At 37.9% G+C, this 129,468-nt stretch overlaps 2 long non-coding RNA genes and 4 pseudogenes across 6 annotated transcripts; 4 read left to right on the top strand and 2 right to left on the bottom strand.

Moving 5' to 3' along the window:
• Nucleotides 1-10,434: 10,434 nt before the first annotated feature.
• On the top strand, nt 10,435-26,677 carry LOC122145164 (annotated as a pseudogene).
• A 4,812-nt stretch (nt 26,678-31,489) lies between these two features.
• LOC122145163 lies at nt 31,490-86,223 on the top strand (annotated as a pseudogene).
• A 2,294-nt stretch (nt 86,224-88,517) lies between these two features.
• On the bottom strand, nt 88,518-90,871 carry LOC122142930 (annotated as a pseudogene).
• Nucleotides 90,872-95,047: 4,176 nt separating this feature from the next.
• On the top strand, nt 95,048-99,293 carry LOC122142905. 5 transcript variants are annotated; one of them, XR_006158868.1, is made up of 9 exons: nt 95,048-95,202; nt 95,310-95,444; nt 95,556-95,647; nt 95,827-95,928; nt 96,032-97,030; nt 97,123-97,311; nt 98,240-98,501; nt 98,704-98,808; nt 99,174-99,293. It is a non-coding gene; the product is annotated as an uncharacterized LOC122142905 (long non-coding RNA). The 5 variants fall into 5 exon arrangements; XR_006158870.1 differs by having other exon boundaries at nt 95,827-97,030; nt 97,149-97,311; XR_006158862.1 differs by having other exon boundaries at nt 95,827-97,030; nt 98,256-98,501.
• A 3,758-nt stretch (nt 99,294-103,051) lies between these two features.
• Nucleotides 103,052-112,049, top strand: LOC109069830 (annotated as a pseudogene).
• A 15,550-nt stretch (nt 112,050-127,599) lies between these two features.
• LOC122142887 lies at nt 127,600-129,217 on the bottom strand. The gene is made up of 3 exons (XR_006158837.1): nt 129,201-129,217; nt 128,076-128,267; nt 127,600-127,689 (listed from the first exon to the last, which is right to left on the bottom strand). It is a non-coding gene; the product is annotated as an uncharacterized LOC122142887 (long non-coding RNA).
• Between the last annotated feature and the right edge of the window lie 251 nt (nt 129,218-129,468).

Genomic DNA, 129,468 nt, shown 5'->3' with positions numbered 1-129,468 from the left:
TCAACATCAGTTGACTGTGAAAATAAGCGATTAATAATGCAGTCAGGGATACAACCTTCACGACAACATGTCTTTTTTAACGGCCCACAATAACCAAGAAAGGCTACTACAACAGTTCACCATTTCAGACAAGACCAATCCTCTTAAATCCATGGTGCATAAGAACACACCATAACGACCATTCTTTATATACATAATAGAAATGAAATGGAAATGGTTTGCATCCCAGCTTGTAGCTTTGAAGCTTTTAGAGAACAGATACATAAGGGCAGATTCATGATGGAGGTACTATAGATGCTGTTTGTTTTTCTTAAAGGCATCAGAGGTGTTTTTTATGGTATAAATAAATTATCTAGATATTAAGGTGGCATGCAAGTAAAACAAAATGTGTAAAGAGAAATCACATTTTTACACATTAAGCATCTTTTGTATAAATAATATACGACTGTGTTTTGAAATTCTCAGTGTCATTGTGATTGTAATGATTCATGGGTAATTGTGTCTGTTGTTGAGCGGAATTTTAGTGCTGTAGCAGCACTTTGAATTGTATGCTCTTCCTTTCAGTGTCACATTAATTTATGGCATATGATAATAAAAGCAGAGAACTGCAAAAGGGAACACGTATAAAATGTATCTCTCTGTTCTGGCATTTGTAATGATTACCATACCAGACAGTTAGTACATAGCAAATCACTTTTGCGATTTCTAGTATCTGCTTGATTTAAAAAGGATGTGCTGCTCTTTTACAGCCTGCTGTATGTGCATTAGCAGGACAAGTCGTAAAATCTTATGCTTACACTTGCGCACGCTGACCAAATGTGCAGGGCAACAATAGAAAATACTCAATGCGGTACGGTTTACTTTCCTCCGAGATAGTGGGCCTCGTAAATAATATGACTGAACAAACTTGCAAATGTGCTTCAGTTTCTTTTTCAAAGGAAGTATCAGAAATGGGACAATAATGTCTGGATCGCTGACTCAGTAAGTATCATTTTCTGCTCACACTAGTACACTGATTGTTTTCCAATATGACCATGGATGTCAGTAATGTTATATTAGCATAATATAGGCACAACAAAAATGTGGTAATTATAAGACATATCGAAAAGCTATTTGGCCAAAAATGTTCTTAAATGTAAAAACACCAACTAAAATATTGTTCTTGTGAGCTAAAATCAACACTTTAATTAAACATTTAGTTTAATTAGGTTCCATTAAAGGGATAGTTAGCCCCACATTGAAAATTTAAGAATTTACTCACCCTCAGGTCAATGAGTTTTATTTCTTTAATCAGAACTAGATTCCTGAGAAATTTAGCATTATATTATTTGTTCCACCAATGGATCCTTACAGTGAATGGGTGCCAGCAGAATGAGAGTCAAAACAGATGATAAAAGCATCACCATCAAGCCAACAAATCCATCATAATCCACATAGACTCCAGTCCATCAATTAATACCTTATGAAGCAAAAAGCTGTGTGTTTGTTAATAATCCTCGCTTTTAAATATATGGTGAATCTAGGGTAAATTAGGTCTGTCAAAATGATTAATCACGATTTAATCACATCCAAAATAAAAGGTTTGTTTCATCATATATGTATGTGTACAGGTAATATTTATTATGTATATATCATACCACCCATAAATTATGTATTTAGAAATATGTTACATGTATATACATTTATATTTTATATTCTTATATTTTATATTTATATAAATATATTTAATATATAAACATAACATATTTCTTCTTAAATATATACATGCATGTGAGGTATTTATATCTACTAATAAATATACACATAACACCGTAATATTATGTAAACAAAACTTTTATTTTGGATGTGATTAATCGTGATTAATCATTTGACAGCCCTAATGTAAATATATTCTTTCTACATAAAAGTATTAAACATTGCACTGTTTACCTGATGCAATTAACAATGCACTTATACTGACTATGGAAAGCAGGCAGTAAACAATTAGATTTAAAAGAGGTGTCTGTGTATGTTTTCTATTGATCGTAGCAGCGGTAATTCATCAAAAGATGGAGAAGAGTTTCATGACCAGGCACACTTCCAGACACTCAGTGTAGACAAGCGAACATTTGTAGCATCAAAGAGCTAATTCAGGTGTCTGGGGCTGCAGAGGGGCCGTGATGCTGTACAGTCCACGGGCACCTATTCCAGATCAGGATAGTCTGCCGCATCTTCCACAAAAAACACTTATAAATGATTTGCAAGACTGGGAACTGACCACAAATTGTGTTCAGCACTGATTTTAGAACTGGTACAATGTAATTCTTAGTGTTATGTGTTATATGTATATAATAGGTTCTTTCTTGCATGTACTGTATTTTTGCGCAGTTTCCCCTGAGGGATTGCTAAATTAAATCTCCCTGTCTATGTCTATAGCTACCGTGAGATTTTAATTATTATTCCATTCTAGTTTACATGTTTTAGCGTCCAAGTATAATTGTTTCATGCCAGTTGAGTGAGTTTTCATTAACAATATTTACGGTAAGGAAGAATGCAGCAGTGTTTGTAAACCTAAAACAATCTCCTCTCTGGAGAACGGCACACTGAGCTTGTTATTGCATCAAGTTGCAGGCAAATGCCAGGGTTGGTGTCCCAGATGAACAGGCCCCAGGGGCAATCAAATGGACAAATAAAGATAATAGGAAGCTAATAGTTGCTAGGCTAATAGTTCTTCTCTGCTGCAGAAGACATCCGATATACAAGGGTTTCATTTACAGTTACATTAGTTATAAGTTTTTGTTGTAGTGTAGTTTTTTCTCCTCTACACTAAGACACATGCAGTAGAACTTTATGCTAGTAAATAATGAAACAGGTTGTGCTGAGAGAAAGGGGTAGACTTACACACCTGTGTGCAGATGTGACTAATTACCTTGTTTGTGTGAGAGTCTGTGGTTTCTTTCTCAGGAGAAAAAAAGTCATTTGGACGGAGAGGAGTGCGTGTTCCGCTACTCTGTCACTAGGGCCAGTGGGAGGGGCACTGCAGGGGCGCTGGACAATTACCACAAGTCACAGGGCATCACCTCAATCAGAAGTGGCCTGGAGCAGCGCACTTTCCTGTGGCTCTATTTCTGGGATGGTGCAATAAAAGGTGATACATGCAACGTCCTATCAATGACATTTCTGCCAGATGCATAGACATGTGCTAAAAGTAAAAGCATTAACAAAGAAGTGCTAAAATGTACCATGGTTATACCATGTTTTTGGACATGGTACAGTGGTCATGCCAAAATTGTATGGATGTGTATCATGGTAGTACAATGGTATTCTTTAAATTAACATATAAATGCAAATGAACTTGTATATGTTAATCATTCAGTACCATGGTATAGGAGACACTGGGGCTTGTTGTCACACAGGGAAGTTGTTACAAGGATTATATCTGAGTAAACTGTGAATAGTTTGTACCATAATTGTAATTTTTTTTACACTTCATTGTCTGTGATTTCTGTTTGCCAAAACAATGGTTTTCCATTTGTAAATATAATATTATATAATAGGTTTAATGCATTTCATGACTTTAAAGTGTGAACCAGCTATCCAGTATATTGTGATTGGCCGAATACCTCAAGAGTGTGATGGAAAAGTTACGCCCCTCACCATACTGTGATGCCATGTCCCGGTCAAAAAACAATAAAGCCCAAACAAACAAAGCATTTGTTGTATCCAGTGGGGACATAATTACAGATTATAATGACTTATATTGTCTTTTTACGCTTTGAGTTGCATCGCGCCGCGCCACGTAAACATAAAACCATGGCTGCATTTGTGATCAGTGAAACGACAAACAACAAGCGCTACTCTACACTGGTGAAAACTCGCGTTTGAATCATCAATGGCAGATCCTTTACATATGTAAATGTAGTTACAGACTTTGAGTCAGAACAGCCGGCATTGTAGTCTAACATACTCTCCCAGGATCAGGAAACAGTCCTAAATAAAATGTGCTACAAAAATCTGAATATTTGGGTTGAACTGTTCCAGAACAGTGTTGTAAATACAACTGTACCACTGATTTCTAGTTGTGTCCTCTTTTGGAAGGCCAAACAAAGTATTTTTGCTTTCACAGCGAAACACAGTGTCTCCACAACATGTCAGTGCGGCAACAACAATACTACAACGAGAATCAAAGTTGCGCCTCCTTTCTTTGCATGAACATTTGGGAGGTGTTATGCCAATCTTCCCACACAGTGATGTAGACATGTGGGGGTGTGTTTAAACAAGGCATTTTAGGAGGGCGTGGACAAGTCTTAACTTTTATAAAGAATGTCTCTTTGGGTTTGAGACTTCAGTCTTTGCAACTTTAGGGATCTTATCTATTCACAAACAGCTTGTAACACTCCAAAGGGAAAGGAAAAATTGAAATCGCATCATGACCCCTTTAATATTTTATTTTAATTTTAGTTTTAGTACTGACTTTTGTCATTTTTATTAATATGTTTTTTTATATATATATATATTATATTTCTGTTTGTTTGTTGTTTTTATTTTTATTTTTTGTTTTAGTTTTAGAGTTTTAGGAAACTTTTTTTAGTACTTTTTATTTCAGTTAGTCACCAAGGCAACATTCTGTTTAAGTGTTTTACATTTACATTTTCATCTCATATTTATTTTATTTTAGACTTATTTCAATTAAAGAAAATGATTTTTTTAGTTTTCGTTTTAGTTAACAGTAACAGCACTGGTGACAACAAACTATAGCAATGTCACAGTAACTTTGTAAGGAAGAAAGAGAAAGAAAGTGGGAGTATTTGTGCATGTGTAGGAAAAAGAAAGCATGCGAGAGGAATAATGAAAGAGAGAGAATTGTCAAGAGCATTGTTGTGTAATGCTAATGGGAACCATTCCCCTTACAGCTGATATCTAATGAGTTTTCATCAATCATCTCCCTTTTTGTTTCATTTAGGAGATTTGATAAAGAGACTGAGAGTGTTTGTGTTGAATTCAGTCATCTCAGTCCTCCTCTGTTTCTCTGGTTTCTTTAGAGCTTCACACTGAAGCCCCTAGACCTCTCATGGACGTCATTTTGGAGCCCCTACAAGGACATGGGCCCACACTGGAACAGGTCTACTGGGGAAATGTGTGAATGTGTGTGTGTAATGGAAAAGGCGGGATTAGATCCATCATACTACAATCCGGTTAGAAGGTGCAGGTTTTCAGTGTGTGTGTGTGTGTGTGTGTGTGTGTGTGTGTGTGTGTGTGTGTGTGTGTGTATTTTTGTGTATGTGTATTATGAGATATTTCAATATTATACATATAGCACACTGAATGTCCATTTTACATGTACTGTAGTGTTGGATCTTTTTTCTGAGAAGAAGCTACACAACTGTTTAAAACTGTTGTTGTAGCAAAAATATGCTAATGCAATCCCCAAGTCACCAAATCATAAATTCTCTCTCCCAACCATCAAAGGTTTTCAGAAATCCCTGGCAACCACATAAACAACCCACAGCTTGTGTGGCGGTGTGTGGTTGTGCATGTGTATAATAAAGACAGTTAGACAGACAGATGAAGAGAGAGAGAGAGAGAGAGAGAGAGAGAGAGAGAGAGAGAGAGAGAGAGAGTCTGGTTTCAATAAAGGAACATAAGAAACTGTCACATACGCCACCCTTCCCTTGAAGATTAGCTCGGGAGGGGGCTGGGTGTAAGCCATGCAATCATTTTTTCAACATGAGACTTTACAGGGATGGAAAGAGAGAGAAAGAGAGACCCAGATTCAGAATGAGACAGATGCTGACTGACCTAAGGATCCCTTTATTAATGACACTTACAGTACATTCCTAATTATGTGCTGTAGCTTGTAACGTACCAAAAGAGTGAATGTTTTGAGGGTGAATGAGAAGTTAGAACAGAATTAAGTGATGCTAGAAGTACTAAACTTTGGCATATAACTTCTATTGCATTGTTTGTGCTGTGGACATGAATAATAGCTCAAAATGTATGGCTTGAGGAGATGTGCATTATCATTAAGCATTTTAAGCTAACTAGCTAACACTAAATTTTCTAAGCATTCAAACTTACAGTTTTCCCCTGTCTGATTTTTATTTTCACCACAAAATGGGGGGGGGGGGTTACCTGATAGTGTTGCTATTGTTAACTACAACTGAAACTATTAGAATTCTTTTTCTTGATTGAAATAAATGTGAAATAAAATAAAATATAAGTATTCGAAGAAAAACAACAGAGATTAGGAAATGTTGCCTTGGCGACTAACTGAAATAAAATAAGTTTAAGTTGATGTAATAATGTTAATTATTTAAAAAAATAATAGTAATTGGAATTTTTATTTAAATAATGAAAATGACTAACTCAAAACATAAAAATAAAATTTAAAATTCATTTAAAATCTAAATTATTCATTTCATTTTGCAGTGCAGAAGTAAACTATTTCCTTTGAAGATTCAAGACTTCTGATTCATTGACTGCTCTAGGTAAATAAATAAAAGAATAAAATGCAGTAAATGGTAAAACTATTTGTGGTACAAATCAATTTGTTTATGATTATGATAATAAATGAAAATAACATGGTAGGAAATACAAGTATACCATATCAATCAGCATAACAGGTGTCCAATCTTATGTTTAAAAAATGTGGATAATAGTAAATAATAATAAAATAACACTGGAATCTTGGCCATATCAGAATATCACAGAGACTTTGGGGTAGGCTCTTGTACACAATCACCTAGCAACCAATTAGCAATGTCCTAGCAATCATCTAGAACACGCTAACAAACACATAGCATATTCTTACGATTTCTCAGAATATTAGCATTTAACATTCTTGACCTTGAGTGGGTCTTGCATGAATTTACCAAGAATCTGTATACAGGTGCCTATGTCCTCTGGAGGAGAGAAAGAGAGAGAACAGTACAGTACTGTACTGTTTAAGTGCCCACTTTTAGAACAATATTTGTCCTTGGCCCAGATGTGCCATTACTCAAATCTCCCCACAGGTGAAACCATACATCCATTTAATGCAAAACTCTCAAATGTCACAGTCTAGTGATTTAGGGCATTCAAGCTAAGTCAAAGTGTTTATTTGGTCACCAAAGTCCCTTTCAAGGAAAGCTAGTTCACTTGGTAGCCATATTTTCAACACCTCCAAGCAGCTATTACAGGCATGTAATACTGAGACATACAGTATCTACCTGAATGAGGAAATACCAAAATCTCAAAGACTGCTTGCCAAAACTCACGTTTAAGTAACAAAGCAACAAAAGTTCACATGAACTGTCCCATAAATGTTGTTTCTTATGCTCAAATAGCATCAGAAAAGCTTATATTTCAGGCTGAAGCAGCCAATGTGCATGTCCAGTACCAAGCGCACATCTCACAACACTGTTTCTGTGGGAACTGGAGCCTAACACCAGCTGACGACTTTACCAATTGGCAAGTGACACTTTTTTTTTTTTTTTTTTTGGAAAGTGGGACTTATTCCACTATAGTTTGCATTGCATTTTCTCTAGTTCATAGTCAAATGACTGAAACATCTATAGGTATATACAGTATAATCTTTGTGCTGGGTTTCAACACTGTGGAAGGGCTCTGATCTGACTCTCAAAAATGACTTTGTTGTACCCTAATATAATTTAAGTGTTTTGATCATATTAAATAATATTACAGTAGCAATACCAGTTAATTAAATTTTTTACCTAATGGCATCCAGAGAATGTTTCCATCTTATTCCAATGTGTTTATTTGCATAAAATTATTTGGATTTTCATGTACCAGCCAGTAAGATTTAATATTCAAAATGACTGAATGTTTATTGTAAATTCAGCATTTATTTTCTAGACCTGGAATTTTTGCTTTTTGCTTGTCAACAAATGTATATAAATGTTTTAAGCATAAAAACACTTTTCTCACGTGCATCTCTCAGTCATACGCAGCATTATATGGTGGGCATTTTCTTTATATTTAGTCATGAAACAAAGGTGTTTACCTCACTTTCCCTAAACCATTACCCTGCAGTGAGTCATTGTTTTTGGGGCACCTGAAAGAAACTGCTGTTATTTGTCTTAATTTTGTTGAATGTTTGCTAATTAAATTAATTAAAATCAATAACTTCACTATGATTTGGAATCTGCCTTTGTATTTAGCTAGTGAACAAGCACATTACTAATATACTGCCAATACATAGCACATCTGGCATGTTTTGTTGACTATAGTAACGGGCATAGAAGGCAGTTTACTCTCCTTAAGCTCTTTTAGGGCTTATTTAGGGTAGAAGCTCTCAGCTGAACTATTAGACCGGTGAGGTCCCCTGCTCTGTTAGAGTAAAGAGTGAGTTCAGAGAATACCAGTTTACATGCAGACTGAAGTCTTTTGGGATTGAGCTTGGAGCCGTTGTCAGGCACCCCAGTCAGCAGGGAGTCTGCCTCTGTCATCGCATGTAGGAGCATGAGCCTTTTGACAATGTTGTTTGCATATGTGTGTTTGATTATGCTTGTGTGCACATCTGTTTTTTACATTTTCCATTTGCATATGTCTTCTTGGCTGATGCTTTCTTAAAGTATTCTCTGTGCATTTATATGCTAGTTAACTGAAAGTGCATGTCATTGTGTGTGTGTCTTTGTGCATTTAGTGTGTGTTTGTGTCTGTTTTCGAGTTCATAACTGTCAGGTCCTGGATGGTGGCCTGTTCCCTCGTGGTAAAAGCTGTTGTTTGCTTGGTGCATCTGTCGTTCTGTATGTCTCTCCAGACAACTCTCACAACACGATACCTCTCTGTTACCTTCACCTCTGCTTCAAACAAACAGTGCAGCTTCAGAGTGACAACCTCTCTCCTATATATGGTCAAAGACCTTTATTTTATCCGACGTCATAGTGTCATGTGGTCCTCACTTTTTGCCATGGCCGATTTTGTTCCCATTGCTTAATATATATATATATATATATAGATATATATATATATATATATATCTATATATATATATATATATATATATATATTATTGTTAACATTTCAGTTTTGACTTATTTGTGCATAATCTATTAATTCTTGTAGTCTTCACTACACTACAAACAAATATCAATTCAAAAGTTTGGTGTCAGTAAGTTTTTTTTAAATACTTCTTTTTAGCAAGGACACAATAAATTACTCAAAAGTGACAGTGGAGACAATATTACGAAAGATTTCTGTTCTGTTGAGGTTTCTATTCATCAAAGAATCCTGAAAAAGTGTATCATGTTTTGCACAAATATATTTAGCAGAAACTGTTTTCAACATTGACAATAATAATGTTTCTGAGTCTCTGAGTCTCAGACTAGAGCATCAATAGAAAACAATTATTTAAAATTTAAAAATATTTCACAATACTGTTTTACTGCAATTTTGACCAAATGGAGTCTTGTTGAGAATAAGAAGAATTTGTAAAAATAAATAAATAAATAAATAAAAAATGTTACCGATCACAAACATTTGAACATTAGTGTAGTTCAACATTTCATGACAAGCTGCAAGCCTAATCACTTTAATTCACAGTCAATGCTGCAAAAGTGCTATGAGAACACTGTCTGCCTGTCTGTATTATTGCCTGGTGTTACTGCAGAAAACTTGTGGTGGCCTTTGTTTAGAACTCCCTTTGTACCTAAATGCACACTACTCAATTATTCAGTTACATTTGAGAGATTTGATGGTCTGATGTGAAGTGGCTTTTCATTGCTCTCCATACATTTTTTTCCCTGTTTCTTGGAATCGTATGAATAGCTTTGCATATTTGCAGTATTATTGACCATATGGCAAAGGAGGATTTATAAACACTGTAATAATGCTGCCTAAGATCCCTTGTTTTAGATCAAAGTTGCATTGGGCTAAATGAGTAGTGTTTTCAGACTACTTGTATTTTTACATTTCCAGTTTCCATTTTAATTGTAATGTTTTTTTAGGTAGTAGGTGAGTATTAAAATCAGTAACTGATGAAATCCATGCACGATAAGGATGCTGACTTAGAAGGTAGCTGAATATGTACTCTAGTAAACAAGGTATCGAAGCCTAAAAGAGCTAAAGTCTCTGGATTTTGTAGAGGTGAACATAAGACTGACCATGTCACCTCTGTTATCATTTTTGTTGCAGCAATGAAAATGATTATAGTGCTGATATAAAAATCATGAGATGATGAAGAGAGGAAGAGAGTTAGGAGTATGCAAGTCAATTGCTTGTTCCTTTTAAGGAAATGACCTAGTATACAAAGATTTACCGTTGTTGAAAGATTCAGGAGTAATGGCCAAGGTATTACTGTACACCATTTATTTTAATAATGGCAGTAAATCATGACATTTATTCTGAAGTCCTCCTCTTCTCTCTGAAGAGTGTGTGTGGAGAGGACAGTGTGGAGTCAATAACCTCACTCTGAGATAGCTATAGGTTAAGTGCTGTAATAAAACTACAAGGACCATGGCAGTCACTCTTCTTGGGGCCTTCTTGTTGTGTGCTGCAAGGCTTGAGCGTTTGGTATTGGACGCATAATTACACAGAAGACAGCTCAAGAATCTTATTAGCCAAATGTTTAAAGTATAAGTCCACCCCACTATGAAAGGTATACATTAATGCTTGATGGTGTGATTTTGTGTATGTGTGTGCATATCTGAATGTGGTTAAGCAGGGTGAATTTTAGAGTGTAGCCTTGAGCCCGCTTGACCTCATGAATATTTCATCAGTGGACTGAGGGCATGCAGAAGAGTAGATGAAATATTTACTACTGTACCACCTCCACCTCCATTCTTGTTTTAGGTAAGTTTTGTTCTAACTATGACAAACTACTGTGTAAATAACTGGCCTTTATGTGCATATTAACCCTTAAAGGCATGTGTGTTTTACGCATTAGTTTTCAAGCTGTTTTGTGAATGTGCGAGACTACATTACGGTAGCTACTATAGGGAAATAACAAGAAGAATATCAAAGTGCAGTAAACAGTTTGTGATACAAACCAGTGTGTTTATAATTAAGACAATACATTAAAATAATATGGTAAAAAAATAAAAATAATGAGCTGTTTTGTACAGCTAAAAATAACTGGAAGCGACAGCAGAAGCCAGACGCATTAAATTTACAAATGGTCATGACCGTTTTTATGGGAAATATGAGGTGGATGCATAGAAGAATGCTGTACATAGGAAACTACACAGTGTTCACTTATTTAACACCAGTCATTGGTTTAATTGCACACTAAACAACATATAAGTAGGCTAATAGTAGAATAGAACATGATCAATGTTTATTTATAAATTTATTTTGATTTTCTTCTTAGACAATTCATCACAGAAAAGTTATGGAATGCTAAAGTGGTAAGGCCAAGGCCAAAAAAAATGTTTTAAGAACTGCATTTATCCAAAATAAAGGAGGTATCATGTAAACACAGTGATTGTGTAGTGCAGGATATAAAGGATTTAAGTTAATCTGGGAGTATTTACCCATGTATGAGGTAAAACAAAAGCCAAAACCAAAAAAATAAATAAAAATAAGATAGTATTTTTGTAACTGAGCTGAGCAACTTTTATAAATAAACAAGAAAACTTTAATCGTAATCCTGTATAATATTTACATTTGTAGATTAAGTGATGAATTGTATTAATGTTGATCATATTAATTTTAGTAAATATCCTGAAACATATGCAATACATTTCACATAGTGTAGGCCAGGCAGGAAGTCCACTTTGGTGTTTGGTGACGCAGCTCTGCCACCTTGAGGTCATAATAGTGACATTGCAACTACAATTTTGGTGAGACGTGCTCACTGTGCGCACAGTACACACTTTGAAACTGGTGCTTTTAATATGGAAGACAGAGGGCCTTTTAAAATATTGAAAATTGCATGTTTATTACGTTTCTATGCCTTATGGAGATTTCTACCATCTGAGCAGTGACGGAGCTGAAGACAGACACATAATGTGAGCTTACGGTAAACCCAGGCGACATGTCCCGTACGAACACGAGCTATCTCTCTCAACTTCAGGAACGACTCGTGCTGATATCTTCTAACATGACGCATCGAATGTTAAAAAATAATTTTCTCTGTACCATTGCAATCAAATATATAGTCGTGCTTGACTGCGACAGACGGGTGAGCGCTTTTACCTGAGTGACGAGATGGACGGTCAGCTGATCACTGTTTGACAGTAAGGCTGATATGTAAATATACCGATTTTTTATATGTGTATAAACAAGCTTTTTATAGAAATTGCAATTACATCATGCCAGAAAGGCTACAGGTCATCGGCCCCATTCACTGTATTGGGATCCCTCACAGCAAAACTTCCAGGGTAAGCATAATAAATCTTAGGACATCACAATCTATGGAGAAATTTGCTGTCTGATGGAAGAAAATGTCAACATTTTTGAACCTGTCTTGTCGCAGATGTTCCTGAGATCACAAATATGAGGACTCAAGGAATGCCACAGAGAAACTACTCATTACCAGTGAGAGCATGACAGTGCATGGGAGAAATGGATATTGTGCTTTTTTATTTAATTTATTTATAATTTATTTTTTAGTTTATTTCAAGGTACGTTTTCCTTTTTCAGTCTAATTAAAATCCTGTACTCATACTTTATATTTTACTTTATGTCATTAAATTTGATATACATTATATTATTCTTGAATGTTTTTCACCTTTATCTGGTATTTGGTATGGAATTTAGCTGTCCCAGAGTAATGTGCATTTAAAAAAAAAAAAAAAAATCTCACTGTAATTCTATATTGTAATCTAAAATAAAAAAAAAATGTAAAAATGGATTAAATCCTTTTTTTTTCTGGTAAAATACAATAAAATATATTTTAAAATACAAGGGAAAAAAATATTTAAAATACTGTATTGTTTCTACCAGTGCCAGTGTAAGCATCTGTCATTCTGTTAATTTTTATCACTAATTTAGTGATTAAATAAATAAGAAATTGAAATGAAATAAAACAATTCAAGGCATCATTCACGACATAAAATAGCATAGGAAAAGTTCTGGAAATTAAAAAAATACCTAAATTAAAAAGTTGTTACAATCACACTTCTTTTTCCCCAAACAGCGAGAGAACTTTAATGAGTAAGCGCTGAATATGTGTCATCATTACGGCTTGTATGTGATTGATGGAAAGCTTGGATGTGATGGAAATTTAGTGTTATATTGCAGTCTGTTTTAACTGTCTCAGTCTCGTCTATTATGAAAAATATAAGGCCAACATGATCTGTATTGAATTTACTGAAGGATCACTTTGTTTTTGCCTCTCTTTTGTCAGACAAGTCCAGTGTCAAATTCCAAGACAGAGTCTCGGTACGGCCTGGATCCTCAGATTCTACCCAGTGTGGTAAATCAACTTGCCTCTTATTCTGTAATGTTTCCTTCAAGACAGCTCAGGTTTGGTTGCACTGTTGTGTATGGCTGTGTTGTTTTGTCTCAGTGTCTGTGTCCTCTGTCTCCAAAATGTTCAGGTCCATGTGATTAAAGAGGGACAGGATCCAGTTGGAGGAGAAAGTGTTTTGTTTTCAGAATCCAAATCTTCAGTTCCCCCTTTCTCCTCAACACAATGCACCCTGGAGGACAGAGCTGCTGCCCAGTTTAGCCATATTATCTTTTGACTTGATAGATTCACATGAAAAATAAATGTGATGCACCTGGCTTTTGTATCACAACAGCTTTTGTTGAAATTATTTGGACTTTTACTGACTTTCAGACAATAATGGAGCTAGACACACAAAGGTAATGAAAAATTGACAGCTGTTGTTCTTATAATCAGACATCATGATGATAATCTCAAACACAGCTGCTGTTTTTTCAGTTTCATAAATTCAGCAGCACATTAATGGTGGAGTCATGCTGACACTAGGACAAACATACAGTATGCAGTGCATTTCACACTACAGCTTCACTGATCTTTTTTTAAATCAGGCTTTTATTAAAGTAATAATGGATATAAAATTCTTCTTATTAAATCCTTTTTAGGAAAAAAATATTATTTATCAGATATTTAGTATAATTATTATTATTGGACATTAAAAATGAATCATTTATGTATTTATTGAGAAAGAAATTAAGTAGTATTAGAAAAATTTAATTTGTATGGGGCAAACAGAACTAAATGCTTTTTATTTAAAATATTTTAACTTATAATAATATTAATAAACCTGATTTTTTATCAGCTTTGTTCTGTTTACAATGTCAGTAATATATGTAAATGAACAATGTATACAAAGATCTTTCTTTATTTGTCAACAAAATCCACTGGATGACATAAAAAATGTAAAAACTACAGATCTTACTTTTGAATTTTTGTGTCCCTGCCCATGAACAGTCGGATTGAGCCCAGTGCATTATGGGGGTTGAAGTTTCCCTTCCTTTTTTGGCAAAAAAGATATCATCACAGCTTTTTTCCTCTGTTTTCTCTAGTCATGTAGCAATTTAAAGAAGAAATATGCCTTTATACTGCATACTGCATAACCAAGTTTTCTTTTATTAAGTTTTATATTAAAAGCCTTGCCAGCAGTAAATTACCCTTTTAAATGTAAAACGTTTAGTGCAGTTTGGCCCTTATAAATGTATTTTTTCGAATACTATTTCTTTATTTCTCTCTCTCTCTGTCCTCTGTCTCTCTCTCTCTCTCTCTCTCTCTTTCTCTCTCTCTCTCTCTATGTGTCTCTATCTCTTTATTTTTCTATATATATATATATATATATATATATATATAATATATATATTTTTTTTTTTTTTTTTACTGTTTGCAAATACCTATACCTGTATTTTCATAGCTTTTGCAATTTTAAAAAATATTGAGTAACCAAAAAAATATGAATTATGTTAGTTAATTAATTAATTAATGGCTTAATTAATTTACCAAATGGATATTTTCTCCAGTTAATTGAATATTGAATGTTTAACATTATATTAATTACATACATGTACTTCATAGACATCCTTAATCTCTTATAACTCCATTCTGCTCTCTGTTCTGTTGTCTGTGTTTCTTTGTCTGGACACAGCACTGTTCACACACTGTTTGGTATCAGCTTTTGGTATCGGAATATTTTATTGAGTACGAGTACAGTTGCGCAGCATTGGTCCCAATACCAGTATCGGTGCATCTCTAGTTCTTATAAGTTAAAATGAGATTATCATATTGTACAACACAATAGTATGACTTTTTTTGTTCACTGTGCTTCACAGGTAGTGCCACAGCTCGTTTTATCTGTTGCACGTCCTACAGCTTCCCTGTGGAGGCTCGCTCAGCTCAGAAAAGTCATCTCCCGCTGGGTGCAATCGTGTGTACGCTGGCCAGGCCCGAGAAAGGAAAAGTATTAATGAAAAGGGGGTGTTCAGAATGAATATTTGTCTTACTTGCCAGGATGTCGAATTGTGTGGGTGTGAGTCATTTTTGAGAAAATCTTGAGAAATCTTAATCACACCTTCACATACACTCCTCAGTGTTTTACTGTGACCTGATTATTTTAAAGATGAAATACTCTTATAAACATGTTATGAGAATGTTTTTTCACAGCGTGATGTGCCAGTTTGTGAGGTGGGAGATTGTGTTAAGGCCTGTGCACACTGCGGGGCCTTCATGAGCCCTGCTATGAGCTGGCAGGGCCTGCGGGCAAAGATTCTACTTACCTTTCTGCAGCAAACTCACAGAAAGTAAGTCTCGTTTGGCCTACAGTCTTTTTCAATTGTCGTTTTAAAGGTGTGCGCACATGTGCTTGTTACAGTACAGATGGGTCGGAGACAGAAGATCACAGGTAAGGTGGTATTTATTGACATAAGCAGAGATGGGATGAGAAAACAGTGGTAATTCGGTGATTGCAGAGAGTGAGTAAACTGAATACTGTCCTTGAGATGATGTAGGGTGAAGGGTCCTGGAAGTAGCAGAAGAGTGGAGACGTTGAGGGCTGAAGACACACACACACTCACGAAAGACACAGGAGGTAACTGGGAATCACTGGAGACAGGTAGGTATAGAAATGGAAGTCCTTGAAGTCGGCAGATAGGTATTCCTAGTTGCGAACGAGACCCGGACAGTGACTGTGTGTGTGTGAGTGTCTTTTAAGTGTTGGTGGATGATGGTGCTGACGAGGGGCAGGTGTGTGTGATCAGTACTCAGGTGAGGGAGTGCGCTTTGATTGGATGGTGTTGGAGCATGGCATGTCTGTGACAGTACCCCCCCCCCCCACCCCCCCCCACGGCCCGCTCCTGAGGGCCGAGGACCCCGGCGTCGTGGTGGTCTTCCTCTGCCTCGAGGGGCAGGTCTGTCAGGATGGGTTGCATGGAAGGTGTCCAGTAAATTCGGGTCGAGTATGTCGTTGCGTGGAACCCAGGAACGTTCCTCGGGACCATAGCCTTCCCAGTCCACTAGGTACTCGAGTTGGCCACCACGGCGCCGGGAATCCAGGATTTCTCGGACCTCGTAAGCTGCTCCGTCGTCCAGGATGAGTGGAAGGGGGGCTTCAGCTGTGGCTACGCCAGGCTCTGTGGAGAGAGGAACAGAAGGATGGTGAGGCTTCAGGAGTGACACATGGAATGTGGGGATGAATGCGATATTCAGGTGGGAGTTGAAGCCTGTAAGTGACTGGGTTGATCTGCTCCGTGATGGTGAATGGGGCAATGAACCTGGGACTCAGCTTACGGCATGGGAGACGCAGGCGGATGTCCCTGGTTGACAGCCAGACCTTCTGTCCTATTTGATATGTCGGAGCTTCAGAGCGGCGAAGGTCGGCTGTCATTCTGCGTCTCCGTAGGGCCCGTTGTAACTGGTGGTGGGCTGAGTCACCAGACCCTCTCGCTCTCTCGGAACCAGTAGTTGACAGCTGGTACGTCCGAGGGTTCTCCAGACCAGGGGAATAGTGGAGGTTGGTAGCCGAGTACGCACTGGAACGGGGTGAGTCCGGTAGATGGTTGGCGCAGGGAGTTTTGTGCATACTCGGCCCACCCTAGGAACTGGTTCCAAGAGTCCTGGTGGCCGTGGCAGAAGGTACGGAGGAAGGGCCGATCTCTTGGATCTTCCTTTCCGTCTGCCCGTTCGTCTGTGGATGGTATCCTGATGATAGGCTGACGGCCACACCTAGGAGCGAATGAAAGGCTTTCCAGACCCGAGAGATGAATTGGGGTCCTCTGTCGGATACGATATCTTCGGGGATGCCAAAGTACCGGAAGATATGATTAAACATGAGTTCAGCCTTTTCCATGGCAGTCGGTAGACCCTTGAGAGGAATTAAACGGCAGGATTTAGAGAATCTATCCACTACCACACATATGCAAGTGCAGTTACCTGACAGGGGAAGGTCGGTTACAAAATCCACCCCCTAGGTGTGACCATGGTCGGTTGGGAACGGGCAGAGGTAGAAGCTTGCCAGATGGTAGATGACGTGGGCTCTTCGAGATGGCGCATTCCTTACATCCTTGCACGTACCTTCTGACCTCGGATGCCATGTTGGGCCACCAGAAGCGTTCTTTTAGCAACGAGAGGGTTTTCATTGACCCCCGGGTGGCCAGTGCCTAGTGAGGTATGAGCAGTGTGGATAAGTGGAGTGCGCCGTGTCCTATTGATATACTGCCTGTCAGGTGGGCAACACGGCGGAGTATTGGCTGAGGCATTGGAGGAGGGTATGGTCTCCGTGGACCAGGTAATCGGGCTGACCAACAGTCTTTCGGGGAGTATGGGTTCAGGTTCTTCTGAATTTTCTTCAGGTGTGTGACAACGGGAGAGGGCGTCTGCCTTGATGTTCTTGGATCCGGGTCGATAGGAAATGGTGAAGTCGAAACGGGTAAAGAATAAGGCCCACCGGGCTTGTCGGGGATTGAGTCTCTTGGCCATCTTTAGGTATTCCAGGTTTTTATGGTCGGTAAGTACCTGGAATGGATGTCTTGCTCCCTCCAACCAATGCCTCCACTCCTCGAGCGCTAGCTTGATAGCCAGAAGTTCGCGGTTGCCGATGTCATAATTCACCTCCGCTGGGTTGAGCTTTGCGGGAGAAGAAGGCAAGTGGATGGAGTCTGCTGGGATTCCCCTGCTGCTGCGAGAGTACCGCTCCTACTCCGGGTGGTGGAGGCATCCACTTCCACGATGAAAGGTTTCTCCGGGTCAGGGTGAACCAGGAGAGGAGCGGTCGTGAAGGCTTTTTTGAGGGTGGCGAAGGCCTCCGTGGCCGATGAGGTCCAGGACAGAGACTTGGGCTTATTCCCGGAGAAGGCTTGTAAGTGGACTGGTGATGCAGCTATAATTTTGTATGAAGCGGCGGGTAGCAATTGGAGAAGCCGAGGAATCTTTGGAGTTCTTTGATGGTTGTAGGGGTTGGCCAGTTCCTGATGGCATCCACCTTCCCCCTCGTCCATCCGGATGCCACTGCTGTCGATGTTGTATCCAAGGAACTGCACTGAGGGCTGATGGAAGGAGCACTTTTCCGCTTTCAGGTAGAGTTGGTACTCCCTCAGGCGTTGCAGGACCTCCGCAACGTGGTGACGATGTTCGGTCAAGCTCCGGGAGTAAATCAGGATATCATCTATGTATACCAGGACGATTTGTGGAGAAACTCCCGGAGCACCTCGTGGATGAAGTCCTGGAATACGGAGGGGGCGTTGACCAGGCCATACGGCATCACGAGATACTCGTAGTGTCCCGTGGGCGTGATGAAGGCTGTCTTCCACTCGTCCCCCTCACGTATCCGGATGAGGTTATACGCGCTATGGAGGTCCAACTTGGTGAAGACAGTGGCACCACGGAAGGTGTTCCAGAGCTGCTGGGACGAGAGGAAGGGATATCTGAATTTGACGGTGAGTTGGTTGGTTGAGGGGGCTCGTTAGTCAATACAGGGCCGCAAGCCTCCGTCCTTTTTCTCCACAAAGAAGAAGCAGCAGGGGAAGTGGATGGACGGATGTAACCTTGAGCCAGAGCCTCTTTGATGTACTCCTCCATGGCCTTCTCCTCTGGGATGGAAAGGGGGTAGATCCTTCCCTGAGGCACTGACTCACCCGGAAGCAGATCAATGGCGCAGTCCCATGGCCGGTGTGGAGGCAGCTTGGAGGCTCTTTTTGGGCAGAAAACATCACTGAAGGGGGCGTAACACGACGGTATGTCCACGGATCGTCTTTCCATCGGACTCTCGATGGAGGTCGCACAGACAGAAAGTGGTTTAGGGAGCTGAGAGGATGGCACAGGAACCTCGGGAAAACAGTCCATGAAACAGGTCTCGCCCCACTTCAGGATTTCGCCAGTCTTCCAAGATAGGACGGGGTTATGCTGCTCCAACCACGGGCGCCCTAGGACCACGTCAGCGGTGGATTCCTCCAGAACCAGCAGATGGATCCTTTCCTTGTGAAGAAGGCCTATTTGCAGTTGAAGTGGTCCGACACTGCGGCGAAACCCATTTCCTGCTAAGCGGCCTTCCCGTTATTGAGTGAATCTGGTAGGAGGATTGCGTGGCCGTGGTCGGGAGGTGGAGTTGACGGCAGAGGGAGCCGGAGATGAAGTTGCCGGCTGACCCAGAATCGAGGAGTGGATTAACTGAAACAGAAATATCAGCAGCCGTAAGTGTCACAATAGTGGTGAGTGGTTTCATCTGTTTAATGGTAGGGAAGATGGCACTCACCAGAGAACGAGGAGGGTGTATGGGACATGTGGAGAGGATATGCCCCGGAGATCCGCAGTATAAGCACAGATTCTGGGTCAGCCGTCTCTGCCGTTCCGTCCTAGTCAGGTGGTTAGAGTCCAGTAACATGGGTTCGTGGGCTGGCTCTGGAGGATTGACGGGTTCTGGTCGGCAAAGGGAGATGGTGTGCTGAGGCTGGCCCTGGTGCTCTTCGAGACACGACTGCATACGAGTGGCGAAGCGTATGGAGAGTTGGATGAAACGTTCTAGCCCGATGGTATCCTCGTATGCAGCGAGATGCAACCACACTCGGGGATCCAATCCTTGCCGATATGTGGTCAGCAGAGCTTGTTCATTCCACCCACTTGTGGCCGCGAGAGTCCTAAACTGGAGGGCATAATCATTTACAGACATCTTGCCTTGTTTTAAATTATATAATTTCTCACCGATGGATGAATCCCAGGTAGGTTTACTGAAAACTTCCCGGAAGTGGTCAACAAAGCTGGTATAAGATTGGGTGACCGGATTTTTCTGGGTCCAAATGGAATCAGCCCATTGTAGTGCTTTACCTTTTAGTTGAGATATGATAAATGCCACTTTGGATAGCTCGGTGGGATATAAGTGCGGCTGCATCTCCAGGACCAGCGAGCATTGCAGAAGAAATCCGCTGCATTCCTCCGCCGAACCAGAGAAGGGCGCCGGTTCGGCCATGGGACTGGAAGGCACGGAAGGTGAAGAAGTGGTGGGGTCATTCCCGGAAGTGCTCGCTGGTGATGAAGGTGCTGGAGGGACGTTGAGTGTGCGCCGCAAGGCGTCAACGAGGTCCTGGAAGGGGTCTGGATGGCTCATGCTTGTGTCAGTTAGTAAAAGGTCCGGTCTTATTTTTGGTTACAGATGGGTCGGAGACAGAAGATCACAGGTAAGGTGGTTTTTATTGTAATGAGGGGTGGTGGGATGAGGATCAGTGGTAATTTGGTGTTTGTTGAGATTGGGTGAGATTGATTATGTCCTTGAGATGATGTAGGGTGAAGGTCCTGGAAGTAGCCGAAGAGTGGAGACGTTGAGGGCTGAAGACACACACACACTCACGAAAGACACAGGAGGTAACTGGGAATCACTGGAGACAGGTAAGTATAGCAATGGAAGTCCTTGAAGTCGGCAGATAGGTATTCCTAGTTGCGAACGAGACCAGACAGTGACTGTGTGTGTGGTGAGTGTCTTTTAAGTGTTGGTGGATGATGGTGCTGACGAGGGGCAGGTGTGTGTGATCAGTACTCAGGTGAGGGAGTGCGCTGTGATTGGATGGGGTTGGAGCCTGGCGTGTCTGTGACAGTGCTCCCATCTTTGCTCAAACATGTCTTTTTCTCATAGTGTCATGGCAGTCCTGTCAGCCCACTAATCAGGGTCACTGCGTCGACTGCGGAAAAAAACCTGAGCTCAGTCTTGGCTCATATGAGATCCTGCAAAAACGGATAGATAGATAGATAGATAGATAGATAGATAGATAGATTGTTTTTTTTTTTTTTGGGTTGTTTGTTCAAAAAATGAAAATTAGCCCATGAATTACTCAACCTCAAGGCATCCTAGGTTGTATATGACTTTTCTTCTTTCAGACGAATCCAGTCGGAGTTATATAAAATATGGTCTTTGATCTTCCAAGCTGTTTAATGGCAGTCAGCAGGTGTTGCAGTTCATCAGTCCAAAAGAAGTGAAATAAAGCGCATCCATCCATAATAAAAAGTGCCTCACACGGTTCCAGATGGTGAACAAAGGCCTCCTGTAGTGAATCGATGCGGGGGGTTTTTTTTAAGAAAAATAAACCATATTTAAAATGTAATAATCAATTTAATCTAGCTTTCACTCACTGTTATACATGGAAAACTGATCCAGGAGGAAGACATATGAGGTCAGCATTTTCTGAAAGGTCATGTGACACTGGAAGCCTGGAGTAATGGCTGCTGAGGAAAAATTCAGCTTTGCCATCACAGGAATAATTTCATTTTAAAATATATTAAAAAGAGGAAAGCAGTTAAGAAAGAGAAAGCTGCTGTGTTGCTGCTGGCAATAGATGTTTCTGCCAGTGCGATGAGAATGGGGCAATCAGACACACATTTGTAAGCAGATTTGTTCTCAGTTGCAAGCTTTAAATGGGTAAGGGATGTTAACATTTAGAGTTTTTGTTTTGATGTTTAAAATAAATCCTGGAAGTTAAATAGCTTGTGAATGTTGTGTCATTGTTTTAGGCCCCCCGAAGAAACTGTCCGATCAGAGCTTGGAACTTCCTGTGGTGGAGGGCCTTCTGGTGCCACTGGAAAAGACTGCAGACACATACTTGAAAGGTTTTGACACGGCATTTGTTCTACTAATATAATTATCGTTAAAGCAAGAGGCAAAAGGTTAACAATAGTCCTTTCTTCTTGGGCAGAGTTCTACAGGAAATTTCACTTTTCAACCCTGAATCGGAAGATAGATCCAGCTCACAAGAACTTCCTGTTTCTGCAGGACTGAAGATTCTTCAGGGAAGGAGCCTTAATATGAGACTTAAAACATGCATGTACCCTTGCTGAAAAAATTCAATGTTTGTGCTGCAAATGTTGATTTATACTGTAAATCTCTTACGTCTCATCTCAATAGGCTGCAGCGTCTCCAGGCAAATTATTGATCTTCCATTCCTCACCTGTTTCTGAAGGCACAAATCAGAAAATCTTCCTCTGGTTTCTTCACGCTCTAGCAAAGTGAAGGTGAATAATCTCCTCTGGTTTCTTCAGCTCAATATTAGCCATAAAGTTAGTTTTGAGGTTTATAGAAAAGTTTTTATTTATCTGCTTCCTCTTGGTTTCATATTAGTCCATCTTCCAAGGACCAGATTCCTCGATCTCATTGGCTAAAAAGTTTGTCACTCAAGGCTGCAGTGTGCACATCTTTGTGTTCTCCCATCAAGAAGTAGGCGGGGCTTGGCCAGGGAACATACACTTTCTCACAGTGGGTGGTGTCATCTGCTATAACAGTCTACAGGTAATAAATGCCATCTGCACTCAGTCGACATCAGTAAACACCCTCTTGTCCTATTATGTCAGATGAAAAAAACCTTAGAGCCCAGTTCCTCTAAAACTTCTGTACAGATTTGAAATTTCAAAACAACCCTATGGCTGCCTCAAGAGTTAGTCTGGAATGTCATAATTGTTGGTACTTGTTTAAAAAGTCTCTGCTGCTAATACAAGGTTTTTGTAGACATATTATCAATGGGAAGTTTTACTGCTCTATCATCATAGTCGTACTGAGCAAGCCACTTTATCCAGTGCTGCTTTGAGAGGGCTTTTCCTGCAATTAGAGCACTGGATAATGGATGAAAAATTATTTTTTCTTTTTCTTCATAAACAAAACCGTTATTTCTTTCCACTTCCCTCTGTGTGAAGAGAACTGGATTGAGCACCACAGAAGAAGAACCATATTTAATGTAGTGTGAACAAACTGTGTCATTTCATACTGAGTCTTTCCGTTGTATTTATCTTTTTGCAGTCAGAGATGGAACAGGAACGCTTCTGAGCTGATCTGAGGAGATGTGTGAACATGCAGATGGCCCTTCAAAGTTCAACTCAGAGTTTTTGTCAGTAAAGGAAATCAAAGGGGCATCTAAAAGAATCTAGGAACACCCATATTCGAAAAACAGGGAGGAACTGAGACTAAGAAGAACTAATGTAAAGTTTGTAGTTTCGCTTCCAATTAATTTTTTAGTATGATGCTTTCTTTTTTTGAGATATAATAATAATAATACATTTTATTTAAAGGCGCCTTTCATGGCACTCAAGGACACCTTACACAATTCATTAAAAAAAAAGACATTACTCAATCAAACCAGTACAACAACAAACATTAAATCACATAAAAGCCTGCCTAAACAGATATGTTTTAAGACGAGATTTAAAAACTGAGAGACTAGAACTGTTGCGAACTTCTACAGGAAAGAGAGTTCCATAAATGGGGAGCAGCAAAGCCAAAAGCTCGTGACCCCAGAGAAGTTGTCCGAGTGCGTGGGCTGAACAAGTGTAAGTGCAGAAGCAGATCTTAGAGTGCGGGAAGGAGGTGTGTATATGAAGAAGATCATGGAGATATGAAGGAGCCAAATTGTTTAAGTGCTTTGTAAGTTAAAAGTAACATTTTAAAATTCACACGGAATTTAACCGGGACCCAATGCAGCTTCTGTAAAACAGGAGAAATGTGTGTCAAAAGTGGAAGTTTTGGTAATGACTCGAGCTGCAGCATTTCTGTACTAACTGTAATTTATGAAGAGATTTGGAAGGAAACAAAGCCCATATAAAACAAAGCATTACAATAGTCGATATAATCAAATTAGACACAGAGCATAAATTTATAGTCTAAAATAAAACATGCCGATTTGCCAAATATCCAATCATTTGAGTACTAGAATGGATAGTCACTTGTTTGTAACTTTATTCAATGTGTGAATGCAAGATGTTATATGTAAATAACTGATATACATTATATTAAACAGCTCAATTGCTGTGTTTCTGCAGAGATGCTATTATCTGGTTGCTAGGGCTCCTTCATCGCCGATCCTGACTCCTGCTGTGTTGCCATGGCAGTGCTTGCTTGATTGGCGCACATACCATCAGAGATGCAGGGTTCTGAACTGAACGCTTGAACGCTCTGTAGGATAACCAACTTGGGTTGTCCTTGTCCTCTGTAGTCCCGGAGACATGGAGTCCAGTTTTTCCCAAAAATAACTTTTCCACAGAACAGTTTCCACTTTGACCACAGTCCATTTGTAAATGAGCAGAGAAAACGCCCTCGCTTCTGGATCATGTGTTAGATATAGCTTCTTTTTTGACCTATAGAGTTTTATCTGGCATCGGCGAATGGCACAGTGGATTGTGTTCACCGACAATGTTTTCTGGAAGTATTCCTGAGCCCATGTTGTGATTTCCATTACAGTAACATTCCTGTATGTGATGCAGTGCCGTCTAAGGGCCCGTAGATCACGGGCATCCAGTATGGTTTCCGGCCTTGACCCTTACGCACAGAGATTGTTCCAGATTCTCTGAATCTTTGGATGATATTATGCACTGGTAGGTGATGATAACTTCAAACTCTTTGCAGTTTTTCTCTGAGAAACTCCTTTCTGATATTGCCTCCACTATTTTTCGCCGCAGCATTGGGAGAATTGGTGATCCTTTGCCCATCTTGACTTCTGAGAGACACTGCCACTCTGAGAGGCTCTTCTTATACCCAATTATGTTGCCAATTGACCGAATAAGTTGCAAATTGGTCCTCCAGCTGTTCCTTATATGTTACATTTAACTTTACCGGCCTCTTATTGCTACCTGTCCCAACTTTTTTTGGAATGTGTAGCTCTCATGAAATCCAAAATGAGCCAATATTGGCATGACATTTTTCAAAATGTCCCACTTTCAAACAATTTGATATATGTTATCTATATTCTATTGTGAATAAAATATAAGTTTATGAGATTTGTGAATTATTCCATCCTTTTTACTCACAATCTGTACAGTATGTCCCAACTTTTTTGGAATTGGGTTGTAGTTGGTGCGATCATATAGTAACTCTTCTGGAGTAAACAGGACACGGATACACACCGTTATTCTGTCCACTCCCTGTCAGCTGCTCTAGACACCTTTAGAAGCAGCCAGGCTGAGACATTCCTCACATTTTTACAGCGAGAAAAGTATTTAAAAACAGTGTTTGCTGTCTGTTGCATACAGTACTACGACCATTCTCCCTACAACATTCTTAAAATCAAGATGAAATCAAATTTGACCCTATTTGCTTTTTTAAATAAAATATAATATATACACTTCTGTTCAAAAGTGTGGGGTCAGGTTTTTTTTTTTTTCAGAGAAATAATACTTTTTATTCAGCAAGGATGCATTAAATTGTTTAAAAGTCACAGTAAAGACGTATTATGTTTCAAATGGTTTCTGTTTTTAATAAATGCTGTTGCATTCTATTCATCAAAAAAAAAAAAAAAAAAAAAAATTAAGCAAAAAAAAAAAAAAAAAAAAAATGGATATGGCCTTCTTTCAAAAATCTTACTGACCCCAAATTTTGAATGGTAGTGTGCAAATAATATGTAATATAAATATACTTAACAGGAATTTGCTTATATAATAACTTATCATTAACAGTTCATAATCAGTTGTTTATATTGCACTGAGCCTCAGTCTTCCTGCTTTTACAGTTTGTTATTTAACATTATAATATATATAACTTTATTTTGTCAATGTGTGTGTGAGTCAGTGTATTCATTAGCACTGGAGAGTTCGCTGCAGTCCCTGCGTGAGGAGTTACAGACAGAGGTTACTGAGATGTTGGCTTGCTTCAGGAAACACAGCTGCACTGCCTCTGTGTCTCCAGGACAGTTAGTTCTTCAGATATTACTCTCTCTTTAATGAGGTGATCTTTCATAGGTTTCACAAGTTACTAGACCAGCACACGCAATGAATGTTCAGATACTTAGTTTCAGATTAAGCAATAATCTTAGTCAAATATTAAAACCATGCATGGGTGATACCAATTAAAAAAATAAGTTTTCAGGCCAATTAATTTTTAATGCTTAAATAAAAATAGTCACCTTTTTATCATATTGCCTTATTTGTGTAAAGCTCTAGACAGTTATTAATGAATTTTGTAATTAGGGAGGGAGTAATTTTTAGGAGATGATAGATAGTCTAATATACTGTTACCCCAATCTCAATTAATTTTACCATTCATTAGCCATATAAACGATTGCCGACACAGTAAATAACATTGAGAAGCCCTTCTAAGTGAATCCTGTTTCATTTGGATAATACGAGTCTTGAATGTCATTCCTCCTCTCCTCTCTCTCTCTTTCTCAGTGTGTGTCTTTCATTCTGTCAGCTGTTGTTGCCTCAGTTTTCTGAAAGTCGTGCCTGTCTACATTTAACAGTCTGTGCAAAAGTTAAGTGCTGCTGCCTGAGCTGCGGAGCTCTGTACATCAGGTCTACAGCGTATACTGCGTAACCTCCATGGACTCCATGGACCACGCTGAGCACTGCTTCCCAGTTCTACCCACTTAAACTGCCTCTGGTGAGAGACAGACCATCTAGAACACTCTGTTCATAACCAACAATTAGTCACTGAAATGAGACAGTTTTCCTTGTCTGTAAGAAAATTCGTAATTCTCTGTTGGATGTTATGCACATGGCAGGATTTAGTAGATGCCACAGTTCTTCAATACTCTAGCAATAAATGCATTTTACTGTACTCTCTCTATTTGTAGTATTTTATTTTTACTTATATATTTCAAAATTTCTGGCACCAAAGACAGTTATAATTAGGAATTCACAATATGATTAGTATCCATTAGATGTCTGCTGATATTAGAACTTTCTTTTGTCATTTATCAGTATTATTTATTCAATATATGATAAGTATTGGATAAATCAACCAATACTGAATACTTTAATTGTCTGTTTTTTAGATTTGGATTTTCGTTGTTGTCATATAATGCCTGCATAAACTTAATCTTTAAAAACACAATTTACATTATTAAATGTAATCTTTAGCAAATCTTAAAATAATGTCCATTTTTATATACTGTGTATTCTTACTACGGTTCCGCCCCCCATTTTGCAATGCCTACCATTCATGTTACAGCATTCCCTAAAAGATTCATTTTTAGTCTTTATAAGTTGAGTTTTGTAGTGATCCTTACAAACTCGTAGTTAGGGATAGAAATAGCCTATAATCAGTATCTCATATCATCTGCCATTTGTTTGCTTTTATATCATGCTCACGCACAGTTTGTCCAGTCAGTATACACTACTTGGGCTTTGGGTATTGGCCATGTTGATCTTTTTTTTTACTTATCTTGTTTATACCCTTTTTTTTTTTTATATTCTTTTCAACCATTTTTTTTTTTTAATCGGACCGCAAAATATATATCCAGGAACTTGTACTAAATCGACACCATTTTTATACTTGATTGTCCATTTGCCAACGGTTGTCGGACACACAGTTAGTAAGTAAACCCTCCTACCTTACAGGGCAACTATATACCTTAACGGCTCTTTGTTGTAAAAAGACCCTCTGTAATAAAATGGTCTTGGCTAGACTGGCATTCGCGGCAACTTGACCGCCCATGAAAGTTTGTCTACAGTTGTACACCAAAACTTAAAAAAGAGCAAAGGAAAAGCCATGTCAGATTAAGGCCATATGGTTATTTTTTTTTTTTAACCAATGCAAAATTCCACTACAAAACATTGTACGCCTTTCGCTTCTGATGCCCCAGGCTGCATGACTCCTCTGACTCCTCGGTTTACCTTTCTCACTCCTGCAGTCTGTCTCGCTTGAGGATGCCATCAAATGCCTCCTTATGGGGAAAGCCATGCGCTTCCACTATATCTAGTTGATCCGACGCATCCCAGGGCGGGTCTGTACTCTGTGATCTACTGCCCAACTGGCACTGATCCTTTGGGTGGGCAGAGACTGTGGGCCTTCCCTCATTATTTCCCGCTAACAGCCTTTCGCAACACCCAACTTCCTTTCTACATCACATCTGGAGAGTTGAGCGGCAAGGGAAAAATTGAGTGGCGTTTACAGTTAACCCTTTATTCATTGGCCGCGTTATCTAAAGTGACGGACCACAATGGCGACAGAAAAGTTCGCGCTAGATTTTAGTCTCCCCCTATTGTTTTTTTGTATTGTTACTTACGGACTTGTGGCACACTGTCTCAGAGTTGGATACATGTTTTATTTTTTTCCATGCAAACATTAACACTTAAAAATCTTAATCCGCTGATTTTCTACCATAACTAAGACTACTAGGATAATGGGTCATTTGACAAAAAGGGTCCCTGAATGATCTGGAAAGAGTGTAAGATGCTCCCACACCACCTCGATTAATTTGATCAATCAAATCAGTTTTAGAGTATCCTTAGAGTCACTGATCCTTCAGAAGTCATTCTAATATGATTATTTTGTGCTCAAAAAAACATTAGGGTTTACTATCAGTGTTGAATAAGAAGCAATATTCTCATCTGTGTTCTATCAGCTTTGACATTTAAATATGCATATTTTTAATAATTACCCCAGGGCATTTTTTTTTACCTTTATAAAGGCCTTTTTTTCTCTAATCTTATTAAATGTGTGCTTCATCTAATATTTTAAATTCTTTGAAGGGGTCATATGAATTTTCCTTTCTCTTTGGAGTGTTACAAGCTCTTGGTGAATAAAGAAGTTGCAAAGACTAAAGTCTCAAATCCAAAGAGATATTCTTTATAAAAGTTAACACTCATCCAAACCCACCTGTAGCGGCTCGTTCTAACAACAATTATTTGCACTCGCACAAATGCTCCCAAATATATTTTGAGGTCGCACACATTAAATTTAGGGCCATATGCGACTAAAATGTCGCAATTTCGAGCAGGTATAGATAGAAGATCAGATAGATAGATATGCTAGATAGATGATAGATAGTAGATAGCTAGATAATAGATAGGACAGAACAGGACAGCAGACAGACAGACAGGGACCCCCCCCCCCCCACCCCGAACAGACCATATATCACCCATAACAGATAATTTGTTAAAGTTTTAAAGTGTTGATTGTGATGGACCTAGGTCCACTCTGCAGGAACCACATGTGAATCCCTTAAATTGTCATGTCCCAGTACCCATTCAAGCAAGTTTTCTTCATATTGTTTTATTGCTTTCATTAAATGTTAGGGATTTGATTCACTTTTGCCTGTACATAGTATGTTTGGTGTATGTCCTCGGTAGATCAAACTTGCCAGTGCTGAGAAATCCTTCTTCATCAGCCCAAGTAGGCTCCCTCTTAAGCTCTCTGCAGTCATCAGCAGCTGTTTACTATCCAGGTGAATGACTTCCCACCGTTCATTGTACAGTATTAATTCAGGACACTGACAGGATTAACTTTTTGCGGAAAAAAATCAGCACAGCTACAAACCACCAGTAATGGATTTGACAGTTTTTCTTTCCCAAACTCAGCTGTGGCCTTAAAATGTGTTTGAATGTTTGGGGGGGGGGGGGGGTATATAGTTTGATTTATTAGATTTTCAAATGTTGTATTTGGTTTTTGTTCAGCCTGAAAATGGTTCGAGAGGGTGAGGGAAAGCTGTGAGGAGTCTCGCCCGCCGCCTCTGGGTGGGAGGGACAAAGAGTCGTACGGTGGCGCTTCATATGCTGATTTTCCTTTTGTCACCTTCATGTTTTTCAATGCCATTGGTCTTTAATGTGTTGAGCAGTTCTTCTTTCAGTAGACCCAAGGCTGTTAAAATATTTGTAAAGCACTTTGGGTCTCCTTCGTGTCTACTTTTGCTCCATCTATAGCCATTGGCTGTTCATTCTAAAAATCAATGACGAATACCGCATTCTGTTCTGTAGGGATTTACCAAACACTTACCGCGGAAAATCCTTATATTTTGTAACTTTAGTAAATTACAAATTTGATGTGACCAGCTTATTATAGGAGAAATGCTGAATACTTAAATTAGTCCTTTCATTTCAAGGGTCCAGAATGACCGAATACTGTTTGACTCCCATCAAAGACTCAGTTGATTAATGATGCTGTATTTGAAGTGTGTGTGGTGTGTGTGTGTGTGGTGGTGTGGGTGTGTGTGTGTGTGTGTGTGTGTGTGTGTGTGTGTGTGTTTGGTTCTAGACATGGGTTTGATTTAACATTTGCTCTTGAGTCATGAATATTGCACTCTGAATTGATTTCATGAATTAGCTCAACTGACAGTGATGAGTAAGAGTGTGCATGTTAATATTTTTCAAGCAATAATATATTCATTTTTTTTAAAACTCACACATCAATAAGTTGTATTATTGTGAGAGTGATACAATAACCACAGATATTTTCAATGAGCCACCATCATTTTAACCTAACACTTTACAGTTCTTAATCATTTATTTATATATTTATTTATTTTATGCAGAAGATACGTTTCTCTCCAAAAACTGGAAATAAATAACTGAAAATGTGTGACTGGCTCTGAATCTTCCTCAGCCGAATCTCTTTAGCATTGAATCTTCTTTAATTGTTCTTGTGCATTTCTCTCCTCCTCCACAGAGAACCAAAAACACTCCTAATGAGTCATACTAACTCTGATTAGTGTAATTGGGGTTAATGATGTTGACATTGAGCTGAATATGAAATATCCGAGTGGGTGTCCAAGTTCGTTATCTAATGGCTGAAAAAATACACACACACACACACACACACACACACACACACACAGAACCAAATGAGCAATGTAAACATAATGGACCTATTAGCTAAAATATATATATATATATATAAGATAACTTTGTGTATTCCATATACATGTAAAAGGTTAGTGAAAGCCAACAAAAACCATGCCAGTCACCACCCATTCAAAATTATACCTCTGAGGAAAATTCCCATTTCCATTTATACTTGTCAATGCAAAAGACAACATTATGGTCCTATCAATATAAAAATGAACAATAATACACTTTATTTGTACATAGAGCCTTACATATAATGGAGCTCATAGTGCTTCACAAATCAAAGTATGAAACAGGATAAAAAAAAACAGAAATACAATATTTAAAATACAATTAAATGAATGAATTAAAATGAATTTTAAAAAGTGTATATTTTATAATTTTCGAAATGTTAAATTCACGATGTTTGCATGAATTTAATATTTTTATTTTCGTCTGATATCGGTGCTTTATTTATTTTTATGTTGGTTTACACGACGCTATCACGATTACGTAAGAGCTCATCGAAATACAAAATAGCACCCCCTCATGGTTTGTCCCTATTTGGAGTTACAATAACAGTAACCCAGCTGCGCGCCCACGCACGCTAGTTCTGCACGCGCCGATAGGTGGCGAGCTTGAGTCAGCTGTCAGCGCGCTCTCGCAGTCTATTTTGAAGGCAGGCGATTGGAGCACAGCGCGGGGGTGAGGACGCCCGCCGTCAGCGTACACGCTACCCTACTCAACCATAAACCTGTCATTACAAGACATATCAGGCTTTTTTTGAGCGCAAAATCGAGGTGAATATCTAGGACGCTCTAGCTCGCTGAATCAAGGACGATTTTTAATTCTTAAAAACGTGTCCGAGTCCGAGACGGGAAGACATGGCCACGACTACATGTACGCGCTTCACGGACGAATATCAGCTGTACGAGGAGCTGGGCAAGTGAGTATCACGAGGTTAACGGTTGTGCATGTGTGGAACTGTCCTGCATGAAGATTGCATGATGATATTTGGGCAGGGTTACCAAACTGACAGCAAGCGCGAGGAGTGGTGGTGCCCCGATAAACGTGCCCTGACAGAGGGAGGAGATAGACACACGCAAGTCCTGCCAAGATCCGTTGACCACCACTCAGACCCTCTATTATGATTTCAAAACAACCCACTTACTGCAGATGCAACAAAATATTGATTAATGCAACGCCCCTCAAGCAGATATTCCATGATCATTAGATGTAAACGTAGAAATGCAAGAGCAAAATTAAGTGGCAGTTTGCTCAGGGCTGTATTTGACATTTCCACATAATCAACATCTTGGTGCTTTACTATAAATACTGTATGTAGGCTATGATATTGCGATGTCCGATTCGTGAACTAATCGATCGTTGATTCGGAATCCTTAAAGGAATCGGTTGATCCGGTTCACAAACCGGTCTGAACTATTTGTTCACGAATCTGACAGAATCGGTGCAAAGCTTCTAAAATGAACTCGTTTGTCTCTGCATTTGGAGTGAACTGATAGAATACTTGCAGCTTGAGGCGAACTTTACTTCAGTAGCAGAAATATGAACAAATAAAACCTACTGGAAATATGTTTACGTCAAAAACAGGTTGATCACAGATTCGAATATTCCATTTGTGTAAAAACGTTTTCTGCCAAGAGGTTCAATTGATTTCGAATTTTAGGATAGCAAATTCAATATATTTTCAGGCTGTAAGTAACTTTTAAGAGCTTAAACACTTTGAATTATGAGGAGGAATTTCAGGGATGACGTGATTAAATCATGGCCTAATAGAATCATTGAATCGTTGTTTTGAATAGGTTCTATTTCGCGAAAAGGACAATTGAAAAACAAAACTGCTACTACAACGATGGCCTATTTCTTCATATGCTTACATTATTATCATTCACAAAATCATTCTTTGTTAGAACCGTCAAAATAATGCATTGTTTACCACGAGACATATTGTTTATGTGTAAAAGTATTACTTCCTTTAATCTGAGTTTGGATAGTTAGTGCATAGTTATCTCTTTTCTTGTTCTCAACCATCTCTTTTTTTTTTAGAACTGGGATTGAATGTAGAGGTTATGCAAATTCTCCCTGGGAATCAAGTATTACAGGAACAATGAGTGGATGGTGGGATAGTGAGGAAGAGGAAATGAACAGCAAGGATTTAGTGATGCTTTCACGGATCTGAAGGGGCAGCAGAGCAAGAACATTTGATGAAGGTCGCATCTCCCCTTAGGCCTGAGGTCTAGCAGAAAACAACATTCAGATTGCGCACTGCTGCTCAAATCAGCAGAAATATGCTGAATTGCTGATATTATCGCACATGACCTCTGACAGCACTTCGTAGCACAGAATCGCATGTGACCTGTGTTTATATGTCTCTCTTCTACCCTGTAGCTCCAGTCATCCCAGTAATGCAGGGAGAGGTGCTTGTAGAGGAGGAACTGGAGTCTTTGTGTCTCACACAAACACACACACACACACACATCCAGTTCTTATAAATCACTGTAATAGACACTAAGGGCTTTAACTGGCCTGACAAAAACAGGCCCCATTGAAGAGCACTTACGGGTGACTACAGTTTGTTAAATACTGCCTAGAGATGACCGCTGACATGATTGGCAGTGGTTTTGAGATTTTTAAAAGTTTTTTTTTATTTTTTTTTTTATATGATGTCTGATGACTTTTTTCTAATGTATTTTTTGATGCCACCAATGGATTTTTCACACTAAGATAAGGGACATATTAAGAAAGTAAAGTAAGGGGCAATGGTGATTTCTGGCTGATTTACACACCGTAAAAAATTACACCCTTCACCTTTTAGTGTACTTTCTAACAGACCCACATATAAGGCTGCCATTTAATAGAATTATGAAATTGGAATGGCCGGCAATTACATTCAATGTATGTGCAGAGCATTTCAGAGGGAAGCACAGCGCTGTGTTCATTTACTCGCTAACAGCTTATGATCTGGTATTTTCAGTGTCTCAAAGTGGCTCGATTCACAGCAAATTCTGCAGCTGCTCTGAAAAATTGTAATGAGAAGTTCTTATAATGCCTGTTGTCAACAAAAGAGAAGCTTTAATGGCTCCCTGTAATTTTCTGCCAAAATTAAAGCTTGATGATTTAACATTTGAAAATAAATATTAATATTAGTACTGTGATGTAGCTGAATTTTGCATCTCTTCATACTCATCTTATGTTTATCATACATAGGTTGGAATAAAATTCAAATAGGCAGTATTGCACAAATATGCTGAAACACATTTAGGTAGGTAGGGCTACATGATTTGGAGGAAATTCATCAAATTGCGATTTTTCTGATAATAATTGTGATTGCAATTTCAATAACAGCAACAATTATTACAAATTAATAATAATAAAAAAATACTAATTTATAATAAATATAATACATTTAAAAATAATATTAGACTGTTACAACAGTGTAACTATTCCAAAAGTTATATTTTTATATATATATATATATATAGGCTACTGTTTGATATATATCTGATATATACCATTTGTTATATACTGAGTATTTATACATTTTTAACCCAAATGTTTTCAAAGTACGTCACAGCAGCGTCCATCTGTTATTTTAAGAAACAAAACTGTCGGCCAATCATAGCAGTGGCCGTTTACTTGTGAGTCTTGAATGCGCCCCGCCTATAAAAACAGACTTTGTTGCAGAGAGGCTCCAAAACAGGATAGAAAATAGCCCATTACTTCTATATTATGATTAATTTATTTAATGTAAAAATCACACCAACATTATAAGTGTGAACCTTATAAAATAATTTGAAAAAAAAAAAAAAAAAAAAATGCAGTACATGACCCCTTTAACTCTAGTTAAAAATATCATATTTAAGAAAATACTATAATACTTTTATTTACAGTACTAGTGTTTGTATTATTGCATAAATGTAGATTTTGCTAAGATTTTGTTTTAGGGCCAGTCATCTTTCTTGCCATAAGATGTGAAAACCTATTAAACATGACAAACCTACTCTGCTGTTTTATTCCTATAACACAAACCCAGTTGAGTATATTATTAATACAGGCCACCAGAATTAGCTCTCGTTTTAGTGACGTCAGCCTTCACAGTCGAACAGCCATTTCTGCAAAAGAGTCCGACAGTGTGATCATGTGATGCAGGGATGTTTGCGATGAATAAATAATCTGCTGTGTTTAACATGGGGAACCATTATCTTACTCTCTTTGTTTCTGTTTATTCCCTCCTGAAATTTCAGAAACAAACACCACACACACTGCCAGGGTTTGAGGCAGTCTGTCTGGTGTTTTGAATTTGAATTTTCATACAACAGAAACTTCACTGTCAACATGTAGAATTATTATGGCTATGTTGCTATTATATTGTCAGGTCTATTTATGTAAAGTCTCCATTAATTTGTCTTTTATCACAGGGGAGCGTTTTCAGTAGTGCGACGATGTGTGAAGTTGAGCACGGGCCAAGAATACGCCGCCAAAATTATCAACACCAAAAAACTCTCCGCGAGAGGTTAGTCAATTCCTGAAAATATTTTTCTTTTTCGTAACATTATAATGGATGGGTTTTAATTCTAGGAACAATTTTACAACTAATATACAACATGGTAAAACATGGTTTAAAGTTGCAAGGTTACCAATGTATTCTTCTGTATTGTGACCATACTTCTGAGAGAAATGGATTATTGAAAAAGAAAAAATGTATTAAGGGAACTTGGCACTATCCATCAGTTATGACATTTTGATTAAAAAGAAAATATGAAACGTGCATGAATGAATTGTTCACAGTAAGAGCTTTAAGATGCATTTAGAAAATGGATGATGAATTTCCAGTTTATTCCAACTTCACTATGTGCAGTGATGGTAGATGGTAATGGTATGGTACTTTTATATGTAGTATGGTACTGAAAAATTACCATTTCCATATATTGTAGTATTTACATCAAAGGATACTATGGTACCAGTAGGAATGCATGCTTAGAAATTTAGTTACAGAACATTCAAAGAACACTCAAAGTTCTACAACATGCTGATAACTTATTTTAAATCTGCTTCCATGGTAAACTGTCAGTGCCAAAGGCAGATCCAAACACCATGGTAATGAGAGACAGAAACTACACTGGAATGGCAGAAAGAGATTTTCAGTTTTTACGCCATCCCGCTGTTGAGGGGTGTGAATCTTTTTATGCCCGTTGTCCTCCCTCCTGAAACAAACTTGAAGCCAGCAATTGCTTTGCCAAAGTGTCATCCTCATCATGTCCCTTTAGCTGTGTGGTCATTATGGTGAGAATGTGTAATGTGGGAGAACAAGCACTTGACATGTACTTGATTCCACAGGCACTGAAAAACATTTTAAAATAGGCCCAGCAACCTTCTAAATACAGCTTGTGTGGAGAGACACATTGCTTTCTGCTTGCGTGGTCAGAGGAAATCAAATTAAGGTTGGGAATGTACTGTAGATTAGTAAGATTAGTCTGTTAAGTGTTTACTTTTTTGATGCAGACAAGACTAGTCATTATAAAACCTGTCAAGATTATGTCCAGGTCATATTTTCGTTTTTGTGTGTGTGTGTTGTTTTTTTTTTTTTTGCATTGTGACATGGTTCATATACAGTACCATCCATAAGGGTCAATATGATTATTTTAAATGCTTGAATTCTCTCTCTCTCATTCATCATCTCTCATTTTTCTTTTTTTGTAGCTTTGTGTTATTGTACCATTTTGTCACAAAAAGCAAGTATAGGATGATAAATGTTTACAGTGTTCAGTTTGACATTTATTTGACAAAATATAGTGCTGTGGTGCGTCGTGTAGATTAGGAATGACTGTCTTTAGGCTGAGAGTTACTCTGAGAATGTGACCTAGATATACAGAAAGCGAATGTGTGGGAGAGAGAGAGCGATAAGGAATCATCGTGAATGACTGTTTGAGAGAAAGACATAAAGAGAGGTCTGACAGTGAAAGCACCTTTGGCACTTGGCAGCTTTGTGTGTGTGTGTGTGTGTGTGTGTGTGTGTGTGTGTGTGTGTGTGTGTGTGCGCGTACGTGAAAGAGAAACAGAGAATTAACATAGTTACATGTCTGGAGCACGGGACTCTCATCTGACCCAGAGAGACGGACGTGACCCTGGAAAAATGAGCAAATAAGTTCATGAGATGTGGTTTGTAATAAGACCCATTAGCGATGCGTCACAGTAATAGTCTATTTGTCCAACCATCGATTAGTCTACTGGTTTATCTTGCACTAATTATTCTTAGTTTTTATATTTTAAGCATGTTGCAGTTTAGTTTGTATAGTTTGTTGTTTGTTTTGCACTGTACAATGTTCTCTTTGAAATTTGGATTTTTATTAGAGATGGGTTGGTTATTTGATAGAGATGGAACGGTTAAAGGGAAAAGTACGGTTCTCCGGGCACCGGTTCGGCACGCACTAGGACCACAGTTCAACTTAAATCTGACAACGCATCTGTAAAATGGTTTGCTATAAATAACACATAAAAAAAACAGGGTTCGGCTAATGTATGTTTATTGATGGATGCAAATTGTGGCTTTTCACAGCAATGAAGAAGAAAAAAAAACGTGGACAAACCATTCACTCTTGTCCAATACGAATGTCGTATGCTGGAATATGAGCATCATTTATGCCATTATCACCCGGTTGCTAATAGCTCATGCGCACAGGTGAGACCTGAACAGCACACGTTGATATCTGTTTAAACTAAACTCATGTAAGCTTTGCCAGTTTAAACATTTAAGAGCCAGAGGACATGAGCTCGCACGCATGAGAAGATTTGTGCATGCGCTCATCCGAAGCACACAAACCCGCGCCTCAGAATGCGCACAAATGTTAAGCTCTCTCTGAAGTATTGTGTTTAAATGGACAAATTCACACAAAATTATGTCAAAATGCCCGTCTTGGTAAGTATCCTATAGCAGACATAGCCGGCTGAATGTAATGGATCAGTGCATTCTATTAATGTGACAGCACTTTCTTAATATTAATCAAACAGCAACACAAAGAAATATCTGCAATGACTTGGTTCAGTCCACCAGTTGTTGACTGAATGGAGTCAGACCGGCTGAAGTCGATTGTAAGAATGGGCGGGGTTTAAGCGGACTAAATCATTAGATTAATCATTCACAGTAAGATCAATAACACGCGTTTAGAAAGTAGAGCGAATGTCCATTAATGACTAATGTTAAAGATCATTTAGTTGACTAGACAGTGTTTCCCCTGCCATTTTATAAGGCCCCCCCCCCGAAAGTCAAGTTACTTTTATTTAATTTAATCATATTTTCTCTATAGTGCCTATTCCCAAAAGAAGTCATTTAAAGTTACCTTTCGATAGAACAGGTCTATACCTTGTTCTTTTTTTAAACATCTTATTTACACAACGGCATGTCATTTCGGTTTCTACGTTATGGTCGCGCTCTTTGTTTTACACACAGCGGAGTTCGCCGATGAGTGCGCCCGTGCACACACCACACGCACACACACACACACACACACACACACGTGCGCACTTCCACTTGTATTTGTAAATATTAAGCCGCAAAAAGACTATTTAAATATTAATTCTGTGTGTCTCTGTGTTAATGAATGGCGCATACGTGCGGTTTTGTTTACTTCTTGTACTGAAGCGCGTGTGACGCTAGCAGTGATTTTAGCGTCTGCTGTCTCCCTAAATGAGGAAATAAATACATGAACAACATCTCCAGAACTGCTATGAAAGTCACTTCATGAGCATTTGACCTTTCATTTGAGTAAAACTATCCTCATACCATATACACACAGAAATGTAAAGGTGTTAATGGCATTCATGGGAAAATTGGAGTTATTAAAGTTCGGTTTAATTTGAAGGCATTGCGGCAAAAATATATTACTATTGTTCAGTAGAATATACGTAATAGGCTGCTACAACTACTAATTAAAACCTTATTTTTAAGGAATAATCATACAATATTTCTTCAATGTTTTAATTGTAATATTAAATTACCTTTATTTTCCAAAAAATTTAATTTGTTTAATTTTCATTACTTAAAAAATAGATTAAATGAATGTTTTATGCCTTAAAAAATGTAAATAAACAACAGAATTTCTGAGCAAAAAATCATAAGGCTGTTGTAAGAATAAATGTAATTTGTTTTTATGCTTTCAAATAATTGGACATGCTAAAACAGAATTTGGTAACAATAAAACATAAGGTTGAAAAAATAAAATATTTCATAGGGCCCTAAACATGTAATTTTTGTTAAACTTTTAATAAATTGATGTTAAATTGTTTGTTTCATGAATTTTATTTAATTAGACATGCTTTTTGATTAATAAAATTTAATTTAACCATTAAAAAGGAGCCCCCCCCCCCAGGGGAAACACTGCTAGATGTCAACTTTGAAGTTGATATTTTGTCACGGAAATGAAGTGTGTAGTGGTTTAAGGGTATTATGTAAATGTGGTATAGGAAGACAGTTTTAGTTAGCATGCTTCTGCGGGGAACTCATTAGCTCCAGCGGAGCTCCATAGCTGGGTTGACAGTGTTTGGTGTTGGCGTTCTAGTGTTGCGACAGCTTCAGGAGTATGTGTACAACTCGGAGAATGCCCAGCAGCTGAGCTTAAGGTCAATGCACATCAGCCTCAGCGACAGACAAAGGGGCGGGATTCCAGAGCCGGCCAATAGCCAATCGAGAAGCCTGTCTCTGTGATAGGGGTTAGTAGGAGTAAGACAAAGCAGTGCCAAGCCATTTAAGGGGTCCTATTATGCTCTTTTACAAAGTCTCAAATTTGTTTTGGGGGTGTACTAGAACAGGCTCTCACACTAAGTTGTTCGAAAAACACATTATTTTTCACATATTTTACATTATTACAACACCTCTCTCCCCAATCTGGCATGAATGACTCGAATAGTTCATGCATCAAATGAAGGCCTGCCTTCTGAAATATGAAATGTGCTGTGATTGGTTACCTGGGCCAGTGTGTGTTGTGACTGGCAGCACTCAGCACCTGGTCGGGAAATGTCACACTCCTTACCATAGCCACCTGCCAGCTTCAGTGTAAATACTGCTTCAAAATCAAATCAATTTGAGCCTGATTTAAACCCGGATGATTGTTACCACTCTTAAGTTCGTCTGTCTTGGGAAAGCTAGCATGTCTCCGACAAAGTGATAACACTCATTGCCTTCTCTAGTGCAGCTCAACCAGGTCTCGTCCCATTTGTTGATATTTGTGATATCACAAATCCCGGAAAATATGCGTTGTAGTCCAGACGAGTTGTTCGTTGTAGTTTTTGAAAAGTGATTTCTGTTAAATAAAATATCTCCTTTTGAAGTGAACTTTGAGCTTTGTAACTTTGCAGATCTTTTTTATGCTAAAACAGCAACATTACAGATTAACTAAAGTTGAAAAAGTGAAAAAGCATAATAGCACCCCTTTAAATCTTAAAATATGGCATGGCTGAGAATAGGGACAATAAAATACTGAACAATAGGTAAAGGTGGAACATGATTAAATGAAGAACACAGGCTAATTGACTCTTCATATGCCACTCCCTATGTCACTGTGTGACCCTTGAGTGTCAGTTAGAATAAAAATTGTTTAACAGAGGTCAGATGGCAATTTATGTTTGAGTTCGCTTTCATACATTGTTGTGTTTAACTACTGATGCAGTGGAGGTTATGCATTATACAGCGGCTCCCCCAAAAAGTATTTGGACACTTAAGGTACATAAAAACATCTTAATTTTTTTATTTCTGTTAACACACTTTCCAATCGAAACAGTTAGCAAAAAGAATCGTATAGATAAAAGAATAGCTACTATATGTTTGTGGTTGTCAAACAGTGGAAATGTCATCATTCAGTGTCCAAAAATTTCCAGGTCATTTTTTTTGGGCCAACATATATCCAATCTAGCTTGTCTTGCCTTCAGCTGTGTCTGTCATTAATGAAAGCTGATTTTAAATTGTGTGTGTTGCTGTTAGATTTAGTATATCTGATACATCTTGAGGCGTTATTTGTGCTGCTATCAGTTTGCTGAAACATTAGACACGCTTCTACAGCATGAATTATAAGCTTAAGACACACGTTTTGTGTCACCCTCATCCATCTTGGGCTTGATGAGGTTTTAGTGCCATCTCTCTTGATTTTCAAGAAGTGAGCATTTATTCCACTGTTATAGTAACTCATCATCATCATTGTAGTTAACAGCCTAGTCAGTGCATTGTCTGTCCAGATGGGCTAGTTGAGTGCTCTTCAACATCCATGACCTATATTGAGAGGTTTGTTAATATAGATACAGATATAGATCTATGAGACATATAGATATGGACAAATGTAGGACTGGGATGACTGATCAGAAGAAATTTAAATTATATATTAGTAGGAGTGTAACAATATTCAAACGAAATGAAAAAAATGTATGAGTTTGGTGGTTGATCAGAAGAATTTTTGTTTATATATTTGTACACCTGAAAAACACTGTTTATTTTATTTGTATTTTTGCTCTATTGTGTTTATTTGTGCTGTTGCATCTAGTTTGATTATTTGTTATTGTTTTCTTTATTTTTATTTGACCATAGTCTTTTTTCCCTGAACATAGCACGTACTGAACCATGAGCAATCTGAACCGTTATACCCCTAGATATTAGCTTTGTTTTCACTGTCTGAACCTTAAATCTAATCTGGAGTTAAAGTGAAGGTCTACATCTTAACATTCTGCTGAGTCTCTATCTAGCCACCCTCAATTCTGGGCCATTTTGACCCTTTTATCAAGACTGAATGAGATCTAGGACGTTGATTTAGTGCAGCTGTGACAAGCTTATAGTTTGTGATCGCTGCCTCCTCTCAGGGTTTTGTGCCAGATGCTCAGCACTCAACACACAGGAAATAGCGATGATGTAATTAAAAAGCATAATGACATATCAGGTTTGGATTATGTCATTACCAATGGAAACATGGCCTGTAAGTCTATATTGGAGCTAGGACCAATATGATGACTATGAAGCTTTGCTTATTTTGACCTTGGTTTATTCAAAGTCTACCCAAACTTTTACGATATTTTAAATGCACACTTTATTGGTACCATGTCAGTTAAAAGATTGATTTTAATTTAATTTAATTTAATTTAATTCAGTATTTGATATATATTAACAGATATTATAAATGTAATTATGCATGTTTTCTTTCTTTTTTTTTTTTTTTCTTTTTTTTTTGCTTATTTTTTATATTTGGATTAGATTTAGCAGATCTCAAAATTATTATCTGTGTTTATACTTTAAATTGTAAATTTATGATTCCTAAATTCACATTAATGAAATATTGATTAACAAAATATTTATTTCATTTTTTAGCATTTTATTGTGTTAGTATATGTAGCTTCAACATCAAAGTAAGTATAAAAGAAGGCTTATCAATTTCGACCAGCATTTTAATATTAGTCTATTCTTACTGTTGGGCAGTTTCTTTACAGCTGATATCACACCGTTCCGTGATTTATAATTTCTGCTTACAACACTTTCTGTGTTTGACCCTCAGACCATCAGAAGCTCGAGCGGGAAGCTCGAATCTGTCGTCTGCTGAAACACTCCAATATCGGTGAGCTTTACCTCCACCAATTAGAATCAAAGACATGTATATTATTAAACTGCATTTTAAGCATTTAATCTCTAAATGGGTTTTTGACAGTTGATTATTCTCATACTTTCAGATCAGGTGGATGTTGTGATTTTGTCCCGACTGCCACAATAAAATATAACTTCAATTCTCTGTTTTTGTTTCAGTTCGTCTGCATGACAGTATATCAGAGGAGGGCTTCCACTACCTACTCTTTGATTTGTAAGTGTCAGTGCACTTCTTGTCAGAATGTTCCTCCATTTCCTGTCATCAAATTAGCTTTGACATGAGGAAGAGCACAGCTTAAAATGATTCATACTTCATGTTATGTGCCTCTGAAGCCTTTTTATCAGCATTCTGTTTTTCTGCACTGTTAAAGGGATAGTTCATGTCACTTAACACTGAATGAACCCAAAAGGAGCACCGCAGCCTTCAGATCATGTTGGAATGATTGTATTTATGATATGAGGACACATGCACAAATTGTTATTGATCATAATAAGTTGTAATTGCTGATGTTAATTTTACAATATAGTCTATATGCATTTTGTGTACTGGTTATGAAGACAGTGATCCAATTTGCCAGAAAAATACTACTCATTTACCTGTTTATATACGGTGACTGGCTTGCATGGAAAAACTGGATTTCATGTGGCAGCAAAAACCTGATAAAATACACTGATAAAGCGTCAATTCCACACCTAAAATACATCTAATTGCCGAAGCTCTATTTCCTTTGTTCTTAATTTTGCTGTACTACAGTATACTACACTAAAGCTCATAAAGTATCTTTGACAGAAAGAATACTGTAGATAATAAAATTTGATTGATTGGACATACATCCCAGCGTAATTATGATACTTTTACTTTTCAAATTTGAGGGTAGGAAATTACCAAGAGGACTTTAAAACATCTAGCTGTCATTTTCAGGCTGCTGTTTTCTGATGAAAGTGGATATTAACTAGTGGCTGTCAAGCTCCAAAAATTATAAACAAATTAATGTAGTACATATGACACATGTCCTGTATTGTCATTCAGTATTATTTATATGCTATTAGAGTATTTGAATTGAATTATTATTGTATTTTCAGGTTTTTTTTGTATTTTAATTTTAGTTTCAGTGTGTTGATGTGCTTTTGTCATGTTTATTAGTTTTTTTTAATTAATATTTCCTTTGGTTTGAATTTATTTTCATTTCAGTTTTCAGTTTAGGTTTTAGAATTTTTTAGAAAGTTTTTTTTTTAAGTTCATTTTATTTCAGCTTTATTTAAATGACTGTAAACTATTTTTAATAGCTTATTTTTACAGTAACAACACTGGAGTGCTGTATTCAAAGTCTTCAAAAGCCATTTGATTTTATTTTTATTTTTTTTCGCAAACCATCCTTTTAAGAATACATGGGCTTCATGAGTTATAATTTGTAAGAAAACATGTTGATAATAAGTGTATTATATTTTAGAAAAACAGCGATATTAAATATGCAACAACAACAACAAAAAAGTGCCTCCCCGAAGGCATGCCGTCTTTGTGAATCTTAAAAACCTTTCACTTAGTTTTCACAGTTCTAGCTTTCCGGAGAATTTTTACATTGGATTCTCGTCTCCATGGAAACTGAGCTCGAGGAAGGGACGTGCACTAGAACAGGAATTCTGTTTGAATTAGCAAATAGCCAGGCTGAACTTCCTGTGTTTTTAGGGTGACTGGAGGTGAACTGTTTGAAGACATTGTAGCCAGAGAGTACTACAGTGAAGCAGATGCCAGGTAAGAATGCTTTTCTTAAAGTTTTCCCTTTCTCTGTGCCTCTCTTCTGCCCTTTCTTCTCCTCTCTCATTGGCCCTAGCTTGTACCACCCATCACCACCACATACACGTTCCCTTTGAGTTTGTTTTGCATTTGGAGATGTTGTTTGAAGCAGCATCTCCCACAGTGCAATACACAGATCTTGCTTGTTTTCCATCACACACAAGGGTGAAATGTGACCTAAAAAGGTGGCATGACAGAACTGGACACTAACATTGTTTGAGAAAATGAACTGTATGCTGTTGTGTGTAGTTTAGTTTTTTTGGTAGTACGAATGTGTTACTAGTGTGCTACTATTGTGTCTTTTGTCTCTCTGTTTCTATAAATGTCTTCTCATGTTTTTTCTACTGATCTATCTCTGTCTTTTCCTCATGCATTATGTCTGTCTCCCTCTCATACACACACTTGCTCAAACAAACACAGACACAGCCTTCCTGCAGGCAACTTTTTGGCTTTCCTGTGCATATCCCTTTCCACATTGTGTGAGTGTGTGCTTGTGTGCTTGTTACCAGGGTTTACAGTATGTAGTTGAAGGTGTTAGTCCTGAGCATTATCACCTCTGAGGTCCAGCCCATATATGCAATTCCACATAATGACTCACGCTGACTTCCTTGCATACATTGTGTGGGTGTGTGTAACACATTCATTTCGACCGTCTCTTTTGTGGGTTTTTTTGACCCAGTGCTTGTTCCATGGTATTGTTTGTGTGAGGAGGTGTAGTTTAGTAGATAAAGATCTGGCCTGCTTACTAAAAGTTAGAGATGAGACGGTCCATATTCTGGCCCTATTTTACCCTTGACATTTAATCTAATTTTTCTTTTAGGTAAGTGTATTTGTGCCATTTAAATTAATAAGCTTTATATATATATAGTATTTCTCAGTATACTATGCACTCAGTATCTATCGCTAATAAATAATAATAGATAAAATGAAATAATATACATGTGTATATATAAATGGTAATATGTGAAATATTGTTATAATTTAAAATAATTGTTTTCTTGTTACATTTTTTTTTTAAATGCAGTTTATTGTTATGATGCCAAAGTTGCATTTTCAGCAGCCATTACTCCATTCTTCAGTGTCACGTGATCTTTCAGAAATCATTCTAATATGCAGATTTGGCGCTCAATAAATATTTCAATATCAATTTTGTAAACCGTTTTGCTCCTTGATATTTTTGTGGAAGACAATCAATTTTTTCAGGATTCTTTAATGAATGGAAGGTTTCTAAGAAAAGCGGCATCATTTTTCATATCGGGCCGATGCCGATATTTACATTTAAAGTCATTAGCAGTCCAAATATATTATAAAGTTATTATGTAAATTTTAGTTTATGTGAAAGTGAAAAGAAATTGCTTTGTAATTTAAGTACTGCTTTTGTGGTCAACTAGTTGGTGCAGAACGAGTACTTGACTAGTCGGTTACTTGTGCACATAAGTGTCTGATTAGATTACATTATGATCTGGGCTGTTATCAAGGGTTGCAGGTTCAATCTCAAGTGTTTAAGATATATAAACCACAGTTACTGAGCCTCACCACCTTGATCTGTCACCACTATTTAAGTTGAGCAGTGTGCTCTTGTTCTTTCTTTATTGAGTTGTTATTTTAGGCATTACCTTTAGCAGATGCTCCGTTCAAGTGTAGTTTACGCTCTTAAAATGCACTTGCATGATGCTTTTACACTGCAGTTACTGCAGTTACATTAAGTATATTGCACAGGGGCTCTTGTATATATAAAGCACACAGTGGCCTCTTGATATGAAATTATACGCCCACAATTAGATGCCGATAACAGTGTCTGTTTGAATCAAGTGCTAGCTTCCATTCCCTAGATATCCTTGTTAAATAAAGTGCAGGTTATCACAGCACAATTGTGAGTGTGAAAATTATTTTGCATAACTTCCATTTCAGACACAACAATAATAATTATGAGAGTAATAATAATTTTATTTTATATTTTATTTTATTGTTATGAATACATTCTAATCATATTATTATTATAGTATGAAAAATGTGCAGTCAAGTAAACTTATTACATTTATTCATATACCTCTTATTAAGATTTTATTTTTTATTTAAATATAATTTGTTAAAAAATATTGTTTAAAAGATATTATTTAAAATATCAGATAGATGTGAATTATCAGTTACCTGTTTTCTAGATATCTTTAGGAAGTTTAAATGTGACTGTGAAATCAAATGTTTGTGTGTTTCTTTTGTAAGAATAGATGCAGGGAAACATCTCAGCTTCTTCCCTTGTTTTCATCTCCTGCTGACCTGCTTCCAGCCACCCACTGCTCTTTCTCTCTTTCCCTTCTTTCCATCTCTGTTCTTCTCTCTTTCACTCTAAATGTCCCTCTTCTTGTGAAGCCCTGCAGCCGTGCGCTGCCCCCTGCCTCCTCAGAGAGAGGGAGAAACTAGGGCTCCAATTAACACAAGTAATTAGGGCTTTATCTTTCTCCCCTCCTCCCATTCTCCACCTGTCTCTCTCTCTTTCTGTCTGCCTTCTCTTTTATTCAGATATTTTAGCTCTCTCCTACTGTGTGTGATAGTGTCACTGACACCTTCTCCACTGTGTTGCGGCTGTTGTTGTTGGATGTGTGACAGAAACAGGGTATGATGCTATTTTGAATGTATTTACTCAGTGCAATTTATAACATCCAAGTGAAAGATATAACACCAACCTGTCAGCAAAAAATAAATAAATAAACAGAATAACTGAGTTGGAAAAAGGATCACCCCCTCCTAAAAATGACTAGTAAACTCAGTCAGGTGTAGCTAATCACCTTCTCAATGTCACACAAAGCCATTTGACTTTCAACTGTGATCAGCTGTGGTCATTTTGATTAACTCAGCATAAAAGAGCTTTCCTGGAGCATTTTAGTCCTTGGTAATACAACTGAAGCAAACAATCAACCATGGATGGCAAAGCACTGTCAAAAGATCTCTGGGATAAAGTTGTGGATAGGCACAAGTTAGATGAATACAAAAAAAAAAAAAAATTCAAAGGCATTATCATTGCCTAGAAGCACAGTGAAATCTATTATTAAGAAGTGTAAGGTATTTGGTACAACACAGACCCTCCCTGGATCAGGACATTGCTCCAAACTGGATGAAAAAGTAAGGAGGAAACTGGTCAGAGAGGCTACATAAGGCCTTCAGCAACTATGAAGCAGTTGCAGGAAATTATGTCAAACAGTGGTCATTGTGTGCATGTGACATCAATATCACAAATTCTCCACAAATGTGGCTTGTTTCTCCGCAAGAAAAGCCACATGCAGTCATAGCTGAGTTTTGACAAAACACACCTTAAAGATTATGAGTCAGATGAGACTAAAATTGAAATATTTGTCCACAACACCAAACGATATGTCTGGCAGAAATCCAATACAGCTCACCATCCAAATAACAGCATTCCTACAGTAAAGCATGGAGGTGGTAATATCCTGTTATGCGGGTGTTTCTTTGCAGCAGAGACTGGAGCACTTGTCAGGATAGAAGGAAAAATGGATGTGGAAAAATACAGTCAAGTTCTTGAGGAAAATCTGCTGCCCTCTGCCAGAAAGTTGACAATGGGAAGAAGGTTTACCTTCCAACATGACAATGACCCAAAGCACACAACAAAACTGAGCACACAGTGGATAAAGGAGAAGAAGCAGAATGTCCTTGCATGGCCTAGTCAGAGCCCAGACTTAAACCCCAGACTTAAAAAAAAATAAAAAATAAAAAAAAAAATTTCCCCTTCTGTGGTATTACTTGAAGACTGCAGTCCACAAACAGTCACCATCAAATTGAAATGCAAAGTTAGTAGAGACATGGCTGTAATTGAAGCAAAAGGTGATTCAATAAAATACTTTTTTACAGCTTTTTTTTTTTAATATATATTGGTGTTTTACCTTTCACTTGGATGTTTTAAGTTGTCTGAGAAAATACAGCTTAATTTCAGGCTGCAAAGCAACAAAATGTGATTATTTTAAAGGAGATGATTCTTTTTACAAAGCTCATCATTCTGAAAAGCGAGGTGTACGCTGATTGGTCAGCTATCCAGTGCATTGTGACTGGCCGAATTCCTCTTATGTTTGACGGAAATGTTACTCCACATACCATACTACGATGCCATCTCCCAGAGCGCAGAGAAAAAAAAAAACATTAAAACCCATTATAAACAAGGCATTTGTTGCATCCAGTGGGGACATAATTTATGGATTATAATGACTTGTACTGTCTCTTTACGCTTTGTGTTGCACCGCATAAACATAAAACCATGTCTGCATTTGTAATCGGAGAATTGACAAACAACAAGCGCTACTCTACACTGCTTAAAACTCGCATTTGAATCATCAGTGGCAAATTCTTTAAATATAAAAACTGTACGTACAGACTGTGAGTCAGAACAGCCGGCATTGTAGTCTTCTCTCCCAGGATCAGGAAACAGTCCTACATAAAATGTGCTGCACACATCTGAATATTTGGGTTGAACTGTTCTGGAACAGTGTTGTAAAAACTTGACCAATGATTTCTAGTTGTGTCCTCTTTTTGAAGGCCAAACAAAGTAGTTTTGCTTTTGCAACGAAGCACACAGCGTCTTCACAACATGGCGGCAGCAGTGGCAGCAACAATAAAGTTATGCCTTCTTTCTTTTCATGAACATTTGGGCGGTGTTATGCAAATCTTCACACACAGTGACATAGACATGTGGGGGCGTATTTAAACGAGGCGTTTTAGGAGGGCGTGTACAAGTCTTAACTTTTATAAAGAATATCTTGTTGGGTTTGAGACTTTAGTCTTTGCAACTTTAGGGATTTTATCTATTCACGAACATCTTGTAACACTCCAAAGGGAGAGGAAAAATTTAAATCACTTTGTATGACCCCATTAAGGTTTAGATTTAGAAAAATGTGATAACGTAAATTGTAAATAACATATGTTAAAGAAACAAGTGATAAAATCTCTTCCTATATATTCCAAGTTTTTGTCCTAATGTCCTACATGATGACACAGTGTAAGGTTATTCTATTGATTACTTTTCTATTTCTGTAGCATTGTGCTGGTTGGCCCCACCCACTGTGAAATCTCACTTATCTAGAGTCCTGTCATAACCATACATTAATAACCAAACATATTAAAACTTGGCATATTGTGCCAGGTTAGGACATAGTGTTGGATAAGTTTTTTCTTAAAATATTAAAATCTACCAGAGTAGGCAGAAATGTTAAAAGTACTAGAGCAGGTAGACAAAAACAAACATATCAATTATTAAACTTGTTAGAAAGTTTGTATTTTTGTCTCACTGGATAGTGGAGTCAGCTATTATGTTTTGGTCAGGCATGTATGTACGTGTGTGTGTGTGTATATATATATATATATATTTATATATATATATATATATATATATATATACATACATACACACACACACACACACACACACACACACACAAACACAAACACAAACACTACCATACAAACGAATGGAGTCAGTACGTTTTTTTTTTTTTTGAATTTTTATTCATCAAAGAATCCTGAAAAAATGTATCAAGGTTTCCAAAAATATTAAGCATAACAAGCAAGTTTCTTGAGCAATATCAACAGCATATTTCTGATTCCTGAAGTATCATGTTATGCTCAAGACTTGAGTAATGATGCTGAAAATTCAGCTTTGCCATCAAAGGAATAGATTAAATTTTAAAATATATGAAAACAGAAAATGGTTATTTTAAATTCTAATAACATTTCACAAGAAAAAAATTTATTGTATTTTTAAATGAACCCTTGGTGAGCATTAAAGACTTATTTCGAAAACATCTTCGACCCGAACCTTTGAACAATAGTACAGTATATAATATATAAAACACAATATTGTTATAAATATTGTATGTGTGTGTGAGACAGATTGCCCTTCAAAGACACTGTGTGTGTGTGTATATACTCACATCCTACAGATTTAAAACTCACACACAAAGACATTTACTCACTACACCTGTTCCTCCCCACCTCACCTCCCCTCTCCTACTCTCTCTTTTTCCTTCTCTCTCTCTGATGTTGTTCTTATTGTTGACAGTTGTGTGTTACATGTCTAAATGGTTCTGTCTCATCACCTCCGACATTCACTTCCCTCTCTCCTTTTAATTTCTTCCTTCCATTTTCCCCCCTCCCTTTTCCCTCTCCTGTATACGTCACTCCTCCCATCTCTTTTGTATCGATTCAACCTTTTTTCTCTTATCATCTCCACTGCTTTTGTTCAATGCACTGCCATCACTCCATCAATCGTTTGATTTCACTCTATCCATCCTCACGTCTCCCCCTTCACCTCTCATTCCCATCCTCCCTCTCTCCCTCCCCCTCTTCTTTTTCTTTTCTTCCGTTTTGTCTTCACAGTCCACTGTATCCATCAGATTTTCTAGACAGTGTCCATCATATTCACCAACATGACATAGTGCACAGGGACCTGAAGGTCAGTAGGTAGCTCACACACTGCCTGTATATGGCATGTCTGTTTGCCCCTGCTTGCTCCTGTCTGTGTGTCTGTAGCTGTAGCCTGTCTGTCTGTCCTTGTCTGTCTGTTTATCTGTGTTTGGCATCATGGGCTTCCCTAATCCATTGACTGCCATCCCAAAATTCCCAAATCCTTACGTCCTACGCTTGATGCCGTCATGCAGATGATCAGAACTAGTGGATATTTTTTTTGCTTTGAGGTTTTTGTTTCTTCTTCTTCTTTTTTATTGCTCCATCGACTATTACTTTTAAAGGGATAATCCACTCAAAAAAGAAACTTTTGTTATTATTTACTCATCCTCATCTTGTTACAAACCTGTATGCATTTTTTGCATGTCCACAGAAGACAGTAAGCCAAATAGGTTTGGAATGACATAAGGGTGAGTAAATTATAAGAACTATGCCTTAAATTATATTTCAATTAATATTTAGGCTCTAATATTATCATGTTTTTTTTGTATAAACATCCTTAAGTTACTATAAGTTAAAGTGTTTGGTAGCATGTACCATGTTTTCTATGTCAAAAACGCTGGACAAGCAGTTTTTTGTTGTAGACAGTGAAGATTCTTGCAAAAGTTAGTGGTTAAATAGCTTATTTTCATACCCTTATGAAGGGTGGAAGAAAAGACTTGAATACTGTAATATTTAGTGATGTTAGTACAGGGAATAAAGCCAATATTAGAGAAGGCAGCACAGTGAGTTTCAGTACATTTTTTAGTCATTTTAATGTCCACACACAGCAGTTCTTTCAAGTGGAGAATTTGTGCTGAAACACATTGACACTTCCTGTCTCACCCCTACACATACACACAAAATCACACAGTCATACACACATCTTCTCTTGCAGACTAGTCATGATCAGCAGCTGACACTGGGGGAGGTGTGAAGAAACACACACACACACACACACACACACACACACACACACATGCACACACTATGATGAATGCACAAAACATTACATGCTTTTAAATATATAAATATCCCTATATGCATTCATACATTTAAAGGCAGAGTAAACCGACAGATTCACTCAGAAATGGGTTTATTCAGAAATGTCTTAAGCTTGCCGTGACCATATGTCATGCTCCGTGGTCTTTTCATGGGAGACATTTAGAAAGAAAATGTAGTACTTTAATTTACAGCCCTGAACTTTACTGCCATGCCTTAACTTTACACATATGCCCCGTAAACTCATGCTGTGCACACTGCACATGGATAATAATAATGACAGCTATAACGTTATTTATCAGTAATGTTCAAATGCTTAAAGTGTTGCATTAAAAATTAAATATTGTCATAAGGCTAGATTGCTTTAATTAGTTTTATGTCAATCTAATAATTTAGACAGTTTTGCCTTTTTAGGGCAGATGAGAGTGACAGAATCATCTTCTAGTATGTGTGAAAGATTAAATTTGCCGATTAAAACTTAAACTATGATTAAACTATGCCGATTAAAATGGTTTTAATTTTAATTAAATGCAATCTTTTAAATTTGCAGTTTGTTAAGGATAAAAGAGTCTGCAAACTGACCAGTTAATGCTAACTGGAATTACTAAACTGACAGTGTCAGAAGCAAAGCTTAAGTCCAAGTAAAAATCTTAACATTGATCCTTTGCATATTAGTCTTAAAAAGCTTTTATGTCTTCAAATAACACAATTTCAGTTCTGTAACTCTAAAGTCAGTCTGTCAAATCTTCTGCATCTTAATATAGCAATTTTTCTTAAATAATGATAATGGTCTATACTGTATGATCTAAATTTGCTTCTCGCAAGATTATTTAGCTGAAAGGCATTTGATTTGTTCAGAATAAAATTTGTAATTATTACTTCTAATGAAATTATTGCTTACACTACAGTTCAAAAGTTTGGGTCAGATTTTGAAATTGTTTTTGAAAAGTCTCTGATACACACCAAAAGCAGCAGTAAAAACAGTAATATTGTGAAACATTAATGCAATTTTTGGTAACTTTTCTACTTTAATATATTTTAAAATGTAATTTATTCATGTGATGGCAAAGCTGAATATTCAGCGGCCATTACTGCAGTCTTCAGTGTCACATGATCCTTCAGAAATGATTCTGATTTGTTATTTAAGAAAAAATGAAACAGCTGTGCTGCTGAATGTTTTTTCAAACCAAGATAGAGTTTTTCAGGTTTCCTCGATGAATGGAGCGTTCAAAAAAGCTGCATTTTTTTTTAAATGGAAATCTTTCGTAACATTATAAATGTCTTTACTGTCACTTTTTTTGTATTAACTTCCTTCTAAAAGAAAATCTTACTGTACTTTTGAATGGTAGTGTAAGTCAGTTTGTAGCTTTAAAGATTTCAATACAGCAAATGTCATTCACAGTTACACCGTATCACATGACCTTCACACACACACACACTGCTCTCTCACTTCAGCATGCAAACCCTCTTACTGTTCACCCTCCATGTGCTGTGTGATTGTAGAGCAGCTATAGCTCCCCCCATCTTTTTCTTCCAGCACCGACTGATTTGACTCATGGGATATGCTGTATACTGGAATAGCTTTGACCTAGAGAACCATTTACAGCATTAATTGATTTACACAATTGATGTCTTCTTTTACTTGACCACGACCTCAGTCACACTCTATTATCACTAGGGTTTCGGATCTGGATTTGGGATGTTAAAATACCGAAACCATCTTTCGCCCTGGTGTAGGCTGTACCCGTGCATAGCAACATGCAGGGGTATCTTGGCAACCAGCTCATATGCGTGCATGCATGTGTTGCTGCTATCCTACACTCCTTAACACGCATTCAAACCGCAATCACATTACACTCTCATGACACTATATTTATTTTATCAAAGACTGCATAGATATACAGCTGTGTTACTCTGTATGGTTTACTTCAAGGTTTAATTTCCAAAACCCTATTTTACTGCCCTAGGGAGGATGAGAAGAGTAGAGCTGCAAGCAGCAATTAGCAGAAATCAAGCTGCCATTTTTTCAATAGCTGCTAGATTTTCAGTCTTCAGTGTTACATAATCATTCAGAAATCATCCTAAAATGCTGATTTGGTGCTCAAGAAACATTTCTTATTATTATCAAAGTTGACAACAGTTGTGTGGCTTAATATTTTTGTGGAAACCATGAAACGTTTTTCTGGATTCTTTGATGAATAGAAAGTAAAAATAGGCATTTATTTAAAATAGAAATCTTTTGTAACAATGTACAAGTCTTCACTGTCACTTGTAATGCGTCCTTGCTTAAAAAAAAGTATTAATTTCTTGAAAAAATTTAAATATAAAATCCTTACTGACTCCAAACTTCTGAATGGCAGTGTATGTAAATGCAGTTTTGTTGCATTTTTGGCTTTTTAGTTTATCTCAGATTTATTTCGTTAGATTTTTGCGTTCAAGAAAGAAATTTGCTTACACTGGATTCATAAATATTTGAATCTATGATCTGGTTACCACTTTTACACTGAATCGTAACAACCTTACTGTATCCAAAAAAAAAAAAAAAGTATTTTGGAACCTCTTGTATTTTGCAGTAATTTTATGGGACAAGTCCTACATATGTTGGCATTAGAAAATAAAAGGAAACTCTCAAAAGACGCAAAGCATTGCCTCCATATAATGTTTATATTGTACCCAAATTTAAATACATCACAATTGAATCAATTTATATTTAACAAATTTTTAGTTCTGAGGGGATGTTTTAGTTTCTGACTATTAGTGCTGAAATCCACCTGCGGTTTTGCAACTTAAAATTTTTAATTTTTTTATTATTATTTCAGATATTGTATGCTAATATTTAGCTACATGGAGGCAAGGCTTGAGTCTAGAGAGATACCCTTCCTCTTCCCTTTTACATTTCTACTTGCCCCAAATACCCCTCACCCCTGGCCTATGCACGGGACTGTAGCGCTGCTCAGACTAACCTACGCCCCCTGCTGTTTGCATGCAGTCACTGCATCCAGCAGATCCTGGAGGCGGTGCTTCACTGCATCAAATGGGCGTGGTGCACCGAGACCTGAAGGTAAGTGACATTTGTGATGTGTATGAACTTGTGTATGTGCTCATAAACTTGCTATGTGGAAATCTGTGCCTACTGCTGTGTAGATTTGACGGGACTGACATAATTGCTGATAGGAACTCTTGGTCCACCTGCGAAAATGGGTGGAAAAAAGATTCAGAAATGCATGGGAGGTCAGTCCGATGTCACACAGTGATAGTGCATGGCATACATGCTTGAGTATTGCTGTGTTATTGGCCATTGCTGGTAATAAATTCTCTTTCATGAATGTTCAGGTAAGACTGCGCTAATTGGACTGACTTAAAGAGCTACATTGATTTTAGTTTATTGATCAAGACAAATGTCTCTCTTGCACTTCAGAAGTGCTCCCACTAAAATGACTCATGCAGTTATTATTATATAAATAAAAATAGACAAAATTTAATTAACTATGACAATGTAGCTATCTGGATTGCTTTTATTAACCAGAGAGTCAGTGTAGACATCAGGGTCCCAGTCCCAGACCAGTCGTCATGTCCAGGTTTGAGTGCACTGCAACACCATTTAACTGCTCCCTCTAAAATGCAGTGTGCTTCTGGGAATTGTTGTTCCTAGACATAATTCAACTACTGTCATGTTACCTGGCATGCTTTGCAATCAGATTACAGTGCATTTCTAGGCCAGAAATTAGCCTAGGATACTTATCGTAACTGCCAAAAAGCTCCAATGACTGCTGGACGAACACCGCTGCAGAATGCATGCTGCATGTTTGTGTATGCATGTATAAGTGGTTTGATTGTGACTTGTATCTGTAATGTCACTTTATAAATACACATTTATCTGCAGGTTTTCTTCAAAATGCACAGATCCGGTGCACTTTGTCTTGTTTACTTCTATTGACATGTTGAGTCTGTAAAGAGCATAGGCAAATTGATATCCAGATGTATATCTATAAATCAGGCGCTTTGATCTTATTTAATTAGTAAAGCACAGAAGGTATAATTTAAGCGAAACATGAAACTGAAATTTAAGATGCCATTTAGCCGAAAACTGAAAAAATGTGGTAATAATTACATTAGCGTAATTGGATAATTGAACTCTGTATTCTGTTAAAGGTGTTGTGTTCTTAGATGATAAATTAATCCAGTCATAGTAGTTTGGCAACAAGTTGCCTCATTATTTCAAAATTATTTAATCTGAAACCAAAAAAATCATTACTACTTTTGCTGTTTTTGCCGAAAATTGGACCATGAACACTTGACATTCCTCCCTAGTACAACTGCAGCCATAGTTATTTACAAGTATTAATGTCTAGATCTGCAATAGACTTCAACGGATGATTTTTTAAGTATTTAGGTTATAATTAATGTTAGAAAACCAAAAATAAAGTTTTGTTAATTAAATTTAGATAATTGGTTAATTGAACTTGTCATGCTCTTCAAGGTGTCAAGTTCTTTGGTGATAAATTAAACCAGTCATAGTACAGTTCTTCAGCAACATACCCCCCTCTCAAAATTTGCATATTGCTTATTTAGCATCATTTTTGGGAATGGTTTAGTGTGTCCATACTGCTGACATGTTTACCTTTTGTAGCTTATTTACGTTTTGTGCATGAAATAGTCAAACGAGTCATTTGAGAAGCGCCAATTAAACTTCACTCATTTTGATCAATGATTTTGACCTTTCAGAACTTTTTCCTTTGAAAACTAAAAATAGTTATTTTTTGGCGTTTAAAAAACAAATATTTTAAATTACTGTAATTTTGGGTGCATCTCTAGATTTAATCTGATTCAAGCCTCAATTTCACTGTAGCAGTATCCAGAAAAAAAGAAACCATGTAAATGCTAAAAACGGTGTTGCTGCATTTTGGTTTCATGGTCTCAGTGTCTGCCCACACTGGAGTGCCCTTTTAAATGGAAGCCTGGGGCATGCGCTCTTCCACAGTGGGAATCTGAGTGGGCACGACAGGAATGCCACTGCAGAAAAGAGCAGCGGTCTTGCACATACACACACAGACACAATAACACACATCTATCAACACCCATGCTTTTTGGGGTTTTACTGAGCTAAGCAAGTAAACTAAACCAACTCATGCCAATTTAAGCAGTGCACCTAGCTTTGATTCGTAGCTGTGCCCATGCTGATGAGATTTTTGCTAGGAAGTCATGTCATGGATTTCACTGCAGAGGTTTATATGCTTGGGAAAGAGCATTGGAGAGCTAGATTTGTTCTCAGCGGGGTGCTGTTCATCAAAATTCCTCCCACTACTGAGTTTAAAGGCTGGGATTAGCTCCTGGTGTTCCAGCCCTTAGCAGAGTGCATGTTTAACCTCTTTTTTTTTTCTTTTCTTTTGGAAGCGATCCGCATTAGCTATGCTGTATGAGAGCTGCTGAAGACGGAGACAAAATCTAGGAAATTTTAATGAAGGGAAGGTAGTGAGGTGATTATGATAATGAGTGTTATGGAACAGGGATGACAATGTAGAAAAAAATAAATGCCCCCTGGCTTAAAATGAAACATTCAGGAGCCAAATTTGCTTAATTTGCAGTGCCATTTATGTATATGTAAATGGCTCATTAGCGACTGTTTCTACGGGCCGCTATATGTAAGACATCTGCCAAATTGAAAAGTCAAAGCTTGTCTGTGAGCACTTGAGATTAAGTTGACTCTGCATCTGCAACTATACAGTTATTCACATGTATTAATATCTAGATGTTTTTTTTAATAGGATTTAAGTTATAATTACAAGTGTTAGATTATTCTGCATATGCTAAAAAAATATATTGGTTGATGTTCTTTTAAATATTGATAATCAGAGAACCCTACAGTCAATTTGCTCTTAGCTTCTAATGAAAGCAGTGCATCAATTATATATGAAAATGAATGTAAAATAGATTTTTTTAGTGTTCTGAAAGTAGTCTTCTTATGTTCGCAAAGTCTGCATTTATTTGATAAAATAAAATATCAAAAAATACAGTAAAATAGTAATATTGTGAAAACATTAACTGTTTTCTATTTTAATATAGTTTAAAGTGTAATTTATTCCTGTGATTGCAAAGCAGTATTTTCATCAGTCATTAATGAGTATTTAGTGTTGCTTGATCCTTAGTCCACAGTTTATTATTACAGTTGAAAACGTTTCTGCTAGTTTATATTTTTGTGGAAACAGTACCCTTTTTTCTTAAAGAATAGAAAGTTCAAACGAAAGCATTTACTTGAAATAGAAATCTTTTGTAACATTATAATGTGTGTCACTTTTGATCAGTTTAATTCATCCTTGCAGCATTAAAGTATTGTTATTATTATTTTAAATAGTCTTACTGACCCCAAACTGTTAAACGGTAGCTATTTTTGTTGTCAGTTGTCACAGTTTAATCATTTTAGTAGCAGTCTACAATGTGAATAACGAGAGTGAGGGATGTGGATGTTAGATCCCAACAGACTCTGCAATGCAGGAAAAGCTGCTTGAGATTTCACTTTCTACTGCAGTGCTAAAGGTGTGTGTGACTGTGTATTTGGTTTGTTAGCAAGCCCTTATAGATCAGAGTGCTAGCACTATGATTTTATAAGACTTGTTGTCGTGTGTGCTAGCAGAAGCATCAGGAGGCACTAGAGGAGATATCACATTATTAGCACAGTCAGTGACAGAGAATAATGAGGATGGATAATCTGGGTCAGTTGGGAGGAAAACATGCACACAACACACACTTATTACCAGTTGTAGACAAAGGTTTTTATTTTTTCTGCGTCCTTTATTTAGAAACATTCTGCAGTCAGAAAGTTGCAGCCAAACCCACCATTTCAAATTAATGTCTAAACAGAATCTGATTTTGGGAGGTTGATTATATCATACACATTTAAAATGTGCGCTGGTTTTATGTTAAGAACATGTGATGGGTATCTGACTATCTATTCTTGTTGTGAAGTGTGTGTCAGCATGCACAGTGTGTTTGTTACTATGAGTGTAAAGTTGTGTGTTAAGGCAGGAGAAATGTTGTCTTCATTCTCCCCTCAGCCAGAGAATCTGCTCTTGGCCAGTAAGTGCAAGAACGCCGACGCTGGGAAGTGGCCGACTTTGGACATTCCTGGCCATTGAGGTGCAGGGAGACCAGCAGGCATGGTTTGGTATGAAGACATTGCACGACAGAATGACGCCAAACCTGTAGTTTGATATTGAGAGGACACCCACACGATTTATAACAAACACTTTAGAACTCCTTTGTACTGCTTACACCTTTATAATTCACATTTTACTGTGCATTTTTACAGGATTTGGCAGGGACACCAGGTTACCTGTCCCCTGAGGGGTCTGATGAGGAAGGAACGCATTGGCAAAAACCGAAGTGGACATCTGGGCCTGCGGTAAAATAAAACTCAAATCCAGTGACAAGCAACATGCTCATTTTGAAAGAAGAGAATTACCAGAGTTTGATGTGCTGTGTGCCAAAATAAGTGAGCTGACCTTGCTGTCTGCTTCTCCGTCTGCCTTCCCTGCTGATATAAAGAGCTATTTACACCAACCCAAGAGGGTTTTCTTGTTCTCAGCTGGTCTCTCTCTCCTAGTCAAGCTGGTCTGGTTGTCTGGTTTCAGAGGGTTTTTTTGGACACTTTCTAATTTTATTTGGCCTGCCAGCTAAACAATCTAAAACACCAGCTTGACCCAAGATGGGAAAGATTCAACATGAGTTGGAAACTGGGACTAGGTGGTTTATTTGGTTATCAGCAGGGTCCTAAACGGATGTTTCAGTACCTACAGAGATTTGCAGTGACAGATAGAGTTTTTTAATGACAGCCTGTCGGTGAGCTTTCCTAGTCAACCTGCCTGAACACACTGTTAAGATACAAGCAAGACAAAGACAAAAGTAGAACTCAGCAACCTCATCTCTTTTGTACTTCTTTTGAGTAAGTGGTAGACCGAGAATAATGATTACCTGCCAGGTAACCAGCACGGTTACTGGCTCGTATCTGTTATACAACGTTTAAGCCTTAACATTAGCCTGTTTACATTGGGCTCTCTACTTGGAAACAGATTCCTTTTTCTCTTTTTACTTCTCTTTATTAGAGAGTGATGATTCTGAAATTGTTCTGCCTGGTTGGCAATTATCCACCCTTTCTGGGAAGATGAGAATGTAGGCAGACCACAAACTTATATCAACAGGTCAACAGCGGGAGCTTATGATGTGCGTTTTATGAATCTTTTCGTTTTGAGTACTATAATTTACAATCAACACCAATAACTTTGAGGTATGATTGAAAAGTGTTGGCTTTCACATTATCAAAACCACTTCAGTACTATCACGAAGATATAGGAATATGCACATTGATTTTTATAATAGTTCTGACTTCTTTAGTGGCACAAAAACATTTTTAACCGGAAAGGCATTGTTTGTCTAATAGACTGCATTGAATGCCATTTATTTCCAAAATAAAAAGTTGCCATATTTCCATCGAATGGAATAGAAATGCTGGATGAGGTTGCGGCACGAACTTTTGATAATATTGAGATATTAAGTACTTTTTTAGTATCATTTTAGTGGTTCAAAATGCCTTAGGGAATATTTATTGATCATATTCATTCACACATTACGGGGTTAGTATTGTATGGGTCAATGACTCATAATCATGCATTGGACCAGTCCATTGACATTGCCTCACCATTGCAAGTGCCATGAAGTTCATTACATTTTAATAGAGAGCAAAATGGAACTTCAAAAGTTCCAAGAAATTGCAAAAGTATCCAACAGGTGGTTTATTTATGAACAGTGCTTGCTGGACCGAGCTAAAGTGCTTGCTTGAATAATAATATCAAATTATTTTTATTCTTAATTACGGTTTTCCATGAGTCCAGAATGGGACACAGTTACTCCTGAAGCCACCAACTCAGCAATCAAAATGATAACCATAGACCCTGCCAAGAGAATCACTGCACAGGAAGCTCTCAAACACCCATGGGTCTGCGTATGTATTCACAGACCGTGCACTAGGTAGAACACTTAGACCAAAAACAGCCACAGAAACACGGTAGATGTAGATATACAGTTAAAAATCTATTCCCTATTTGTTCCATAGCAACGCTCTACTGTGGCTTCCCAATGCTACAGACAAGAGACTGTGGAATGCCTGAAGAAGTTCAACGCCAGGAGGAAACTCAAGGGGTCTGTTTCAGGGTCAAACACACATGCTCACCCAATTCTAATTTTACACACACACAGGTTTATATTTCCTCATTCATGTCCTCACAGGGGGCCATCCTCACCACCATGCTTGTGTCACGGAACTTCTCTGGTAAGTTATTCAGGTGGGATGAAGCTGCAAACTAACCTTGGAACTGTTTTGATTTGACAGCTGAGTTGTTGAATATGTGTGTGTTTTTCTGATTGGGTCTGTTCTGTGTATGTTCTTATGGTTCTGCCAGGGGAATCGTTCTATGGGTCTTTTAGATCCCCACTCTGTCGTTGACGTTGTTTGTGTTGGTCTGTTGATGTCAAATAATAACTAACCTTTGCAGGCAAAAGTTTGCCGCCACAACAACGGTTTAATCTATTGTCTATACACCAGACTCGATTTTGTGGCCATAGTAACAAAGGATTCAGAGGATTAAGATATAATTTAACGTGTTAACTGGTGATTGCATTAGATATCAAACCCAATGGGGACTATAAAACAAATCATGTTAGACGAGTTACTCCCAGTGGTTCGATGCAGCATTTTTATGATCCTGCATAATACGCATTTAACCACAACATAATCCCCCCCCCCCCCCCAAACGCCAGTGCTTACTAAAATTGCTTGACCCGTAATGTCTCGAGCAACATGCCTGCATGAGCATATCGTTTAACAAATTACATTTGATTTATGTAATTTCTTAATACTAAAAATAACCACCCTTTGTGACCAAGTACTTTTTTATTTACCAGTATCTTGTCCCTTATTGTTTGTCCTTTGCTTTCTTTGTTCGTATTAGCACACAATCAGATTATATCTTGCTTGAACGATTTGTATCATAATTGGTAAGAATATTTGTGCTGTCATTTCCCTGGTCAATGTCTGTCCTCATAAAAATACAAATAGAAAAAGAAGCACGAGGATGAGCTGATAGGTTTGTGGACTCTTTTCATCCCGACAACACACCCCTTATGTCTGTTTTAACACTGCACGACAACGATTATGCTATCACTATAAAGTAAAAAAAAAGTCGTGCTGCCTCACCCTTTACATACACAACCGTTTTCCTGCTACCATGGCGTCGCAGTTCGACAGTTTTACTGTAGCTCTGACCTCACAGATCTCATGCGATAATACAAAATAACATGCATTTCTAGACTTCTCACCTGCACATGCTATGTTTGCTGTCTCTCTGCTGTCAGTGTTTCTCTTTTTTTGACTGCATCCCTTAATGGGGAGTATCCCAATAGTTATATCAGCACTTTTCTGCCTTTTGAACTCATCTGTGAGGCCAGGGCTTTGCTTATAACCGCCTTCAGATGATGGTCCAACAAAGGACAATTGATAAATGATATGTGGTTTTGAATGTTAGGAGGGATGATTCCCTCTGGGTCAGAGTCTTGTTTTTGTTGTCCTTTGGTTGTAATGAAAGTATGGCTTGTATTTTGAGTGAGGGGTATCATTTGTTACAAGCCACCTGTCTCTCAAAGAAATAAAAGAAAATTGGTTTGACGTGTTCTTAAAACTGACAGTTTCTTTTCCCGTAGACTAATGAATGGTTCTCTTTTCACTCCCCCGTTTCCTCTTCCCTCTCTCTCTCTCTCTTTTTTGGTTCCTCCCCCTCTCATTTTGTTTTGTGATTTGTGTTTGGGTGGGTATGTGTGCGTATAGACGTGGGGTGTTATTAAACGTGTGTGTGTGTGTGTGTGTGTGTGTGTGGGTGTGTGTTAGTGGTAGCAAGACAGGAACACGGCTCCCGCCTCGGTCACCTGCTGCTGCGGCTCGGATGCAGTAGCGCGGCTGCAGGCACCACACAGCAGGGCTGGTGGAACAAGGTAGCGCCGCCCTGGCGGGGCCCAAGGCCTCTGACCCTTTATGTTCTAGCTCCTCCTCTGGATATTTCCCCATACATATTCTTATTCAACAGTTGCTCCAATGTTTTTGTTCTTTTCTTCCGTTTTATTTGATCATTTCTCTTTTTTATCTGTCTATTTCCTATTTTCCCTGAGGACATTTTTTTGTCATTCTGTCCTTTTTCTCTATTTTCCTTTTCGCATCCTTTTACACTTCCCATATCATTTCCTGACATTTCTTCTTCGTACCATTTATGTTTCATTGTCGGTCATTTCCTTCCCCCTTTCTTTCCCTTTCCTTTCCCTTTTTTTCCGTTGTCCCCTGTCCCTTCCCTCGTTCCTCTCTTTTCTTCACTTTCTGTTCTTTACTACTTATTCCCTATTAACTTCCCTCTTTCTGACGGCCCTAGTTTAATTTCCCGGTCTTTCGTATTTCCTTTTCTTTGTTTTCCATTTCTTTCAATTTTCCTTTCCATTCCCCTAACGTATACTCTTTTACTTCTCTCCCTCCCTCCCTAACCCCTTTTCCCCTTTCCTTCCATTTCTCCTCCGTCACCCCCTATATTCCCTCCCCTTTCATCGCTCTGTTGCCACCAGCCCCCTATCTGACTCCCTACCCTTACTCTGTCCTAATTCATTTCCCCCCCCCCCCCCTTCATCATCTCGCACTCCCTCTCTCCTACTCCATATAGCTTCTCCTCCACCACTGGCCAGCCTCCCGCTACACCTCCCGCTCCCCCTACCCCACTCTCCTTCCCCTTGCCCCCTTCATCCTCCTACAGCCGCATTGTGGATGACTGCCCCCCCCCTCCTGCCCCTCCCCCCCGCTTACCACCCTCCCCTCAAAGCTCCACCATCCACACATACCCTCTCTCATTATATTCACCTCATTTCACCCCCCCCCCCCTCCTATAGCATACCCTCGCGCCCTCACCCTCCCCCACAGCCATCTCCCCCCTTACCCCCTCCTAACCTCTTCCTTCCTCCACCTCCTCCCCCTTCCTCTACTCCCCCTCCTCCCTCTCCTCTTCCCCTGGACCCTCTCTTTCCTCCCCTACCCTCTCCTCATCCCCCGCCTTCCCGCCTCCCTCTATCGCGTACTCCAATTCTCTCCTCCTCCCCCTCCCTCTCCCTCCTCCCTACTCTCCCTCTCTCCTTTCCCCCCCTGTTCCCTGTCCTATAACCTCCCACTCCCCCGTCTCTGCGCCTCGCCCCTGTTTCCTCTCCCCCCCCCCCTTCTCTCCTCCACGTCATCCCCCCCTCTACCTCCTTTCCTCTCCCCCCTCTCCCCTCCCTCCCCTAAGATAACCCTATCCTCCTCACCTCACCCCCCGTTCCAAAGGGTTGCCACTCCCCCCCCCTTCTCTGCTCCATCCCCCTGCGCATCCCTCCTCGCCTCCTCACCCCTCCATCTCCTAATCCCCCTGGGGGTGCCCTCCCCCCCCCCACTCTCTACCCCCCCCTCTCCCCTCAAAAGCTTCCCCCCACCTCTCCTCCCCTCCCCCACACCTGCTTTTCCCCCCTCTCTCCTCTCTAACCGTGTCCTCACCTTGATCTCCCCCCTCCTCCCTACTCCCTCCTCCCTCCCTCTCTCTCCCAGAGACTCCTCCCACGCTCCTCCTTCCTACCCCCCCCTCCCCCCCCCTCCTCTCCTCCCCCCGTCCCTCCCTGCAGACCTATAGTGGAATCTACCCTTGCCCTCTCTCTCTCCTCCTCCCCCCACCTTTCCCCCCCCCCCACTTCTCTTCGCCTATCCCTATCCTCTCCCCCTTAATCTCCCCTCCTTCCTCCTTCTCGCCACCCTCCCCCTCCCCTAATTAACCATTCTCGCTCCCCCGATCAAGAACCTAACGCCCCCTCCCTCTCCTGCCACCCTTACCTCTACCTCCTCTCCTCACACTTCTCTCCCTCTCCTCCAGAGACTCTTACCCCCCCCCCTTCCTCCCCCACCCCTAGAAACACTCTCCTATCTCTCCCCCTCCTACCTCCTCCTTCCTCTCCCAGCCTCGTCCCGATCACCAGCCGCTTTCCCCTTACCCTCCCCCTCCGCTCCTCCACCTCCCGCCCTCTTCTCCCCCCTCACCCTCCTCCTACCCTCTCTCCTCTCTATCTCCTCCAAACCAAAATCGAGTCCTCCCCTCCTACCCGCCCACCTGGTTGCTGTTCTAGATCTCTCTCCCCCCTCCTCCTTTATGGCAATTCACCTACCTCCCCCTGTTTCCTCTCTCTCCTTCCGCTGGGGCCCGCCTCTCCCTTCCTACTCCTATCCTCCCTGCTTCTCCTCGTCTCCAAACCCCCTCTCGAAATTACGCGTGCCCGAATAAAGGCCCCCCCTCCTGATAATTTAGATCGCTACCTCCCTCTCCCAAACTCTCCTCTGCCTCCCCCCCCACAGGGACATCTCCCTCCTTCCAGTTACTTTTGAAAGTGCTTCTACCCCCTCCCTAGGGTCTCCCTATTTCTCAGCATTCCTCTCCTCTCTCCTGTTCTCTTAAACTCTCCCCGAGTGCCCCCCTCTCCCCTCCTCCCTCCCCCCTTCGCTTCCCTGTCCCCTCCTTCTGACCCCTCTGCTTCATATTCCATGCTCCCCCTCCACATGCTCTCCAATCAAAAAGTTATGTAGTGCGCCCCTCTCTCTGTTGTCCTTCCTACTACCTCCCCAGCCTGAGGCAACCAGACTACCGCACCTATAGGGCAAGTTTACTCTACATATGGACTGCACCTCGGATCAAACACAAAAAAAGCTTCACTTTCAAATCCCTTCATATTTGACTTTAATGCATGGTGCATATAAGAGATTATATTTACTGTATCTCAATTTCAGGTTATGTGGACTACTCCTCTTTTTTAGTTTGGGCATTTCAGTGGAAGTGTTCAGAAAGTTCAAAATCAGATGAGGAGTTTCACACACTCTTTTGTAAGGTTGCAAAAAGCTGTTGTTCTCAACTTGAATACTAAATTTTAGTTTGCTTGTGCGGCCTAGCTATACATTGACACAGGATGCATTTAAATTTGCAAATATACCTAAAGATAAATAACAGTTTAAGAGTATAACTATATTCGTATTCTAATTTGATTTTATGTTTCTTTTAATAAAATTATATTGTAATTATCTAATTATTTTAATTCCTGGTTTATTTTTTTTTTAAGTCATTAGAGTAACTTGAGGGACTATTTTTTTAGAGTAGTGAAAACTGCTTATACAAAACAGCCTGGCATAAACGTATTTGGGTTATGCAATTTTTTTACTAACCCTTGTTTGCTGAACCTCTCTGCAAAGTCGATCATCTCTGAGAACGCCAAAATGGGGAGACTACTGAAAACAAGTTGATCATTTTTTTGTTCTTGATTCCATAGATCGATACAGCTCCATAGATATATCTTTTAGCTTCAGCTTTTTCAGAGACACCACACAAGGGACTCTGATAGTTTTGGACCTATTCGCCATTCTTTCTTTTCTTTTTTCTTTTCCTCATGCCATTCTCTTTCACCTTCTCTTTTCCTCTCTTGCTTTCTGGGTTAATCCCTCAAGGTTTTTCAAGCTCCACTCAACCTTAGAGCATTAGAGTTTTTACTTTTTCACCCTACGTACTCCTGCTCTTTCCCCTACAGGGACACATGCTCATTTCTTCTCACTGATCCTCTCCTTTTGGCCCCAGATGGATGGACTGGTGGCCCAGATACTCAGTTCCCCCTAGGCCCTGATCTGTATTCAAATACCAACCTTGAGTGAACCCTGTTCTTTAGTTTTATGACCAGAAATACGGCACATGCATTCACTTGGACCTAATTAAAATTAAAAAAGAAGTGATCTGAATGAACTGCGTCAACGGTGCTTTGAGATCGTGTGTGTGAATTTATTTGCATATGTATTTTAAATATGAAATGGTACAAGAACCAACCATTGAATGACCGTGATTGTGTCAGATTCTTCTTTATACTCCGTTAATGATTGCTTTATATTGATTAAATGAATGTTGTTCACCATGATCCTGTCCATAAACACTGAAAATTATTAATTCTAATTTATTTTTTAAATTGCCACTCCCTAATATTCCTTGGCTTGATAAGTCCTCTCTGTCATTCTAACTGTTTGGGTTGAACCTAAAAACGCTCATTTTAAATATTCAGTTTGTTTCCCTTCCATATGAATTGTTTTTCCTTTCCAAATGGTTTTATAAAATCAAATAAAGTGGGAAGAAATGTAGACTGAGTAATGAGATATTCAGTGGCACCGTGGTTTTCTATGGATAATCCAAGCATTGGTTAAAAATGTATAGCTTAATTTATATATTTCTCTGCCACAAGCTTTCCTGTAAGATGTAAACAAATTTTTTTAAAATGTTTATTTTTGTATGAATGATTAAGACAATGGGGAACTGTGTCAATCTGAGGGACCATGGGGTTACACTTTTACTAATCCAAAATATGTTTAAAAGTCTTGTTACTTGTATATAGTACTTAATAGGTCATTAGTTTTTTGAACCAACCAATATAGTAAGTTATCATGAAACATTGAAATTGTATTTAATTTCATACACACTACCCTTCTAAAAGAGGGTTGGTTCCACTTTTTTTGTATAAGTGATACATTTTTTTCAGGATTCTTTGATAAATAGAAACCGTTTTCAAAATAATAGCATTTTAAAAGAAATCGTACTGACTCCAAAGGTTGTTGAACAGTAGTGTATATTCTATTCCTTATCTACCTGTACATTGACTGCTGATCTAGTACGGGAATTATATAATGTATTGTTAATGAATCATTAATGAAAGTTTGGTTTAAAGTGTCATGGCAGAAATCTGCCAACACAGAATCTGCCCTCGCAAAATGTTCTTGATATTTCTGCAAAATTTGTGAATGTCCTATTATTCCACAGAGTTTAGTCTATCTCCTCTCCTGCCATTCTTCGACAAGGTTTTTCCCATGTTCAAATCCAAATTCATTCCATACTATGCCTCTCCCCCAAAATAAGTGCAGAACCAAAAATCTGCAGATTCTGTCTGGGCCTAGTTATAGTTTGCAAGATTGTTAGTATGATTAATAATTGCAGTTTTTATGTTTCATTTTTAGGAAATATAGCCCTGGGTAAACTGCCTTTCCGCGGTGTGGTTAATTGACATTCTGTAATATGCAATATGGTGCTGCTGATTTAAAGTCTCTCTCTTATTTCCTCCCATTGTAGCAGCCAAGAGCTTGTTGAACAAAAAAGCAGATGTTAAGGTAAGAAGATCTGTTGAACTTCTGACCTCTGTGACCCAGACATGACCATATGGCTTCTCTCTTTTCACTACTCCTCCCTGTTATTTTATTGGCTAATCTGTCAGTGCGTGCTTAGAGTGTGTTCTTTAGTTGGCATTATTGTGTTGTGTTTTTTACAAAAGTTTTGTTCGTTCATGTTTGTGTTTGATGTGTGGGTATGGGTGTTTTTGTTTTTAGGACATGAGAGTTTGAAAACCTGACCCTGACACCCTAACTAACACCTTATTAAAATACAGTATATTTCAGTGTCATTCTGTTTTAAGTTTAGTCAGCCTCTTACTGAAAAATGATTTTCACCGTTACCGGCAGATTTAAAAAATATTACAACGAATCAGAGGCTCTCTACTGACATAAGAGCGTGGAAATATAAAGTGTTACCAAACACTCTAACGAGCTCTATCCGGTCATGGAGCCAGAGATACCACTGAAAGATGAGACGATATTAGGTTTTATTTCCATCACCACCTTTAGGCGTGTGGGAGATGTTTAGGAGAATGATATAACGATGACGGGCTGTGATTGCCATTGAGGACTCTATGGAATCTTCCACAAGAGCCAGAGTAATTTGATTCATGAAAAAGGAGTTTTTCAGAGATGAACTGCACGTGTAACACTTTCTGTTTCATGGTTCGCAGACACACACCAAACACATTTCTACCTGTTTCTACTTTGTCGTCACCCCACTACCCACCTATTGACCCACACCTGCCATCTCCATGTGTGTGTATGTATGTACATGTTTGTGTGTTTGAGCGAAGAAATAGTTCAGTGGGAAAATGTGGACTATGCTTCCAAGAATAGCCATGAGTCTGAAACCCTGAAACTCTGAGACGAAAATAGCAGCATAGCGCTCCTCTCGTCACCTAGCAACAGGCTCCCCCAAGTCCTCTCCAGCCATTTTAAATATTTCTTTCTGTCCTTTTCATGATTACTCGTTTGCTCTCTCGCTCTCTCTCTCTCTCTCTCTCTCTCTCTCTCTCTCTCTCTCTCTCTCCTTCCTTCAGCTTTATGCTCCGTCGCAGTCTTCAGACGTTTCAATCTGAGCTGATCTTTATTTAGTGTGTTGTCACTATTTTTCATATTAACTACAGCTGACTTCCTTACTTTATTTCTAAATCTTTGGACTATCCACTGGTTATGTAATTCTGCTTTAGAATTGGAAGCATTTTTTATCTTTGTTTAATATGGCAGTTGTCAGCAATTGGAAGTTGTGGTTCTGTGTTTTTCAACCAAAGCGCTTCTTGAGAACATTCTGTGCTTAATATAACTCATTCTTGGTTTGCCCTTTTTTTTTTAGGACAAAAAAAATATTTACTGAACCGCACAGACTCTGCTTGCTTCCTCTCTCAGCAACCCTGCCTGTCCTTGCACACGTCATTTCCTACTTGTGTGTAGCTCCTACGTGTTTTTCCCTGTCTTCAAGTTCAGGGCCAGATGTCTTCTGACACGGTAAACTGTCATATGTCACAAACCACCTGACCCCGGATCAGGTAACTTTGCTTACACTGATTATTCCTCATGGTGCACTTCACTATTCTTCTGCTAGTAGCATGTTTTCTCTCTCCTTTTCCTTCACTTGACCCACTACCTTTCCTTGTTCCTCTTCCTCCAAATCCTCTTGTACAGACAGAACTTCTACATATGGCCTTGCTCTGAACCCAAACCTTTCACATGCACTCCAAAATTATTTTTCAGATCGTTTTTCTTTGACTAAAATATACACAGTCTGACTGCATTTGAGATCTCCTACCCAGGCACTTTTCTTCTGTTCATCACCCAACCATGACCATGGTTATCAAACAAGCCAACAGTCTACTTTTTACATATCGCCTCACAGTTTGCATCGTTTTTCTCACTTCTGCTCCTTTTCATTCTCTCTGTAAAGCTGAAGTCGAGCTCTACCATTCAGTAGATGGTGAGAATCTAGTTTCATTTACACCCTTCTATTTTCTTTCATCTTCCTCTTCTTGTACCTCCACTTACTGTACCAGTGCAACTCTTTTCTACACCGCGTAACGAAAGTCTTATTTTCTTGCATTTTTGTGGGACATAATGAAATGATGGCCAGTATAATACTTACTCAAACTGGTTCTATTAAAAAAATAAAATACATTTTAAAAAATTTCATGTTTTTACTGGTCAACTAATCTTGGATCTTAGTCTCAGCCTCACAGACTGCCCACACTCAATCCACTGAACACCTGATTCATATCTGAATGGCAGACTTAAACAGTTTATCAGTAGAGACCCGTTCACATCAAGAATTTTTAACAATACTATGTTTGTGTCCATACCTGCAAGAAGAGAAAACTCGTAGAATTGGAAACAAGTACTAAACTATATAGTTAAACCCTAATACACTCAAAGTTCTTTTACATTCTTTGCTGAGGGGTAAAAGAAGATAAACAACAGCTTTGGATCTTTTGGAGCTATTGCATGGAGCTGATTTGGAAAGTTTGCTTTGGCAAGCTCCCCAAACTAACTTTATTTGAGGCCGGATTTTGTTCAAAATCAGGTTAATTTTTTTATTTTTGCTTAAAGTGTATATCGGGGCCTTTAATAGTTCTCATTATCATTTTTGGTGTGAACAGGCCTAAGGGCACAAGTCTAGTCTTATTTTATATGAACAGTTTTCAGATAAACGCACCTCTAAGTGGCACATAAAAACTAAATAAACAGAATGGTTGCTTTACATGTCAATCAGTATCTGAATGTCTTAAGTGCACGGTTTCTTGGCCAGAACACACTGGTGGACTAGAGTTTTTGGAGTGGTTTTTTCTGAAACCACATGGTCCCAGTAAAAGTGTCCAGCTTTCTTGAGTATTTTCTGACAAACACCGGGTTCCTCCTTCTCGCTGTTCTTTCCTTTGTTTGAATAATTTTGACCGGCTTCCATGGACACCACGAACCTTCTGGATCTCATTCTGCATGTTGGTAATTGGATGTATTTTTGGTTAATACTGACCACTCTGGAAGCTTTAAAAGCAGGTTTAGGAGAGGCCTTTCTGTCCATACACATGGTAGGTAATGGAGTAGTCATGCAGAGTAAGACCCTGCGTTTTCCAGCTCCACACTGGTGTTTTTCCCAATATCTCGATAAGATCTGAAGATCCTATTTATACACATCCCAGGGTTCTGACTGCACCAAATCTTGCTTCCTTTAACTTACATTTATTTGCAGGGCTGACGCTTATATTCTCAGTGCTCAGGAACTTTTTCTTCTGGGTCCCATAAGAGGATAGCATTGCTGGTTGTCCTTCCCGACAATATTCCTGTTTACTTGGATAAAGTTGAACTTCCATGGAGATACATGACCATCTGTGAAAAGTTTTTGAGAATTGTTAATGAATTCTGTAAGTTACTAGGAACAGCGTGTATTTGAATGGATATGTGTGCCCAGAAGTGTTTTTGCTCATGTATGTGAATTTATTTCATCCAGTAGTCGTGGGCTGCTGTTCATTCATCTCCCTTGACCATGACTCCCCCGCCATAGACACATAATAACGACATTCTCTCGCGTGAGTGCCTGAACTGTACGAGGAAAAATAGACCATTAGATACCACTGCAAGCTCATAGACATGAATCCTGAGGGACCCCGTGTACAAATAAACACCCATATCTAATCCGCCTCTGCATGTTATGTGGATAATTAGTATAATGGATTAGTTTAGGAAGCCAAATTAGCAAAAATCATTTTATAGATTTTAATAATGACCCTCTCTTCCCTTTCCCTTTCGCTGCTAGAGAACATTGTGTCTCAATGAATATCACTTTCGTGTTTTCATGTAAATAGTTACATAGTAAAGAGTTGGCACTACATCAGTCAGTTACTTTAAAACAGATAATGACAGTACTCTACTGCATGTGTTTGTGTGAGAGTGTTTGTGTACATGTGCATGCCGGACTCTCCCCTTGTTCCTTCTCAACTTGACCCTTTCTTAACCGAATGTATGTTGTGTTTCCCTGCACAGCCCCAGACAAACAGCACCAAAAACAGCATAGTCACCAGTCCCAAGGGAAACCTCCCCTCTCCTGCACTGGTATTTACCTCTCTAGTCCTTTTCTTTTCTTCCAGTCCATCCTTTTTTTCCTCCCTCTGTTTGTGACTGTACTTGCAATCTTTAGTACAATAAGGATTTTTTGTTTGTTTGTTTTCTTATGTGCTGTTTTACCAACTTTTTCATTGCATCTGAGTGCAATACTACTGTATATTTTTTTTTTAAAAAATGTAAAGCTAGTTATAAAATGAAATAATATAAACATTATGTAATTTACAATGCAAATGTTAAATGGAAAGATCTGGTGTTTAGAGCAGAGAATAACATGTATGTACAGTATATACAGTGCATTACAGTGGCCTGTAATATATTTACCACTTTACTGTTTTAACCATTTTTGCTTTTACTTTTTAACCAGCTGGTCTCAGGGTGATTTTTAGTGGGCTGTAAGAAGTTCTCAAAATGTGTCTTAGCATATTAATGATGAACATGTCCACTATGCTTTGAGAACCAACAAAGTATCCATATGCAATCATTTTAAACAATACATTAATTTTTGAAAGCTAACAAAAGTTTTTTTGTGAAAATCATTGACAAATGGATGCTTTTGATATCTTTTCTGAAACACATGCCACCTGGTTTGATGATTATTTATTTAATGCAGTGACATTCGTTGCATTTTTAAGGGTTTCTACATTGACAAAATACTTTTTGGGGCCATTAGCCATTTCTGTATGTGAACTGTGGTCAGTGAGCAGTGTCCAGGCCGTTTGGAGCATCATCATTATGATCTGGATTGGTTTGGGAATAGGAACTCCTCCTAAGGCCTCTTAGAATCAGCCCCTTAAGCTGTTCTTACAGTTTTCTGGCTGCAGTGGTGAGAAGAGGCTGTTTGGTTCACTGCGATCCTTAATGGGTGTTCCTCACCTAAATCCACTGGGGGTCTAGTATACTGTAGTTGTCAATTGAGTTGAATGTTTACAGTCCTGAGCAGTGCAGTTGCCATTCCAACTTGTTATTTGGTGTGTTTGTTGTGTGTGTGTGTGTTGTTGTGTGTGAGTGTGGTGTGACTTTGTGTGTGTGGTGTGTGTGTGTGTGTGTGCATCTCAGGAAGTTTTGAAGATCAGCATTTTTTGTAAAAATATAATTTAATTTAAAGGTGCAGTACTACTCCACAGCAGGTGCCATCTAGTTAAACACTATTGAAAGTGCTTTATGAACATTTTAAATGACCCAGCCTTAAAGTGGCACAGCTGTTTTTTGAATTGAACCCTTTACTTTTTTGTCTCTGTCCATGGACTCGGTTTTTAAGCTCTGGTGATTCAGTTGCACTCTGTCATTCTGATATATATTACTATACACTCTCGCCACACATTTATGGGTTTGTTTTTTTTTATTGCATAATGCCACTTTGCCTTTCAGTGGTCCCAGTGTCTGGAGTTTGATCGGTAGATAATGAAGGTTGTTTATTGCTTGGAGCTGGAGCATTGAATTTAATAAATGTCATTATGCCAGCGTGGTGGGTACATGGGTGATGTTATTATTTAATGGTTCATTAAGGGGTTTTAATGACATGCTTGAGTGATATAGATGGATAGTCTATGTTCTGAGGGGAATTTTATAGATTTCTGTGGTCTGTAAAAGCTCAGTGAAGAGGTTTTAGAGTGAACCCAAAGCATTAAGGGAGGAAGCTCCTAATGGAAGCATGACATGCATTCCAGCATATACAGTTATTTGCAACACGTGGCTCAATACATTAGAATATTTTAGGATCTCTCATAGTTGCCCTTTAATGCTGCCACTGTAGAGTCTGTGTGCTGCTCATGTGTGTGCGTTTTATGGTGCAGATATAGTTACTCAACCTTGAAGTGAAGTGAGGAGGTGTTTATGGTCAGTAAAGACTCTAGCCTTAGTGCTTTGTTTCATGGCTTCCCTTCCAGCTTTACTATTAACTCTACAGTTAAGTAGGACTTGGATGATATTTTTATTAATTTAGTACCTCTTATTTGATATATCTCCATATTTATGTTTTTGTATTTAAAATTTGCTTTGCTTATGCTTTGAGGAAACTTTACTTTGATCAAACTGCAAAGGATATTAAAAATGTTATATGTAAGAAAAAAAAAAAGGGGGGGGGGAAAATAATTAAATCTTATTTAAAAAGAAAAAATATATAAAAGCAATATAAAGCAATATAAATATATTTTTATATATAGCTATATGACAATAACAATTTTATCAGTAAAACTAATCAAAACTAAAATTTATTAAAGGTATAGTTCATCCAAAAATGAAAATTATGTCATTTTATTCACCCGCAAGTTGTTCTAAACCTGTATAAATTTATTTATTCAGTTGAACACAAGAGAAGATATTTTTTTAGCTGACGGTAGCCATTGTCTTCGGTAGTTTTTTTTTTTTCCATACTATGGAAGTCAGTGGGAACCAGCAACTGTTTGGTCACCAGCATTCTTCAAAATATCTTTTGTGTTCAATAGAAGAACTAAATTAATACAGATGACCTGAGGGTGAATAAATGATCACACAATTTTCATTTTTGGCTGAACTGTTCATAGCACACTCATATATAAATATATGAAAGACATTATTATATATATGATATTATGTTCTCTATTATAGATCAGTGGTTCATAGTAACCTTAGCATGCAACTGCTGCCTGTTGCATGGGGCAACAGTTGTCATGGTGATGAATACCTCATAATGATGGGGACCACAGGCTGCCATTGGACAGTGAGGGAATGTTACTTCCTGCGAGAGAGAAGTGGGCATTACAGATTTATGCAGTCTGATGGGTGTCTAGCTAACAGGTTTCCGGGGTTGACACGTACACAAAGGATGTTAAAATAAACATGTTAGTTTAGACGGCTGCTATAGCATCCGCAGTCGTTCTCTGTCAAAAATCACGCTGTTTCACTTTCAGCGATAGGATGCTGGTGGTTTTGTGCATTCGTAGTTGGTGGTTTTGAAAAATTGAGCCTAACGTGCAGTAATTTGTTTTATGAAGCTCTCTGCTGTTGAACCTCTGGTGGTTTTTGTGCATGTTTTGTTTGTTAATTGTTACTGGGTTGGCAATCACAAACACCCATCCACCCACACACACACACACACACACACACACACACACTCTCTTTCTTATTTTTTTTTCTCCTCATGTTTTTCCATCCCCCCTCCTCCCCTGTCACTCTGTAGGAGGCACAGACCACTGTCATCCATAAATGCAGTGGATGGGATTAAGGTAACCCACCACCAGCACCACCACCACTCTTTTTCTTTCCTTCCCACCATCCGTCCTCTGTTTGATCTGCAGCCCCACAATGCATTTGTGCTAATGTGACTACAGACTATGACATCATCGGTGCGTGTGTGCCTGTTGGCTGCCTGCATGACCCTTTTGAAGTTTAATGTGTACTCGTGCTGGTACTCTTTAAATCCGGTTGAATAACTCATTACTATTAACAAATTGCATCTTTTAATTAAACATAACATGCAAATGAGTATACATATTATTTCTAATGAAACAAATATCGTGTTGAAGGATGAGTTGTTGTTTGGGTGTGGCGCTCCTTTCCATATGTGCTAGTGCGATTGTTTTGCAATTAATCGATGGTCTGTTTAATAATGATGTTTATTAATGATTGTGATGATGGGAAATGACTCTTGACAGATCAGATGTTTGCAGTATGAGGCCGAAGAGCAACATTTAGAAATCTGTGTCATGATGAGAATATTAAACCTGCCGTCTTGGGTCTCTTTGCCTCCGGCTGTGTGGCGTAGAGACCTCTTGTGGTGCTCATTGAAAGTGCAACTTGCGAAACAATCTGCCTTGACATGAAAAAAATATTTTTGACAGTCATTATTTTTTAAATAGCATTTTGTACTTCTAGTGGAAGAGAGAAATTACACAGTTTATCTTTAAAAATAAAACATAGAATAGAAATGAAATGGAATGAATTCAAATGTAAATATCTATTTAAAATAAAAAATTTTATTAATGCCTGTACAGTCATTTTTGATTAATTTTAATGCATCCATGAAAGAGAAAAGTAGGCCTATAATGTGACAAAAAAACTGTGTGTATATGTATATGTGTGTGTATATATATATATATATATATATATATATATATATATATATATATATATATATATATATATATATATATATATAGTATATATATATATATAAAATTGTATTCTTTTTTTAATATTCTTTTATGTTAATTTACAATTTTTAAGGCGAATTGCCTGTGAATTTACTAGGGATTGTGCTGATTACAGTACATTATTTTTATTTGCAAGCAACTTTTAAATAAAATTGAAATATTTGCTATTATAATAATATATATGCTGTTATATTGAATTTGTTCTGTTATTGAAGAGAGGTTTTTAGAAATATTCAAATGTACAGATTTTACAGATGCAAGTGTATGTAGAAGCAAATAGGGCCGAAACCAGTGATGTCACACATCACACTTTGATTCTCCCAGGAGGCAGTAGTGAAGTCTAGATCTGGGGCCGAGTTGTTCTGCAAGTGGTTGCTGTTCTGTGTGAATCTGGAATTGGTGTTAATTTCCACCTTGAAAATTTCCACCTTGAAGCTGTCCATTTCGCCACGTTTGCCACTTTCTTTGTAAAGGTGTAACAATGTCTGTAGCGCAGGATAGATGATGGAATGAGAGAACAAAAGCCTTTTCAGGAGCACCTAATAATATCGCCCCACATACTGATGGCCTATTTACAGCAGGAGCTGGGTGTCCTTGGTCATCGCTACTGTTACGATATGACAGGTGCACGGTCCCCCCGTTTCTCAGGTGACCATGTCCTCCTCCTCCTCCTTCTCATATTCCTATTGAGACATCATTCTGTCGATTAATTCAATTGAGCAATAAGGTACAAGAGCATGTGCTGCAGTGTGTAAATACTTACCCACCAACAATGTGTTGTTGCAAACCCTTCAGCTTTGAGTGTTTTTCTCAATACAGCTGAGCTAATTTGAAAATATGAAATATTTGTTTAAAACGATTTAGTAAGAATTGCAATCCATCAGGACTCTGCTTTAAATTAGACATCAAGTGGTGACCCAACCACAGCACCAAAGTTATTTATCATACAGGTGGAACATCCGTTTCTTAACAAGGTCGACCGATATTGGCTTTTGCCGATACTGATAGCTAGGTTGGACCACACTGGCCGATAGCCCGATTAATTAACAGATAGTTTTTTTAATATGGATACTGAACAAAAACTGAAATAGTGCTTTATCAAAAAAAAAAAAGGACTTACTTCAAGAATGAACAATGAGGCATAGAAGATTTTGATGTTCGGTGTTTAAAAAATAGAGCAACAGAAAGAGAAAGAGCTATCTATACAAATAGCACGTGCTGTCAGTATATATAATGTATAATGATAGCAGACCCTTCTCAGCTGCTCCAGCAACGGACGCAACCTGGAAAACTATTGGCATGGATCTTTGCCGATAACCGATAGTTCCAGCAATCAACTATCGGTGCCGATTAATCGGCAAAACCTATACATTGGCCAACCTCTAGTTCCTTACACCCATGCTGCCCGTGGAAGCGTTTGCAGTACTCTTGTAATCAGTGAATCTCTCAGATTTTAGCACAGGATATTGTGAAATTATGAAAGCGTATTGAGTTCATAATGTTCATTCCTGGTGGAGGTGTGGCCTGTGTTCAATATCGTTAAGTATAACAAACATAACAAGCCTCTTCTAACAGTCGTGCTGACATGGACATGCATCATTGAACGGTTAATTGTGTGTGTGATTCTCCAGAGTTCTGCTGTTTACATGTTCATTTATGTTGTGTGTATAACAATGAGAGTGAGGACTTTGGTACTTTGGTAGTTGGTATTCTTTCTAAAAAAAAAAATTTAATGTATTGTGTGACTAATTGGTGTTCTGTGTCTGAATATCGCAGGAGTCATCAGACAGCAGTAATGCCACAGTGGAGGATGAAGAAATGAAAGGTAAGACTCAACTTTTTAGCATTTGTATGGAACAACACACACTGCCGATTTTTCAGCAAAGATTTCTAAGGTTTTGTTTAGACAGGCTGCAAAAATATTATATTCGTTTGTAGTCTGAATAGCAAAAATAACATAATACTGTATTTAGTTTAAAATCCAAAAAAATGCATTCAGTACGTTCAGGTTGTCATCTTTCTACAATGACATCTGCTTTCTTATGTGTTTTCACATTGGGCTGATTTAAAAGGGATTGTTCACCCAAAAATGAAAATGATAATTATTAACTCACTATTGGGTTGTTCCAAACCTGTATGACTTAGTTTCTTCTCCAAAAACACACACACAAAAAAAACTGATTTTAAATAATGTTAGATGGATTGTTTTGTTGTTTTGTTGATAGTGAGTGGGGTCTAAAACATCAGTCAAACAAACAAACAAACAAAAAAACAACAACAAAAAACTCTAAAACAAACTTTAAACCACAGAAGAAGAAAAAAATACAGGTTTGCAAAGACACAAAGGCGAGTAAATGAAAGAATCTTCATATTTGGGTGTACTAATCAGATTTTACATAGTTACAGAGCATACAGTCAGTCCTAAAGTTCTTATTTGAAAAACAAATCAGATTTACACTACCATTTAAAAGTTTGGGATCTTTTTTTGAAAGAAACTTTTATTCAACAATAATTAAATTGATAAAAAGTGATAGTAGTAAAACTTACAGCATTACAAAAGTCTTCTCTTTCAAATGAATGCAGTTCTTTTGAACTTTCTATTAATGAAAAAAATATATAATATCATCTAAAATGTTATGCAGCACAGCTGTTTTCAATGTTAATAATGAGATTTTTTTTTATTAATTTTATTGTGCAAAAAATTATTAGAATGATTTCTGAAGGATCATGTGACACTGAAGACTGGCGTAATGGCTACTAAAAAATCAGCTATTCCATCACAGGAATAAATATAATTTTAAAATATATTAAAATAGAAATCAATTCTTGTACATTGTAATAATATTTCAAATTTTTCTTTTTGATCAAATAAATGCAGCCTTGGATAGCATAAGAGACTTCTTTAAAAACATAAAAATCTTACTGAGCCCAAACTTTTTAAGTGGTTGTGTATGCAGAGTACGAACAAAAGTCTAAACATTTTAGATTCACTTCATGGTCCATTAAAATTAAACTGAGAAATTTAGTGAACCGTTTTAGCCTGAGCTCATTCAGTGCTCACTTCTGGGCTCGAAAACTCTGTTCTGGGTTGGTGTCACTCCTACTTTCAGCGTCTGTGTCAGCTCTCTCTGCCCCAGAACAAGGCAAGGGCACCTTGTGCTATAATTAAGCTCAGTGGGAAACAGAGACCCTGGTTATTTCAGAGCGATTGTGCGTATGAGCAGAGCGAGAAAACTTGCCGCAAAATTTCTGGGCAGACAGTGTGCATGACAGGAGCGTGATGTCTTGTTTCGAGATCACACAAAAGAGACGGTGAGAAGGGTGGGTGTGTGTGTGTGTGTGTTTTACTTTGAGGTGGTGTTGGGGGAAATATCTGGCTGCAATAGTTGAGTGATGAATTATAGCACAGCTGTGAGAAGTTAGCTTAATAACATCTATGCTAGCTTTACTGTAAAGCACTTCTGTTTGAATAGTTGTTTGAATAGAGCCAGTTAATGAGGGACTGTAAATAAATGTTTTCAAACTCTGAAGATGTGTTTTTGATGCAGTCATGTTGATTTCTGCAATCAGCTAGCATGCTTTTTATGGTCCTTTTATAGTTTTAATAGGCTAGTATGTTGATTTGATTTAGGAAAACTTTCTATTTTGTTGTGTTTCTGTAGTGTTGTGTTTGCCAGTGGAACGAGACAAAATACAGTTATATTCAAGATCAATTATCTAAAAGCAAGTCTTAATATGTCTAGTTTTGCTTCTCAGATACTTGTCTTGTTTTAAAGGAATACTTAATTCAAATACTTATTTGGGACTGCTAGGCTAGAGAATGGCTGCAAAAACCCTATTGATGTCAGTATGCTTTCTGTGTCCCATCTCTCTCTCTGTGATGTTGGGTGGGTTGTCACAGGAAAGCTTGTAGATAACAGTTCAGTTCAGCCTGACTCCGCCCACACACCTCCAGGCCCCTCCCCCGCTCTCTTCAGTAAGTGCCCTCTGACTGCCATGACCTCACCCACCTTCCCATAATCCCCTTTTGCATGTGTGTGATACAAATCAGCACTAAAATTTGTAAAGTAGTGCCATCAAATGAGTGGCATTACTGAAGATTATGGTCATAATTTGTGTTCTCATTAGTAAACGGATACTTTGTTTTTAATCATATCTAATCTTGCCGTTTTCGGTGTCCTGATGGTTTAATCAATTTCTGGTGATTTCTCTAGATTTATTTGGAGGTATAGTTCAACAAAAAAAAAGAAAGTTCTGTCATCATTTACTCACCTTACCTTCATGTTCTTCCAGGCATGTATGAATTTCTTTTCCTCTATGAAACACCAAGGGGATGTTTTAAAACAAAATGCCATTTTCAACTAAAAACAGAAACCTTTTTATGCGTTTTTGGCCGTTCTTTTACAAGACAGTGGTGTTTTGGGGGGCCTGAAAATGCAAGCTTTTGAAAAACAGGTAGCATTATCTTCTCGAACATCATAATCGAATTTTGTGATGTCGTGGACATGCATATTACGTGTTCGAATAGTGCTCCTTTAAAAATGACATTGGCAACTACTGGCCTGGTGTGCATAAGACAGCGTTTTTTAAGTCATTTTTGTGTATCCATTTTTGTTTTTGAAGGGGTTTTTTTGAAAAATTTTGAGGAAGAGATGTTTTTGAATTTTTTTTACATCTCTGTTGTATAAATTTACCCTGCAAAAGAAATTATATATTATAAATACATGTGTACTGTACACTATCCTTCAATATTTTGGGGTCATTTCATATCCACTATGGCTTTTCTTTGATCAAAAATACAGAAAAAAAGTAATATTGTGAAACAATATCACAATTTATAATTACTGTTGTTTTATTATTATTATTATTATTATTATTATTATTATTATTATTATTATTATTATTATTATTATTATTTCTTGGTGTTTTGAACAGCATTTTTATATATTCTCACAAGTTTTTGATGTAATTTATTCCCTGTAATGGCAAACTGTATTTTTCAGCATTACTTTAGTATCACATGATCCTGCAGAAATCATTCTGACCTCTTTTATGCTGAATTGGTGCTCAAGAAACATGCAACATGATGCTTTTCTTATTATATCTTATTCAGGATTTTTTGATGAATAGAAAACAGTTTATTCCAATCTACCCCTTACTTTTGAACGATAGTGTATATTTGATCTATTTGACTTTGCCCATTGGTTTTTCTTCAGAAAAAAACAAAAAAAAAATGGCTAATATAATATATATGAACCACCCATTTATCCCTGTTCATATATATATATATATAATTCCATATAATCATGTTGCACCTAACAGTCCATATAATCATTTGCTACAGATTGTGTGGAAAAGGCTGAAATTATTTACTAATAAATCTTACTTCTTAACAGTCCATATAATCATTTGCTACAGCTGTTTTGAAATGCCTCTTCTCATTTAAGGCATTGGAGATTTATGGGGATACCCTACAGGATACAATGATGAAATAGATTTTTATTTTCGAGTAAACTGTTCCTTTAATGGCACTGCACACAGGACTGCTGTTACTGTTCTGCTCCTTTTCTAAGCTCAACTCCACTCTTTTTTTTGTGTTGTGTTGTCTGGGCCCACAGCTGCCACTAAGTTCACTGATCTATTGGGTGTGGTTCGTCGGGGCTCGGTGCCCACATATGATGGTGAGGGGGGAAGCACTATCACTCCAGCTGTTGTTTCTGCCCCCTCCACACCCCAGACCCCCAACATTCCCACACAGAGTAAGTCCCTGATGAACCAGCTTGCAGACAGGTTATTCAGAAGAAGTTCTGCCGAGTCCATGTTTATTAGAAACTTGTCGATCACTGCATAATTGATTCACCATGTTTTCTGCTAGCAACTAGCTGTAAATCTATCTTTTTTTTCCTGTCATCTGCCTTTCGTCAATTATGCATCCAGTGTCACGTTTGACTGATCTAGTGAGCAGCGTGCGCAGACCTACAGCCCCCCATACAGACAGTGAGCCATCAGCAGCCAGCAGACCCCTTACTGCCCCGGTATCTGCCCCATCACACCCCTTCCCTTCCCCTGCCCAACCGTCCTCGATCCCCCTGCTGTCAGCACATTGTGAGTATGTGGTGTTGTTGTTGTGGTGGTAGTGTTGTAGCAGCATGAGTTTTTGATTTCCAGGCAGCAATGATGCTTCTGGGACTAACATGCATACAGTGTGGATTTCCCGGGTGATTTAATCACATCTCTGTGGACCTCTGGGACTGGGAGAAACATGTCATCTCTGACCACTTTTGTATTATGAAGAGGAGAGTCTCTCACAAGTGTTATTGCAGGTTGATACAGCAAAAAAAAAAAAAATATCCCCGGAGTTGATTGTTATTAAAATAACATTAACAGAAAAGAATATATATACACTACTCTTCAGAAGTTTGGGATTGGTGAGTTTTTTTTGTTATTGAAAAGTCTCTTATGGCTCCCGAGGCGGCATTTATTTGATCAAAAATACAGTGAAATATAATCACAATTATAAAAAGTTTTCTATTTGAATATATTTTAAAATAATAAAAGTCATTTTTCCTGCATTGGCAAAGCTGAATTTTCTTCAGTGTCAAATAATCCTTCAAGAATCATTCTAATATGCTGATTTATTGCTCAAGAAGCATTACTTAATATTAATATTATTATTATTATTATTATTATTATTATTATTATTATTATTTTTTTTATTATATGTGTTATGTTATGTTAAGTTAAATTTCTTGGAAACTTTTTACCATGCTGTCATAATTATCATATTTTGTCTTCATTTATTTATTTTTATTATTTTTTTTTTTGCGTCTTTTCACATACCCTTCTTAATAGCTAGCTTCTTAATGTAAAATATGTAAATCCAACATAAAAAAAAAAAATCATTATATATTTAAATAATCTAAACAAACCACTTGTGATTGGAGCACCTGGTCTTCCAGAGAATCTTGTGTTGCCTCCAGAGACTGAGTTTTTGAGCTGTGGTATTTGGAGTCCTGTGACTAACAGAGCTGGAAAGGAAACGCTGTGTGTGAGAGCACGTACGGTAGTGTAGGTGGCTGAAATCTGTTTGGGTGGATGTTCAGACAACCTGTTTTTTATTTTTGTGTGTGTGCGCTTCTGTCTGTCACAGCAGCTTGTGTACTGATGGAGAAAGACACATTAGAAATGAGTCTGCTGAATAAATTATAGTGAATCTGTGGAACATGTTTGCGGTGTTTTAAAAGATATATAGACTGCTTACCCATAATGCTCCTCCTTCATGCGCATACTAATAAAAGAGAGTTTTGATTAGCTGGCTTCTGTTAATGCCGACTTCCTCTTTCTACAGCACGCAAACAGGAGATCATCAAAATCACTGAACAGCTTATTGAGGCCAACAACAATGGCGACTTTGAAGCCTATGCGTAAGTTATTTCTGTGTGAGGTGTATTTTTAACTTTACCCACGATTGACAGTAAATGAGATGGCACTGAAACAATGGTGTTAATTCTTTCCAGTAAAATCTGCGACCCTGGACTCACCTGCTTTGAACCTGAGGCCTTGGGAAACCTGGTGGAGGGGATGGACTTCCACAGATTTTACTTTGAGAACTGTAAGCGGAGTCGGATTACTCTTCACCTCTACCCTGTCAGTCATGACGTCGGTTTATTAAAGTGTGGCCGTTTCTCACTCTGTCATAGTGCTGTCTAAGAACAGTAAGCCTATCCACACCACCATCCTTAACCCTCACGTGCACCTGATTGGAGATGAGGCCGCCTGCATCGCCTACATCCGCCTCACGCAATATGTGGATGGGCAGGGCCGGCCGCGCAGCAGCCAATCAGAAGAGACGAGGGTGTGGCATCGCCGGGACTCTAAATGGCAGAATGTCCATTTCCACTGTTCGGGAGCTCCAGCCGCCCCTCTACAGTGAAGGTACATCCGCGTATAGACAGATTAATGTTATTTAATGGTAGAGTTTTTAACAAATGCTCATGTTTGAAAGTCTGTTAGAAAGTTTGCGGTCAGATGTTCTTTGGAACTTATTGAAATTCATCTAAGAATTCTGAACAAAATGTATCACCGTTTCCACAAAAATATTTAGCAGCATCTTTATTATATAGCTGCCTTAAAATATGCTGATATTATAGAATTCACCACTGTTAGAGGAAACATTTTGGTCTTTTCAAAGTTACTGAGACATAGCCCTTGTGACAATTACACTATAAAAAATGATTTATTTCAGATTTGAGTATGTTTTACTAGAAAATACCATTTCAGTCTTTCTGCTTCTACAAATTTCTGTTTAATTCAGTATTTCTTTGTAATTGTGAAATTTACTAGCAATTTTAGAGTGAAAATTGTTTCTACACCAAAGTTTTTTTTGTTTGTTTGGTTTTTTTTTTTTTTAATGTAGCCTTGGGCTATGTCCACACGAACACGAACATGGAACAATACATTTATTAATCGGTGTTAATGTTATTTAATAAAAAGACAATCGTTCATTGTTTGTTCATGTTTTTGTTTCGGTTACGTGACGTAGCGGTGTCTGACTAGGGGCGAGACGTGGGCTGATGATGTCATCGTTTCAGAAAATATACGGATTCGCTGTCCACACGAAAACGCAAAGGCGGCTTTTTAAAATGTATCCACTCTGGGACCCGGTTTCAAAAAATATCGGTGTCACTCTCCCAAAACGCAGGATCTGTGTGGACGAAACGCCTATACGATATAAAATGTATGTGTATACAGCGAAACATGTCTTCGTGTGGACGGGGCCTTGGTCTGCTCATTGCACATTCTTGTAAAGATTTTGTTGTTGTACAAAGTGATGACGCACCTAACAACCTTTTTTTCCTCAGGTTGAGCTCATTGTAGCCACATCTAACAAGAGTGCCCAGCCAGAAATGGAGAGTGCAAGAGTGAAAGAGAGAGTGAGGGAGGGGGGAGGTTGGAGAGAGGGAGGAAGGAAAGTGAGCCCAGTGATGGGTGGCTGTGAGTCTGCTGTGCCTGACCCTCCCACACTGGGCCCGGCCCCCTCACCTGTCAATCACCTCACCTGCCAATCACTTTTGTGCGTCGTCTTCTGTCTTACCTTCAACTTTCCCCCCTCCCTTCCTCCCAGACACCGTCCTTGTATCTTTACACCCGTGCAGAGACTCCCCTCGTTGTGCACATGTGCTGTGTGGAGTTGGACAGTCTTTGATTAGTACGGATAATAAGGCCTCAGCAAAGTGCTTTCTGTCGCACCTTCCCAGTGTGAGTAATGTTACACTGATTCGCCGTCCTCACTTACAGTGTGTAGATTTTCAATATTATTGTTGTTATTATTATTATTATTAATATTGTTCTTACTATTGTTATTAGTATTAAATACAAAAGCAATTGTACATGTCACTTTTCACACAATTCCCGTTCTGGATGCCAATGATTTTGAACTTATGCCTTTTCTTTTCTTAACGTTTTTGGAGAGCATGAATTTTTCAGTATATCAAAAGCGTTAATGTACAGGCTTCTCAGTGTGATTCACATCCAACCGATGCGTCTGTCCATGTGTGTTCAAATGTTAGTGGACATTTGTTGGTATGTGTGACTGTTTTGGGGCAGATTCTACCAGAGCCTGATAAAGAACGACGTGACGTTCGGGGTCTTCCAGTCGTTATTTCTCGCATCGTTAGCTCAGATTTGGAATAATTACGCAGATTTGCTGTCAGTTGGCGAACTGCATATTAGATGAAGAATTCCTTGTTCTGGAAAGCCACAATTGAACTTTATATGTAACCTGTTACACCAATTGCAATGTTAGTGTTATTGCTAATGTTGCGATGTTTCGATTTTTTTTCGTTACTTCATTACTTTTTCGCCCGTTCAAGTTGGACCGACTGAATCAAACTAAAAGCCATACCTCAGCTGAACATACAGTACTAGATGACCTCCTCATTCATGTGTTTTCTCGGACTATTCAAAGATGTGGACATCCAATGACATCATTAAAGGAAATTTTTTCAAAAAAACAACTATTGTATCTCTACGCTAGTCATAGTTGAGGTTTAAAGTCATTGGAGGCCGTTAAAGAGCAGCTGATTGAAGGAATTTTGGTGGTTTTTAGCTGATGGAGTTACATATTTTTGCTTCTTTGCTCTTATATGTCAACATTTATATTTTTCGTGACATATAGTGTTGACTTATTAATATTACTCATTCTATTTTTGAGAGTTTATATACAGTATATTTTGTTTGTCGTCTGTGTGTGAGACTTTTAAGGAGAGTGAAAATTTTGTTACCCTGGATCCTTTTTAAAGTGTTTTTACCCTTTGGATGGTCAAAGTGCAAGGAGTGTTGAGTTCTTTAGGTGTTTGGAGGGGTTAGTAGTTTAGTTGTGGAGATAGGCAGCAATAGTTTTATATGTCAGAAGATGGTAAGATACAGAGTGTTTGTCACACCTTGTGCAACTTTATACTGGTTTCACTCTACTTTTGAAGGGTTTGAACCGTGGTGAACTGACATGTCAGTGTGACATCATCACCCGGTCATGTGACTATTTTATTGACCTTGTGTCCTCAGGTTGTATTTATTTATTTGATATTATTATCGCAACTTCTTACATGCTTCTTAATTTTGTCACACTTTGTCTAATGTTTGAACTCAATAGTTTTGAGCCACATCATATCGATGATGACTACTGATCTTTTTCTGTTGTTGGTATTTGAAAGAAATTTTCCGAAGCACCTCTCACACAGTAAAAAGAGGCAATCGTTTAAAATTCAATCAAAATATTTTTCCCAAACAAATCGACTCAGCGAGGCACGTGTACTTGTGTTTGTGCTCCGGTGTTCTGCTTCTGTTACAGTTGCGTCTCATTGTTGGATGCTTTATCTCATGCAAAATTTCACCTGTGTTCACCTGAGTTCCACACCTGTCCGCTCCCTAAAAAAAAAAAAAAAAAAAAAAAAAAAAAAAAAAAACATACAAAACAGCATGTAAAAAGTGTACTGTTCTCTGTGTTTAGCAACAAAAATAAACATGTTGAAGAGTGAACGTGCACATCACTATTAAAACAGGACACACAGTATTGAAACTGCAGTTTATTTGCATTTCAGCTGGAATTTCTTTGCATGATAGTCACTTGAACACTAGGTTTGGTGTTATTTAATAACTTTTTGATTTCATTTTTTCTATTGAATGCTGGTTTACCTAAACCTTTCTCTTATCTGTTTTACCAGCTTTAAGTGCATATATATATACATATAATATTTTTGTCCCAAAATTATGTTGACAATGGCAGTGTAAATGACGAAGACTACAGCTATGAAATGTCAATGATGTTAAGATTATGAAAATGGTGATATTTCTACGGCATGCTTTTGTATTAAGCTCATTGTTGTCAATGCAGGGTGACTGATATTTATATTAACGATAATAAGATTTCTAATTAGTATGAGACTGCTTGACTTCAGAGAAGCACTTGCAATATTAGCTAAATATGCATGTTTTTTTCGAAATCACTTAAAGCTAAATTTGTATCATAGATCTGCTGTTTGTGCTTTGCAGATATTCACCAAACCTGAATGGCCAATAAAATTTTGGATTGTTTCTGACTTTTATCAGTCTTTTATGACTGACTTAACAACTACAGCTCAGTAGATAGCAGAGATCCAGAGTATTTTTACCTGCACTGCAACATTGTCCATCTTTAGGCACAGGATTGTTTCCGTTCGACTCGTCATATCATCTCTCTGATCGGAAACCTTACCGGATATGTTTCTCTGAAGTTGAGTTTTCTCACAGTAGCCCTCTGTTAGTTTTGTTTTTCTGTATAAGAAAATATTCTCTTTGATTTCTGATGATTCTTAATCTTGTTATTGCTGTTCTCAAACATGCTCTGTGTATTCCCTGACTTAAGCAAATGTGTTCAAAAGATATAAATAAATGAGATGATTTAAATACTGAAGAATCTTGTGCATGTATTCAACATTGACAAGCAATATGTTTTTAAAGGGTTTTTACTTGAAAAACAATGCAATGCAGTTAACCTTACTATTGCATTCTATATCAGGGATTATGGAAATAAGTACAATCTTTCAAATCACATAATATTTAATATTGAGGGTTTTGAAGGAGACATTATACACTACTCCATAAACTGTAATGCAAATGGCAATTGCTTTTTCAACCACTTTTTCCCTTTATTTTTCATTAGCATTTAAAATGCTTTTTAAATTTCTACCTTGGGGGGGAAAATTAAATCTACCTTTATTATATAAATATATATACTTAGGGGGGAAAATTAATACTTAAAAATGTCACCTCTGACATGGAGTGATCAAATGTATGAATGCAAAAGGAAATGTAAATTGCTTTGGATAACAGCATATGCCAAATGCATTAATGTAACCTTTGTAACCTTCTGCTAGATTTGTGCGCTTTTGGGCTTTGATTTGTTTGCATTTATAAATGGCCACCCTCCATCTTCCTAAATGGAATTTGTAGTGACCTATTTACATTCTTCACTAATTAAAGTGTTTAATGAAATCATGGGAAATACAATACTGCATGTCAAAAACCACATCAATCATCATCAAATAAATTACACTGTAAAAAAAACAGCACACACACAACGTCAAAATGCCATAAAATCACATTTAAACAAACCAAAAACTAACATGGTTTTCCATAAATATCAAAAGAATCAGTCTGCTTCTTAAACATGCAAACAAAAAGCACTGTATACAGTTATCAGGCCAGTTGAACTAGTCTCTCACTGGCCTCCCAAAGTTTTTTAGCTACTCCAGAATCTCTAGCGAAGGCTCTTAGATGAGCCGGCCGACAGTCAGTGAAGTATCCTCCGTTGTGCGTGAGCACCTCGTCTGACACAGCGCAGTAGACCACCGTCTGCGCCCCAGCCTCACACGAAACAAAAAACATGAACATCACCACCTGCACCAGGATCCGGAATAGAACCGAGTAATGACAGGTCCAGTTACTCTGAACGTAACCTGAATGAGACAAAAGATAAAAAGAACTTCACAATAATCAGTTCAGACAATTACAGATTCTTGCTAAGCTAAAGATCACTATTATTACTGCTCACACTCAGGGACAACCAGGAACACCCTAGCAACCTTTTCTGCAGTTGTAGAGAAAGTCAGGCTATATTTTATATCTCACCAGGGTGAACGGCATACGCAGTCACTCCTTTCCCCTCCATCATGTGAGCGAGCTCCTGTGTGAAGTAAATGTTGGCCAGCTTGCTGCGGCAGTAGGTGAAGAACGGGAACAGGTTGTAGTTGAGATCTTGGAAGTCCAGCTTCTGGTACTTATAGCTGGAGCAGGTGAGGGTGATCACTCTGCTCGGTGAGCTCTCTTTCAGTCGCGGGAGAAGAAGGTTCGTCAGTAAGAAGTGGCCAAGGTGGTTCACGCCAAAGCACATGGAGAAATCATCATCTGTCCAGTCGAGAACGCTGGGCATGCCTGAGGGAAAGAAAAACATATATCTGATGAAAATACAGTAAATGTGTAATATTGTGAAATATTATTACAATTTAAGAAGTTATTTCATGCTGATTTGGTGCTCATTAAACATTTCTTAATGTTGAGTTTTTGCTGCTTAATAGCATTGTAGAAATCGTGATACATTTTTTAAATAAAAAGTAATGCAATTTGTTACTTTTGTATGGAGTAATATTGCAATGCATTACTTTTAAAAGTAATTTTCCCCAACACTGAGGGTCTACAGGGTCCCCGGACCCCAGTGTGAAACCACCTGGTTCAGACCAGTTTACCACCCTGATATCCATCCTCACCTGCGTTATTGATCAAATATCCAGCCGTTTCCTCCTTTTGTAAGAAGGTTTTGCTGAACTCTCGTATAGACCTGATGTTGGCCAGGTCAACCTCCATAAACAGCACATTCATATTGTGGCTCCTGGCTTTGATCTCCCGAACAGCCTTCCTTCTCGTTCCTGCATTTATGGTTGTTACTGGCTCCTCGCAAAGCCAGCAACACAGCCGTCTCCTTCCCAATACCACTGTTCCCACCTGAAACATACAGCCGCCATGCCACATGAGATGTACAAGAATAAAAGAAGGTCTTAAAAGCAAGGGAGCTTCACACTTCTCAAACATCTCATTCACGATAGCACTGACCTTCCTATAAAGGATACTCCTGAGCAACACAGAGTAACACACTTATCATTCAGCCAATTTGATTTAGCTTTAGATGATGGTTTGAGTTTTAATATGTAAAGGAATATGTAAAAATACAAATGAAAGAGCATACATATTTGTGTGACCTGTGGTAGCATTCAGCAGCTGTCAGTCATGTTACTCAAAGAGATGCTACTCTTAATAGTCGGAGATATGAAGCCTAAAGTACTCACTTACCAGTAATAAGAACCGTTTTTCCATCTAACCTCTTCACATCCATGCAATATCTTCTCCGTTTCAACCATTTCAATATCAAAAAGCACAACAGTGCGGATAATATAGTGTATAACAGATACATGCTCTGTTAGCTAAGCCAGCATAAAACAAACTGACCTCTTTAAAGCTAATGCAACATTCAATTAAATTATTGTCACTTTTTAGCTAACAGCTTTAGCCCATTCAGAGGGGGAAAGATGGCAATTAATTGTTCATTGGATTCAAGGATTTTCATTTTAAAAAAACGTACTGTAGCATCAGAGACTGTGTTTACAGCCTGATACTGTAGCCATTAGCCATGTGCGTTAGATTATCATACAGTCGTGCCGGTAGGGGCGCTGGCGTGCGCTAATCGTGTATGTGACACTGTATCTCGCTGTAGAATGAGAATGACTTTATACCTACACATGGAGCTGTGTGTATCGGGTTAAGATGAATAAATTGAGTCTGAAGCTCGCAAATATGATTATTATAAAGTTTTCTTCGCATCAAAGACTATCAGATTATCGCTAAGGATTTTCTTGCAGAAACTGACAAACTTAACTTAGCAAACTTTGAAAAACTTGTAACTTAGTGAGATAATACATTTAATAAAACTTTACTGTTAATAAGCGCTGTTGCATGCTGTTTTGTTATTCATACAAGTACATTTGATTTGATAGGCTTTGCCAATGTTTTATGTAAACACATGCCAGAAGGGTACTTAAAAGTTGAATAAATTGCAAGCTATTTAATTGCAAGAAATGCTTGCTGTGAAATGAACTTAAGCAAGACAAAATTGTTTAAAATGTCATTAAACACAATGCTTTATTCGAGATAGATGTGACAGAATTGTCCTGTGTTGCATCCACCTCAAGTGTTACTTGTACAAATTTAGAAATAGTGTAAACTATGTATTTTAAGAGGTTATTTCTAGTCCATTGGGTCAAAAGTACCCATAGCTGAAGAAACACTCCTATATATTATTGTAAAGCACTGAGTGAAAGAGGGATGGTGTTTTTTTGGCAGGAGTGCAGGCAAACGGAGCAGGGAGCGCTCACTGGAGAAGGCTTCACAGATCCTACAGAAGGTCCATAAAAGAAGCACAATAATCCTTACAATATGCTGCTCTTAACCAATATGTTCAGCTTGTTTTGGCTTTACAGTTACAGTCACCACTTCATCCGTCTGCCGCAAATTAGACTAAGTAATTTCCACCTTTACTTTAAAATGACATTAACAATTTTTGCTCCTGTTTGTTGGTTTCACTTTCTTAACTCTGTTTTACAGATGCTGCAGGTCTTGGCTGGAATAAACTTCTCCACTGCTGAGGAAGTAAACAATAAACAATATTTGCTGAATCTTTTGGAACAAAAACAGGTTAAAAAGCTATATATACACACTTACACACACACAGTGGCTTGCAAAATATTGATACCCCTTCACGTTTTATGTTCCCTGCCTTATGTTAAAACTGCTTTAAATTACTTTTTTCACAGCAATCTACACTCCATGCACCATAATGACAAAGCAAAAAAAATTATTTATGACAACTAGAGTGAACATCAGCTTCTTGGTCACCACTCTAACCAAGGTCCTTCTCCATCCATTACTCAGTTTGGCTGGAAGGCCAGCTCTAGGAAAGTTCTGGTTGTTCCAGACTTCTTCCATTAAGGATAATGCAGGCTACATGCTTCTGTGAACCTACAGTGCAGCAGATTTTTTTTCTGAACTCTTCCCCAGATCTGTAGCTTGGCACAATCCTGTCTCTGAACTCTACAGGCAGGCTTTCTTTTGACCTCAGGGCTTGGTTTTTCGCCAAGATATTCATTTTCAGCTGTTAGACATTTTATTGAGAGGTGTGTGCCTTTTCAAATCATACACATTCAGTTGAATTTGCCACAGGTTATCTCCATTCCAAGTGGAGTAATATCTACAAGCAATATGAATGCTCCTGAGTTAAATTTCGAGTGTCCCAGAAAAGGGTGAATACTTATGCAATGTAATCATTTCATTTTTTAAATATTTTTAAAATACATTTGCAAAGTTATTACAAACCTATATATATATGAATGCATAGAAATGTATTTCTGGCCATGCTTTGATTTTGATTGATTAAAAATGTAAAAAATATTATTTTTTTGTTTGTTTGTTTGTTTGTTTTGAAGGTGTTTTTATTGAAAGATCTTCAGATAGGTGAGTGTGCATCAGTTCGTTACTATTTTACAGATGCCTTTATATAGTCATATCTGTTGTGTTGTAATTGTTGTAGTGTGTGCCCCATGGCAGCCTGTATGTTCCTGGAGGACAGCACTATGGGACGAGAGGTTCTCAAGGCAGAATGCAGCACTCTGCTTTGTAAAGTTGCCGAGCTGATTCTTGTTGTTATGTCAGATGAAACATCTAGAAATGGGCCATTGTTGTGCTACCAGACTGTCAAAGGGAGAATTTGTAACACCCACATTTTTGAAGCTGTACTGCTTTCAACAACAGCCGATGTGGATCTGGATCCTGACAGCACCTGTTGTGTTCTTAGGTTTGTTTGCAGGTGTTTCAGCTGCTGCCAGGGCAGGGCGGCCCTGTTGGTCTACAGTAAGGATAGTGTAAATATGAGTGTGAGAGATGTTTTGGAGTTTCTGATGAGAGTTATCTTAGGAGAGGTGGGTGCTTGTGGTTTGAACTATATTTTTGGAAAAAAAAAAACAACTAAAATTATTGTATCTAATTTTGTGTCAGTTAATCGTGTTTCTCAGGTTTCCAGCAGAGATACACATTTGTTGGAAGGCACTACAGCTGCAATGCTGCTCACCACAACAACAGACAGTCTGTGTGCAGCATCAGCTGCCTGGAATCTGCTGCAAATCACCAACACAGGTCAGCTACAGTATGTAATTGACCCTTCGCAAAGACCTGTCCACCCTAGTTACTGTTGCTACTGTACGTCCGACAACACGCTGACAGACAAAACAGAGCAGGTTACTTTTGGAAACAAAACAAAGTCTCAGCATTCAAATATAGTGTTTTTTTTTTTGTTTGTTTTTTACCATTTTGTGGCTCTTTAATGTGTCGTCACAGATTGCTGTATTATTATTAATAATATAATATGAATATTGTTAATAATATTGTAGTTATAACTAGGAAAAAATTATGAAGGTTTTTTAAAGAATATTTTGAAATATTTACACATTTATTCTTATATAAATTATAGTATACATTTTATATAATATGAATGTAAAAAATAAAAGAAATAATATAATATTTATATCAGAAATACATTTTAATGTAATTACTACATGAATTGGAAAATAAGCTTTATCTTGGCTTTCTGAGAGGCTTGTTAGCATCAGTTCGTTATAAAATGAATTGTAAATAAATGTAAATTTAAATGTAGTTTCTCCTCCTAAAAGGTTTTGGAACTGTATCCAGCTCTTCCCTCTCACATCCTAAAATTTCTCCATGTGTCTCAGAAGTCTACAGATCCCTCCTCCAGGAACAGAAGCGTGAGCTTATTATAAATGCATCCCAAGAATGCATGAAGTTGTCAGCTCTGGACCCCACGGCTCCCAGTCACCTTCACACGTGGTCCTGTGTTATGAGTGCCCAGTGGGCCTCCCTCTGGAGTGCAGACAGCCATGTTCTTAAGACTCTCCATCTTGCCCTCTCCTCTCTGGAGGACAGCTCTGAACCTCCTCTGCTCCAGTCCAAAGACTAAAGAAGCCCCATCACAAGTGGAGTATTCCGCTCTGAGAGACTTCAAAATTTTATGAAAATACATGTTATATATTTTTATATTTGATTTCAGCATTATTTTAAAGGTGCACAAGAAATATTTGCTGCCACTCATTTGTCTTTCTAAATAATCAATATGATGATGGTCTTTGACTACAGGGCATCTATTGGCATGGATGCAAGTTTTCAGTTTTCTGTGCCGTTGTAGAAGTTTATAGGTGTGTTAGTCACCCATGATGAATAATAATCCACATTTTTAACGTACTTGTCGGAAGTACTATTCATTTGTTTAGGTATGAAGCATTTTTAATCAATAGAAACACTATAAATGGCTTTATTGGTAGATCATGTGGTGTGTTTCGTGATAGTTTCTCTCAGATTTTGTTGACTGGTCTATTTGACTCCTGACAGCAGCTACCAAAATGAAAATTCAGCTCTGTCATCTTAAGAATAAATTCTAAAATATATTTAAACAGTTATTTTAAATTGTAATGATATTTCACATCATTCACAACATTTTGATCAAATAAATGCAGCCTTGGTGAGCATGAGAGAATTCTTGGGGACCAGGACACTGAGGAGAAAGGTACACTGAAACTGCAGATGTGATCCATTAAGTTATAATGAAAAAATATGTCTAATGAGATTTTCTTGTAAGAATATACTTTTCTTTTTTTTTTTTTTTTTACAGATGTGCCTCCATCATTCTGTGACATGGGGAATGCAATCAGTTCTCTGATTGGTCAGGGTGGGGTTGAGGGGGCGGGGCTTAATGAGGATGGAGAGGAGAATGTGTTGCTCTCTGAGGAACATAGTCTAGTGCTGACGTGTTGCTGGGTTTTCTTGAAGGTAAAGCTGCTAGATGACAGAATATCAGCATACTAGGTTTAAAGTGGTGGTTTACAAAAGTAGTTGTGTATGCCTAAGACACAGTGGATGATTTACTTTCCTGGTAGGAAATTGGTATTTTTCTGGGCTCCCTGGGGGAGAGAATCCTGTCACTCCACTGTAAAGAACTGACATTGAGTGTGAAAGAACTCAGAGGGGCTTCCAACGTGTTTAAAGACATCATTCTGAAACGCAGACATTGGGTAAGACAGATTTGCTCTTTTCCCACTGATGTCCAAACACTTTTTTTATCTTATCTGTTTGTGGTCCTGGTTTCTCTTTTTCTCTCTTTTTTCTTTTTCATCTTCCATTAGGGGGCAGTAAAGGGCTGCTGTGTTGGCATCACTAAATTCTGCAGGGCTCTACTGAGCAGCTCTGATCCATAGATCAGGGAGATTCCGCCCAGGTACAATAGAGTGAAGGATTCATTTTCAATTAGGAATTTGTGGGATTCTAATAGAAATTTCAAGTTAAATTACTTGTGTTTATGTAGCCATTAAATCATTTTTTGTTTTATTTTGATTTATTTTATTTTATTAAAAAAAAAAATCATATAGTGCTCTCTCTCTCTCTCTCTCCCTCTAGGGCCTTTCTGTTCTCCAGTCGCCCCGTAATACAAATACTTTGTCTTCCCCTGATCTCATTTCAACACTTGTGAAGAAGTCACGTGTTGAACTTTGACTTCTCGTAGGTTCTCTCTGCACCAGAATGTTGGGTTAACAGCTGACCGGTGAAGAGGGCTCCACTCATTCCAGCATGTCTTCTTCTTCCTTCTTTAACCTCTACCCAGCCCTACAGCCCTTCCTCCAGGGGGCGCTGGAAAGCGCAGCTAAAGACCTTCATGACGCCACCTTCCCTCTACCCTGTCCTCACCCTGCTCACCAAACTACAGCCTGGTGCTGAGGAACAGACACCGTATGATGGTTTACGGCTGTACAAACAATCCATACATCCAAATGCATGAACATAAATGTATTATATTGTATATTACATTAGGTTTATTGTATTATATTATTTGCTAAATTTGACTATCCAAAAAGTTGTATAATATATGATTTTTTATTTATTATGATATTATATCCAGATTTAAATACACAATATTTTGTATAATATCATATCAGTATATATTTAGATTTTACATTTTTGAAGACTATGATATTATATTAAATCTGGCAAATTAGTCAAATTTTCCTGATTTATAACCATTAATATACATTCGTGTTTCTGATTTGCTTGATGTCTTTGTGTTTTCCTCAGGACTTTGTCGAAATTCCTGCCTCCGCTATTCCTCCTAGCTGCCAGTCCAGTCTATGGCGTACGAGTGATGTCATCGAGAGCCCTAGTTGCTATGATACCACCAAGTGAATATCTGGCAACTGTCCTGCAGTTGGTGGAAAACCTGCTGGAATCGCAGGATGTTGTGTGCTGTCACAGACTGCATGGCCAACTCCTCCTACAGATAGGAGCCATACTGGCCAGGGCACTGAAAACTAACATATAAGCAGTTTTTGTCATTTATTTGTCATTAGTTTTTTGCCACAGCAGTCATAATCAGTGATCACAATGTAATCTGAGTCTTCTCGTTGAGCAGTCGGTCATCTCACAGTGATGTTGTCAGTGAGTTTGAGTCCAGACTGTAGATGGCATCTGTGAGGCAACAGTACCCGCTGGAGTGGCTGGCAAAAAGTGGATATAGTGAGGATGATAAAAGGCCATTGCTCTGGTGTTTCCTCACTCAGCTCTCCTCCAACTACTGCAGGAGATTCACAGGACTCCAAACATACTAGAGGTGCTTCTTCATGTCCTTTGGAGTGTGCAGTCATTGACAAACATAGCAAGTGACGTGAACTGTGTTGATTGTGAATGTTACATCTGCTTTAGGATGGCTTTGCTTCTTTCCACCAAAGTACAGTGAACTTCCTTTATGGGGATCCTGAGTGGGCGTGTCAGGTGTGGCAGCATCTGGCCAATGGCCACGCAGTAGTACGTCTCTCATTGATCAAGTCTGCAACAGAGAGACATGGCTGGAGAAGAACTGTCCTATAGCAAGTTATAGAGAGCGCGCTGCAGGTGAGTATTACTATAGCACTCTGACTCCTGCAGTGCCTCTGTATATGGTCAGCTGATTTTGTTGCAGTAATTGTAGAATAGGGCACTTGAGTCTGACTTGTTACCCAAAGGTTGTGGGTTCAGTTCTCATTACCAGCAGGAAATGTAGTGCTCTCTTCCACCTTTGATACCCATGGCTAAGGTGCCATTGAGTAAGGCAGTTACTACTCACTGGTGTTTGTGTGCACTTGGATGGGTTAAATGCACAGATTCCGAGTATGGATTACCACTTTTTAATGCAAAGATACAATAATTATACTGAGATAAACTAAACAACTTTTTATGTGTTGATAAATTGCATTCACAGTACCATTTAAAACATAAATTGTTCTCCATCTGCTTGTTTACAAATGCTTTTGTTAATGATGCTTAACTCATTCTGCGCTGCTCGCTTTCGGTCATGAAAACATTCATTTATTTACATATATTTTATTATTATTATTTCAATTAATTGTCTTGATTTAACATTAACATTTAACATTCTGTACCTATTGCTGTAGCCTCACTTTATATCATATTAGTCTGGTAATTTGAGCCAGTCTCTTAAACACTTGAAGGAAATTAAAACAATCAAGATCTGTTTAATACGTTGCCCTGAAATCAGCCTGTAGATCTTATTACACTCTTCATGTTTTTGATTGAGGGGGGCATTGTGTTAGACATTGTATTCAGTAATCTTTAAAAACAGACTGGGTTTGGACTTGGTCAGGATTTCCGCCCAGCCCTCATGTGAGGTCAGTGAAATACCAAACTGCTCTACATGTCATGAGAAAATATACCACAGCCTTATAATGCATTTAAATCCCTTCTCATAAGAATGGAAAGATCATGATTGCAAGAATAATGGATGGGTGTGGTTGCTGTTTTTTTTTTTTTTTTTGAATAACAGCGTCCATCATCTGCAGGCCAACCTGAAGAGGCGCTGTTGGACCAGAACGTGGAGTACTGGGGTGCATTCTTGACTGCATTAGTTGAGGTTATGACCCCAGAGGAAGAGAGTCTTGCCCTGCCCGGTCCCTGTCCTTCAGGGTTTGAGGAGACATGGCTGCAGGAGTGTGCGGAGCTTCTGTTTACTGATCTGGAGTCAGATAGAGGAGGACCTTTGCTGATCTCATGGCTCTGTGTGCAGTCAGCCTGCTCCTTTGTCACAGGTAAGCTCACCTGTCATGCAGCCAAACGTTAATATGTTTAGCTTGATGTTATTAGATAGTCTTAATATTCTCTATATTTGTTTATATTTAATATTTTTGTGAAAACTGATTCATTTTTTTCTATATTTTTAATAGGGCTGCACGATAAATCACATGCGATATTTAATGCACATCTTGTCATATTTGCACATGTTTTGCACAGATTGTCAGTGACAATATGATCTGGCATATTAGAATGATTTCTGAAGCATCATGTGACAGAGAAGACTGTATAATTGCTGCTGAAAATTCAGCTTTGTCATCACAGGTATATTATATATATATATATATATATACTATATATAATATATATATATATATAATATATATAATATATATATATATATAATATAATTTTTTTTACATTAATTAATAAATTTCACAATATTGTTGTTTTTACATCAAAAATGTATTTACATTTATTTGAATCAAATAAATGCAGCCTTGGTGAGCATAAGAGACCCCAAAATTGAATAGTAGTGTAGATTTTAAATATCTTATATAGGTTTTAATCTTTATATCATTTATTATATTTTACCTGGCTTTTGCAATGGAAATGCATACAAACTTCCTGTTTTCTTCTGTCTCTTACTTTTTGTGTTTGTTGGGTTGTTGTTTTCTTATGTTGGTCAGATGTCGCGGTTTGTATGAGCAAGATGAAGCAATCTCAGAGTGCCTTTTGCCAACACCTATTAAATCTAGTTAAACATTACCCAGAATCTCCACTCTCGACCAAGAAACCTCGAGCACTGGGCCCGAAAACAGTGCAGCCATTGTCAAAGAGAATCTCTCAATTTGTATGCAACTTCAATTAGGTATATATAAGATTTGCCAGATAGCCATAATGATTGTTTTTATTATTGCATTAATTATCACTAATTAACTTCCTGATGCTCTGTTGTAATTGAGTCAAAAACCTTATAATTACAGTTAATATGATGTGTAAAATGTATTGTTTGTATGTAGTCGTTGTATGTTTACGTGCCAATTATGTCATTACTTCTCTTGTTTGTTTCCTAGGGCAATGTCCTGAATCCTGATTGGCTGAGTTTGCTAATAGAACCCCGTTTCCATGGCACTCTTTCAGGCCTGTTCACCAGGGCAATTGTACTGCTCAAGAAGTGTGATTCCATATGACCCCTACTTGACCCTTTGAGTTTATCTACAGACCTTCAGGATATTCACAGACGGTTTGTCCTAAATGGAGTCATCTTTCCTCAGGTCTTCATTGATGCACTAAGGACAGATGAATCCAGTGTTGTCACAGATCAGGGTTGCATTATTGCAGTTACAGGCTTAATTAAGTAATCATTATTGATCTGGAAAAGCTGGCTCTTCATCGCCATATTGAGTGGAAACTATTGAAAGGAAGAATAACAGTCCTTTGTTACGCAATACAAAAGAGATAATAAATAAAACTTGTCTACTTCACCAGCCAAAATCAAACACCAACTCCAGATAATTCAGCTCTGTAAGTGTAGCACATCTAAATCTGAAATGGCTTGTTTCTGGATGGGTGGTGATTTCTGAAATAGAGCACACTGCAGGCGGGGACAAACAGACTGAGGCGTCACAAACTCAGCAAGCATCTGAGGATGGTACATACATTTTTAGCCAAACCTCTCTTTTGAACCAAATGTGATTCATGCTCGTATATGGATGCGTTTTACATATTTAATAAATAAAGATTAAATCATTTTTAGAACTTACTGGCTAACACTGATCTGTGATCCCAATTACAAACATTTGGTACTGTGTGCCAGAAAATGAATGCTGCTTATTTTTAGCTGATTGAAGTTTTGATAGCCAGTCTCTGCGCCTCATTGGTTTTATGTGGAGTGGTGGTTCACGGTTCGCTGTGATAACGCTTCATAAAAGCCCAAACCGGTTTGAGCTGCCTCACACCAACCTCACAGCATCTTCTGATACACACACAGCAGCCGCAATCAGCTGCTCTCATTCACTCCTGTGGTTCATTCTATCCTAATCCTTTCATGTATTCCCAATACACATTTGATCGTTTTATCCCACAGTTTTATATTTTTGCGTCTTTCTTTCTCACTCTATACCCCTTTTTCATCCTCATCGTATCTTTGCGAAGGCCACTTCTTCTCCGGTTTCCACTGCAGGGGTAAATGCATCGAACAGTGATGTAATGGTTTTTGCAGCAACAGTAGAGTTGCCCTACGATAACAGCAGGGGAAGAGTGCCTGCTTTATGCCACATTTGAGGCTCTTCTCCCAGGTTAAGTGTCCATTTTCTGCCCTCAGCACCGGGCTTGTTCATGATCGTGGTTGGAATATGTACTCAGTTGCTGTGCAACACTCATGTGTGTCACAGGACACAGTGTTAGGACGCAGCTGGGTATCCCAATAGCCATCAGTGGAGCAGATGGTCTGAGTTTACAGCAGACGCTGAAGTGACTCGCACTCCTCTATGAATGCTGGCAATTGTATTATAAATGACATATTGATTATTTTAGAGTCTAGAGGACATTCAGGTGGATTTCTTGGGAGGGTGGTATTTTAAAATCTGGAGAGAAAAAACAACTATTAAATAATGAAATACAAGAACAGTCTTTGTATTACTGTTTGATGAAATATTTTATATTATAAAAAAATGAAATAATGTTTTAGTATTTATCATGAGAAAAAGGATTTTGAAAAAAAAAATTGCCTTTTTAAAAAAACAAGAGCTCATAGCTTTCAAATGGGCTATAAATGCACTATTTCTGTTTCTTTATTAATTCAAGCTATTTTAAAAGAGAGTTGTTAAATGTGAGACCATCTGCGTGTGCAAATTAAATATATTTACAGGAGGATCAACAGAGCAATCTGTTTGGATTGGCTTTTTCCACTCATTATCTTCTCCATAGTGACCCACATTTCACTTCCTGTTTACCTCGTATGAAGAACCAGTATTGACTGAAGAATGGTAAGTTATTCTGCCAACTGGATAAGTAATTTTTATTCACAGTAGTTATGTTTTGATTTTAATGAGTCTTTGGACAGTATACTATTCATGGTAATGGTATAGTACTGTTAGTCCTTGGTTCTATTTTGGAGTAAATGGGAAGTTTTATTATGTTTTATTCACTGTATTGTTTATGACTATGCATGTGTGTTCTTTTCTGAAAGCTTTCAGTATGTTTACATTATTATTATTATTATTTAAATAACACTTTTTAAACAAACCAGTCAAACAGCTTTTCATTTTCAGGGTAGAATTCCTGGAACAAACAGGAATAATAGCTGGGTTGTCAAAAATAGCAATGACATAATCTTCAAAACTTTAAAACAAAGAAACGCTGTAGTCATTGAATGTCTGAGCTCTCTCCTCTCATCTGCTTTGGGTGCACAACTCATAAAAAAAAGCTGCCAGCTTGATTGGGGGTTGGAAATTTTGTGTAATTTCTTGGACAAAGAAAGTGGGTCAGTTAACATGGCAGGAGTACCATGGAAAGGAAGCAGACAATCTGGTCTAATTAAATCTGATTGCTTACTTCCGTGCTCCAAAAAAATACCGTGAAAACCTCAACATAACTTCCAAAATGTCATAAAATTCTTATCTATCTGATACATCAAGACATAGTATCTAGAGAAAATGATGAACTGTATAACTGTAATGAGTTAAAGCAGAAAATGTGACTGGCAGTTACTGTGCTGAACTATTAAAAATAGACTTGTATTTATAATTAGTTGTGTACTGTACTTGACAAGAGGAATGTTAGTAAAGAGTTGTCCAGATTGTACCACTGAGACGCTGATAAAAAGATCATATAACTATGAACAAAACAATAGAGATATGTGTGTGTTTTTCATCTGTTCTGAGAGGACATCAGTTTTAGAAGCTGAATAGCCTACACGGATTGTGTCACATCACTAATCAACCCTGCGTTTTCCTCCTTTTAATGGTGTCTCCTCAGAGGACCCTCTGTTTCCTTGTAAATAATAGAGACACTCATTGTTCCTTGATCTCCTAATGAAGTTCTGCTCTTTCAGATTTGTTTAACACGAATGGATGACTGAATGAATTGAATAGTGCTGTAATGATGAATTTGGGTTACAGGGTTTGGCCTATTTCATTCCTTGCAAACCCATGATGCATGGAAGCTCATTCAGTCACACAGCTTTCATCAGAAAACCAATGCCAACAATTATGGAATTTGCTTTACATTTGTAATTTGCCCAAGCTAAGGAAATTTGGGGGCAGGTTTGTGTCATCTGCAAATTAAATCAAAACACAATGTTATAATATTCATAGATGGCATAATACAAATTTAAAAGATATATAATATTTATTTGTTATATTATTTATATAATAAATAATCATATCATCATCATAGTAGAGTTTGATGCATTTGAATGCATGAATTCTGCTATATAAAATCTATAATATTTAAATATAATACAAAATTCTATAAGAAACGTTTCCATATGAATACAAATATTCATAATTTATATATAAATTCTCTCTCTCATATATATATTCATCATATTCAATTTATATTTTATTATTAACCTGTACTAACATTTAAATTATACATTTATACCGAAATAATTTTCTTTATTACAAAAATTACCTTAGTCAAATGTGAAACATTTAATTGTTGTTGTTGTTATTCAAATAAACACAATCGATCGTTTGCTGGAACATTCCGGCCATTGCGTCCATTATAATTCGCATGTATGCATGCATCATTGTGAGAGAAGCTGGTGTGTCTAGGACCCCGAGGACGCGGCGTCGCTGCAAAGGGATCAGTGCACAGACAGACGGGCTGTTTACCAGCTCCGAGCTCAAAAAGAGCACGACTGCTGTGTGTTTGGAGAGCAGTGTGGCTCGATTTACCACAGGCTCTTCCTTTTAAAACAGATCGTTTTCGTTTTCGACTCGTCATGAATAATAAACTGTTCTTGTTGTTAATAACATCGACGAATGAAAATGTGTCAGCTGCTGTACTTTGTGCTTCTGCTGAGCTCTGGTTTTGGTGGACTGTTTGTCTGTTGTTGAAGGTAAGATCCCTTCAATGTGTTGCAATAAATTTCTAATTATATATATATATATATATATATATATCTATATATAATATATATATATATATATATATATATATATATAGTTGTTTTGTTTTCCCCAGAGTGTCTAACTTCTAATGGAGAGGACTATAGGGGAATGCAACAGAAGACATCCACAGGGAATATCTGCCTCAACTGGAAGAGTCTAAACTCTCAGACAGGAGGTAACTTATGTTTCTACCTTTCATGATATATTTGTACATTTTTTACTATAAAATTGGAAATCAAACAACACCCCTAAACAATGTAATCATATTTAGGGAAATCAAGCTAGGATACATATAATCATGCATATTTACAGACTGCATCCATTAATTGGAGAATGCAGTTTTGCAAACTGTCAATGTTGCTTATTATAGATTTTGTAAATTATGGTTATGTATGATGTGGGCATGCTGCCCAGATGATATTATGTGCACAACTCAAAAAAGCTGAGCAATCACTCTTCAATAATACAGACAAGGGCTTTTATGGGGATGTGCATGTGGACACATGCTCCACACAAACAAAACTATGTTTAGATAGAAAATATGACGTACAGTATCCATTAAATTTTATTTTAAAGGTTCATCGTTTTGTTTAACTTCTTGCCAGATGTTGGAGATCACAATTTCTGTCGCAACCCGGATGGTTCAGAGAAGCCCTGTGGTGCTATGTCTCCGGGTCCGATGGATGGAGTGACAGGGAAAAGAAGCATGTGATATTAGGACATGCCCAAGGTAGCCATGTTCACTCTTAATTAAACAAAATATTTAAAAAATTACAGCAGCTCGTATGCATTCATATAAATGTTAATTTTCTAAATTCTTGACATTAAATTGAACCTTTTTAATAAAATAAATATCACAAATCACTTGGTGTTTTGGGGGAAAAAACACTCCGGCATAAAATATGATTTTGCTTTATGAAAGTGATTTATTTAACTCGTGTCTTTCTCAGGCATTTCACACTAATGTGCTACTCTGTTTCAAAGATCTCATAATTTTAGCTACACAGTTTCTTCCAGGAGCCTAGAGGAAGCTAAGCCAGCTGTCTTTTATTTGGTTTATTAAAAAGAAAAAACTCTTATTGAGACTATTAGACCAGTTTTAATTCACGCTTATGCAGTTTACTTAGAATTATCTTTTGACTCAACATGCTGCAAGGACAGATAATGTTGAACAACATAAGTCTAAACTCATACGCATCGGTTTCTCTCATCAGCTGGGGCAGACAAAGGAACAACAAGGAAACTTGTTTCTGCAGATGTTCAGGAGAAGGTGTAGGCCTCGCCCTCTGGGATTCTGATTGGCCGCGAGGAAGATGCCACACCACGGCGACAAGCCACTGATTGGCTAGCTGAGCTGTGAACTCATGTTCTTCAACTCTGCTGGAGCGTGTAAACACTTTTTCAGAGTAGAAGGTAGTGGAAAAATTCTGAGAGACGCTGCAAGAGAAGTAAATGTTTATGTGAATTCTTCCCGTGGGACCTCTGAAGCATATCACATCCAACTAATGTAAATAAAAATAGCTAAAATTGATCTCATTATGCATGCTTCAAAAAAAAAAAAAAAAAAAAGTCCTAGTAATGGCCTGATGTGTCTAGTAAAGGCTAAAGCTTTGTTTTTTAAAAAGCATAACAGCACACTATATTTCTTGGTTTTGTGAATTTTGTTTGACTCATTTCAGGATGTAACGAGCAATTATAATGATTGTTTGTGTTCACATACTTGGGTGGAGCATGTTTTCTATTTTTCACCCCCGTCTATTTTCTAAATGTATGTTATTGATCTCTGAATGATTCACCCATGCAAATGTTTCATTTTTAACTTTTTTTTTTCAATCAAAATCAAAATTCAAACTTCAGACAGACTTCTCTCTTGTGATGTATGCCAATCAGGGTATCTTCCGTCCATTCCAAATCCGTTTTCAATTAAAAAAACAGAAAACGAAAAGACTCAAGAGGATTCAAGTGAGAGAACATGGACAAGACAGTTGGTCCGTGTACGTTTTGATCATTTCATTTCCTATTTAGAATTCAATAACGAGAAATGGAAAAATGGCTCGTTTATTCGTTTTTCTGTTTAGTTTAGTTTATTTGTCGTTTGGGGTTTACAAATCGGTTTATGGCTTCAATATTTCATTCGCACTTGTGGGCGGCGCTGAAACGCTGCTTTCATCTGATTGGTCGAATCGCTCCGCCTTCAGTTCGGTCTTTTCATTCTTTCAGGCAGAATAAGAGTCAGTGCGAGTGCGACACTGAAATGTCTGAAACCACCACTCACTGTTAATTAGCATAATATTTGAGTCAGATGTTGCTGGACACATAATTCGTGCTGCGGCGACCTGCAAGTGACCCCTTTAAATTATTTCTAGCTTATAGTATTGTATGAATATTGTCCCACTGATAAATACAGTGCAAATAATTCTATCTCCTTCTATAAAATTAAAGTGGAAATAAAAATTAATAAACCTTAGCTCAATGATAGCTGTATAATATAAACACAACATTAACTACTGCAGCTGGTGCCAAAATAAAAATATATTATGTATTATGTAACAGCAAGTCAAATGTAGACTAGAGGGCCACACACTTGCACTGAATGTAGCATTGAATAGACTGAACATGAGCCAATACCCATGTTACTGTTTCAGGACCATATTTGTTCCTCCTAGTTTACTGTGTTTTGGTTAGGATATTTAAAGATGCAGTTTTTTTTTTTTTTACCTCTGCCTCCAACAGATCCTCGATTTGTAATTTGAGGTTATGAAAAACAGAGGGATCAGCATCACTGTGACTACTATATATATATATATATATATATATATATATATATATATATAGATATATTATAAAATTACCACATAAATAATTTATAATTTTCACTTATCCCTCCTTACTTCAGAACGTCTGTTGGAGGCCCCTCATGGCTTGGAAAAATGTTTCCAGACAGATTCAGGAGATTAATTCCAACACACAGGAATCAGCACATAGGGCAAACCTAGTGACCATCTTAAAGGAAACATTCATGTGTCTTATCTGCAGAGGTAACCCACTCACCAAAAAAAACCTGCATCTTTAAATATCCTAACCAAAACACAGTAAACTAGGAGGAACAAATATGGTGCTGAGAACAGTAACATGGGTATTGCTCATGTTCAGTCTATTCAATGCTACATTCAGTGCAAGTCTGTGGCCCTCTATTCTACATTTGACTTGCTGTTACATAATACATAATAATTTTTATTTGGCACCAGCCGCAGTTAATGTTGACAGCTAGCAGGAGTGTGTGGTGGGGTGCCAGGTCTGTTTTGACCAATGGATGGAGACCTCAAGGCAGTGCCCTAAATGCAGATCTGAAGATTTTGTCTTTATAGATTACATTTTCCATTGTACTAACTGACGTACACCTCTGCATGCAGACACCCAACTGTACAAATTAATTTATAGATTTAAAAAAAACCCAGTCCTGAACCGGGAGAACCATGTTCTGCAGAGTTCAGTTCCAGCACACTTGCTTGGACATTGCTACTGATCCTGAAGACCTTGCTTAGCTTAGTTGTGTTTATTCGGGGTAGCTGAACTTTGCAGGACACTGGCCCTCCAGGAGCAGGACTGAGAGTCCTGACATTAGCTCTTTTTACATTCTTTGCATGTGATTTATCAACACACTTAGTACATCTTAAAATATAGAGCTCATGAAAAATAAAAGTTCCAGATGGACAAACATTAAATGCATAAACCAGTGTGAATAAACAATATCTTAAAAGAAATGTGGATGTAGGTTGGTTGAAAAAGCCAGAATGGGGAAGTTTTAAGTAGTTGTACAGCTTAAAGTGTGAAGTTTATTCTTGTACACAGATATGGCATATTCATGGCAGTACACATGAAATTCATGTATTTATTTTGTCATTTTAAACTGATGTAAACAGAAATCCTGTCGCCCCCTCTAGTGGACATTAAGTGTTAAGGCCTTCATTGCTTAGATAACAAAAGTCACTAGGATTTTTTTGGGAAGGTAAGTCTGGCCAGTTATATAGCACCGCAAGTCAGATGAGTCTGAAGATCTGAGCTGAATTTGGTGAAACATTAAAGTTCTAGTCTGTGTCAATTACTCTCATAATAAATAATAATAATCTTCAAATATATGTTTGCTTTCTCAAGCCCAACAAGAAGACTAAGAAGAGAAACATAATTCAGTTTAGTATGTAATAAAACTAATATTACTAATTTCATAAATTTAACTATATTAATTTTCAAAATTAATTATTATTGTCACACACACCTAGTACCTTTTGACTTAAAAGACGAGAGTGGTAAATGTTACAGACATATTATCATGGATCTGTTCAATTAATTATTAATTTTTATTTACACTTCATTTTTATCCAAGGAGACAGAACTATTTGCACTGTATTTATCAGTGGGACAATATTCATACAATACTATAAGATAGAAATAATTTAAAGGGGTCACTTGCAGGTCGCAGCAGCACGAATTATGTGCCCAGCTACATCTGACTCAAATATTATGCTAATTAACAGTGAGCGATAGTTTCAGACATTACAGTGTCGCACTCGCACTGACTCTTATTCTGCCTGAAAGAATGAAAAGACCGAACTGAAGGCGGAGCGATTCGACCAATCAGATGAAAGCAGCGTTTTCAGCGCCGCCCACAAGTGCGAATGAAATATTGAAGCCATAAACCGATTTGTAAACCCCAAACGACAAATAAACTAAACTAAACAGAAAAAAAAAAAACGAATAAACGAGCTATTTTTCCATTTCTCGTTATTGAATTCTAAATAGGAAATGAAATGATAAAAACGTACACGGACCAAGTGTCTTGTCCATGTTCTCTCACTTGAATCCTCTTGAGTCTTTTCGTTTTCTGTTTTTTTAATTGAAAACGGATTTGGAATGGACGGAAGATACCCTGATTGTATGCCCTACTTCTCCAATCATTTAGTCCACTTACATATCACCCCTTTTTTACAATCAACTACATGCTCACATTCAGTTCTGCCTCCATCCAATCAACAACCGATGGATAAAAAAAAAAGTCCTCATCCTATGTTTTTCTTTTTCAATAGTCCTGTTTCACTCTGGATATATGTCACATGAGGGATGAAAACATTTGATGCTGCTTATGTTTCATTGTGACTTAAGTTTTTTTTTTTTTTTTAATGACAAAAAGAAAAACATTGTTACAGTAGGAAGGACATGGATGGTAGGGAACACAGTTGTCAGTTGAGAGCACTCACTCCCAGACCACAGTAAAACTGTTTAGTATAAATATTTGGTTAATTAATGGGAGTGTACAGCTGACTTACACTAGCAGCACAGATTGAAAAAAAAGCAGAAAGACTCATATCCTGTTCATCCTGTCACTCCATAGACCAAAACTCCACAGAAGCCACAGTTCCAGAAGAGTCTGTCCCCACTCAGGGACTCACCCCAAGAATGGTGGAAACCTTCGAAAACGCAGACTCCTTCCCCTCGCAGGTGGAGGGTGCGGCGGTGCAGCCTGTGAAGGGAGTCCGCCAGCAGGTCAGGAGTGGACCCAAGAAGAAGAAAGACCTTGGGACTCTTGGTAGGTGTTGGTTTGACATTATTAAAACCTCAAAAATACATTCAAGAACTGAGAAGTTTCATAGGTATACTGGTTGTCTTTGCTACCCTGGCAGGTTATGTTCTTGCTGTCTTCATGATGGCCATTATCATCCTACTTGGAGGTGGCATCACAATAGGATACTTCTACAAACGGTCAGTATAACCTAAAACATGATGTCCCATTACAGTGTGTACTTAAGAATGGAGATTAGACAGCTGATATCAATAGAAAAGGACAACAGACAAAATCCAGGAAAAAGAGGCACTTCGGTTCTTCAGAATGAGGATACTTGAGATGAGATGTGTGGTCGGTACTTCATGTACAGTTCATAATCATTGTAGTTTCTTTTTTGCTGGAGAGTGGAGTTGTTTGGGATAGACTCTGAAATTTTGAGATGTTGGTTTTGATCTACTCAGAGTAGCTCGGAGGTGCTGTCTAAGGAACAGAGATAAAGGACATGATTGGCTATGCTACATGCTTTCAAGGGAATAAAATGTTATGGATCTTAAGGTCAGGTATTAGCTGGAAACACATACAAGGTTCATGTAACACTTTCATTTTAATGGCATTAGACACATGAGAGAGAGATGGTGAGTGGGTGTAAATATTGGAGGCATCTGGAGTGTCTATATTTAGGAGGTTGTTTTGACGTATAGAAGTGGGTGTTGAGTTTAGGGATGAAAAGCTGATATCAATAGAGATTTATAATAATAAATGTACCCAAACTCATATTAAACTAGAAGCGCTGCAAATGTAGGTTTGTAAGCCAGCCCTCAAATTTGAGGTTTCACTGTTGGGTAAATCTTACATTTCACCCTAAAATCATTTTTAAGATAATTGATCTTATTGTTGGACCATGTGAGATACATAGTCATAATTTATCAGAAGAAATACAAAGACTTTTTTATTTAAAGACACTGTAACAAATACTACCATGAAAGGTAGTAAACTATGCTAAAACTAAAATTGAACAATATGACATTTTCACAATAAAATAAATAAATCTTGTTGGTTCAAAAATATGTTTCATCTTTATAATTTCCTATTTTATTATTTTTTACATTTTTAGTGATATATGACATGGACATACTATTGGTGGGTTTCATGTGATTCACCCTCTTGATGGTTGACAAACTTCTGAATTTAGGTCTGAAACTTCAGTAATATCTGGTCTCTATCTTGTAAGTAGTTTGGCAGGGGACTCGATAGCCTTGGGCAGCATGCACTTGTGCGTCAGCTGATAATGTGTGTATGTCAACGATTAATTGGCTCAGTATTAATAAGCAGTGGCGGGATGCTGGCAGAGAGGAGGGTTTACCTATAATACCAGGACAATGTCACCTACAGGAAACATGTTATAATGTAACAGCACATGGATCTCATATATTCAAACTCTTCTTCAGTGTCTTTACTTTTTTAGCAAGAGTGGTAGTGTTCAGTTCAGTTGTGATGAAGCAGAGTTGGCTGCAGACACTCAGGCAGGAAAGTGCTGGGTAAGTGTAGGAGGATTGCATAACACGACGCAAAACTGAATGGCTAGAGATGGAGTGAAAGGAAGGATAAGACGGGTGTGTCCTGTAATATGACATTTCTGCAGCATTCATCTCCCATTGTCTTGAATCGGTAAAGGAGAGTGATCGAGATTGGTTTTTTCTTTGGCAGCAAATGACGAATTAGAGTTGGTCCTCTCCACACAGTAGCACATTTATATCTCAACGCTAAAAAAGGTGATACTGGAGACAAATCACTCCTTCTGTCTGTAGTGCGTCACTGTTAAATATTACAGTCTAGCTTGAATGGATATATTAGAAATGGAAATAATCCTCAGAATATTCAAAGGAAATGAAGTATGAATTTGGAAAACTCTCTTTGGAACAGTTAATTAAATATCTTGGACATTTGATAAGTTTAAAAACAGGGTCTTAATGGTTAAAGTGCTATCATCTTTAATCAAAGATCATGAGAACATAACAATGGCGGCCTAAGCTCTTTTCCTTCTTCACCATTTCCACAGTGGTCATAACATTGCAGTGTAACATTCACTTTTTGTTTTTCACGTCACAAAAACAAAAATTAAACTTAAGAAATATTACACTTTTAATCAAGCTTTTAATTAAATATGATTTTAATTATTTCAATGGACAAAAGACTGTCTAGTACTAAGCAGCTTCTTCTAATTCAAAATATTAAGTTACTAAAGTCATATGATAGAGTATAAATATTCAAAATATACATATTATATTGTTATTTATGGCTCTAACAAGTTTTACACAGAAGAAACATTTGAACAGCACAGTGTTTTATGAAACTTTTCACTCATGTCATGGAAAAATATTTGAAATTGAAATAATATTAAAAAAAAAAAAGATTAGAAATTTAGAAAGTTAAAAAATGTTTTTTTGGTGTCTGTCTTCTTTATACCCCATTCTCTTATTCATTCAGTTGATGAGTGAAATAAACATGAAGAAATCTTGGTGTTGTGGCAGTGGTTGAAGTGAAATGGTTTTGTTTTTTGTCCCATAGGGGTCGTGACCTCAAGAAACAGCACGAGCAGCGGGTTTACGAGCGGGAGATGCATCGCATCACTCTTCCTCTCTCTTGCCTTTGCCAATCCCACCTGCGAGCTGGTGGACGAGAACACCATCATCATCTCGACTGAACCAATCAACCAGACCCCCACTCAGGAGCTGGTCGAGGGAGCCGACCCCCTTATGGGGACGGCGGGGACCCCCGGAGCTTGATGGAGGAACAGGATGAGTGCCTGGAAAGGCATCTTGTTAAGACTTGTCTATGCAGCACTGCAGAATCTCAGAGGACCAAACCCCACGTCCACCTCCCTCTGCCTGTTGTCTCTTTTCTCTTTACCTTGCCTTTACAGCACGGCTTTCATGGTAAAGGTAGGGCATATGTCCTGAGAGAGCGGTGAAAAGTTTCTGCTCTTTTGTCCCAGACAGTGTCCTTATTTCCTCAGCAAAGTTGTTGAGGAAAGTAGGACATATGCAGATACACTGGAAAAGGTGATATGGTGGTTTTTGTATAAAATATGCATGTCAGGGATTCGCCTGGAGAAAAATTGCAAGTACTTTTTGTGCAAATCATCATCACAGGGCATGAATTTTCCCTGCTTCTTGAGCTCCAATGGGAGGGTGACAGTCCAGGTTAACAGCTCCAAGTCTTTTTCTGAAATGTCGATGGATCAGATCACCTGATGTTCTGCCGTTTTGAAAGAGAGACAATCCATTCTTATCTTCTTTCCTGCCTTTTTCGTTGTTTATGTTCCTAATGCAGATGTGGTGGAGAGTTGAAACTGAAACTGTACATGTGTAACTGAATCTGTTGCTCTACAGCTGGGCTGTTCATTCTGCAGGGAGCTTTGGTTAGCAACTACAGCTAATTGAGTTAATTGCCTTTGATAGCTCTTTCCCAGAAATTCATATTCATTAGGCAGATCATGTGGCCTGGGATGTTAGAGCTAAGCTAGGTGAAGGTTTTGACTAAATGAAGTGGAAAGCTTTTCCAGAGATCTTGCCTTAGTAAATTACATTTGAATGTATTGTTGCTCCTGTGGCCACAATCTGAGAAAGAGCAAGTGAGCGCTTGTCATGACTTCAGTAACAGTCAGAAGTGAGTCGGATTATTTTTTACCAGTCAGAGTAGTGAGTCTAGCCGTCTCTGGTTACATTTTCTATATCAGTGTTTCATTTGTTCCTGACCATACAGATGGTCAGAAATAAGTTGATGGACTTTAAAGCATGAACCTGAAACTGAGAGGGTACAAGATGATGTATTAAAATAATGTACTGTGGTCTCATTTTACAGAGATTTTTTTTTTAGATGTATGCATTTATTTTCCCATAGTTGATTGTAAAGCTGCTTGAGGTTCCAGAAGATCTTGTATTTTTATTTTCAGCAGTATGAAGAAAATTATATTGATGTCCTTTTTTGACGTTCTTGCCTTATTTTACACTACAAGTTCATGACGTGTTCCATGTATCACTTAGTAGGAATGTTTACTTTCTTGCACATTATGGGAGTATAGTGCCAAAAAAAAAAAAGTTCAGAATGGAAGATTTGCGTACAGTGCAGTATACACTGAATATTACTTATTTGTTTATAGTTGTTATAAAAAGTACATACTACTGATCCAAATTTGGATTATTATTATTATTTTTTTAAATAATTTATGTGCATTAAGGCTACATTAATTTGGTCAAAAATGTAGTTAGTAGTTAAAAAAATAAAATTGTGAAATATGACAATTTAAAATAACTGCTTCTATTTTTGTATATATTTTATCCTTAAGAAATAATTCTAATAAGCTGATTTGGTTCTTTACAAACGTATTTATAATAACGGTTTTCAAATGGCTGAGCTACTTATGTCTGGAAACCACGACGATACAGTTTTTTTCCTTTGAGAAATTTTGAGATTTGAATAGAAGCAACAAAGTAAAAAGTGTAAATTATATGCCACGTTTTATTTAACCTGGTTCAGTTCCCAGGTGACTTTAATTGCTTCACACTTAAGAGTAAGACGCGCGATTTAGAATGGACGTGATCATAAACGGCAAAATTACGCGGGGGGTATTACGCGGTGACGTCGGCGTGTAGAATTTACTAACGGCTTCGGAAAATGCCTATTACAGCAAGGATTCAGTTGCCCACTGTGTTTGAAACGAGCCTTTAAGGTGCTTAAAATATCATTTGGAATTCGAGAACTATGCTAAACGTGCAGAGCCGGGGACACTCCAGGAGCAGGTTTGGAAAACACTGCACTATGAACTCATTCTGTGTGTTGTTTCGACTCAGCTAGAGGCCTCTGTATTTTGAATTTATGAATCCAGTGAAATTACAGGTCAAGAAAATATGTTAGAAGTCGCAGATATAACGTCCAGGCCATCATGTCACACAAAATGAAAGGTCAAGGCAAGGCAAGCACTCTGCATTATGGGATAGTTTTGGTACATTTTAGCAAATCTAGTTAAGTCTTCTGTGTATATATTAAGTCAGCATCTTATACTTACACAACAGCGCCTCCCTGTGGCTGATTAAACACTTACCATACATATTAAATTGTTGGTGAAAAAGAAAAAATGAAGATGAAGATGAAGCCAATACGTACTCATCTTTAATCATGAAACATTAGTGTAAGAAATCCTGTGGCGTACAAGTAGTGGTTATAGTTTTGTACGTGTCAGTACCTTTGATTGCTCTTTTTACAGCTTTTCACATTCTACAAAACATATGCAAACTGCAAATCCACATTATCCCAACACATGACTTCAAATCTATACAAACAAGAACAATATATATCCAGTTAATTTAAACGTTATTTGTGATCAAAGTAAGGATGACATTCATTCTCAAAGGTCCTCACAAAACGTCCACTCGTTTAATTCTGTGTTGCAGACATTTTGATTTACAGCCTGTTTCAGTACTGAGCTGATAACTCTTAGATAAGACCGGTCCAATATCCAGCATTACTTTATTACATTATCTCACTTATCATTTCACTTGGGAGAATACAAACTCCAGAGCAGGTTTAGATGCAGAGAAAAATGATCCTTGCCCTGTCATGTTATATTTACAAGGTGAATAAACTCCAGTTTTTAAATAGCTGATGTACCAAGAATGAAGTACAATGTAAGATGCATTTCCAAGGAAACCACATATAGGAAATCAAATCTGATCTCAGAAACGTTATTACTTCCTTTCATAAGAGTTTTATCACTCTCTGTCTTTGGGTTATAAGTTACAGAGGTCAGGACCTCAAGTGCTAGTGGTACAGAAAGAGTCAAGGGATTGAGGGCACTTAAGCACTACTCTCTGCATGGGGCATGGTTGTGGTTCAACAATAGAGTTTCAATATGTCAATAGAACCTTCCGTATTTTTTTATAATTTGAAATAAGAGGTTACTCACCTGAAAACATGTCAAGGTCACATTTAACCTTATTTAATAAATTTCCATGACAGTTAAGCTCTGTAATTCCCAATATCCTCAATGATGTTTTTATTATGTAAATCAGCATTAACAATACAACTTTAAATATCATTACTGAGAATCTGGGAGGGGGATATGCATAACTATATTAAAAATCTAATCTTAATGGTCTCAAATGCCTTACGACGTTTGTTATGGGGTGAAATATGACCCAGACATGTTCTTGAAAGGTTTAATGACAAACACACTTTTATTGTGATCGAAAAATACTTATTGATCAGTGTAATGGATGCTAAACGATGAATTTTCATAAATCTGACATTTGAAACTTCATTAGGGAAATCTATAACTCGCCTAGTGATAGACACTCTTAAAGGTTTGTGCTACATGGTTAAATCATAACTAAACCATCCGAATCAGACAGAAGGAAATAAAATTTCGTAAAGAAGCTTAAGGTCACTGAAATGTACCTGTTCCTTCAACAGAACTCTGCCAAGAACGCTTTACAGTTCTAGAAAGTTCTGAGTGTCATGACAGATCTCGACAAAGAACACCAGCATCAGCATGTTCCCCGTATGCAAACCCAAGGTAAATGCTCTGATTCAGTTCTGTAAACTCATCCAAAAATAACAATAAAAATTATTCCAGCCCATATCTCAGCCTGTGCTGCTGTTGGCTTAGTTAATGCTGTTTTCCTGGTTTTCAGAGGCAATTTCACCGGGTCCATAAGTCCTTAAAAACTTTCTGCTGAAGATCATCCAGTTCAGCAGGCAGAGGGATATTCAACTCCTGATTCAGAGCCAATGCCTCAAAACAGTCCTCCAGCTTCTGAAAAGCAGGCCTGAAGGAGACCGGAAGTGGAAAGAGGTAAGAACAGGAACTATTTCTGTCTATTACAGGATAATATTAATCACCATTATTCATATAATGTCTAGATACACTACTGTTCAAAAGTTTTGGGTCGGTGTGTCTTTCAAAAGAAGTATTTTATGCTCACTTTTTTGATCAAAAAGTAAAAGCATTGATATTGTGAAATACCATTACAATTCAAAATTTCTATTTGAATACATTTTAATGTTATTTATTCCTGTGATGACAGCTGAATTTTCAGCATCATTACTCATGATCATCAGTGTCAACAGGATCCTTCAGATAAAATCGTTCGAATATGCTAAATTTGGTGTTCAAGAAAATTTATTATATTATTAACAGAAATTTCCATTATTTTCTATTATTATTGTCTATTATTATTATAAATTGAAAACATTCTGAATTTGCTGAGTTGAAAGTTCAAAAGAACACCATTTATTTGAAACAATACATTCACATTTCCACATAATCTATTACTTACAATCAATTAAATGCATCCTTGCTGAATAAAAGTATTCTCCGTATGATACCAACTCTAAAAATCCCAGTTCAGGGTTTTACCAGCGCAGATCTTTAATCATAACGCCACACCACCATCATTTCACATCTGTCATCGGTCTTGGTGAGGAAGAGCCTAATGTTTCCATTTTAAAACTCACCTTCAGTATTACTACTGAAAAAAGAAGGGCCGTTTTTGTGACATGGTGACACTAACCTGTTGTCAGGGGGTGAGATCACAACAAGCCACAGCCAATGCGAAGAAAGCCGGAGGGACAGTGCCTCAGGAAGAAAATTTCTCAATGAAATTTTTCTCACATTGAGCCCAAAAAAAATCCAGCGTTCGGGGGGGGGGGGGAGGGTGGGACACTCGGGGTCTGCATTAACTTGACCAATAATCTATACCAAAAGAAAGAATAAGGACAAATGGAAGTGAAATAAACATGAAACATTTAAGTGGTCCTCTTACATAACTGGAAAATGAAATATATGAAGCAGTTTTGACTCAAACCAGTCGAGCACAACGTTTGCTTTTGTGTGCTTTCTGACATTCGTATGCAAGTGGGCTTACATAAATGACAGTTCTAAGAACCCATGCTGTCCTCATGAAAGACGTGCCATGAAGTCAGAGATGTTTACCACAACAAAAGACTCTTACCCTCACAAAAGCACAATCCCAAAGGAGAAAATATCCACCTTCTCATCATAGCGTTTACCTGTGTTTTACACACAGTTTACAAAAGACATCCATTAAGAAAAACCAAGCCTACAAAAACACCTATGTTTATAGCAGACCATGCCAATTACCTGGAGGAACACACACACAAAAAAAAAACGTGAGCACAATATTCTCAGAAAGCAATATAGGTGATTTTTTTATTTAAACTGTTAAATTAAATTAACAGAGAGGAAAGTATTACCATTGCCACACCATTCTAGTCAATGCATTTGCCTTCACTGTTTGACATTTTTTAAATCTTTCGTGGTGGCATGGTGGCAAAATCTGAACCTAAGTTTAGTTAAAGCACTATCTTCAGTGCAATACTCTCTTCTCACCATTTAAGCATTCTGGGGCCATCCAGTATGGGTTCCCCACCACCGTGTAGCGTTTCTTACGGTCAATGCGGTCTTAAAACAGTTTTATTCCTTCCTTCCTTACAGTTTTTTTATTGGTTGGTTTGTCGGGGGTTGGTTTGTTTGACCTTATTCCTCCATGATTAGACGAGACAACAGACCAAAAGTCTGCCACAACAACGGTGTTGTCCTGCAGGTGTCAGACAAAGTGGAACAAAAAAGGACGAGAGACACAGATGCTTAATATGTAAAAAGTGTTTAGCATGACACATAGTACAAGTTGTATGATATAAGTTCAATGGAGTACAAAGGAAACCTAAAAAAATGGAGAAAAAAAGTAAGTAAATAAATAAATAAATGCAAAATGTATTTATTTATTATGAAAATAAAACTTTTACTTAAAAATACATAACAAAATAAAAAAAAAAACACACACAAAATAAAAAGAAACAAATGAAAAGAAAAACAAAAATCTAATTCACAAAAAATAAATTAATAAAGTAGGTTGTAAAAGAAAGATTTTTGATAACCCAGAAGTCAATCCTAGCTTTAAACTATTTGTGCTTGTCTAAATGTATTTACTAAGCCCCAAAGGTATGTGGTTTGTTCTCCTAAAAAAGGTTCTTTAAAATAGCTTGTCATAAGTGATTCATTTCAGGATATGTGAAACACTGAGGTCAGTCAGGGTCAGACAGCATTTCCTGTCTTATCTTCTTTTCATTAAACTAAACGATCCTCAAGACTGTGAACAGATCTTCACCCTCGGGGCTCGACAATAAGGATTGCCCCGATGGCCCGGGACCAGCGTGAAAGACGTTCGGGACAGTAGACAGATTAGTCACTTGTTGTCGCTTCTCTGACAAGCCACGAGCCGCCTGAAGTGGGCAAATACATACAGAAGTATGTCAAAATACCGTCCTGCCAAGTAACTTTGTAGCTTTAACAATGATCATCTCTAAAATTGAATTGGTTTTATACAGTGGGAGTACAGATGCACCTGATTCCGATCTACCGGACATTTTTTGTTTTATTTTCTGTTCCCCCGTGCTTGCACACAAACTGCACTGCAATCATTTTCCCAATGGCCATTTGTGTGGAATATATTACATTATTTATTTATACTTAGTCTGTAAAAGGCCATTAACAGAGGCCAGAAATATGGAAGATGGACTACACAAAGAGGAGAAAATACTGTAGCAGGCAGAACAAGATCACTGTTCACGATACGTGAAATATAGAAAGAAAATCCCAAACATTGAATTTTATATTGTGTTTCTGAGGGGAACAGAACTGACTGTTTTCAGAAATGCCGTTTTCTTTTCATCTTGTCTCCGTATAATGCGTTTAAATTAGTGTTAATATGCTCAGCGCTACCGTGTTAACAGCAGTAACCAAGGAAACGCTGTATTACTGAACCATAATTGCCGCCTGTTGTCAGAGAGAGAATCTGCGTCTCATTCAGCCCACCTGCTGTTTCTGTTTCATGCAGATGTTTTATGTAGCATAATTTCACAAAGCTAAAGTTAGGTTATTCTGATTTTGCTTCAGATTTTGAAAATTAGACAGTCTAATATACATTGCACTTTTTTTTTCAATTAATTATTACAAATGCAGTGGGTTTGCCTCTCAATTTTCAAAAAGGCTATGAAAAATCAAGGTTGGTGCAACACAGAGTGAAATGTTATTTTATATGTGATTTTTCAAATTTCTGTACCTTCTAAAAAACATCTAACAAAAAAAACCAATAAAAACCTAAAGCATCATTTCATTTCTATTTTTGTGCAATAAGCCTATATTTAATTGTGTTTTTACTTGTAATTTGTTCTTTTTTACTGGCTGTCACTTGTCATTGTCATTAATAATGTTTAAACTTTAGATTTTTGTTTATTTTTGGCTAGTGATTTTTGCCGTGGTATCGAAATTGAAATAGATAATTGTAAAATTTAATTGGTACTAAAATATTGGGTGTCATATAAGTTTATTAGAATACAAGATAACAGATCAAAAACAATGATAACAGCATTACTAAAACTATTTATTTTTTTGTGGCAGGGCCAGTAGAAAAAAATCCTTAGCGTTCATCCCCCCTTCAATGAGGTTTTCTCCCTACTGTTCAAGTGTTCTTACATAACTTGTTTTTGAGTGCTTGTCTACTTTAGCCGATTTGTTTTTGCTGACACAAGCCTGTCAGCTATTCTTGATTATGAAAACCTGTTTGTAGGCCCTTGGCTCTCCAGGCAAAGGCCAAATAAGTGTAGACGTTGATCTGAGTTAATATGTGGAATGGGTGCTCCCGTTACCAGTTTGACCAGGCAATTGTGAGAGTTGAGATCACGATGTATGATGCTCATTGAAATGCAGATATGCCTGAAAGAATAAGAGAATAAAAATCAATCAGAGAGAAGACAGAAAAAGAGCTTGCGTCTGAGCAGAATGATGAAAGACATAACTGCATAAGACCTCTACAACCTCTTGATCACCACTACAAAAAAAGAAGTACTAAGACAAAAAACTGAAAAAAGTGATGCATCAGCAGCAGCACTAGGCAAACAGGACACAACACAAAAACCTCCTGCTAAACAGAAAGTTGCTTTGTCTGTCTTCTCAACTACTCAGACAGATCTTACTTCAGATGTACATGTTGTTGGAGATGAAAGTAAAACTGTGTCCTATCCAGGGGTGATGTTTTTAGTGGCAAGTAATGAAAATGTATGGGTGGATGATGAATTTAAAATAAGAGTAAACTATTAAATATTTCATCACTGACTGCTATATATATCTTCAATAATGGCTGGCAGCAATTAATATAAAAAGATGCCAATACTGGCAGATAATTCCAATATGGGTGCAAGATATGTTGTTGCATTCAAATTAAAACCAATTTAATGTGGAATAGTCATGAATCAATTATTTTTTACAGTAGGCGGGGGTTTACTCAATGTGACAACAGATAATAGAAATCAAATGTCCCTCACAAATGTCCTGATGCGTTTTGGTTTAGGTTATATAATTTTTTTTATTTTTTTTATTTTTTTAAATCACACCAAGGTTCATATTGTTGCCAATTTATGGTTAGGTGGTGCGTTTTTTAACTGGATTAATGAATTTTTGGGCACAAAGTATTGATATTAGAATTTTTGCTCCTCTAATGACACCAGACAGAGTGCAAATTATGAAGAGTGCACAAAATCCCTGTTTGCTATTGGTCGACAAAAGAGATAGTGCACCCAACCCAAAAATCATGCCAGTGGTTGAGCCAATGTTGTTGCATCAGGGACTGGTTGAGGCCACTAAAACAAAACAACAACAAAACAAACAAACATGCTGGCAGTACCAGACCCAATGGAGTGTTGAGAACAACTTCACAGGCAAATCAAAAACCTTATGGAAGTTTTCACCTTTTAGTCTCTGGGAAAAAGACCATATCACAATATATTAAGCTGGGATGGGGGATAATGTTTTTAAAACATCTCAAAAAATTACCATAAACCTTTAAATTGTCCTGTTTTATCTCACTGTTTCCTTCTAAAATATGTATTTATATAAGTGTCAAACTCTGACACACCCAAAAAAGTTGCCAAGGCTATAATGTGTGCAGACCCAGAAGAAGACCACCATGCTCACCATTCCACGGATGAAATGCTTTTTGCAAAACTAAAACTAACTCTTCTGTTTTCCCCCAAAGGGGAATGAGGGTCCTGGTACAGGGGGACAGGGAGACAGGACAGAGACAGTGGAGACTGAATTGGCTGGCCTAGTTATATCAGTACCAGATCCCTATAAGACAGCCCGTGGTGACAAGCACGCTAATGCTGGGCTAGGAATTACGAGAGGAATCGTTCACAACGGCAGCCACTTATTACAGACACATAAAAATATGCACAGACACACTTTATAGACAAACATTTATAGTGCAATGAGAGCCACCATGAAAGATCTGAAGCAGAGAGGGTATATCAATCTGTTATCCCCTTCTGTTTGGTTGTGGAAACCCCATACTTTGAAGCAAACCCACTGGGTGATCTGGAAATCAGGTAATGGTCTCACATAATAGACATCCCCTCACATGGATAAAACTTATAACCTTTTTATCTCGGTCATCCACTGCAACCACACAAACTGATTTTCTGTCCTCTAATTTTTAAAGACTGTAGTATTTTCCAGTAAAGTAGCAGCGATGAGGTCCTATCCCCTTACTCCTTTTTAAAGTTAATCTCAGGTGAATGAAGACAGTAATGAAGAACTAAACCCACTAACAGATGATATACAGTCCTTCCTAGAAGCAAGAAGGAAATCCAAAGGGGAGTTTTAAAATCAGGACCGCACTGTATCGCGGATAAAATCTCTTCAGAGGTGCCACCCTCAATCGAAACTCCGTTATCAGATTAAGGTGCCGCTTGTCCTTGTACAGAAACCCCGATGAACTTCAAAATACCGTGTGGGTGATCAAGACTTCTCAATCACTTTTAACCTGGAAAGAGTAAGAGGGAAACAGAGGCGAGGTGGAGGGGCAAAAAATATTACTAATCAGCTAAGATTCTTTACAAATGATTCAACTACTTCCATACGTCTGGATTAAAGATAAATCCTAAGACTAATTCTTTTCCTCTTGAAAACAATCAACAATTCTATAGCACCACTGTATCCGGCGCCACATGGATCTGTTTATCTGCTGGTTGAATGACCCTGAGCAGGGAACAGTGGGAATGAAAGGGGACTAACCCTGGAATACACCAATAACATGAAGGAAACATGATTACCACGTAATTCAGATTGGAATGAAATGAGTGATAGCAAGGGCGGAAACGGAAAAAACAAAAGGAATGATTTCTGTGTTCAAAAAACAGCGGCGATCGGCTCCTGTCACTCTCGGATTACCTAATACCTGTGGCTTTCAGGAGTTGGCTACCACCCTCCAAATGGGACAAAAACTTCCGTTTTATCAGGGGATTAAGCCCGCTCTTTGCTCCTGTACAGGAAAACCCCCCGATGAAACTTTTCCAAAACGTTGTGGGTGATTTTTTCAAAGATTTTCATTCACTTTTATCCTGGGAAAGAAGGAGGGAGGAGGGGAAAAAGAGAGGAAGGGGGTGCGGGGACAAAAAATATACCTAATCCGCGAAAAGATTCGTTAAAAAAAATGATTCATACTTTCATTACCAGGGTCTGGATTTAAAAGCTAAGGGGGGGACTAACCTTCTTTTTTACCTCTGAAAAAACAATCACAAATTCTATAGCAACACGTATTTCACCGGGCGCCACATTGGGATTCTGTTTTAATCTGCTGGTTTAAAATCACCACCTGAGCACGGGACAAACACACAAAAACAGTGGGGGACAAAGGGGGGAAGGAAGGAAAAAGGGTGGATTTATGGGGAAGAGATGAAGGGAACAATTACATGGGTAATTCCGATGGACTGAAATGAGTGGATACTTGTGTGGGAGGAAAAAAACGAAGAGGGAATTCTGTTAACACCCTTCCTTTAGGAAAACACGGTTTTCTTGTGGTCTTCTCATCCACAGGCGGAAATCCAGCTCCTTTCATCCCACCCATTTTCACCTCCCACCTGTGGGGCTTGTTATGGGGGGTTCACCTACAATCGCTAAGATTCTTAAATCGGATCATGACTCACTCAAGTCCACAAACAGCGTAGGGTTTGGAAAAAATAGATCGAAATCAATTTCCAGTTCTTTCTTAACAAAGTATTGAAAACAACCAAATTAGTTTTAATGAATTTCATCTTGCATTATCTTCTTGCCAAACTGTGTTGAAAAGAGAGGGATTCTTCATACCTCCTTTAGGCCTGTTTACTTGTCTCTTCAGCACGACGGATCAGCTCCTTCAAAAACATCACCTTACCTGTTCTTTAGGGGTCACCACCTAAAAAAAAAAATCAAAATCACACAGTGTTAGGTTTGAAAGATGAATTATTTCCAGTTCTTCTAAAATATTTAAACTAAACAGTTTTAATGAATTTCATCTGCATTCTTCTGCCAACTGGTGAATGATTTCAGGATGTCACTACTGAATTTATTACACTTTAGGAAAAAAAGGCTAAATTCAGTTGGTCCTGTCTTAAATCCCGAAAGATACATTCCTAACGGTGGCCTCCAGAATTCCTTCACTTATTCCTTTCGGCAGTGAAATGCAGCTTGACTTCCAAGGACTGACTAAGCCTTCAATGGGGAAAACCAGGTTCTGCCCTAAAGCCTTGGCAAGGAACCATTCTAAAACAACTGAAAAAAATAGGAAATTTAGGAAAGTTGAATGTATACCACCCACCTTTGATTATGGGCCCTGTGGTCCCAAAAAAGAACGCCTTTTCCTAGGGAATTTCTCCATTGATGAGGGTCACAGGTGTAACGGAAACAAATACGTGGTGGGGGGACGATTCTTGGGAAGTAGAAGGCGTAGTGATTCAGGAATGCGGGGCCCACGCCGATATCTCGAAGGGTTAGGAAATTCGAGAGGGTCCTTTGGGAGATGGGGAAAGAGGCTGGAGGGACTTGCAGGTGGCTGTGGCCTTTAAAGTCCTACCAAAACCCCCCCACCAAGTATGTTAAACCGTTAAATTTGTTACCAAAAACCCCAATCTCCAATTGGGGGAAAAGGATAATAAAACAAGTGTGGTAATGTATTTATTTTGCTCCCATCTCTGTATATCCAACATCCACTTTGGAATCCAAAAATAGGGAAACGGATTGTGCTTCCAAATTTGAATGTTACATAAGCCTGACACCTGATTAGATGGACATATAAGTTTACCTGAGGGACCTTCCTTTTTAATGTCCCATTTGGCCCACTGGTGGGGGACCACCTTTCGTTCGATCTTCAGCATCTGCGGGAGGGAGGGGGGGTGGGTGGACCTACGCATACGGGGGAAGCTGCCCGGGGGGGGGTGGGACCACCCAGTTGATTGCGGGATGGAAGGCCCAGGCGGAGGTCGTCCAACGCGTGTCTGGGCACTGGAGCATATTTCCATTCAAACACAAAACAGCTGACAGTGTTTCGAATGGGGGTTCCGGATGGGATGTTTCAGGGGTCTCACACCCTGGGGATAACGGGGGTGGGACCAATCCAAATTCCAGGGAAGGTTTTGTCATATACAACTGAGGTTATTGTTTTATTGTAAGGGGTCCACCAACAACAATTAAAAAGCTAGAGGGGGACAGTATTAAGTCACCATTCAAAAACTTTCGAGTATTGTTAACATTATGGGGCTGTTAACATAAACATTAATCTTTCATTTCCAGTCAAAGGGGGGTCTGGGTTGCCAACACCACACAAAGGTTCCTTTCTGTAGTTTGCAAAAGATAAAATTCTCCAAAGGCACAACCACTGTAAATTAAGATTAATGGTAAGACATAGGAACACAGTGTGGATCAACTAAAAAATAATAATGTAATATATGTATAAATAAATTTAGTAAATAATATACTTCAGGGCTGCTTTCATTACATTTTTGGGCAGATGGGGGCTGCCAAAAACAAAGGGTTCAAGTTCCAGGTCACAAAAACCCTCACCTGGACATGAATTTGTAAATTAAAAGGTGACACAATTCCGTGGACACACAGAAGTAAAGGCGGGTGGACTTCAGATGATTAACGAGAGCAATGGTTGAAAAAATTTAAATTTCCACATTACCACACATTTTGGGGCACAATGAGAATTGGCAAAGAGAATTTACATAGGGAGGTTGGGACCAAGGTTCACTTTAGGTTCCAAGTTTCGTCTAAACATACACAATACAGTGCAACAGCATAATAATGAGTACAACCCCCCTCCTAAAACGTTAAAAAATTCAGCCATTACACGCTTACTAGACAGGACATGTTTAGAGTCCTTAAATGAAGATATAATGTTTTCCAATACAACCTGCTTGTATTTCAATTTACCAAAATGGAGACTGCCAAAATTATTCACGCACAAATAAGATTTTTTTTTTCTTATCAAAGTGGATTAACATTTTTGTGTTGCCCCAAATATGAGTTTAACCCCCACTTCTCCTGAAAGTTACTATAAATTCAACCACAAAAACCACCAACAAAAACAGTGGTAGTAGGTTTTACGGTGCTCATTTTTGTTCAACAGGGTAAACGTATTAATTAGTGGAAACTAAAAACTTTTAAAAAACCCAGGGGACAAGTAATTTTTCCTTGCCAATTAAAAAAAAGTGGTATACTAGCCCCCCACTTGAATTCATTACTCCGGCCTTAATGCTGGCCAACAGGGCATTTGAACCCACTTGGAAGAGGAGTGTGGGTGGGAACTTTTTGCTAGGTGGGAACCATTTCTTAAAGCATAAGAAAGAGGGTCGTGGTACAAACGGGAGTCCCCCACCCCTTAATAAATTTTTTGTGAGTTTAAAGTGTGGAAAATATAGAGAAGCAGCCAATAGCACCACATTTCCCCCCCCCCAAAACCCAATCGCTTTTGTGGCAAGGCTCCTAGAAATAATCCGACTTTAGTGAGGACTTTGAATTATTTGCTATCAAAAAAAGACGCGTACAAATAAAAAAATTTGGCAAAGGGTCTCAGAAACAAGGCCGGCAAAAAGCTAACTAAAGACTCCTAAGGTGAGGGGAACACTTTATTCTCAAACAGAAGTATGACGGGGCAGGCCTTTTTGCAGGGGAAAGTTGGGGGGGAACATGGCATTTGCTTGTTCCCGTCACCAACCTCTACAAATGACCCCTACCCGGGTTAGCCAAAAAGCAAAAATAAAGACTTCATTTGTAAAACTTCTTCCCAAGGGCCATATAGAGACTTTATGGGGGGAAAATTTCCGTACTCTGTGTCTCCAAGAGACCCAAGTGGAATTTTCTCATTTCGAATCCAAAGCATTTCTGTTCTGGTATTGCTAGGGAGGAGGAGGTGTCTAGTGCGAGAACACGTGGGCTTAGGCGGTAAAACAGTGCTATGTTCTCCCCCCAGTTGGTAAGTAAAAAGGCTTTTATATAGGGTATGAGTGACAAATGAGGGGCCTGAAGGGGAGGATGTGCGGTATCAATGCGGCATGATTCACCACTTACTGTTTGAGTGTAATCAAAAACTGAAACAGAAGATTCTACCCTCCCTCATTCGCCTGGCATTATTTTTTTCAGCAGACATGAAGAGATGCATGCGCCTAAGGTGAAATCCTTCAGTGGCATGTATTTTCACTCAACTAAATGCTCGTGAGCCTGTGGGGATGCTGTAGAGAAAGCTTAGCAAAACTCCCCCATTTACGACAGGCATTTAAGGAGTCATCCATGGTTTAAACAGGACAGATGTAAAAAATGTCATGAACTTACCTCAGTGCTATAAGGGTCAGACAGTATACTTTAAGTTTCTGGATGACTACTAAGTAACTAAATATTTAACATTTTCTGAATTGAAATCTGGGTGTACTCATTTCTGCAATCCTTCATTAAACAAAATTGCTAGTTTATTTATCTTACAGAAATGTTGGCATATATTTTGTTGTTTTTATTAAGTATATGTTTAATACGTTTCAATTTTGCCACATTTCCTTAAATTATATTAGTGATCATTAAGAAAAATACATCTTTTATATTTATTCAGAGGAGGTGTACTCATTTATGCTGTGCACTGTACCTCCCAACATAGGTATGCATTAAAAAGTTAAGAAACTCTTGCATATGACTACTTTCAAGAAACCCCTAAAATACATGCTCCTGAAGCATCCAACAAAGTGTCACATGGATTATAATCCTAAAGAAACACATCAAAGCTATATAACAAACACAGCCTGTTTCTAGGGAGTTGTGCAAATTTAGTTACGACCAGGTTAAAATAATTACCATAGTGTTGAAAAGGGAGTGTCTTTGTAAGTGCTAGGGAAAAGCTATAGTATGAGTTTGCATATTCCAAATGCTTACCATGCCGTTCCTCTGTATTTTTCACATTGCTTCAACAAGTTAACGTTGGCATGATTTCATCTCACCTTAAAGTTAATATTAAGCATACTGGTAAAAAATGCAAAGTACCTCCTCCTCCATCAGAGCTGACACCGAGGAGTCCATTGATCTCCAGGATTCGGTCCCCAACATGGATGGCGTTCCGAACCTCTGGACTAATATGCATCCCTCTGACCCTGGCTAAGGATAAGATTTTGGGAGATTCCCATCGTGAAAAGACAGGTTAAGAATGAGGATATGAATCTCATAGTTTTTTTGTTATGGTTTCACATCTGAAGAACACAAAGAAAGTGTCAGTTTGTGCCCTCAGTCCAACATACGTAGTCGAATCACCACAGTTATGCAACACATTCCATCTGTCTCTGGCACTGGGTGTGGTGACATTGTGGTGAATCTTCGAGGTGATAAATAACTTAAAGTCTCTATTATTCCAAATGTTTCTCAGCATATTCAGCTTTATCTGACTGCTTGTTTAAGGAGGACTCAAACGAAGATCTCAAGCAAGAGTAATTGGGAGATACATCAAGTGATTTACATGTTAATTCCACACATCTTTACTTACTCTTTGACCTGAACACTGGCCGTGGCACTGGTGCAGTCTCTAAGCACACTGACAGAGAAACCCCTTTTACCATTGGTGGCAGCAGGCATGGACACCAGAGTCACTGTGTGAGGGAGCAGGTCCGTTGGAGAGTCAGCCAAACCGCGCTTCTCCAGCACTGGCGTTAGGACCACCTGCTTATAGCATCTACCACTGTTTGAGAGAGAGAAAAGGAAAAGAGCCTCACGGGAGTTTGAAAATAGGACCTGAACTTACAGGACAAGAAATGACAAGAAAACAAGTCACCTATAGACATGTTATGAAAACTCACGGTGTGTAAACTGCCTGCGCTTAATGAAAACAAATAAAAAAGAAAAAAAAAGATAACACAGTCAAAATAATAAAAAGAGAGGGGGGGTATGATCAAATATACAAGTACTAAGATACCGATGCTTACCTGAACTCACCTAACATTAAGTTCCCCCAGATGAATATAACATGTAAAGGCTACTTAGGTTGTTTGAGTTATCATGTGATGTTTTTTCTCAGTTTAAACTTGGAACTCATGGGGCCTAATGTATTCAAGAACATGAATAGAACAAATGTGTGTACATAAAACCAATATGTTAAGGTGGTAACTTTAAATAAATGGGTCAATTTATTAAAGAATGAATCAATTAAATTACAAAAATGTAAAAAAAAAAAAAAAAAAAAAAAAAAAGCCAGATGTGCATAAAATGTTTTCTTGCAAAAAAAAAAAAAAAATTAAAATAATGTGATTCACAAGAAATTAGTAGATTTTGTACAGTTAACTTTCAAAAACACATTTGCTTATCTATTAATGTCATCTTATTAACAACACAAATGACAACCAGAGATCATAGCTGAGAGGATATTAAAGATAATTAATAAAAGGTTAGTCAGTGAGCCTACAAGTGAAACTGGACATATTTACATTTTTTAGTGACTTGTCAGGACACACCTCATAAAACAGGGACATCTGGTCACCCTAGCTAAGATATGTAAAGTCAACAGAGAGGAATCATCACTACAGTTTGGAGCTAATGCGTGTAAGGTTTTCCTCACCAGTACAGTCTACAATAAATACATGTACAGTTTGGAGGTGAAATATGTAAAGTTACTCACCAGTAGAGTTTAGTACGGTTCATAAGGGCATAGGTATCCTGATTCCTCAATCACCACCCTGCAGCTTAAAACACATCGAAGCATTCGGGATTGTATTTATAGTCTCGCTGCCCACCTGAAAAACACAAATGCCCAGTGCACATCAGAACACTGCCATACTGTCGTTACGATAATCCCCTCAGTACCAGCAACACCAGCCCTGACAGTGGTCCAGATACACTCTTTCTGGGATATTCCTGTATGCTGCGTGTATGCAGATTGCTCTCTC

Source organism: Cyprinus carpio, chromosome A5, assembly GCF_018340385.1.
Source record: "Cyprinus carpio isolate SPL01 chromosome A5, ASM1834038v1, whole genome shotgun sequence".
NCBI lineage: Eukaryota > Metazoa > Chordata > Actinopteri > Cypriniformes > Cyprinidae > Cyprinus > Cyprinus carpio.
This window is presented reverse-complemented; position numbering and strand designations above follow the sequence as displayed.